The 144,179-nt window shown below is 42.1% G+C and overlaps 1 protein-coding gene across 3 annotated transcripts; it reads right to left on the bottom strand.

The window, feature by feature from the left end:
* Window positions 1-47,805: 47,805 nt before the first annotated feature.
* Window positions 47,806-139,872, bottom strand: DPY19L1 (dpy-19 like C-mannosyltransferase 1). Of its 3 annotated transcripts, XM_061586395.1 has the most exons (24): window positions 139,244-139,872; window positions 137,225-137,293; window positions 135,242-135,266; window positions 131,444-131,531; window positions 129,474-129,611; window positions 124,410-124,530; window positions 123,101-123,194; window positions 120,988-121,083; window positions 116,973-117,030; window positions 106,052-106,143; window positions 102,939-103,038; window positions 89,596-89,673; window positions 87,769-87,855; window positions 86,175-86,237; window positions 83,842-83,922; window positions 73,325-73,426; window positions 72,566-72,637; window positions 71,944-71,984; window positions 68,231-68,258; window positions 62,958-63,077; window positions 60,650-60,824; window positions 59,698-59,797; window positions 51,205-51,330; window positions 47,806-49,976 (listed from the first exon to the last, which is right to left on the bottom strand). In XM_061586395.1, the coding sequence occupies exons 1-24, from the start codon at window positions 139,599-139,601 to the stop codon at window positions 49,820-49,822; spliced, it is 2,469 nt and encodes an 822-aa protein (XP_061442379.1). In that variant the 5' UTR covers window positions 139,602-139,872; the 3' UTR covers window positions 47,806-49,819. The 3 variants fall into 3 exon arrangements, with proteins under 3 accessions (XP_061442379.1, XP_061442378.1, XP_061442377.1); XM_061586394.1 differs by lacking the exon at window positions 73,325-73,426 and having other exon boundaries at window positions 139,244-139,852; XM_061586393.1 differs by lacking the exon at window positions 120,988-121,083 and having other exon boundaries at window positions 139,244-139,851.
* Window positions 139,873-144,179: the final 4,307 nt, after the last annotated feature.

The following is a 144,179-nucleotide window of genomic DNA, read 5'->3' as shown; positions in this document are numbered from 1 at the left end:
GCCCAGCAGCCTGCCCTGTGTCTAGTAAGCTACCCTGCTGCCCTTGGGTGCTGTGGAAGATGTTGACCTGTTGCCAGTTGAAGATTCAACAAGGGAGGCATCTTCATCTTTGGCTCATATAGAAAAATATTTGGGGTTAGTCCTGTGTGCACCTACCTGACTCAGTAACTAGCTGTGATTGAGATGTCCCTTGGCTTAAATATTAACATGGAAACAATATAGCCCTGGTCGGCAGCTAACTCCTTTTTTAACAGAAGTTAACTCCTTTTTTAACAGAAGCCATATTTTGAACTGAGGTGGGCCTAGTGACATAGGTTCCCTGTTGAGATACAGGCAAAGGATTCTTTAACCACTTCCTCTCCTGCATGAAGATCTGGAGGTGGTGGTGGAGCCCTTTCCTTATAATGCAGCTCCTCCACTCACTGGGACACACAGGGTAGAAACACTTCACTATTCTGCTGGTGCCAGCGTCTCTCCACCTCTCTTCTGAAAATTGGGTAAACGATGCTAATCAAACCCTGCCCCTTTTTACTGTAAAACCTGGTCAGATCAGCTTGAGTGCATTTTAAAAAATTCAGCTTCACAGAGGCTGCTTTCACATTGCACTTTATTCCGTTATTCTGACAATTTCTTACCTGGTAATTTGCACATTATATTTGATCTTTCACACGATGGACAAGCTAGCTCCAGAATTCTAGTGGAATGTAGTGGAAGTTTAGCACTAATTTCGGCGATAAATGATACCAGAAATAATCCATTAGGAAGGCTGGGAATCCGGAAGATTGCAGGAGTTTTTCGCTAGCTGCAGCCACTCATGTGACAGGCATCCCAGCATGCAGTGCATTCCCGCCCTTTAGTCATGTGGTTGTTGTTGTTGTTTTGCCTGATGAACATTGTACCAGTATTCCGGCATCGGTGCAGATAGCAGCAGCATTTCCCACACACACCCCTGTCTTGATACAACTAAAACAATTTAAAAAGTTAGATCCTAAAGGGAGAGGGCTTTCATGGTGACGAGGCAAGATCTTAGACCTCCTACATAGTGAGGAACAGTGTGCATGGGTGAGGGACGAAAACAAGCTGTGTGAAAGACAGTTGTGTAAAATGCCAGTATATCGGCTGAAAAAGCTGCTGTTCCTTAATGCAACAGGAACTGCAGTGTGAAAGGGATTTTAGAAATCGGGACAGAAGCACCACCTTTTTAATCTGTTAAACTAACACAATCAGCCCCATGTGTGAAAGCAGCCAAAGATTTTGCCACTAATCGGCTGATCAAGCCATTCCCCCTCCAGGTGTGGCTAATGGAAATGTTTTGATCTGATGACTAGTGCATTTACAGCCACAGACAAATGAGAATGTGCAGCTGGAGTACCTAAGAGGAAAGTTCTGACAGAGCCTTCTGTTGCTGATCATCATGGAAGGAGAGGGGATAAAGGGTCCTTTTCCTGCATATTAGCATGCTTGAGGAGAAAGTAGCTAAAATGTAATAATAATTTAAGAAATATGTTTATGCTGGGGCAGAGGGCTGCCATTTTCCTCTCCTTACTAGGCAAACCTATTGGTTAAACCCTTTGCACATGTGGGCATGTACAATTTATAGTACAGGGTGTGTCCGTGTGTCCACCCTACCTAAACAGTATCTCTAAACAGGCTGAAGCTCAATCCTGATAAGACCGAGGTGCTACTTGTGGGTGACAGGGGAAGGTTAGGTGTTGTTGACCTGAGGCTTAATGGGGTGAGTCTACCCCTGAAGGATCAGGTCCGCAGCCTCGAGGTTGTTCTTGATTCCAAGCTGTCCATGGAGGCTCAGATTTCGGCAGTGAGCCGGGCAGCTTGGTATCAGCTACACCTTATACGGAGGCTGCAACCCTACCTCCCTATTCATCAGCTCCCACTGGTAGTACATGCTCTGGTCACCTCTCGATTAGACTACTGCAATGCGCTCTACGTGGGGTTACCCTTGAAAACGGTCCAGAAATTACAACTGGTGCAGAATGCGGCGGCTCGTCTGCTCACAAACAGCCACCGCCGTGATCATATTACGCCAGTATTATTTCATCTACATTGGCTCCCAGTTATTTTCCGGGCCCAATTCAAGGTGTTGGTGTTAACCTTGAAATCCCTATACGGTCTCAGCCCAGTTTACCTGAAGGAGCACCTCCAGTACCACCAACTATGCCGCCTGACTAGATCAGCCACGCAGGGCCTTCTCTCATTCCCACTGACAAAAACAGCTAGGTTGGTGGGGACTAGAGAGAGGGCATTTTCAGTGGCGGCCCCCACTCTGTGGAATTCCCTCCCATTCGATCTTCGCCATGCGCCTTCCCTGGATATATTTTGCTGAGCCTTAAAAACTTGGCTCTTTGGACAGGCCTTTGGGATCTCCGGGATGGGCTAAACTTGTTTAAAATTGTCTATTGATTGCCCTACATTGTTTATACTGCTGCTATTTAAAATGGCTATTGTTGACTGCATTGTATTTTATGCTGTATTTATATTGTATTTTATTGTATTTTAACGTGTACGTCGCCTAGAGTGGCTTCGGCCACATAGGCGACACAAAAATTAAATTTATTATTATTATTATTATCTTGGAGTCCTTTGTATATATGGGTATGTACTTGGATATGCAATCTGTAGGAGTGTGCGTGTGGCCATCCCAACTAAGACACCCCTTCAGGAATTCCATTTGGAATACACAACCATTCATTAATTTAAACAACTGATTCATGGTCTCCATTTTGAAACCTGCATAAATTTAAACATAGTGAGAAATACATGAGACTAATGAATATTCTCTGCGTTTAGCTATTACGTATTTATTTGTTTTGCTATTCAGAAGCAGATGGGCTACCAAGCGCTCTTCCAAGAGAGAGGTTAAGCATCTGTCAACAGTATTTGCCCTAGGGCATAATGGATGCGGAACAAAACAATTCTGACAAGAGCATCAGAATAATCAGTTGGAACTATTTTTAGGCATTAAGAACATACTTTAGATCTTATATTAAATCAGAGAAAATTTAAAGTTAAGCAATAACTCACATAGGAGTATAAAGATAGAGGTGTTATATGCCATCTTAAAAAAAAACTCCCACAAGGTGATGCACAAGGTGCTTAGCCCAAACAAATATACAACAATAATATATAAAACACAGAATTTAAAATCAAAACAATCACTAACATTTGACATTTCCTGAAAAAGTATAATTTTAGCTTGGTTACATCATTTGACAATGATCGGCAATTAATACAATGCAATGCAAAGCTGCAAATAGTCTGTAGCTAGGAAACTTTGGGCCAAAAATCAGCATTTCATAATTTTTCTGTTTTGTTTCGTTTCTCATCTGACCACATATTTCCTTTTAGTATGCGTGTCTTACTTCATCTACAACTCCAGAAAAGTAATCCATATGATCAGCACATAAAAAACAATAGTTGGCATTTATCTATGGGGTACCTTTGTCTTGAATTGATGGAGCCATTTTAAACATATAGAAAAGATCTCATTGTTGTATCATATCTGGCTGTCATGTCAGATGAACATCAAGTTTTGCCAGTTAATTGCTTGCAAAAGTCTTCATCATCAAGGTGCTGCAGTGACTTTCTCTGAAGCTTTAATTGGAAGGACATCCTTATATCTCTGCTTTATTTTAGCAATTATTTTAACAGTATGTTTGATCCAAATTTCCTATGGAATTTTTTTCTTCCATTACTGTTTTCTCTGGTTTGAAACACACACACACACACACACACACACACACACACACACACACACACACACACACACACACACACATGCATAAAAAGCACAACAGCAGTATACTGGGTTCTCAAAATTAAGCATATAGGACCCCAACAGCAAAAATTACAAAAATATCCGATGTATTTTGAGCATAACTCAGGAGTATTTGAAAAACCAAGTAGGCTGTGAGAAAAGCAATGGGGTTGTTCACCCATCACTAAAGCAAATCAGGATCAACCCATGGTCTCAAATCCTGCCTTGTTAATTACCTGTGCTTAGAACAAAGCCAGAGGTTGCCAATGTTTTTAGGCCAGTGAGCACATTGGGATTTTTGAGTGAATGCCACGGGTGTCATCCCTCTGGTCACTTCTTTCCATTGGAACACACAAACACACTGAGACACAAAAAGAGAGTGAGGGAGAGCATACACTTTTTCAAGGGATCTGGGCGAAAATCAGATCCTGCAGAATTAGTCTTAGCCTTGAAAATCACATACAGCTGAAAGAGGAAGTGGGAAAGAGTGTCACTCTTCCAGCTTTCTTCTTCAACTCCATGTAAATAAAAAGATAGCAACCCTCACCACCTCAAGGCCTGAGGACAGCGAGTGGGGTGGAGGCTCAGCAGAGCTTGGAAGATTACTTTTAAAAAGTAATAAATTACAGTTACATGGCCCAAAAAGGTAGTAATTACCATCACAATTACAATTGCTCTGAAAGTAACTGATTACTTTACTTTTCCTCCAAAGTAATCACTACAATTACATTTCAATTACTTTTTTAAAAAATGCCTACAAGGTGCTGGCCTTGGCTGCTGCACATCTAAGTAACCTAAAACAACATTAAAAATAAACACACACATACAGAGGTAGTAGAATAATTATTTTTATTCAAAAGATAGCAATGGTGGTCTCTCCGCTGGTAAGGGTGGTGGGGAGGGAGGCAGAGGCCACAGCTCAGATCTTTGCATGTCAAACCAAGTGTGACCCCCCCCCTCAGCCAGCCAGCATAATCTCTCTCACTTAACCACCTCCCAGACCCTGCCCTGCCACCAACTAAGGGACACTCACTCAAGCAAACATTTTCCCCTGAGATGCAAAAAAGTTAAAATACTGCAAATGCAGCACAGTAACCAGAGAGGGTGGTGGAGGCCACTTTGTGTGCCAAGTGCAAACACAGAATTCTCTCTTTCTCTTTCACTCACACACACACACATACACACACACATATACACACGTCATCTTTCACCTCCACAGTTCTTTATCTCCATTCTGCTACTGCCTCCTTCTCCTCCTTTATCCATGTTCTTGACCTCTGGATCCTTTTTCCCTCCACTCCATTTTTCACCACCACTATCCATTTTTTAAAACAATTGTTTTCTCCACTCCACCCTGTCTCACTCTCCGCCTCCTCCCTTGTCACCTCCTACCCATCCACAGAGCATGAGGAAAGAGCGACATTGCACAGAAGCCCAGTTTGAGGCACATGATTTTCATCCACAAATCAGAGGAGCGGAAGACGTCCCCTGCTCCCCCCCCCAAGTAATGCCCAAAAGTAATTCCGGAAACGTTACAATTACTCCACAAAAGTAGTAAAATGACTCCTAGTTCTATTACAATCAAAATGTAAAGGAATTACCCACTCGTTACTCAAAAAAGTAATGAATTACACGTAATTCATTACTTGTAACTAGTTACTTCCAAGCTCTGAGGCTCAGAGGCTTTATGACCACCAGGGCGAGACTTCAAGAGTGCCATTATGCCTGTGTGCACTACATTGGTCACCCTGGGGAAAAAACATTTTTAGTATATAGGATATGTTTGGATAAACATCCATGCACGATCTACAATTTGGCCTCAGTCTTTTTTCTTAAAGTTACATGCTTGTAGTCCAGACTGGACCCCGCTGGATCACCCATATCATGGCTATGTGACCAGCTTCACAACAGGCAGCTGTTCCTTCTTTCCAGACAAGTGGGATAGGCTCCACCAGTGTGGTGCTTTACTCCTTCTGCCAGGAGGAGAAAATGTAGAGTTCAGAATTCATCATGCCCTATACAGAGCAGGATTGCACCTATCTTTCTATAATAATAATAATAATAATAATAATAATAATAAACCTCTCTGACAAACGCTTCAGTTTATCCTCCATCATAACACTTGCTTAAATTAAGAAACTTCTGAAGACGCTTGGCCTTTATGATCTTCAGGAAGGAAAGAATTCCCAGTCAAGGAAGAAGCCACAAAGATGATCTGCTTGTATCAGGGATGGGGATAAGGTTGCCAGGTCAGAAGCATCCCAAATTGTTAGATTTCAGGGGTGGGCCCTAGTGATGTCAGGGGGTGGAGCTAGTGTTCTCATGGGCAGGCCTGAGTGATGTCATAGGGGTGGGCCTGAGTGAGTTATTAAGCATCAACCACAGTTGCTTGGAGCATACCACTCAAATAAAAACATGTCTCTGATTGGAAATTAAGATAGAAATCTTAGTTAAAAGATGGAGCCTGAGTAGGGAACATTTAATCTAGCCTACTTGCTTCTGGCAAGAAGGGTTTAAATGCCCTCAGGCCAGGCCAGTCACCAGAAGGTCATTGTAAGAATAAAAGAGCCTAGTGTTGTGGAGTAAAGATGGATGCCCCTGAAGGCTACAATTCTAAACACATTTACGAAGGGACTAAGCCCCACAGAAGTCGATAGGACTTATTCCTGAGTAGATTTAGTTTGGATTGTGCTGTTGGTAAAGCTTGACTAGGGATCCTTTGCAAAGATATCCATATCCAAGCAGGGTTGGCAACCCTCTGTCTGGAATGCCCTGCCCCTTTAATATGGCTACTCCAAGCTTCTTTACAAATTTGACACTTCACTTCAGAAACAAATGAGTAAGAAGATTCTCTACCCTTTCCTGCCTACCCTGTGGGCTGCTATAAACTTTGACAGTCAACCCAATTCCAGTGAGTAATAACTGACAGAGAGAAAACAGACATGGGAAACAGAGGGGAACCATGACTACCCCAAGGAAGAAAAGCACACTTAAAATGTAGAGGAAATAATCATAGCGTGAAATCAGATACTTATTGGGACATAGTATGAAGAAATATTTATATAAGCACGACTGTCAAAGATGTTTATTATTTATTCAACCTGTAAAGATATTTATAGTGCAATCCTATGTTTATTTACTCAGAAGCAAGTCCAAATGTATTTAATGGCACTGACTGAAACAAGGAAGTATGCACAGAACTGCAACCTCAAGTGATAAGGAACTTCACTTACCCAACCCAAAATTCAGAATCATGCCACTTTAAGCTGTTTTGTAACTGTTTATACTTGTTTGCATGGTTATTGGATTTTAAAGGGATTTATTTCTTATTGTGAGCTGCCTTGGTTTCCAGTCGGCAACCCTACTTCACAGGGTTGTTGGAAAGACTCCATACACATACACACTGGAGATGTAAAAATACATCACCCCATATAATATTTTATTGTCAAAACCAGTTGGTCACTGCAGATTTTTTTTAAAAAAAACAGTATTAGTTTCCTATATAATAAAAGCAGTGATAACTAAATAAGCCCTGCCTAATTGCTTAAAAAAGTAGGATTGGAGGTGGGGAGAAAAATTTACAACACAAACACAATTCTTTGCTATGCTCACTCAAAAGTCCCATTAATTTACAGCACAATCCTAACAGTGACTACTCAAAAGTAAGTCCTATTGAATTCAGTGGGGTTTACTCTGGGTACATGGGTTTAGCATTGCAGCTTTACTCCCAGAAAATCAAGTATTGGATTAAAGCTTCATATTGGGAAGGTTTTCAAAACACAGCCCAGGAAAATATAAACTTGGTTAACTCCTCACACAAGAGAGGAAAAGACTGAAAGCTATATGCTTACACAATTTATGATATTTTCAGATAACAGGAAAAAACAACTATTTTTGGCCTTGCAGGCGGTCTAACTACTGCCTGGAGATCAACAAATCATAGCCCTGACTTCACTTATTGGCTACAAACCTGAAAGGGCAGGGTTAGAACAGTAGCTACGAGCTCATTAAACAGAAGTTGGGAGGGGAGCTGACATTTGGATGTATATCTCATGAACCAGACCACCTAGAAACTTAATCTTTTAATTAAAAAAATTAAAGCTGAGAGTCCAGAGATTAAGGTGACTCACCCTTAGACCCAGAGAAGACCCCAAAAATCCAGAGTCTCCGGGCAAATACCAGGGACCTGGCAACCTTAGAAGGCAACCTGGGCCCTCTAGTTATTGCTGGACTACAGTGATGAGTGGAGACTTCCGTTCTGCTGCATGCTGCTTTGCCAGTGCATAAAGTCACCAGTGCAAAGTAGACCCCTGAAGAGAGCTAGACTGAAGCCTCCCCTCGTCAGGTGATGAGCAGAGATTTCAATTCTCATTCCTGCTTTCTCAGTGTATTCTGTGTATTGAACACACTATAAAGCAGCATCCAGCAGGATTGAACTCGTGCTTACCAGCTGATGGTGGAGGCTTCAACCCTACTCTCTGCAGGGATCTGCTTTGCCAGCACATTCTCCACAGGGAAGGTGCTGTCAAAGCAGCAGCATTAGCTGACGAGCGGAGAGTTCAGTTCTGCTCTCTGTGGGGATCTGAGGAGAATTTAACACCTTGCTGATCAGCTGATGAACAGGGGAGTTAAATCTTGCTGCTTTGGCTAGGGAACCAGTGCACACAGCCAGTGCAGAATTGAACCCCATCCACCCCACATCATCTGATGTGATCCCCATCAGCTGATTGACAGGTGAGCATAGTTTGAGGAAAATGGCCTTGTAGGCCAAATTGGACCCCCTGGTAACCCAAGATTGGCCTGCGGGCTGGAAGTTCCCTAACCTTGGACTACACCTCCCAGGACCCCATCCTGGCTGGGGCTGATGGGAGCTGGAGTCCAACAACATCAGGATGGCCACAGATTCTCTATCCCAGGCCTACATATTCTTGCTATTTAGATTTGGCACAGTCTGCAGCTGCTAAAGATGTCCAGTGTCTGTTGGGAAAACAATCCAGAAGCATAGCTGGGCCAAATTAAAAAAGAACAAGAAAACCTGCTCGGCACCTGTTTTTCTGGGATCAATGGCAATAATTGTTTATTGCAAATTAAAGTTGAACGAGAAACCCAGTAATGTCCCTAATTTGGGCCATAATGTAATTAATTTACTAAAACATATGAGTAAATTTCAGATTTACTAAATACGCATTGAACCAGATGGTGTTCTCCAGAAGTTGCTGGGTTCCAACTCCTATCAGCTGTGAGGAGTCAAACTTTCAGTGTGATAGCACCTGGAGCTCGTTTTGTTTCACCAAACCTATCAGAACATATAATCTAGTTATGTGTACTTCTTTTTAAATCTTGGTTTTATTTGTATATTACTGATCATTGTTGTATATTGTTTTTATGTATACCACTTACAGATTTTTTGAATAAGCAGTTACTGGCCAGTTTAGTGTAGTGGTTAGTGTGTTGGACTAGGCCCTGGGAGACCAGGGTTCAAATTCCCAGAGTTAGCCATGAGCTCACTGGGTAGGGAAGGAAGGATTTGTCAATTTTGGTTCTCTCAGTTTCTCATTTTTCCAGTTGTAAATTCAATTCTCTACATTTCCGCAGCAATTTGTGAAGTATTTTTTTTAAAATCCTCATGAAAATTCATCATTTTGAGTGCAAATTTCTCCTCACACACACATTTTGTAGCAGTTTGATTAACATACACATTTTTGCAAGCTATTTCTCCTAATATAATGCATTTGTGTATGTTATTTTCACTAATATATTTATTTTTATGCATCCTTTCCCCTAATGTATGCATTTTAGTCAACACTGTTTGGGTGGAGAACTCCATCGCAAAATTTGGATAAGTGCAAAATTTGAAGGATCACTATGTTTTGGTTCTCTTATTATTTCAGAAAGTGCAAATGGGATACATTTAGTTTCATATGTGAACGGAATTAAAAATTTTCCCCATCCCTATTACTGGGTGACCTTAGGCCTCTCACTATCTCAGCCTAACCTACCTCTCAGGGTTGTTGTGAGGATAAAACTGAGAGAGAGACAGAACTATGTACACTACCCTGAGCTACTTAGAGGAAATGTAGTATATAAATGTAATAAATGAATAAATAATATACATGTTCTAAATAAATAAAGTAGAAGGGGCAAGATTGGAGCTTGAGATTGAAAGACAAACGGTCAAGGAATACCTGCTCACTTTGAATGAGTTCAAATCGGCAGGGCCCGATAAACTGCATCCTAGATTATTGAAGGAACTGGCTGAAGAACTCTCAGAACCACTGTCAATAGAAAATCATGCGAAATCATGGAGGACTCGTGAAGTACCCCATGACTGGAGGAGAGCTAATGTTGTCCCAATCTTCAAAAAGGGCAAAAAGGAGGAACCGGGGAAGTACAGACCAGTCAGCCTAACATCAATCCCTGGAAAAACTCTGGAGCAGATTATAAAACAGTCAATCTGTAAACTCCTTGAAAACAATGCAGTGATTACTAGGAGCCAACATGGATTTATGAAGAACAAATCCTGCCAAACTAACCTTATCTCATTTTTTGACCAGATAACCTCCCTTGTAGACTGTGGGAATGCTGTGGACATAATATACCTCGACTTCAGCAAAGCTTTTGACAAAGTGCCCCATGATATTTTGATTAGCAAGCTAGCTAAATGTGGTCTGGATGGAACAACTATCGGTAGATCCACAGTTGGCTACAGAATCGTACTCAAAGAGTGCTTATCAATGGTTCCTTCTCAAACTGGGCAGAAGTAACAAGTGAGGTACCACAGGGCTCGGTCCTGGGCCCCGTGCTCTTCAACATTTTTATTAATGACTTGGATGAGGACTTACAGAACATGCTTATCAAATTTGCAGATGATACAAAATTGGGGGGCATAGCTAATACCATGGAAGATAGAAACAAAATTCAAAGGGACCTTGATAGGTTGGAGCATTGGGCTGAAAACAACAGAATGAAATTCAAGAGGGATAAATGCAAAGTTCTACACTAAGGAAAAAGAAACCAAATGCACAGTTATAAGATGGGGGATACTTGGCTCAGCAATACAACATGTAAGAAGGATCTTGGAATTGTCGTTGATCATAAGCTGAATATGAGCCAACAGTGTGATGTGGCTGCAAAAAAGGCAAATGCTGTATTAGGCTGCATTAACAGAAGTATAGTTTCCAAATCACATGAAGTATTAGTTCCCCTCTATTCAGCACTGGTTAGGCCTCATCTTGAGTACTGCGTCCAGTTCTGGTCTCCACACTTCCGGAAGGATGCAGACAAACTGGAACAGGTTCAGAGGAGGGCAACAAGGATGATCAGGGGACTGGAAACCAAGCCCTATGACGAGAGACTGAAAGAACTGGGCATGTTTAGCCTGGAGAAGAGAAGACTGAGGGGAGATATGATAACACTCTAAGTACATGAAAGGTTGTCACATAGAGGAGGACCGAGATCTCTTTTGATCATCGCAGAGTGCAGGACACGGAATAATGGACTCAAGTTGCAGGAAGCCAGATTTCTAGTGAACATCAGGAAAAACTTCCTAACTGTTAGAGTCATACAACAATGGAACCAATTACCTAGAGTGGTAGTGGACTCTCTGACACTGGAGGCACCCTGCATTCCACCCCACCAGTCTTGATAGGCACCAGCCACCACTGGGTGAAGCATTTCATCCTGTTTCAAGACAATCACTAAAAAATTGCTAGTACATTTCAGTCCTAGCAAAATGTTCACTAATATCACTCTCCTGCCTTTGCTTATTCCCAGGTAAATACAGACACCCACTATTTGTCTGTGAGATCTGTTGCATTACATGGGTACATTACTCAGGGTTAACAAGTGATTAATTAGTCACAATCACCTACAACAGTGGTGCCAGGGCATGACTTTTGGGGCAGACATTGTTGGAATGTATGAGGTTCAACTCCAACTTGGTGGGTTGAGGCTGCATGGGGTTAATAAGGGTAGCTAGAGAGAGCTAGACCTCTTGCTGGTTGAGGCTATACCTATCCCTTTGATCCTGCTGTCTCTTCCCTTCCTGCTAGGCTGATAAGCAAAGGAATGTTGATCTCAATTACTTCCCGCCTTTCTCTGTGTTCTCTTTCTCTCAAGAGGGGAGCAGACATCTTCTCTTTGTCTCTCCTCTCAACCAGGATGAGGACGAGTACTGGGACCAGCGCTCGCTGCTCCAGCATAGCCAGTTAAGCTAGATATAGAACTCTTTCCTATCAAGCATGTACTTCCAGAATAAAGTAGTTGTTTCTTATTTTAAAGCTTAAAGTCTCTGTCTGACTAATTTGTAGGGAAGGTAGAATCTTAGCAAAGATTCAAACACACACACACAGCTCGCTCAATACTCTCCGTTCCGCAGCGCTACGCAACTTTGCTACGCATCTCAATAGAGAGAAATTCCGACAGACATCCGGGGTCCCACTCAGGAGAATGATCAGGAGAGACTAAATGCAACAAGACTGGTGTACCACATTTTGGAGCTAGTGAAACAATATACATTACCATGAAGACTGAAGTGGGTGGATGGATGCTGTAACAGCAGTTGAGATAAGTGAAACGCCATCTAAAAGAGGAGGGCGAAATCCCTTTAAAACCGTTAAGTTTAGAATCTAAGCTTGCCTAAGCACATTAGTAATCAGCTACATTAGCACAGGAACTGAGAGCTGGTGAAGGAACGCTACGGCCCACCTCCATAATGAAACCTCACCTAGAGAGTGAGAAGGGCTGTAGCTTGGGGGTAGAACATCTGTTTTGTATGCAGAAGGTCCCAGGCTCAGTCCCCAGCATCTCCAGATCAGGCTGGAAGAGAACCTTGTCTGAAGTCTTGGAGAGCCACTGCTAGTCATTGTAGACCATTGAGCTAGATGGGGCAGTGGCTTGACTCAGTATAACGCAGCTTCCTAACCCTAACCCTTCCCACAGCCTTCGTGGTGGAGAATAATAAACAAATACCATTGCGCCATTACATTAAACATACATGTAAATGGCCAATTGCCAAGAAAATCCAACACGGTCACATTTGACTTCAAAAAATAAGCAGTCAGGCTAAAGAAGTTTGTTGAAATATGTTTGAAGACAGTTCTTGTTCCTAGTGTCAGTGAATTAGCAAACTGTTCTTTTGTAGCCCAGTCCAACACAAGGTTAGACATCCCTTAGTCTCATCAACTCATTGGTCTTAAGTGCACCTTAGGCTGTATAAGAGCTCTTGACCTACAGTCAATACAAACCTGGAGGTTTTTCAAAGCTGTTTACGGCTCTTAGGAAATAAGCCCTCAAGCTCAGAAGCCCTTTGATCCCCCACATTCATAACTGTAGAAAACCAGGAAAAGCAAGGAGACTGGGCCCCAGTGTGCTCCCCTCAGTTAAACTTTTTCTAAACAGCACATCGTGTTTTAGTATGCCCATAATTTAAATGGCCATTTTTCAGAAGTGCTAGGATATATAAACAAGAATAGGGGACACTGGGTATTTTGCATGACTTAAACAACTCATCTCAATTAAATAAACCTGTTTCTCTGTCGACATCCACCCCCTCTCCCACTCTTCCTTTTTGGTTAAATTACAAAAGAACAGAGCTGGCCTGCTTAGGAGAATGCTCCCATTCACAGTTTGATTAAAGTGGCATCAAGGACAATTCCAGGCTAGCTTTGCTTTCTTAATTTAATTGCTTAATTGGAACTAAAAGGATGTTACCTCTACATTTCTCCCCTGTATAGATTCAAGGATAACTCTGCAGTCTGCTAGTGGGGAGGTGGGTTGGTGGAGAGAGACAGAGGAGCAGGAGTGACTACACTGCAAGACCTAGAGCCTGTTTACATGCCCAAAAAATGTGCATCCATTGCTTTTTGCAGATCCTTTTAATTTGGACCATTTACTTGACGTTTTACCCAACGTGCGTGCATACTACTGCTTTTGCCTTTAACTCCGGATTAAATGGATGTGATAAAAAACAGCATCTGCTTTTAAAATCCGCACCTGCTTCTACCATGTATTACCTTTTAAGTGCCTTTTCTGGCTGCACAGTTTCTTTGCCATTAGATCCTCCCTTTTCTCCGCCCCTTTCACTGACTCAGGGCGTCATTTTGTTTCCTGTGGTTGACGAAGCAACTTCTGGTTGCTCTTGCCTTCCTTTCTCCCTTTTACTCCCGCTTTTCCCCCAATACATTTCCTCCCCCGCTCCTTTAAACAAAATCACATTCCCCACCCCTTCATTGAAGGTAGCAGGGCTGGAGCTCATAAAATTCCTTCCTCAGAGCTGTGGCACTGTTGTTTATGTCTAGTGTGTGTGTGAGAGAGAGTGTGAGAAAGTGTGTGTGTGTGGAGGACCTCTTCTGCCTCGTAGCATCCCTCCGCTCCCCCCGAAAGCTGGATCTCTCCCCCCCTCGGGGTGATGCATGTGCCCTATTTGCAGCCATGGCGAGAGGAGGCTGGCAAAGGCGCCACTGGGGTAAGGGGAATGGGGAACTGCCTTGGCAACTCATCCCAGCATCTGATCCACTCACGGAGAGCGATAATATTAAACAGTCAATGTTTAAGAACATAAGAACATAAGAACTGCCTTGGCAACTCATCCCAGCATCTGCTCCACTCACGGAGAGCGATAATATTAAACAGTCAATGTTTCCTTTAGTAGCTGCTTTTAATGTCTCTCTAAAGATAATTGTTTGGGGTTTTTTTTATGTTTCCCAGAATGCATGCTGAGGCTTGTCCCGGGGTGCCAAAGGCACAGCAATCTTGTGCAGGGACAGCCTAACTGCCACGGGTGGGAGCGATTCCCTTTCTTTCAAGCGCCTATTCCTTCATTTAGGGAAACACCTCCCCTTCCCCGCCTCTGCAGTTAACATGTTAATGTGCGGGCGTGGGAGCAAGAAAACGCTGACAGCAATAAACGCACATGCGTGTGAATGCTACAAAGAAAAACAGCCAATTTATTTGTAGCGAGGGCGGAAGTATGTGAACTGTCAAAATCAATCACGATGGAAAAAGCAGCATTTATAATGTGGATCTGGGGTCCCATGTAAACAGGCCCCTAGATGAGTGAATGAAAAGAAATGAAAGAACTCTATGCTATGCGGAAGGCAAAACCCCACAGGAGCAGCCAATAATCCTGTGGGCAAGATTCTTTCCCCAGCCCTGGCAAACAGCGACTGACCAAGTCCACAGCGTGGGGGGAGGGATTAGATTCTAGACAATCCAGGATGTCTTTAAGCAAGGGAGTAAAATAGTCTGGACGACTTCATTCTAGTGATTGAGGGTTCACATGGGTTCCTGTTTAACCTTGTGGCCTTCTGGAGCTCCACATGCCTAGCCCTGTGCTAACCTAAGCACACACTGTTTCTGAACATAGGAGATATCCACAGGGGCAGAGTAAAAGAGGAAAATCCCATCAAAGGTTCTCTGAGGACTAGGGATATCAGTAAAATAATAGAGTCTTTACAGCAGAATAACTAATCATGTTTATTGCGTTCACACTTAATTCTTAGTTACATAAGTAGTATGTAAACAAAGTTACATTCTCAAGGTAAAGCAATATAATTGAATATGTCAGGCTGTTACACAAAGCCTGCTCAGTTAAACAATTGTTAGCTTAAGTCAAGCTATAAAGCAGTGGTTCCCAACCTGAGGGCCATGACTAGTAAAGAAATGAATTATTTATTAGGGTTTTTTTTTTTAAGTCTTCACTCCCTGGATGTTGTCTGCTCCCCATTGCTGTTGCAGATGACACCTCCCCCTTGCTCCAAATGAGAGGGGAGGACTTTGCTGAAGCGCCAGCGTGTCTTTCAGGCATGCCGAGGGCAGGCATCTGATACCACAGATGGCAGATGCCAAAGGAGGCTGAGGGAAGTGCTACCAGGAAGAAGAGGGGACTACTATCCCAGCTCCTGGCTCCTCGCACTGCCACTGCTGACGACGCCCTTACTCAGAATGAGAGGAGAGGGCTTTTCATGAAGCAAAAAGAAGCAATGCTGCAAATCCCCCTTCCTTCCTGGCAGCCAGCCTGCCTGCTTTTCTTGACTCCTGCTTTGCTGCCACCTCCTTTAAAAAAATATTCTTATTTGTGAGGCTGCCCAGATGTTGCCTTCAGCCCAGATGGGACTAAGGAGCAGTGAGGAAGCTCAGGACTTGCTTACCCCCATCTCTGAGGCTAAGTGTGTGTGCCAGTGTCCCCCCTTTCTTCCACCTACATTCCACCCCCAACCTCTCTCTCCAAGATACTGCAGCAGTTGAGGGTTTCCCCCCTCCCACATGCCCAAATGCATGCATGCCTGCAGATGATTGCAGGAGGGGCAGGTGTTTGTGTGTGTGTGTGTGCTGATGTCTTTTGCTCCACTCTCATTCCTCAAGTGCATACTAATCAAGTCATCAGTTCTGATGATCATCCCAAGGCCTAAAAGCACTAACCCCCCTCCTCAACCTATTCACCCTTTTGTCTTCACAATCTAGCATCCCCATCACTACCACATTGATGCTTCTTGATGATTTTAAAAAAGCTCAGCAGAATGGCTGAGGCTAGGCTCCACATATTGCAGCTGAAATGCATTTATTTATTATCGCATTTATATCCCACCTTTCCTCCAAGTTGCTCAAGGGGTGTAAATGGTTCCCCCCCCTTCCATTTTATCCTTACACCAACCCTGTGAGATAGGTTAGGCTGAGAGATTGTCTGGCCCAAGGTCACACAGTGAGCTTCATGGCTGGGTGGGGATTTGAACCTGGATCTTAGTCCAACACTGTAACCCACTGGTGTTGGGAGACAGGACTGTAATTCTTCAGACAGTGTGTGTGGGTAGGGGGATACCAATTTGATTGGATATTTGCATTAAGGGCAAAAAGCAACACCTCCCTGTCTGCAGGGAGCTTTTTATGGAATGGGATATTTGGAGATATGAATTTGCCACACACCATTTTTTCAATTAACAGAGACTAAAATTACAATTAGTGGGGGGAGGGTCATGAAGGTTTTTGAGCTTACAAAGGCGCCCTGTACTCATAAAGGTTGGGAACCACTGCTATAAAGCGTTAAGTCCAGACATCCTGTAAAATCTAAGTATCCAAAACAGGTAAAGAATGGCTAATTTCTCACCTACCAAGTTCCAAAGCAAGCCTTGAACTTTCCAGCAGCAATTTGTCAAATGAGGGACCACGTCCAGAGGACTGGCCAATTGGAAGGTGAAGGACCATGTCCAAAAAGACTGATCCGTTAGGAGTCTGGACACCCATATTTTATAGGATAAATGAAGGACAATTGACAGGGAACTACATGTTACGAAGAACAAATGACATGGTACCCTGGGAATTTCACACACTTATCAGTCTGGCCATCTCTAAATTCCCACAGGGATACCTCATTCTAGTACTAGAGATTAGTCAGGTTTCAGCTGGGAACAGGAAAAGCCACAAAAGGAACTGAAACAGGAAATGCCATATATGGGCTTTCAGCCTTATCTATGTTTATTTGCATGCCTGGGAGCTTGGCTGACTTCCCAGAACTGAACGGGAAAAAACTGTACAATCAAACTGAAGGGAAAAAATGATGAAAGTGGCCTTTTAAACTTCTCTTAACACTTATGTAGAGCCCTGATGGGAAAATCTCTTTGACCAATATTCTATAAGAGCAGCTGGCCCACAACAGGAGGGTGGGTGAAGAAGTCTTTGCTAGAATGGCTGCAGAGGAGGAGGCAGGCTTCCTTTAAGAAGTCTGCAAGTTGACACAAGGGGGGCTAGTGCTCCCTCCCTCCACTCATGGTACAAAGCTCTTGCAAGAGCAAAGCAGCCAGCCAGTGGTCCACACAAGAGTGTCCCACCAACTCCTTCCCGGTACAGTGATGAGCTTGGAGTGCAGTGCCTTCCTCCCCTCTCTGGACACCCGCCAAGCTGCAACTCTGGCTCCCAGGAAGTCAGGAGCCGTGATTTAATTTGGACTGGGGAAAATAAATGACCTAAAATGTCAGAGGATATTTCACTTTGTTCTTCACTACTTGTTTTAGGTATTTCAATACTGATGTTATTTTGTTATGTATTTCTTGCTATGCAACCATCCTTTATGTGGATATGGTCTTTTATATAGATATGATATGGTTCATATTTTTTGTCATGTTATGCATTTATTTATTTATTTATTTATTTAGCACCAACCATGTACTTTAGAAAGATTGGGTATGGCAGGTCCCCACCCCAAGGGGGTTACAATTTAAAATAGACACAGGAGGAAAAAACAGAGGAAGGAGGAGAAATTGAGATACAGGTAGGCAGGGGGAGAAGATGTGGTTTTTATTTCAATTGCAGGTACTTTGCCGAAGTTGCTTTTACCTCCGTTTTCTGTTTGCAAGTCCACATAGGGGGCTCAAAGCCAGCTGCAAACCCGGTACTTTTCATTCACACTGAAGGGAAAGGATTAATTATCCAGCTTCCTAATGACCTCTTAAGGTCAAAATTTCACTTCCTCTGGTTACCTTGGCAACTGAGCATGCTCAGTTTGCTCCAGAGTTTCATAAAGTGCAATTATTTGTATTTTCACTGCTGTAATCCAGCTGGAATGCAAATATTTGCTTGAACAGTGTTATGCTTTTGTGCACAAATTAGGGGTGAAAGAAAAATAAAGCACAGTAGGCTTGCAGAACGGGAGCCAGCAGCCAAACAGGAAATGAAATGAAAGAAGGGAGGAGGAGGTAGTGGACATAGAGGGAAACCATTGACATAGCCACCTAAAGCATCGGAGTAAAGTGCCTACAAGCACTCAGAGATATGAAGTCATTTTTACCTTCCCTTTTAGGATTAAAAGAACATTGATATACTACAGATTTAAAGGGGGAAACTGTGATCTAGCTGCTGATTGCGTGCAACATTGTGTGATCCATGCAAATTAAAAGGGGCTGTGAGTAGCACCTGACCCGTATGAAAGCTGTGTATGAACCAGCCCTATGTCTCTCTTTTCACATTATTATCCTTCCCCCAGTTTCTGTTGTAGGGGCATGAATGCTGATACTTATGAAGCTAAACTAGCACCAACCATGAACAAGAGAGAAGCATTAGCAGGCTAGGAGAAAGACCAAGTTTTGCAGAAGTATAACAGATACTTTAAAAACCCCTAAAAGATGGGAAGGAGTCACACACCAAAAAATAGCCCACTGAAGACTAAGCATGCTCAATGACTATACAATACTGACTGACTATTGGAGCTGGAAAGTAAAAATTAAGAAGGAGAGGGAATGGTATAGAGTGTCATAGCTGACAGACTAGAACAGGAGCACTCCACTCTGCAACATTTTGTTGCAGGACCCATGTGTCTTTCCTTATTTATTCTCTCCATCCTATCAGCCACCAAACTTTTCCTATTGCTAGAGTAACCTGTCATTTTTACTCAGCAAGCAAATTACCTCCTGCATCTTTAAACTTTAAATTCCTCCTCAAAAACAACAAAACCTTTTCTGCACCACCTAGACTCCACTGCAGAATTGCTTTTAAAATTCAGGACTTTTATCTTAATATTTCACCAGCACCTAACTTCTTCTAATGCAAAAGTTTGAAAAGTAGGACAGCACTCATTTCCCCTCCTGACAATTATCTATCATGTCTCCAGCTTTCATCAGATTTCAAGAACCTGTGGAAACCTTTCAAAGAATGGTTCCTGCATTCCAATCAGTTTTCAGAGTCCAGAAAAATTAACGTTCTATTTTGAATTTTGCAAAACCTTAGCAGTGTCTCTGTCGATCACATTAGTAACAGTAAGAATGCTGTGCTGTCTTATCTTTCTGGATACTGGAAAGGAAGTTTCATTTACAAAATCTTAATCACACATCAGTTCACATGCTTCAAGTGTTACATAAACATTTACTTTATTTCCATAATCTAAACCTCTAGCTCAGAGTATGCTGAACAAAGACATATGTGATCCCATCTGGGAAAGTTACATATAATTTCTCCAAGGAACATCTTTGTAACCTGATTTACTATTTCTGCAAGAATATAACAATCTGGGTTTGGAAAAACCAGTTCCCACCTTCTACCAAGAGAACCTGGGCAAACTGTTTATCGCCACTTACTAAAGCAGGGGTAGGAAATCTCTGGATGCTGGCCAACCATGACCCTTCAGGAGGTTCCATTTGGCCTCTAAGGCCATATACCACAATCCACGCCCATGTGCCTACCAGCTGATGATGGGTGGGAGGACTAGGTTTAATCCTGGCTTGGCTGCAAAATACCCAGCGGGGATCAAGACTGTGCAGCAAAAGCAGCAGGATTTAATACCCACTCACCAGCTGAGTAGAAATTAATGATGGGAATAAGCAAGTTTGCATGTTTTAGCACAAATATAGAGAGATGTCCCCTCTAGCTAGATTTGAAGACAGCTCTGTATTTACTATGCTGTAACTTCCTCTTCTTATCCCATCTCTTCTTCTCCTTTGTTTGTGAGTTAGTTGAGTCTGTGTATCCCCCATTAGCCACAGGGAGAGAGAACAGCTGCCAAGCCACTCCAACAACAGAACTCCAAATCATGGACTAAATCTATTATCTACTTTCTACCCTTTTCTTTTCAAGTTAAATCCTATGTTTCCTGAACATATGAGGTTGTGACTAAATACTACTTTTATCCCTTTACTAGAGAAGACTGAGTCTACTGAGCTAGCCTGTCTGAGGGGGATGTGGGCTGGTTAATTCTCAATTCCATTTTGCCAATTTTACTTTGCTAGAGATAGAACTACAGTTGGTTTTATCTCATAAAACTCAAAAATTAAAACACTCTGCAAAAGTGCCCTTTGAAGCAGCTTGTGTGCATGAGCTACTTCAGACACTTTGGCAAAGGCTTTAAGATAGCTCCTGTGCTCTCGAGGGTTGTCTTAAATCCTTTGTGAAAGTCTCCCCCCTTCCCCCGTTAACTCCACAACATTGGGATGAAGGGGGAGGGGGAGACTTGAGAAAGTCTTTGCGAGTCTCCTCCTCTGCTCTTTCTCATCTGCAATGTCAAGAACTTAAAGCAGGAAGGGGTGAAGACTCACAACGCCTTGTCAATGTTTTCCCTCTCCCTTCAAATTCCTGATGTTGGGAACTTAATGGAGGAAGGGGTAGACTTAGAAAAGCCTGTCCTTCTCTCCCTTTGAGTTATACGGGATGGGAGAGAAGGAAGGCAGCCCAGCACTTGCAGCTGGTGCTTGGGAACCCTGCTGGCTTCCTTCTTTCCCTTCCAGCAGCATGATGGCAGGGGATGAGAGGACAAGGGAGAAAAAGCAGCTTTCTTTCTGTCCTTCATCCCCACCCTTGCTGTTGACACTAACAGCAGAAGGGAGAGTAGGAAACCAGTGCTTGCTGGTGGCACTTGGGGACCCCCCACAACAGGTGGCAACCATATCCCCTTGTCAAATTTGGCCTGAAAAGGATCTGGCCTGTGGAATCAAAAATGTTCCTCACCCTGTACTAAAGGAATAAGTTCCAGTGAACACATTGGGGGCCCATCTGCACTATACATTTAAAGCAGTGCCATGCCACTTTAAGAGTAGTTCTGGAAGCTTCTGCACCTGGCCTTTCTATGCATAATTCCCAAAACTGGACTGCCCAGAGGCCACAAACAAGATCTACAGGGCGGATGAGGAACTTGTGGTTTTCTAGATGTTGTTGGACTACAACTCTCATTATCCCTGACCCGTGGCCAAGCTTAATCCCAGTTAAGTGGGTACAGCATCACAGTCTGACAGTGCAATCCTATACATGTCTGCTCAGAAGTAAGTCTTACTGAGTTCAGTGAGGCTTACTCCCAAGTAAGTCCATATACAATTGCAGGCTTGGTTAATTAAAAGGTATGAGAGTTTTTAATATGTTGCTGTAGTAGGGAATGGAAAACAAAAATATTCCAATGTAATATGTTTGCTTCGGTAACCCTGCATTTTCTTTAAAAAAAGTTTTTTAAAAATGAGAAATAACTAGTTACACTTGAGCTACATGAATGAACCTTTGTTTGCAACAATGACAACAACAGAGAGGCCCTGTAAGATCTGATCAATGATGTCTGAAATGGCTAAGTATAAAAAGCAAAAACACTATCACCTAATTCAGTGGAAGAGATCTGCTTGGAGGTAGCCGTCTATGTGCATTGCTAATCCAGATACATCCCCATCTGCATTGCAATTTCATGGGCCTGATGAAATTTATCAGATGTATCTACTGATGTCCACAGAGGTACAGATCTACATCTGAGCTCCCCTATTTTAAAAACTGAAATAGATGCCTGCTGTGACTGTTGCTGGATTGAGGCTATTGTCTGTTTAAGCTTTGTTGCTCTTTGCCATACCAAAGGTATCCTCCATTATTCTCCCAATTTCATAGATTCACATGCCCTTAGATATCCAGTCTTTAACATTTATCCTGAAACATACCTTAAAACACATAATGGAAAAGAAGAAGCCTTTTTAAAAAAATTAGGGCTTAGTACAAGATCTTTCTTTAGCTGCCACTCTTTTTCCCTCTAACTCTCGAGGGAAGCAGCTGTAAACTGATGAACCTTAATTCTGTTTATTAGCCAGCTTAAGATTTGTCATACATGTATGTTCAAACAGAAGGTAAAAAAGCTGCTTGGCTGGCTGAGGAACACACTCAAACAGCTGGTCTTCCTGCTTGGTAGAATTGCAGCCATAATTGAAACATACACAAAAGATCTAGAAACAAATGCCAGTTGAATGATGACGTCTTTGGAACTGATGGATGCATTATCTAATTTTTGTGATGGGAGTTCACTCCTTCCCCAAGGACTTTGTTGAACTACTCATCATCTATTTTTCAAAAGTCAAGAAGGCACAGAAGTTAGAACACTTGCTACAGTTCAAGAAAGCCAATGTTTTATAGTGGATAAAGTTTGAGAATAGGATTAGGAAGACCTGGGTTCAAATCACTAGTCAGCCACAAAGTTTATTTTTTCATGTATATCCCACCATTCCTGCAAGGAGTTCAAGGTACCTTACATAGTTCTCCTCCCCATTGTATCCACACAACCCTGTGAGATAGCTCAGGCTGAGAGACTGTGACTGGCCTAAGATCACCCAGTGAGCTTTGTGACCGAGTGCAGATTTGAACCCTGGTCAACCAGGTCCTACCCCAGCGCTCTAAGCACTACACTATGTGCTAGTCATGGTCTCTCAAGGGTGAACCAGACATGATGTTCATTCAATGGCTGAGATTAATGTACAGGGATACAAAACAAGTTTTATTTATTTTATGTTTATTTCATTTTAATTGGCTTCCAGAGCTTATAGCAGCTTTTCAGTGGTTGTGGTGGTGATGGTTAACAAGCCATGCATTCACATTATAGCCCCAATCCTGCTTGCTTCCCCCCTGCAGAGCAGCAGCAGCAGGAGGATAGTCACAGTAGTCACAGTTATGCAAATAATGTCATGTCCACTTTGGACCCCAGTCTTGATTGCCTCACAAGGTTGTTGGGAGGACAACATAGAAGGGGACAATCCTGAGCTTTTTTAGAGGGTGAGATAAAACTAAGAAAGAAGCTGGGATCTAAGAGGGTCTAGCCTAAACAGGGCCTGGATGGAACACCTCCTGGGAACCATCTGCAAGACCCTCTAAACTCATTTGAGCAATTAAAAAGAATATGTTAATGTAAGAAGTGAAGGGTCCAAATTACATTTGCAATTGCAATTATATTTGTTTTAGGAAGCAAGAGAGTCACCTTCCAGTCTTGAACCTGAAGGGGTTCACCACAGTCCTTGAACTTATATCCTTGCAGCTGAAATGGAAAACATTAGGACAGGTGTGGAGAACCTTTGGTCCTCCAGATGTTTTACAACTCCCACCATCCCTGGTCATTGGCTATGCTTGCTAGGACTGATAGGAGTTAAAGTTCAGCAACATCAGGAGGGCCAAAGGCTTCCTACTGCTGCATTCGGATATAAAGATGTAGAGTCAGACTATTGATCTGTCTAGCCCTGGAGTCCCTGAGCCGAGTGTTAGTAGCTCTTCCAGGATTTTAGGCAGACTTGTCTCCCAGTCCCAGTCTTAGCATCAGAGACTGGACGTGGGATGTTCTAAATCTACTTTGTAAAGCATGCGTTCTACCACTGAACTATGGTCCCTTCCCCCTTAGGACTTTAAGCAACTCTTAGCTCAAGTTTGCTTGCAAAAGCTCTAATTGATTTTCTCCTAATTCAACTCCCCACTCTAGCACCCTCTGTTACAGATATATTTAGGGGTTTTAGAAAACACGAGTGTAAAAGTAATGGGCTTTCAATTACTGGCTTAATATTAAATCAATTTTAAATTTTGTTTTAAAAATATTCCACCCCAGCATTCAAAAATGAATTTCAAAACCAACATTTGGAAATGTTTCTATTACAAAACCCCTGATTTAAAAACTGTGCAACCCTTTATTTCACCTCTAATGGACACCAGGCACACTGTCATTCCTTCTCATTAGCCATAGAATACTGAATTTATGGCTTCCTCTCTCAAGGGTCGTTCTCCCTTATATACCAGAAGAGAAGACCTCTGCATGTGCATGCATGTGAATACTTGTTATGACTCACTCCATAATGATAATCCAGGGATGGGGAACCTTTTTCAGCCCAAGGACCACATTCTCTTCTAGGCAACCTTCCAGGGACGCATGCCAGTGGTAGGCAGGACCAGAAGCAAAAGCAGATGGATCAACAGATGTGAATTTTACCTTTGTATAGTGGGCTAGTTTCTTCACACTCACACATCCCTCTTCATCCTCTAAGCATGCAAGCAGAGCACATTGTCAAGAGTTCAAGGACACATTCGAGGCAGTCAAAAACACGCAAGGTGCAAGGCATGGCTAGTAAGGGATGTGGCTTGGGAGGAGGTGTGGCCTAGGGAGAATCCTAAGGGCCAGACAGAGGCCTGAAGGGCTGCCTTTGGCCCCCAAGCCTGAGGCTCCCCATCCCTGCTTTAATCGCTTCCTAAGTTCTGATGTGTTCCTAGCTCCGTCTCAAATTTTAGCCAAGAGTCAGAGTAGTCACATGAATTTAGAATTGAATAACGTCACTAAAATTCCAAATGTGTCAAAGACAAATGACAAGGTTCAAACAAAAATTAGAATAAGGCTTCCAGTTCAAAATAAAACCCACAGAAAGATTCTTAGGTTGTTCTGAATTAAGACAGACTATAGTTCCTCGCTATAGTGGATACCTGCTGTAACCATTTTCTGGGAGGTGGGGGTTCACATCCTACTACGGTGCAGTCTGACTAGAAAATAGCGCACTCCTGGATTCTTTTCTAAAACAGGAGTAGGATTTTTTTTTAGGATAAAAGGAATTCAAATTTATGAGGGAACAAGAGATAAGAAAATTAACATGGTAACAGCAGCATAAATAGATTGCATGCTGTACCTAAAGCTCTACAGTTTCTCATAACTTCCTTTATATGCACACACTCAGATACACTCATCCACCGTGGGGTTTACAGCCTTGCTTGTAGGGCTCCTCAAGTGGCTGCATTTCAAATGCCATTATCTCTTAGGCACAGAAAACTAGTTTCTTCCTTCACTCAGGCCAAGCCTCCTATGCTCCTTTGTCAGACCTCTGTCAGCATCCTGAAGATCTCTCTCCCCTCGACTTCCAGGGTCTTCCCAGCTTTCTCAACAGATCTCCTTTGTATCTCAAGTAGATATCTCTTCCAGCTGTCCATTTTCTTCCCCCCTATCTGCACATTCATCAAGTGCTCTACTTTAAACAGTTTCTTCCCCTCACACACTCTTTCCTCCATCTCCTTAGTAAGCAGCCACACTCAATTGCTCACTCCAAATCTTTTCCCTTTCCAGGTAGCCATTCCCATATAAGGTTCACTTCACCACATGGAGAGGCTCTACCCATAAGTGACTGCATATGAACACTCTTCCATAAGCCAAAACCACAAATTTAGAACATTAAAAATTAAACAATTTTGACTCCGGTCTTGGAACCACTTTACAGCTGTCTTGGGACTCTCAGATAACTCATATCTAAAAGGTAGAATGGCCCTAACATTACTTGTTTGCAAGAATTCCTAACTGCATCTTAGGTTTGACCTTTGTTTTCAACCTGTTCCCGTCTGCGGTGTACATCAAGTACCATTACTAACCATGATGCACCACGGAAGCACCTCTGAGGGCTTATCTACAGTTATACTTTGTCATGTGGGTGAAACCAGCTCTAACAATAGATTTTTCCTGAGCTGAAACTCTCTAGATAATCCTGTGACTTTCTTAATTAAAACTTTTTTCCCTTGGTAAAGTATAGATTTGACAAGAAGCCCAAGTGGCTGAAATACCAGCCATAGGCGACAGAACTATGTTATACCCTGAAGACATCCTGCTAGCCACATGATTTACTCAGAAAATAAAAATCTTCACCAGAGGCTGGAGTTAATACTTTTGCTATATTGTATAGAGAACATGGGACATCTGTACAATCAAAGCACACTTGAGATAGCCTATTAGTTTTCTGTGCAATGGCAAAGCACATTGTGTTGTTCCAAGGAGTTGTTACTTGAAAGTATAACCTGCACTATGACCTTCTCACCCAGAAGCCTGAAAAGGAGTCCATTTCTGGCATGACTGCTCACTCAAAGGAATTTCACAGCCCATCAACTTTTGCTTAAAGTACAATGTTGGTGGCCATTTTTGTCAAGAGAAGCAGTACATATAGCAGAAATTGATCAATTAGTTTAGGTTGCTTCACTTACTCATGCCGTTTCAACCTATTAGTCAACACTAAGCTACCCCATTGTAAGCTTAACTGCTGTCACAAACTAGGATGAACTAGTGTCATCATGGGCAAGCGAGAACGACACGTAGATTGTGTTTTCATGTTAGTATGGCTACAGCAGAGAGTACAAGGAGTATGCTTCATGCCTTGAAGTGCAGTAAGATAAAAAGTGAGTATAGACCACCCCAAAGTTCAAGAATGTGGTGAACTTTTTAAATTTACATTTAAAGCTACTGCTGTAGAGAATTAATCGTTTATTTAAGAATGTATTTACAAAAATAATGAACAACAGAGCAACTGTGCTAGTTTTGCTCAAAGAACACCATGTCAAGAATATCACCAGAGGGGTCATCATGCTTGGCCAATATGCTTGCCTTCATAAAGACTTGATCACCTCTACTTTGATATTATATTGCAAATATTGCCAGTTGCTTTGGTAACCAAGCTTCACAACTCAGCAATGTAGGCTGGGTTTGCCTGGACTTATTGGCATCTTCTCCTTCATCCTAGAATTTGAACAGAGTTTGTCTCTAGAGTTTTTCTACTGGTCACTGCTTGTTTCTTAATTGTCACCCCAGCGAACCCTTTCCCTGCCTGCCAATTCTTTGCTCCAACTTGTCTCCAGCTGCCTTCTACCTCCGCTTGGGTAAATTGCTGTTGGGATCCTGGAAAAGGAAAAGCTGCTAAGGGGAAAAATTTGGAATAGACAACTGTTAGCCAAGAAAAGGGTGAAGCCTACTTTTCCTTTCCCCAAGCTGTTTTTCATTTTAAAAAGAGCATAAACTTAGTATCATGCATTAATACCTAATATGTAATTAGCTGTTTAGTGTTTAAAGCTGCAATCCAATATACACTTACCTGGGAGTAAATCCCACTGAACCCAATGGAGCTTACTTCTGAGTAGACATGTAATGGATTGCAGCCTATGTCTGCTGCCTTGAAAGCTTAGTGGAAGCTGTTTTAATCAGTAGGAACATTCCAGTGTACAGTTGGTAAAAGCTGCAAACCAAGCCTTATTTAAACTTGAACTTTTTTTTTTTAAAGGAAAGTTATGTGTCTGCGAGAGAACATAGTTATGGGGGGAGGAGTGGTTGCCAAAAAAAAAGCAGCTGCCATATTTTGTACCAGCAGTTGCCATTCTCCCCCATCCCCTAAAAAATGAAGCTGGATTGATGACAGTTTGAGGTCAAGAAAAATGGCAAAGCAGAGATGGCTTTAAAAGGAGGGTGCTTGTGTAGATACTGCTGATAAATAAATGGTTATCAGTGCCTCCCTCCCCATGAATTTCACACACCCTGCTGAAACCATCAGGGCAGCCTCTATCTTGTGAATGCCCAGGATCGAGGGTTCTCACATTCTCCTCTTTGACTTGTGGCTTTTCAGATTCCTTACATGTCAGACGCCGTGCAAACCCTAAGTGTGCACGTTTACCAACAGTAGTCACCTGAATAGGCAAGCTAATGGTTGGAGATCCCTCCGAAGAAGTCTTGGGACTTGGGAAGCATCAGGAAAATAAATGGGAGTTCAACAGTGGAGGAACTTTACAATATTTATTTCTTAAACAACATTTTATAGGAGTGCATATGGTTGCCTTAGCCAGCAAGTCAGAATCAATCAGTTACATTGCAATATATATGGATATCCTCTAATATCGTAGTACCTATACCAGTACCTCTAATTCTTATCAATAAAGAGAATTATCTCACACAGCATGTGAGTCAAACCTTGGACAATCGGCAGCAGTTGCAGCAGCTTTGACCAGGCATAAAAGTGCTGGTAACAAGCCTTCCATTTCTCTCATGCACTCTGGGTTATCTACGCATCATCTTTGCAAGCTACAGGAGATCTTCCATTGTATGCTTCGGAGAAAAATTAATTTGCATTCCCAATAAGGTCACTAAAAGAAACTTGACTATTATATTAGAACTAGTTCACTTCTGAATTGGTTTAATTTTTATCTTTTATTTTACTACTAAGCTTGGCAAAATGCCTGGAAATCAAAAGTCAGGCCAAAGGCTAAGGAGGAAAAGGCCTACAGCTTTTCTCAACTGGTTTTAATGGATAATTTTTTATATATACACACATATAAGCATAGATATAAGAAGATATATGATTATGAAACGTAAGGAAAATCACAAGGAACTAAGCAATAGACCCACAGGCCATTTTGGAGACCCCAAAATCCAGTAACCCTAAATCTTAGCATTAAATTCAGGCCTGTGAGCAGGGCCTGTTGCTGGCGGGCAATAGTCAAGTTCACCTCACTGTGAACTCCTGCTCTTGCCAGGAATAGGCCTGTGCACGACTGACTTTGATTAATGATTATATTGTTTAGAAGCAATGAGCATATAACCTATATATTATACTGTTTGAGCTTAAAATAGTTGGCAAGTATATTCTTGTTTTAGTATTCTGTAGAACAAGAGCTCTGGCTACTGGAGAAAGTTTATAACATTAGAAAAGCAGGAATGAGATAAACTTTAAGTTTAATAACGATTTCTAAAATAACCCAGTGTGTTCAATTGCAATTTTAATAAGTAGAATATAACTTTGTGAATTTTCATGGTAAAAAGGTATTTTGAAGTGGTTTGCATTTTCCATTCCTCTGAGGCTGAGATACAGTGGCTGGTTCAGGATTACCCAGTGCCTTGTCTTAAATGTATGGTCTCCAGTCATAGTACAGCAGCTTACTCATAACCCTTCCTCCATAGCTATGCACTTTTACAGTTAGGAATGGGATTTCTAAGAAAATATAAGAAATAAGAACCCCTATAATAAACTATTAAAACTGTGGTGCTCATGAAATTTCAGCCACCCTAAGTTGAGGCAAACCCAAGCAGGTGTACCTGGGTCAGCCTAACCAATCAGAAACAATGGAAGTACTGGGTATGCATGGAAGCCTATTCACAATAGTAGGATGTAATATATGGTATAACTGGTTTCAACTGGCCTGAAAAAAACATTAGTCTTGAAGGACAGCAGAACAATAGTGATATTAGTAACACAGACAGAATATTGGAATAAGAAGTAGAATTACCTAATGCTTTCTAATTGGTTTGGAAAGATTGCAGAGAGGAGGAACTGTTGTGTTATGTGGGAAGGAACTTTTATGATTGGTGTAAGGATGTCACATGCATATTTGGTACTGTATAAAAGAGCCTGCACACAGTGTCTCATTGCAGTCTCTCCTGGATGTCTCAGGTGAACTGTCCCTGTGTACACTTGTAAAGAATAAAGGCCAGCTTTTTGCTTCAAGCCTGTGTCTGCAAATTTCTTCAAGGACCCCCAGTCAAAGATCCCAAAGGAGAAAATTCTCCATCAGTTTAACCCTATGCAGCATTATAACAGTTCTTGTATGATACATAATATGTATTTATCTTACTAATGAGGGCTCTTGTGGGTAAAAATACATAAGAAATGGAGGCAGCCCATAAGTCTTTGTCCTTATACATAAATCCATTCCATACATGCACTAAATCAATCATCTTTTATTTCATTTTTAAACCAGCCAGCATTTTCCCAGATTGACTGTATTTTTTTTATCTTTTTTTTTTTTTTGCAGGGGTGTCCCTGGTAAGAGATCAACTTTAGACCCCTTGTTTCCCATTTTTATCTCATTTTTCTTTTTTATTCTGTTCGAGTTTAGTCTATCTGAGGCTAAACTGGGGGCTTTTACCAGCCTCGGCAATTAACTCACGGGTTCAGTCTGTCCAAGGCTGAACCTGGGGCTGCCAAGAACAATTACTCGCAGGTTCAGTATGTTCAAGGCTGAACCTGAGGCCACCAAGAACAATTATTTGGGGGTCCAGTCTGTCCCAGGCTGAACCTGGGGCTGCCAACAACAATTACTCGCGGGTTCAGCTTGTCCAAGGCTGAACCTGGGGCCACAAACAACAATTACCAAACTAAATTCAGTCTATCCAAGACTTGAAGTTCAGTCTGTCCAAGACGTGAACTGGGGCTTGTTCCAGCCGCCACCCTATCACTTGTCTTTCCAAGGCACAGGGCAGGACCTTCATTCACTTCGCCAGTTCGGGTGTATGTTCGCATGAGGGAACTACATCCCAGATCGGCCTCTTACAAGGAGGGCATACCATATCCTTGCTGGGTCAATAGGTTGCCCCTAGCTGACAAGCCCGGCCATCTTTCCCCTTTCAAACATACATCAACATGCACACAAACACTGAGGTCCACGTAATAGCTTGAGCAATAACCAGCAATACCAGCAACAGCAAAACTGCAGTAGTGAAACCAACAATAAGAAACCCAACAATGCTCCCCCCCTTTTCAGTTTGCTACAAGACTGTATTAATGTAACATAGGAATGGACTCTTACTGCCAGTGAAACAGGAGCCTGGAAGAGTGGGGAAACCTGGACAGCACGGGATGAGATTTTGGAATTAATCTCTTACCAAGTTCTAGTGAGGTCTCCGCTGTCCTTTCGCTCTCGCTGCTATCCAGTCTCCAGTCCACCTGGTGTCCCAGTCGCATCCCACTTCTTACACCAAAATGACGGGGAATTTTGTAGTTTGTTGGACTGGGGGTCCTTGAGGGAATTGAGGACACTGGCTAAAAAGGTAGGCCTTTATTGGATGACAAGTGTATACTTGGACATAGCACTGGTTGCCTGGGGCTTTTATACATTTCAGGACAAAGACTTTAGCATCTGCCTATCAGGAGGTTACACATCAGTATGACAAAGGCATTACAGTATTACATAGGCATTGCATAGTCGTTGCATAGGCTACATTATTATCACCATGAGCTGAGCACTCCAGCTAATGAACTAAGTATTATAGTTAATGCAATCCTTCCTACATTTTGGAGAGTACAGAGGTGTTCAGTATCTGTTCAGTGTTACCTTATCTTGTAGAGTTCTAGCTGTTCCATACAAACCAAAACAGTCCAGGAAGACAGCTCCAAGAAGGGTTCTGGCTGGCTACTAAACATATTAAAATATTATAAACTTTTATAGCTTTATAAAAGAATACATTTTGCTTATTGTTTGAAAATAAAAATTCCCCATTCCTGCCCTGATTATGGATTTAGAATTAATTCCTACCATCAGCAAATTTATGTAGGTAATCCTCATCTTAGCCCTAATATGTTGGTAAAAACAGCAAAACAAACCTTATTTAAAATAGAACTTCTTTTCAAAACATTATGTTTGTTGTGTTGGAATTGCAGCTTGCCTGTCAGAGCAATGCCACTGCGTATGACAGGAATGAATAGAGACAGTACACTAGAAGTGGTGAAGATGAATCTTTTACTGATTCAATAGTCGTTTGCAGATACACAGATACACGAGCTTCTCTCTCCTTCACATACATCAAATGCACCCCCCACACCCTGAGCTGTTTCCATGGTAGTTTTATAGCCTTGGCAGCTTTCCTGCCCAGCCACCTGCAGCCTTCGGTCTGCTCTCTGTCCTTGAGCCCCAGAGTGTGCTTTTTAACCCTGTCCATGTCTTTTTGGAATACGTGCACTTCACAGCACCCAACAAGCCCCCACCTTCCAAACAGACATGGCTCTTTATACATTTTACAGATTTTGTTTCTCTCATTTACATTTCAGTTAAGTACAGTTTTACAGTTTACCTTTTTCTGTTTCTTGTTACATTTTATTATTACATTTCACACCTTTTATTAGACAACACATTAGTCAGCATCTATCTCTGGTTTGAAACATGTTAGATACAAAGTTTCTTCATTTGTTTTTCGTTCTGGCACTTTTGTATACCCTGTATATCCATGCATTTCATCATGTTTTTGTATGATGCTAATCTGGAACCTATCAGGCGGTTTCCCCAGATTAGATCTCTCAGATCTCCTTAAAACAACTTCTGGTTTGGGACTGCTATGTGTTTCTGTTTCAACAAGAGCATGTTCCTCTTGTTCCTCTTGTTTTACTGTTTGCTCCCTTTGTTCAGAGCCATTGTGTGTGTGCGTTAATTCCACTGACACTGATTTATCGCAGTCCTCCTCCTGAGCTTTCACACTCCGGCTGAATATCACTCTTTTCTCCTGTGGTAGCCATACGCGGTAAAAAACATTTTGAAAACCTAAAATGATTCCTTTCCGAGCCCTGGGTGCTAGTTTCCCCCTACGTTTTTCCTTGGGGACATGAACCCAGCATTTTGCGCCAAACTTTAGGATGTGCTGGAGTGTAGGTTTCTGTCCATATAGTTTTTCGTAGGGTGTCATGTTTATAGCACTGTGGAACAACCTGTTCTGAATATGTGTCACATATAAAATACATTCACCCTAGTATGCATTACTCAGATTAGCATCTCTAATCATGGCTCTCGTGGCATCTTGCAAGGATCTGTTTTTTCTCTCCGCCAGCCCGTTCTGATGGGGGCTAAATGGAGCAGTGAGCACATGTTTAATGCCTTTCTTTTCCAGATACTGTGCCAAGGACTGACTGGTAAACTCCCCCCCCCGGTCTGATCTCATTTGCTGTATGCACATGCCATGCTGTACTTTCACCTTTTGTATGAACATCTTTAGTTTCCCTTCAGGTTCATGCTTGGAACGTAACAGATATACTGTACTATATCTTGAGAAATCATCTACTATCACCAAGAAATAGCGGGCTCCACCTTGTGACCCCTGAAAAGGTCCTGCCACGTCTACATATATTGTTTGGTATGGCTTATTCGTGTGACTTTCAGCTTCCTTGTGTTTGGGAGCTGTGGTTGCTTTTGTCTGCTTACATATTTCACAATCGATATAAGCATCACATGGTTTTAATGTAACATCACTGCTCAAAGCGGGCATTTTCTTAATCATTTCATGATTTGCGTGCCCTAATCTTTTATGCCAGGAGTGTATGCAGTTATCATGTGGCCTTTGGTTAGAAAACATCATTACGTTTTCTTTGTCATCAGGGTTCAGTTTCACATAATACATGGAATCCCTGAGAAACCCTCTCACGCATACTTTTTCTCCTGCTTTCACCTCACAAGTTCTGTTTCTAAATGTAACTGTAAATCCCATCGCACATAATTTAGGTACAGACAATATGTGACATTGAATGTCTGGCACGTACAAAACGTCAGTAATTATCGTATTTAAAGCACTTAAAGTCACAGTACCCGTAGCTTGTACCTGTTTTTGTGTCCCATCAGCCAGCACCACGTGTGAAGTCGCTGGAACCATAGTCCTGAACATAGATTTGTCATTGATTAGGGTGTGTGTAGCCCCTGAATCAATAATCCAGGTTCCTTTAATTTTATATTCTGTCTCTGTTTTCAGCTTCAGCTTGCACTAGCTGCACTTGCAACAGCCTTTCTCTCTGCCTTCTCTGCCGCAACTCACAGTCTCTTTGAAGATGAGTTAATGACCCACAACGATAGCATGCCTTTGTTCCAAACGACCTGCCAAACGACCTGCCATTAATCTCAGTCTTTTCACTTTTTCCTTCCGACTTTCTTTCCTTCTCCTGTTCAGTAGCCTCCTGACGTCTCTCCCACTGCTGTATCAACTTGCCTGTCACGTAAGGGAGCAATAAATCTTCTTCAGGGAGTGCTTCGAGTGAACTAATAAGATTGTCCCATGATGAATTTAATGTTGCCAGGATTATATACATTTTCTGTGTGTCCAGATACGTTACATTCCTTTCCTGCAACTCAGCAAACAGCTTTGAAATTTTAAACAAATGTTCAGACATTGTGACGTCGTCCGTGTACTTGAGCTGGTACAATCTTCTTGTTAAACTTATTTTATTGCTCGCTGTTTTACAAACGTGGGCCTCATACAGAGCTTGCCAGGTTAATTTAGCTGTTTCTTTATCCTGCACGTATAGCAATTGAGAGTCACTTACTGCCAGGATAATATATGATCTCGCACGCTCATCCAGCCTTATCCACGGTGCCGGTGGGGGATCAGATGGGGAATCCTTTGTTACAACAGTCCATAAGTCTTCCTTTGTTAGAAACGCCTGCATCCTCATTCTCCAATTCAAGTAATTAGTTTCGTTCAGACGCTCCAATGGCATCCCTTGCAAAAGTGAAACTGCCATTTTTCACAGGCACAGTTTCCTTGCGTCACTTTGGAAAAACGAATCCTCTTTTTACAGCTTTACCGTATCTGCTCCAGGCCTCTTTTACGTCCTGCACAGGCTTCCACTGGCTCCTGTCACCGTCCGTGCTGCCGTCGTTAGTCGGCTCAGCTCTGCTGCCTTTCTTTCTTCACTGCACTCTGCTTATGCTCTATTCCTTTCCTGTTCTGGGCCCATAACCCTTTGTTGGAATTGCAGCTTGCCTGTCAGAGCAATGCCACTGCGTATGACAGGAATGAATAGAGACAGTACACTAGAAGTGGTGAAGATGAATCTTTTACTGATTCAATAGTCATTTGCAGATACACAGATACACGAGCTTCTCTCTCCTTCACATACATCAAATGCACCCCCCACACCCTGAGCTGTTTCCATGGTAGTTTTATAGCCTTGGCAGCTTTCCTGCCCAGCCACCTGCAGCCTTCGGTCTGCTCTCTGTCCTTGAGCCCCAGAGTGTGCTTTTTAACCCTGTCCATGTCTTTTTGGAATACGTGCACTTCACAGCACCCAACATGTTGTTATGTGCCTTCAAGTCGATTACAACTTATAGTGACCCTATGAATCAGCGACATCCAATAGCATCTGTTATAAACCACCCTGTTCAGTTCTTATAAGTTCAGGTCTGTGCTTCCTTTACAGAATCAATTCATCTCTTGTTTGGTCTTCCTCTTTTTTCTACTCCCTTCTGTTTTTCCCAGCATTATTGTCTTTTCTAGTGAATCATATCTTCTCACGACATGTCCTAAGTATGATAACCTCAGTTTCATCATTTTAGCTTCTAGTGATAGGTCTGGTTTAATTTGTTCTAACACCCAATTATTCATCTTTTTCGTGGTCCATGCTATCCGCAAAGCTCTCCTCCAACACCACATTTCAAATGAGTTGATTTTTCTCTTATCCACTTTTTTCACTGTCCAACTTTCACATCCATACATAGAAATGGGGAATACCATGGTCTGAATTATCCCGACTTTAGTGTTCAGTGATACATCTTTGCATTTGAGGACCTTTTCTAGGTCTCTCATAGCTGCCCTCCCCAGTCCTAGCCTTCTAATTTCTTGACTATGGTCTCCATTTTGGTTGATGACTGTGCCAAGGTATTGATAATCCTTGACAATTGTCAACTTTAAAGTTACATAAATCTTCTGTTGTCATTGCTTTAGTCTTCTTGACATTCAGCTGTAGTCCTGCTTTTGTGCTTTCCTCTTTAATATTCATCAGCATTTGTTTCAAATCATTACTGGTTTCTGCTAGTAGTTTGGTATTGTCTGCATATCTTAAATTATTGCTATATATCCCTCCAGTTTTCACACGTCCTTCATCTTGGTCCAATCCTGCTTTCCGTATGATATGCTCTGCATATAAACAAATAGGGTGATAAACTACACCCGTCTTACACCCTTTCCTATGGGAAACCAATCGGTTTCTCCATATTCTGTCCTTACAGTAGCCTCTTGTCCAGAGTATAGGCTGCTCATCAGGACAATCAGGTGCTCTGGCACCCCCATTTCTTTTAAAGCATTCTATAGTTTCTCATGATCTACACAATCAAAGGCTTTGCTGTAATCTATAAAGCCCAGGGTGATTTTTTTCTGAAATTCCTTGGTCCATTCCATTATCCAACGTATGTTCATTGTAGAATCTTGAGCATTACTTTACTTTGTATATTGTAAGATATAAGATATTGTATTGTATAATTCTATATTGTAAATCACTTCAGGATGCTTCATGAAAAGCCATTCATAAATTAAATTAATAACAATGTCATATGATAGCTGGGGGCAGTAACCCCAGAACTTACAAAAACGCTATGTAAGATAGTTCCATCCTACGTGATTTTGATAGCTGAGGTCATGTTCATATATTTACTGCAGAGGTCATCTCCTATACATGATGGGGTGGAAGTCAGGCCTCAAGAAGATGTTTGCCCATCAATGCATAGTTATCACATATGAGTCAAGTGTTTGCCTATTCAAGTGTATGAACGTTTTGACTAATTTTCCCAATCTTTCCCCTCTCTAAAGGGGCAATAGATCCTAGAAAGTCATACAAATGGTGCAGACACATGAATGTGAAATGCCTGATCCATATGCAAGCTCATCAGTGTGGTTGCAACTGTGTGCTACCAAGGGCCATTCTTCACCAGGGACAGAAGCTTACATTAGGACAAATCTGAGACAGCCCCAAGACTTAAAAACATAGAATAGTAGAGTTGGAAGGGGCCTATAAGGCCATCAGGTTCAACCCCCTGCTCAATGCAGGAATCCTAATCAAAGCATTCCTGACATATGGCTGTCCAGTTGCCTCTTGAATGCCTCCAGTGTCGGAGAGCCCACTACCACTCTAGGTAATTGATTCCATTGTCGTATGGCTCTAACAGTTAGGAAGTTTTTCCTGCTGTCCAGTCAAAATCTGGCTAAACATGCCCAGTTCTTTCAGTCTCTCCTCACAGGGCTTGGTTTCCAGTCCCCAATCATCCTTGTTGCCCTCCTCTGAACCTGTTCCAGTTTGTCTGCATCCTTCTTGTGCGGAGACCAGAACTGGACACAGTATTCAAGATGAGGCCTAACCAGTGCTGAATAGAGGGGAACTAATACGTCATGTGATTTGGAGACTATACTTCTGTTAATGCAGCCTAATACAGCATTTGCCTTTTTTGCAGCCACATCACACTGTTGGCTCATATTCAGCTTGTGATCAACGGCAATTCCAAGATCCTTCTCACATGTCGTATTGCTGAGCCAAGTATCCACCATCTTATAACTGTGCATAAGATTAATGCATTCACATGCTTTTCTTAGCAAACCATGAGGGCTACAGACAATTTTTAGAAGTAAAACCGTTTGTTAGATACCCCATGATGATATTATGCTTAAGTGCCCTGTGTGAAAGATATTAGGTGGTGTAGTCCTAGTAATACTGTTCCAAATTCTCTTAGAGGCGTACTGGGATAACTGATCTGAAAAAGCCCACTCTAGACCCATTGGTTTGTGACAACTAGTGCCCGGTCGCAAATACCCCCTTTTTAGGCAAGGTGATTGTTGTGGCATAGCAATTGCAAGTACTCTTAGATGAAACAGATTGTTTTGACTGATTCCAATCTGAGTTCAGGCCTCGTAATAGAACTGAATTGGCCTTGGTTGCCCTGATGGATGAACTTTATCAGAAGGACAGGGGGAGTGTGACCCTGTTATTCTTACTTGATCTCTCAGCAACTTTTGATACCATTGACCATGGTATCCTTCTGAGCCAACTTGGTGAGACGGGTATCACCAGCACTGTTTTAAAGTGGTTCTGATCACTATCTCCAGGGTAATTTTCAGAGAACAGCATTGGGTTTTTGCCTTTCAGCCCCCTGCCAGTTGTGCTCTGGGATGCTGTAGGGTACCATCTTGTCCCCAATGCTGTTTTAACATCTATGTGAAGCCCTTGGGAGTGGTCATCAGGAGATTTGGGGTGAGGTGTCTGAATCAAGAGAGGCCATGCAGGCCCTGGACCAGTGCCTGGACTTAGTGGTGGGCTGGATGAGGGCCAATAAACTGAATCTTAGCAAGATATGGGTTGATGGTTCCCGAGTTTGGATAATTGGTCAAATTGCTGCTTTTCCTCTGAAAGAGCAGGTTTGTAGTTTGGATCCATCGTTGCTGCTAGAGGTCCAGGTGACCTCGGTGGCTAGCAGTGCCTTTTACCAACTTTGGCTACTAAGATAGCTGCAGCCACTTCTGGACCAGGATAGTCTGACCACTGTTGTCCATGCACTGGTAACCTCCAGGCTGTATTACTGTAATGCGTTGTATTTGGGGCTGTCTGGAAGCTGCAGCTGGTGCAAAATGTGGCAGTGTGACTGCTCCATGGGGCAGAGTATTGCCAACATGTCACCCTGCTTCTGAAAGAAATGCACTGGCTGTCCATTAGCTACTGAGCCAAGTTCACAGTTCTAGTTTTCTAGCCCTACGCAGCTTAGGACCAGGATATTTGAAAGATCATCTTACCCCTTATATACCCAGTCGATCACTGTGCTCTGCAGGTAAGAGCCTCCTGCAGATACCATCTTATCAAGAGGTCCGTTCTGCACAACATAGGAAGCGAACCTTTAGTGCAGGGGCACCAGCACTTTGTACTTCCCTCCCCTTAAATATTAAACAGCAGCTATCTCCGTTATCTTCTCGCCGCCTATTGAAGACTTTCCTCTTTCAATAAGCCTTTTAAGTAGAGAGCTTATCCCAGTCTGCGTCTGTGCTGGAATTGCTTTTGAAGATGTTTTAAAAGATTTTTTGAAGATGTTTTTAAGAGTTTTGTTTTAATATGTTTTTTAAGATGTTTTAATGCGTTTTAAAGAGCTTTTAGTGTTTTTGTTTGCCACCTTGGGCTCCTTCTTGGAGGAAGGATGGGATATACATTTAATAAATAAATAAGTAAATAATGCTTATACAAAGTTTACTCATCTATGACAGAGGGTTTCTAGAGCAGTGGAGCCCCGGCAACCAAGTTGGAATTCTTAGATACTCAACTCACAGTGCAATCCTATGTCTTCTCAGATGTAAGTCCCATTGAGTTCAATATGGCTTCTATTGATGTTCCATGCAGATATGTAAATGTTTCATGCTTATCTATTATAATATATATGGTAACAGGCAAGAGGAAATATTTTCAGGTAAGTGATGAGTGTTGGGAGGGGGGAATGAGAGAGTAGAATGCTGGGAGTGTGCTGGATGGTGATTGGCTGAGTAACTAAGAGTGGAAAGTTTATATTTGAGTGTGCAACCATTTGGCAGCTTAATTGTATGGGGACTGATGAGAGTAGAGAGTGTAGGATCAACGTTATTTTATTATTTTGGAATTAGATGGTGAAAGAGTGGAGATAGTGTAGGAATATTTAGTGTGGATAGGACACGTAGGATTTTAAGAGCTTAAATAACATCTAGTACTTTAAGTGAAAGACCAAGAGAAACATATTGAAACCATATACTTATGAACACCAAGTGAACTTGCTCTCTTTGAATACAACACACACAAGCCTCATCATTGGCTGCACTAAGGGTGAATCAGATACAATTATCTGTGGAAGCAGTAAGGACCTAAAGGACAGCTGAAGTATCAAATTGCAGGGGCTCAACACAGAGCTGTAAGCTTTAAAGAGGCAAAGTATCACAGGGGAGTTGAGGCTTGGCTGGATACCTGACCCATTATAGCAACAGGGTTGGGGAAACATAGAAAGGTATCCCTAACTCAGCATTTCCGTATTTCTATATTTGGTGTGTATAAGTGGAATATGTGTCCCCCCTCTGCTAAAAGAAGTGTGTTAGCAAAGCGAGGGGGCATGACAAATTCCTCCCAGATAAGCGAATATAGAACTGCATCCTCAGTGATGCAATTTTCTACAAACCCCATGTTAAGCAGGCCTGTATTCTAGAATAAGTCTCTTTAAAAATACATCCTTCCTAAGCAAAATTCCTCCAAGGAGACAAAGGCACATCCTTCCCGCTACTTTCAGATACACAGATACCTCTTTGATACGTCAAGTCTGCCAGAGATAGCCAGAGTAGTCTCCTTTTAATTAATACCATTCCAGTATAATCTCCTAGCTCCAAAAGACACCAAGAACTGGCTGATTAGTAGAGCCTGCTGGCTTGTCACTAAAAACTACACAGGCTAATCATCATAAATATGGAATCTGGTTCCCCTTTTCCAGCCTTCACCAAACTGGCGTCCTCCAGGTGTTTTGGATTGCAAGTCCTATCAGCTCCTATTCCTTCGTCTCCTCCTTTGACCATTTGAGTATGCTGCACATTGAATCTATGTACAGTAGGACCCCACTCATATGGCAGGTTAGGTTCCAGACCCCCGCCAAAAAGCAAAAACTGCCAAAAAGTGGATCAGCTGTAGTGCGGGGTGTGATGTTCCTATATTAATGTATATATGGTAAGTGTTGGTTGTTTAGAAGATACATGGTAAGTGGAGTGAAAGGGGGGAGTGAATGGGCAGTAGAATGCGAGATGATTGGCTGAGTGTTTAAAATGGCTGAATGTATAAAAGGAAGAGTGAGAGTGGAATGGGGGGGAGAAGAGAACTGAGTGGGTTGCTTGGTGGGGTTTAGAGAGTTGTTTGCCAGGAGGGAGGTGGAGTTCGGATTAGTATTGAGTAAAACCATATGCTTATGTGCCTTAAGAAGAAATCTTGTTAATCTTGTTAGCTTTGTTATCTGTAATAAATACTTAATTTGGTTTACCAAAGGCCTGATCCTTGGCTGGGGTTTCACAGACCAGAAGGGAGGGTAAGGTGACCAAGGCTGAAGGGGAACTGTAACAAATGGTGGCAGCGGTGAAGAGAATAACAATACCAGTATTCAGAGTCTCTGGGAATACTAGTATTGGGACGTTACTGGTGGTTGCCTAGCAGGGGGATCTGTTGAGATCTGTGCTAGAGCGGGGAGAGAAAAAATAAAAAAGGACAGTCTGGACTGGTGGAGTCCCTGGTGGTGCCTAGTGACAGGCAGTAGCCACGCGCAGGTAGGAACCTGACAGGGAGAGCCAGGGAAGGACGCCTCACAGGTGGTGGCAGTAGCGGTGGGATACGAACAACAGAGAATCCAGATACAAACCAAAGAGAGTCCCAAAGACACGTGGTGACAAAGGAGACTACGTCACAGGTGTTGGCTGTAGTAGTGAGATACGTATACTAGAGAATCCCTACCAGTGGTGTGGCAAACAGAAATAACAAAACAAGATTACTTGTGAGAGTGACTGGCAAAGAGTGTGTGGCAAAGAGTGTGTGGCAAAGAGTGAGTGAACTCAAACACCATGGCTGAATACATAAAAATGAAAAGAGAGGAGCTGGTGGAGAAGTGCATAACATTCAATTTACCTCACGAGGGTAAAGGGGTAGATGAATTGAGGGTAGCACTAATAGGATTTGCAACTGCCCAGCAAAAACAACCTGTCAGGGAAGAGACCCCAGAAGGATACACAAGCAATCCCGCTTATATAGAGTATTTGAGAGAGAAGTTAAGATGGGAACATGAGTTGGAAACTGAGAGATTGAGGAGGGAGGCTGAGGAAAAAGACAAGCAGAGGGAGTTGGAAACTGAGCAGTTGAAGATGGAAACTGAGAGACTGAGGATGGAAGGTGCAGAGAAGAAAAAACAGAGGGAGCTGGAATTTGAGAGAATGAGAGTGGATGCGGAATTACAAGTAGAAAAGTTAAAATTTGAAAGAGAGAAGTTTCATTCTGATGAAACAAGAAAGGACAGAGATGGAGCAAAAATAAAAATTACTCCAAAGGACTTTGCTGTCTATGAGCCTGGTCAAGATCCTCAAATTTACCTCAGCACCTTTGAAAAGGCAGCTCAGTTGTGGGGGCTACCTGAAGATAAATACATGCAGTATTTATCAAACCTGATTAAAGGGGAATTGGCTGAGGTATACCAATATTTCCCCTCAGACAGGCCCGTCACCTATGCTGAATTCAAAGAAGCAGTGTTTAAAAGATTCAGACTGGGGCCTGATTATTTTAGAAAGCTTTTCAGAAACTGTCAGATACAGACAGGGAGGTCTTTCGTGGAGCTGGGGGCAAAACTGATGGACATATTTGGGAAATGGCTGACAAGTGCAAAAGCTCAGTCTGTGGAGGAGGTGAAAAACCTCATGATATTGGATCAATTATACCATCAGTTACCACCAGAAATAAGGCTCCTGGTCAAAGACCGTTCCCCTACATCGGTGCAGGAGGCCGCAGAGATGGCGGATCACTTCACCTCCAACAGAACTGGCTGGGTGGGGAAAACATCAAGAGAGTTTAAACCCAGACCATATAATGGTGGCAGAAGGGATGTGGTACCACAGCGAGTGAGTCCTCCAGTAAAATCTGAAGGGCACAGGACACCCCAGAGTGGATCTGTGTACCCTAAAAGTGAGGAGAAATTATGCTACAAATGTGGTAGACCGGGGCACCTACGTTTTCAATGTGAGGTTGCCAACCCCATTAGTAATCCTACTCAGACAAGGGCAGTGAAAACAGAGCCCAAGGCTTTAGAAACAGCGAAAAAGGTTCAGTTCTGCCAGATAAACTGGACAGAAGTAACAGACCTTGATTCAAGTCTGAGAGAGGAAGTGAGTGTACAAGGGGCAAATTATTGGGCATTGCTTGATACTGGTGCCGCTCAGACATTACTGAGGCCAGATTTAATAAAATCTGAGGTAATATTACCTCAGGAAACTGTGACTATCCAAGGAGTGAGGGGTCAACCAGAAAGTTTGCCTGTGGCCCTGGTGGAAATGACTTGGAGAGGCCGAGAGGGCCGATATAAAGTAGGCATTAATGCCCAGCAACAAGAACCAGTAATACTGGGAAGAGATGTAATGGGAGCCCAAGGAAAGATCTATGTAGTGACCAGACAGCAAATTGGCAGAGAAAAAGAAGCCATATTAAGGGGGGCTGAAACAAACAGGGTGGAATCTGTTAACCAGCCTCAGGTCACCATAGCAACCACTAGCAGGCCTGCTGCAGGAGACAAACTGTATCAAGTGGTCTCTGATAATGATGAGGCAGATCAATTCAAGGAAGAGCTGCAAAAAGATATGTTTGAAGCAGATAAAGGAACAAGCTCTGACCCAACAGATTCCTTTCACTGACAAACTGAGGAATCAAGTTGTGTGTGAAAATGGGATTTTATATAGACTGTGGATGCCTGCTGAGAGAAAGGATGAATGTGAACCAGTGAAGCAATTAATAGTACCTAGCAAATACAGAACCAGATTGCTAGAGGTAGCCCACAATGTCCCATGTGCAGGACATCTGGGAATAAAAAAGACCAAGAGGAGATTGGTTGCACATTATTATTGGCCAAACATCTCCAAAGATTAAAACCACATTGTCTATCTTGTGGAATATGCCAAAAGGTGGGAAAAAGTGGAGTAAAGACTAAGGCACCCTTAAAGCCCCTTCCTATAATTGGACAACCCTTTTATAGAGTGGGAATAGATTTGGTGGGCCCTTTTCCAAACCCACAAGGCATGGCAAGAAATATCTAGTGGTGGCGGTGGATTTTGCCACCAGGTACCCAGACGCAGAAGCACTAAGATCCGTGGAAGCCCCTGTAGTGGCAGAGGCTTTATTAAAAATCTTTATGAGGCTGGGTTTCCCTCATGAAGTGCTGACGGATCAAGGCAGTGTATTCATGGGAGAAGTGATGCAATGTATGTGGAAATGTTGTGGTCTAAAACATCTAAAGACCACTACTTACCATCCCGCCACTAATGGGTTAACAGAGAGATTCAATGGCGTTTTGAAGGGCATGATCAGAAGCTATGTTCAAGATCACCCACAAGACTGGGATGAACGGTTGGGATGCTTCTTATTTGCATACAGAGAAGTCCCTCAGGAGTCAACAGGGTTCTCACCCTTTGAACTCATGTTCACTAGAAAAGTGAGGGGACCTTTGGAACTATTAAAAAATTCATGGGAAGGAACCCTGGGAGAGTACAAAACATCTGTAGTAGATTTTGTATTGGAATTCCGCAATAAATTAACATCAATGATGGAGGTGGTGGAAAAGAATTTGAGTCAAGCACAGGAGAAGCAACGTTACTGGTATGACAGAACAGCCAGGGAACGTGCGTATGATGTGGGAGATATGGTTATGGCGTTCATACCCAGGAAACATGACAAATTACAGGCTAACTGGGAAGGACCATATACCATCAGAGAAAGGCTTGACACAGTGACGTATGTAATCACCACAGACCAATTAAACAAAAGCAAAGTGGTTCATGTAAATATGTTGAAGCCTTACCATACCAGGGATGCACAGGTGTTGCAAGTTACCTTATTCCCTGAGGGAAGTGGGCCTGAACTTCCAGATTTGGTACAGGAAAGCAAAGACAAAGGAGGGGTAGATCAAGTGGAATGGTCAGAGGAGGTGAAGGAGGAAGTAAAAGAAGAGATTCTGAGAGTTTTGAAAACCTATAGGAATCTCTTTAGCAACAAACCTGGCCGAACCAGTATAGTTATACATTCCATTGATACTGGAGATCATGCCCCAATCAGATCTGTTCCATACCGTGTGAATGGGAAAGTTTTGAATGAGATCAAAAAGGAGGTGGAAGAGATGCTGGAATTAGGAGTGATCAGGGAATCCATCAGTCCCTGGGCCTCAAGTATTGTCCTGGTTCCGAAAAAAGATGGAACGACAAGGTTTTGCATTGATTATCGGCTAATCAATAAAATTACTGTCCCAGATGCGTATCCTATGCCTAGGGTAGACGCTATGTTAGAGTTATTGGGGGCAGCAACCATTATCTCTACACTAGATCTCTGTAAAGGATTTTGGCAAATGGAACTAGATGAGCAATCCAGAGCCAAAACTGCCTTCAGTACACCAGATGGGTTATATGAGTTTGTGACCTTACCCATGGGACTAAGGAACTCACCAAGTTCATTTCAGACTAATCAATACTGTGTTGCGAGGCATGTCAGATTTTGCAGTGGCCTATATCGATGACGTGGCCATTTTTAGCAAGTCGGTGCCTGAGCACGTCCAACACCTGACAACAGTATTGGAGGCCTTAAGAAAAGCAGGCCTCACAATAAAAGCTAAGAAATGCCAGTTTGGACTAAAGGAAGTAATCTATTTAGGACATAAGGTGGGGAGTGGGAAAATCACCCCCTTATGGAGCAAGGTGGAGGCAATACAAGCGTGGCCGATTCCCTTAACCAAAAAACAAGTAAGGGCATTTCTGGGTGTGGCTGGATTTTATAGGAAGTTTGTGAGAAATTTGGGGGAAATAGCAACCCCCTTGCATGCATTAACAAAGAAAAAGTGTTCTGAGCGGGTGGTATGGACGGATGAATGTCAGAAGGCTTTTGATCTACTGAAGCAAGCCTTGTGCCAAGGACCCATATTAATAGCACCAGACTATGAGAAACCATTCATCGTGGCTACAGATGCGTCGGACCTGGTGCTGGGAGTCGTCTTGCTACAGGAGAGAGAAGGCACCAGGCATCCATTGGCGTACCTGAGTCGCAAGCTGACGCTGAGGGAGAAAAACTATTCGTCGGTCCAGAAGGAGTGCCTAGCGGTCGTGTGGGAACTGAACAAGTTGCGCCCATACGTGTGGGGACGAAGATTCACCGTGACTACGGATCATCGGGCCTTGTTATGGTTGCAGACTATGAAAAACCATAACACTATGCTGCAGAGGTGGTCCTGGGCCCTACAGGACTATCAAGTGGACTTCCAGTTCATCAAAGGCAAGGACAATGTACTGGCCGATGGACTTTCCAGGCAAGTGGCTGGGACTGCAGTGACATGACCAGACAGAGGAACAAAGAAAGACATTTTCCCCATAGAGACTTTTATTTGTTAACGCGACGTATAAATCCTGGAACAGGAATAATACTCTGCTGTTGTTTAAGGGGGGGGAAATGTGATGTTCCTATATTAATGTATATATGGTAAGTGTTGGTTGTTTAGAAGATACATGGTAAGTGGAGTGAAAGAGGGGGAGTGAATGGGCAGTAGAATGCGAGATGATTGGCTGAGTGTTTAAAATGGCTGAATGTATAAAAGGAAGAGTGAGAGTGGAATCTGGGGGGGAGAAGAGAACTAAGTGGGTTGCTTGGTGGGGTTTAGAGAGTTGTTTGCCAGGAGGGAGGTGGAGTTCGGATTAGTATTGAGTAAAACCATATGCTTATGTGCCTTAAGAAGAAATCTTGTTAATCTTGTTAGCTTTGTTATCTGTAATAAATACTTAATTTGGTTTACCAAAGGCCTGATCCTTGGCTGGGGTTTCACAGACCAGAAGGGAGGGTAAGGTAATGACCAAGGCTGAAGGGGAACTGTAACAAATGGTGGCAGCGGTGAAGAGAATAACAATACCAGTATTCAGAGTCTCTGGGAATACTAGTATTGGGACGTTACTGGTGGTTGCCTAGCAGGGGGATCTGTTGAGATCTGTGCTAGAGCGGGGAGAGAAAAAATAAAAAAGGACAGTCCGGACTGGTGGAGTCCCTGGTGGTGCCTAGTGACAGGCAGTAGCCACGCGCAGGTAGGAACCTGACAGGGAGAGCCAGGGAAGGACGCCTCACACGGGGGTCTGGAACCTAACCCATTGGCACAATTAGCTGGAGTGCGGGGGTCTGATCGCCCCAAGAAGATCCAGCTGTAGTGTGGGTGTCTGCAACCTAACCCACTGATCGCGCTGGAGGAGAATATCAGCTCGAGCGGGGGAGTCTGATCACGACAGAAGAGATCAGCTGTAGCATGCTACAGCTGATCTTCCCCTCCTCCGGCGCGATCAGCTCAAGCACGGGAGTCTGATCGTGCCAGAACAGATCATCTGGAGCGCGCTGCAGCTGATCTTCCCCTCCTCCAGTGAGATCAGCTGGAGCGCGGGGAGCTCCAGCACCCCTTCAGCTGATTGCCCTGCTGGCACCGTATTAGCGGAATGCCGAGAAGCAGGGCACCGAGAAGTGGGGCCCTACTGTAATTGACACCTAGTATGACAACTCTCTTCCTAGAGTCTTAGTGGTGGATGGCAAGCCTCCTAACCTTTATTTTCCTGAAAGTGCCTTTGTTTTCCATTTGCCCCTTTTTTGCTTATTCCTGATGAAGCTTTTTTAACTTTCCCCTGATGTTTGGAATTTGTGACAAGCCAAAGGGAATATCCCCTGCTACCTACTTTTGCCTAAGGCGAGATAACAGAAAAAAAAGCAGCCCTTGCCTATGGAGACAGGAAAGTTCTAGGTAGTCACTACTTCTCCCAGGCAGATCATTGGCTCAGAGCTCTGCACTTCCTCCCTGGCCAGAGTTCAAGAAAAGGGGAGGTGGTGTCAGAACCCTACTAATAGGGTTAGGAGCTGATAGGACTTGTAATCCAAAACACGTGGAGGACACCAGTTTGGTGAATGCTGGAAAAGGGGAACCAGATTCCATATTTATGATGATTAGCCTGGGTAACTTTTAGTGACAGGCCAGCATTCCTACAATAATAATATAGGAATGTATACCACTGACCTGCCTTTCAGAACAGTTGTGGGCATGGTTTTGTTATATCCCACAATAATGTTCTTTTAATACTGAATTTATGCATATTTTATTTATAAATTGAAGCCTAAAAACAATGGTTGAACTGCAACTTTTAAAAAAGAAACTCAAAACTAACGGATGTCACTTTTCTAAATATTTGCTGACAAACAGTTGCAATAAGAATGCACTTTTGTTTTCCAGAAATGACTACACAAAAACACAAATATGAACAAAGCTTTTATTTTAACCACAAACATCAACAATTGGCAAACCCCCCATAAAAATACAGTATTTTTGTGCTGCAATACAATTTAATTACAAAATAAAGATACCACTTTCTTGTTTCTTGAATGTTAATTTTCCACTGCCCAATCCTTGTTAGTAGTTCAGTCTAACAAATAGGAAACTTTTTGCTTAAGTTTTCAGTTAAAACTGTTTCTTTACCTATCACTCACCTTGAACAAATCTGAGACACAACCAAACTAAGGTTAATTTTTCTTATACCACTATCTTAAAATCCAGTTTACTACTCTAGGTCATAAATTATGCTTCTTGGTACAGAATGTAGTACTGTTAAGTCACAGCAAAAGCTGTGACCGAAGTACAGAAGTTACAGTACAGATAGCTGAACAAATTTCCAGATGGTTCCCATCTAGATGATGTTTTGTAGCTGTTGCATAAACAGAATTCATATAGTCTTTTTGGCAGGATGTTACCCCACCCTACCCCCATATGATTGCTCTAACAATCAAGAAAATAAGTTCTTGTCTGAAATTCAGCTATGCATCATCAACAGAGTCTCACTAAGAGCAGCAACCAAAATAGTTGACTATTTTAACAGACAAAAGAATACTGTTGCAGTTTATTTAATATTTGCCACTACTGCCTCCCTGTTACAGGGTTAAAATAACTATTCTAAGATGTATGTTGGGGTCACAAAAATGAAATGAGCTTAGTTCAGATATATTTTACACTGCTCTGGTGGTTACATTTTTTTCTTTAGGGAACAAATGTGATTTCCTATTTATTTAGACTCTCTACAAGGTAGGCAAAATATGTTCTATTACTAAATTAAGGCCAAAGAATAAAAAGGTTTTCCTGAAAACATTTTCCTTGCTAAAGTTTCATATGTGCAAAATTTGTTAGCTTTGTCTACTTTGGTGATATCAAACCATGTCAACAGTTCTTAGCAAAAATACAGCTTACTAAACATGAGTTTCAGTGGTCTGATTTTGGCAACTGCTTATATAAAGGAAGATTGAAGAATCTGTATTGTATACATTCTCCATCTACAATATGAAATCCAAAGTCATTCAGAAAAAATTACATGTAGAATAAAAGCTTAAACACATTACCTAGCTCTAAAATGACCTAAAATATTTGTGGTTTTTCTTTAGTTTTCATAAAACAGCCAGCCACCTGAACATAAATGGGATAGTGGAAACTATCAAATTCCTTCAAAAATATACATATTCTTAAAAGGTGCAATATGAGAAGCATGCTGTGCGAGTGGGGTTAACAATATAATGTGGTGGCTGTGTATCAAATCTTAAATACTGTACCACCATTTGTTAATTTCTAGCTATTCAGAGTTTAAAGATGCACTGACTGTACTAGGAAAGGCTGGTCTTCACAATTTCACTGATTTTGAAACCTTGCATTCTTTTCTGTAGCCATTTCTGCTCACTTGTTTTGGATCAGTATGTATTAAAAATTGTTTAAACACATAAATATTTGCATAGCAAATTTTAAAGAACTGACCCAAGTTTGAGACTCAGGATATTTTTAAAATGTCCTCATGTTAAGTTTAAGCATTCCCCATTCCCTTCAATATATTGTTTTCTTGGCATACCAGTACTTCAGTTCTAAACATATTTATTTCAGAAGACATTATCATTTATTTCAGTGGAATGTACTTCCAAATAAGTAAGGTTGGACTCACCATTTAAGGCTGATCCAGTGAAGTAGTCCTATGGCACATGTTGGGCTACTCTACTTTAAATACAGAAAAGGGATAGAGCCTATGCAGACATGGAGCATCAGTTGCTACAACTGACAAAGGAACCTCCTGAGCATGGAATTCTCTAGAATGCAGCTTAAGCCTAATGGTGCAATCTATTAAAGTGAATGTCAAAACTCCTGTTAGTTTTAATCAGCTTGGAATTGAGCTCTCTTGTAAATAGTAGCCAGTTCATTTTTAAAAAATTACACTGTCAGAAAATGTGTTGCACTGAAGAGTCATTCTCTGGTAACTTCTAATACTTTGAATATATTATTGTTGAACACTGTTCTGAAGTATGGCCTGGAATCCATGCTCATGAGGTTGCATAAGGGAACTTTTCCGACATTAGCAAGATCTTCTATATCCCAAATTTCTGGCATGCTGCAGCCAGACCTAAAGAAATATTTAAATACTGTCAGCAAACAAGGGCACACAACATTTGGGTGAATGAAGGAGGAACAAAACTGATCATGCGTAATTCTTTTACTGGTAACAAAGCTGGTAATTTCCCCCATAAAACAGTTTTTTCTTACCAATCACTTTGATCCTAAGATAATTTAATTTAAGGAAGTTAATAGAAGGAAGTCCTCACTCCCCCATCCAGGCCCCCCTTAAAAAAGCCTCTCCCGAGGATTGGGCCAACTCCTGAACACTTTGGGATTGGGGGATGGTTGCTGGGGAGAAAAAGGGGACAGGAAACCTTCCTTCTGTGAACTAGCCAATTTCAGACTCAACCCCAATTTGGGGCAATTGTGCACCATTCCACATTGTCCAGGAGATGACTGGTGGGGAGAAGAGGAGGTGGGAAACTTTCCTTCCTTAGCTAGGGATTCAAGCCATTAAAATTCATATCAAATTTAAACAAGGCAGTCTAGAGTAAAATACTATGAAATGTTGTATCCTGGTCCTGAAACCTTACAATGACAGTCCTACTCAAACATGTTCATTCAGAATCTGTCTGCTATCATAATATAACAAGACTGGATAAGACTGGAGAGATAAGGAGATGGGTTTAAATCACACATAGCATTATCTAAGACAGGGGTAGCCAATGTGGTGCCCTCAGGATGTTTTGGATTCCAATCCGCATCAGCCCCAGCCAACACAGTCAGAGGTAACAGAACATGCGGGGTCACCATGTTGGCCGTCCCTGATTTAAGGACTCATTTAATTTCAATTAATCTTTACTGGTCATGAAAAATCAAGTTAAAAGGTTCCACAAGGACACACATAAGGGCTTCAGAAAATCCTAGCAGGCCAAATTGGATCTGATTAATATTCAGAATATAAAAGGGAGTATAAAAGCATAAGATCATTTAGTACCTCACACCGCGGCTACAAACACAAAAATCTAATTTTAATAACTATTTTCAAGATCATTTTCAGCCATTAGCACCATCTGAGATGAACACAACCAATAAGAGTACACACAAGATGTCCTATTGTCTCAGGGTTTACAAAGGGTGAGTGGCCAAATTCCCAAACTACTGCAGCATGGCAAGACTTCACAGAAAAGTGCCAAAGTTCAAGACCTACACTTTCTCTTGTATAGAGAAAGCACTCCACCTTCTTGACCATTTTGGGGAAATGACCAAGGTAAACTTACTTACTAATTACTTACTTAGTTCTTCTTAGGCACCAAGAATCTTCTAAAATGTAGTAATTTACTCCCAACTTCAGCAATTCCCTTTTAACATCTTTTGCTGGTTTTCTGCTATACATGGAATAAACTATTTTTGTTCTTGCCCTAGGAGGAAGAGAAAGACATAAATATACCAGCCAATAAAGAAAAATAACTTGAAGGATATATAGTTCACACCAAAGCAAAGCAACAAGAAGAGTCGTGGTATCCTAGAGACAGCAGATTTATTCTGGTATACATTTTTATAGTCAATAGTGTAAAGTGGATGGCAGTAAGTACATATACATTTGTGTTAAAATACACTGGAGGATTAACAAAATTGGTACGATGAGAACTGAAAGGAATGGAGAAAAAAACATTCTGATAGCTGAAATACTAAACACAAATAACATATTTAACAAACATTTACCAGAAAATCAGACGTAAACACTAAATTGGTGGGCCCCCAAACTTAACACTATAACCCCGCATAAGAGATGGTTACTTTCTGTGAGAATGGGAAGTTGGACTTATCATGAGATTCCCTTCTGGTCAACAAGCAAGGAACAGGAAACAGCGAAGGGTTAACTCCTCCTTTGGCAGCAGGCAGAGCCAGAAAAAACTAACCAAAACAAAAACTTGATGTTGGTTCCCAGGGAGAAGAGCTATCTCAAGTTCAGATTCTGACTTCAGTAGAAAAAAGAATACCATAAGATCCAACAACACCGGGTGGAAAAAGGACAAGCTTTTGGCCTAACAATAATGACTGAGAAGGAGAAATGAAGAACAAGTAACACCAGTACTAAAGGGAAATAGTACATAAACATGGAAACTATCTAAATAACTGAGTGGATTTGCATGATCTCTTGCCTGCTGCCCAGAATAGAAGTTCATGGAATGTCCAACTTCCCATTCTGTCAGCAAGCAGGACAGCAGCACCAAATGAGTATCTAACAACAGTGCCTATATCCCAGGGTGAGACAGACATGTTTCCAGTACCTGCATCCACAGAAGCGAACACATCAATCTTAACTTCCTTCGTATAGTTTTTCCCTCTAGATTCACACAATGAGGGCTGTCTGGCTAGCATGAAAATACAATTGAGAAAAAATAATCTGTGGACATTCTGTCTATAATACTTATCATTTGTGTGTGGCGCCAGATTTAATTTTGGGCCTTCCACCCCCCCCCCAAAAAGATACAAATTGACACAAAGTATATGCAGATTTTATGCATACTTGCATTTGCAAGTAACATAGATGACACAATCTACAAGAAGCGTATGGCCAGAAAATTCCGTTGGTAGTCCCAGGTAATGTCCCTCCCTAGAGCAGTTTGCATTTCCTCCTGGAACACTGTCCAAAGCATACACCTGCTTTTGAGAGTACTAGGAACAAAAATTCTGATCTGATCCAGATTGGAAGAAGGCCAGAAATCTAGGATAGCAGCCAAGATGGTAAGGATATACAGAGATGCCTGTTCATGTCTGAAAAACCTTTCATGTCATGTCTTTTTTATGAAATGCCGCCAGGATGAGGTGGACCTCCGCAAAAAAGTAGAAAAGAGTTCACTTATAATTGGTTATCGTTAAATTTCCAGGTGCACAGCTGGAGCCACACTAGATATGGCAAATAATTTGTTCCTGGGATGGCATGGTCTATGGGTCAAGAATCGTGAGGTTCATTAACAATGGCCTCTAGGGCCAGAACAGAGCTACTACCATCCTCTTCATCTGTAATGTTTGCACATAATTCTGGCTAGGAGGTGGAAAAGGGAGTCACCATGAGAATTGGGGGGGGGGGAAGAGAAGCATGAAAAAGATCCTGTGACTTTTGAGACTGTATCTGTTGGAAATATGAAAAACAGTGGGACACTTTGACACTGCTCCTGTTTGCAAAGAAACTGACAACTAGTGCTTCCCACCATCAACTGATAGCTGGAAAACGATGGTATGTAGGACTTACTCCTGTTAAGGGTTCTGCTGCTCTGTAAAGGTACCAATCCACCTTTCTATTTTGCATTTCTGTGAGCCCTGATCATACTCTGCTGAGACGGATGGGATGGTGGTTTCTGCTCATAACATCAGAAATATATGTCTGTATGTAAACTGCTGGAAAAGGTGTCCTATTACATGGTGTGGGCTTCCTTGGTCAAATTTCCTGTCCCAAGCATAATATGTCAGCAACAGAATCTATCCAAGAGTGCTTGCAACTGATGGGGTGAGCAGCTTCCATAGGTAACCATAGTCTCTGTGCCACATTCCCCTGAACACTGATTCCTTCTCCTGGACAGGATGGCATCTGTGTTCATCTGGGTACCCAATGGTTTTCTCAGTTTTCCTTGGCCAAGTGGCCCAGATTTAGCTATCAATGGGAAGAACAGGTATACCATCTGTAGAAGCTTGTAAAGTCAGCTTCTCAGGGTCATCTGATACTGGTATGCTAGAAGCAACCACCAGAGAGGTTGAAAGTGAAATCTTGCAACTGGAACCAAGCCAATCAACATGACATGGAGTCGTACAAGGTGCATGAGACATAACCAGCAGGCCAGGACAAGCCATGATCTCATACATGGAGATTAGAATCTTATCCCACCTTTCCTGGGACAGATGTGTCCTCTGTGACCATCTTCAGTATAACTCTCAGATGGTGGATCCTCTGGATTAGTGAAAGGGAGCTTTCAAATTGATGAGACATTTGGTCTTACCGTGAAATCGGTCTTCTCTGTGCATGTCGAAAGATGGTATCAGGTGGGTAGCTAGCTCCACCTAGCGGTTGAAGGCAAAAGAACACTGCTGAAGTTTTTTTTCCGAAGGTCCATTCCTGGTCTGTGTCTGTTCCTGCCTCAGTTTTCAATGACAAGCCCATAAACGAGTAAGACGGGATAGCAACACTGACAGAGACAATACAACAGTACTCATACACTCTCTGTCAAAGGCCTACTAGTGCTTATAATGGTAGCCCAGCCCCCCTAGGGAGCGGCCCTGATATCATCTTTTGACCACAGAGAAGACCGATTTCATGGTAAGACCAAACGTCTCTTCTCCTGTACATGTAAAAGATATCAGGTGGGACATACCAAAGCTGACCCGTGTAGGGTGGGAAAATCGCTGGGCTGCCACTACTATTGGTCTGAGAGGACATGCTGTAGCACTCTCCTCCCAAAGGCTGCCTCAGCCGACACATAGGCATCTATTTTGTAATGCTTAATGAAGGTATTGGGCGTGGCCCATGTGGCTGCCCTACAAATCTCTATTAGAGGGGCGTTGTGGGAAAAGGCTGCTGATGTGGCCGCCGCTTTAGTGGAGTGAGCCACTATCCCGGCTGGCCGGGCTAGTCTTAGAGAGGCATATGCCAAAGAAATGCACGCCTTAATTCACCTGGCTAGTGTAGATGTGGACACGCTATTCCCTAGAGATGCTGGGAGAAAGGAGACAAACAAATTATCTGTTTTCCAAATTGCCTTTGTCTTGGAAATATAAACTTTAAGGGCTCTCCTCACATCCAGAGAGTGCCAGGCCTTCTCTGAAGGATGGACAGGATTAGGACAGAAGGGCTCCTGTTGGCAATGGAAGGCAGACAGTACTTTGGGACGAAAGGAAGGGACTGTGCGTAGGACTACTCTATCTTTATGAAACACACAGAAGTTTTTATGGACAGATAGGGCACTCAGCTCAGACACTCTACCGGCCGAAGTAATGGCCACAAGAAACAAGACCTTAAAGGATAGCAGACAGAGAGAAACTTGACTCAAAGGTTCAAATGGAGGTCTTTGAAGGGCTATTAACACTTTGTGCAGATCCCATGTTGGGTAGCGATGAACAGTAGGTGGTGCTGTTATCGTTGTTCCCCTGAGGAAACATATGATGAAAGGATGAGATCCGAGTGGATTGTCTGGAGATCTGGAGAGTATCAACGATAAGGCTGAAACCTGGCGCCTCAGGTTGTTAGGTCTGAGACCCAATGATAAGCCATCTTGTAGGAAAGATAAAATCTCGTTGACCCCCGCTTTCTGAGGAAGAACTCCTTTCTTCCGTGACCAGGATAAGAAGGCCTTCCATGTGCCTTCATATATTCTGAGTGTGGATGGGCATCTAGAAGCCATCATGGTTTCCAGTACTTGTGGGGAGATGCCTTTCTTTAAGAGTCGCTTCCGTTCAAATTCCATACATGAAGTGCCAACCACTCCAGGTCTGGATGAAGAAGCTGCCCTTGAGAGAGCAGGTCCTCCCTTACTGGAATTTTCCATGGGGGTTCCACTGACAGTTCGAGGAGATCCTGAAACCAAGGTCTCCTTCGCCACCAGGGAGCAACTAGTAGAACTGCTGTCCTCTCGGCACAAAGTTTTTTTATCACCCTGGGAATAATTGGAAGTGGAGGGAAGGCATACAGCCTGCCTGGAGGCCACTGGGACGTTAAGGCATCTATCCCCTCTGCATCTGGCATTGCATATCTGGAGAAGAACCTCTTCACCTGTCGATTGCAGCTGGTGGCAAGCAGGTCCACTGGAATTCAGCCGAAATGTGCCACTATCTGATGAAATACCTCTGGGTGAAGCATCCACTCTCCCCGATTCAGGTTCTCTCGACTGAGCCAGTCTGCTTGGCTGTTGTCCTCCCCCTTGAGATATTCTGCCGCTATAGAGTTCACATTCCTCTCCACCCACTGGAAGAGGAGAAAGGCTTCCCTCTGGAGAAAGTAGGAGCATGTGCCCCCTTGACGGTTTAAATAAGATTTGGCCATCACGTTGTCTGTTCTGATGAGCACCGCTTGTAACCGTCTGTCCTCTGCGAAGTGTCTGAGGGCCAGACGGATTGCTCGAAGTTCGAGAAGATTGATCGGCAGTATGGATTCCTGTGACGACCATATGCCCTGAATCATCTGACCGTCGCAGATGGCTCCCCACCCTGAAAGGCTGGCATCTGACGTGATCAGGGTCCGAGGGGGAGCCTGGAATGGAATGCCTCTTAACAGGTTGGGTTCGTGAGTCCACCAGAACAGCGACTGCTGAACCCGTGGTGATAGAGCTACTCTGCGGTGGTGTCTGGATGCTATGTTGCTTTGGAAGGGAAGCCACATTGGCAGCTGCCTTAACATCCGAGGCTGCCTTCCCTCAGGAGTTGAAGTGTGCGGGAATGATGACATGCCCATGGTGTAGTTTGGAATGTGGAAACCATCAAACCTAGAAGCGTTGCTAATTCCATTAGATCTGCTGAGTTGAAGGATAGGATACCCAACGCTGCTTTGCAAATCTTGTTGACTCTTTCTTGGGACAACATTAAGAGGCCCTTCTGTGAGTCCATACTCACTCCCAGATGTATTATGTGCCGAGACGGAAAGAGATGACTCTTGGATTCGTTGATCAGGAAGCCGTGGTCCTTTAGACAGGCCAAGGTGACATGGAGGTCCTCTCAGGCCTTGTGCAACGATGGGGAGCGGATCAGAAAGTTGTCCAAGTAAGGGAAGAGATGAATTCCCAGTGTCCTGAGATGTGCCACCAAGGCAACCACGATCTTCGTGAATGCCCTGGGGCAGATGACAGGCCAAAAGGCATAGCCCTGAATTGATAATGGTCTTGTCCCATTATGTGAGGTGGGAAGATTGGAACATGAAGGCAGGCCTCCTTCAGGTCGATAGATGAGAGAAAGTCCCCTTTCCTTAGGGTCTCCTTGATTGACAGTAAGGTGTCCATGTAAAACTTGCGGTATCTTAAGAAACTGTTTAGATCCTTGAGGTCTAGTACTGGTCTGAACGATCCATCTTTTCTCACGACAGTGAAGAACAGAGAATAATTTCCCTAAAATCTCTCCCCTGCCGGGACTTTCTCTATAGTTGCAATTTGTATGAGATGGGAGACCACCTGCAAAACTCTTTCCCTCTTGAGTGGAGAAACTGAGCAAGGGGATGGAATGAATCTCGCTGGAGGGGTGGTAGTGAACTCTAACCGTAGGCCATACCGAAGGGTGCAAAGGACCCATTGATCTGAAGAGGCGGCTTCAACCTCTTTGAGGGGTTTTCTGTTTTGCAGGTTGCTTTCCCCAAGGGAGCAACGCGCTGCGGGGCTTACGGGGGTAAAAAACTGCAGCTGGAAAGACATGTGGGGGGAGTCCCCGTGGGTGGCGAAGATCAGCGCTGCCCTGGCAAAAGGCTGTTAAAGTGGCGGCTTGGGGGGGCAAAATGCAGAACCCAAAAGCAGCTGTAGCCATCCTCCTCACTGGCTTTCTGAGGGGGGGGACGGCGGTTGCCAGCTGAGGAAGACAATGGCACCTGTCCGTTGTTTCCCTCTGCCGCTGAAGCGTGGGAAAACGGCTGGCTGTTAGTAAAGGGCACAAAAAGCCTCAGGCGTGGGCTGGGATGCTGCCTCCTGAGGGAAGGCAGCCTTGGATGTTAAGGCAGCTGCCAATGTGGCTTGCTCTCAACAGAGAACGGCATCAAAGTTGGCGGGAGGGGGTACTGGAGAGGCAGAAGGCTCCAGGAACCATGGGGAGGGGCTGGCTGCTCCTTGCCACGAAGGAAACTTCCAAGGGAAGGAACACAAGGTATTTTTTTTAAAAAAAAAAATTAACTGGAAGGGAAGGGTTAGAAGATACAGTAAAGGGGAAAAAAACAACACTAATCACTGAAGTAACACGAAAAACAATACACAAGAAACAATACAGGCCTGAACTAACAGAGGCAGAGAGTCCAACCGTGTTCGGTGAAGGCAAAAGAAAACTGAGGCAGGAACAGACACAGACCAGGAATGGACCTTCGGGAAAAAAACTTCAACAGTGCTCTTCTGCCTTCAACCGCTAGGTGGAGCTAGCTACCCACCTGATATCATCTTTTACGTGCACAGAATGACCATGCAACCATGTCAGTCTAAACAGATAAAGTGTGGTCATTGTGACCTCATACCTGTGATTACGTATTGCAATCTGATCAACAGGTTGTCTCAACATATATAACAGTGGCTTTATTTTGGGTTGTGGTGCCAGGGCAGTAATCACACCACTACTCCTCACCACTTCTAAAAGCTACAACACTGAGAGCTTAGGAAAGCAAATGTGGTCAGAATGGAGTATTTCCTTGGAGTAATCAAAGATCCTGTATCCTGAAGGATTGATCCAAGAGTCAGGTGCTGGGCTGTGCCCTAGTTAGAGGAACCTGACAGCTTTGTTTATTTTATTATTTATTTATTAAATTTCTATCCTACCCTTCCTCCCAGAAGAAGCCCAGGATGGCAACCCAAAACACTAAAACTTTTTTTTAAAAAAAGACTTTAAAAACATTAAAACAAAACATATTTAAAAACTTCTTTAAAAATAAACAGCTTTAAAAACATCTTAAATAGCAGTTCCAACACAGATGCAGACTGGGATAAGGTCTCTACTTAAAAGGCTTGTGAAAGAGGAAGGTCTTCAGTAGGCACTGAACAGATAATAGAGATGGTGACAGCCTAATATTAAAAGGGGAGGGTATTCCAAAGGATAGGTGCCAAGCTTCCTATGTTGTGCAGAACAGACCTCCTGAGAAGATGGTATATGCAGGAGGCCCTCACCAGCAGACCACATGATTGACTAGGTATATAAGGCGCAAGACAATCTTTCAGGTATCCTGGTTGCAAGTTGCATAGGGCTTTGTACACCAAACCAGAACCTTGAACTTGGCTCTGCAGTCTAATATAACACGTGCTGGGGCAGGAAGCAGTGGCCTCTTCAGAAAACACTTAATACTCCTTTCCAGACTCTAATTGAAACATCTGTCATAAATGAGTGCCCATCAGACTTCTCCCCCTTCATCTCATCCTTCTGTTCTGGGGAGGAGATACTGCATCTAGGTGTGGCATGGTGCCACCCTGGGCTCCTTCTAGGAGGAAGGATGGGATATAACTTTAATTAATAAATAAATAAGTGCCTTTCTGTTTTTTTCTAGGCAGTGATCTCAGTTAGATGGGGTCCCAAATGGGGAGGGGTGCTGGGCATGGGTTTGTGCTCTGGCAAGGGGACCAAGGCCAAGTAAAGCAAATCTGGTGAAGCAAGTCCAAACAAAGCAGTAAGCACTCTGGACAGCTCTACATGAAACGGGCTGAAAAGTTCTATGAGGAAGCTTGAATTATGTTGCTTTAATGACAGGTAAACACAGACTAAGGCTTAAATAAAGCTCAGTTCCATCTGAGTGGCTAGTTCTGCCTCTGGTGAAAGAAAGCTCTTACGTTAAAGGGCCTTTGCCTGCTTCCACAACTGTTGATTCTGATGGTGCAGGGAAACCATGGTCCCTTGTAGCTTCTGAGCTGGAGTCCTCAAAGCCCAAAATGGCAATGTAACCTCCTCAGATCAGAGAGATGCTGACAAAATGGGATCCTCTTGAGCCACAACTTCTGGGGCAGAGGGGACATCTGGGGCTAGTTCCAAGGGCAATATCCTTTTAGAAGTCTGGTTGCACCCATCTCCTTGCTGAGTGTATAAATAAATAACAGTATAGCTAACCTTAAAATATGAAACTGAAACCTTACCGTAACCCTGCATCTTCATAATGAGGATGGTTCACAATAGGTCGAAGAGCAGACAACTTCACACTTGCCATTGTAGGCATTGCACCCGCAAAAACAGCGTCTGAAATATATAAAAGAAAATATAAGAATCTGGAAAAGTAAAAATGGACAATAAAGTTAAGATAACATTCCCTTCCTAAAAGTCAGAACTCAAAGGGTACATAATTATTATCAATAATTATTAACAATAATTATTTGAGATATCATCACTCTTAGAGGCAGATATAAAATTGCATCAGTTTTCATCCAACACTCTTAATTGTTCCTATATATTTTTGCTATTTTAAAGTTGCAATTGCTCCCCACCCACAAATTCTCTGTTGAATACAATAATATTCTATAAAGCAATTAACAATTACAGATAGCCATATTTACAAAGACTGATATTTTAATCTGTTCAATCTTTGAAAGATTAAAAAATGGAAACAGACTGCCTTCAAGTCAATTCTGACTTATGGCGACCCTATGAATAGGGTTTTCATGGTAAGTGGTATTCAGAGGGGGTTGATCATTGCCTTCCTCTGAGGCCGAGAGGCAGTGACTGGCCCAGCGTCACCGCAGAGCTTGGAAAAGTTACTTTTTTGAACTACAACTCCCATCAGCCCAATCCAGTGGCCATGCTGGCTGGGGCTGATGGGAGTTGTAGTTCAAAAAAAGTAACTTTTCCAAGCTCTGCGTCACCCAGTGAGCTTCATGGCTGTGTGGGGATTTGAACTCTGGTCTCCCAGGTCGTAGTCCAACATTCTAACTGCTATACAAGTTAATATAAAATATGACACCATATTTTACTGTTTAAGAAATTATTAGTAAATTATTAGGAGCACGACCTGCAAGCTGCACAGAACATAAGATTGTTGCTTACCTTGCAATAGATGTTGTAGTAAATACTGCAAAAAAAGTTGTTGTTTTTTACCTTGTTTGGTGTTTTCTTTTATCCACAACAACAGTTCTTCCTGGGGAAGGTTGCTAAATTCTCCCACAATGCTCCATTCCTTTTGAAGGTTTGCTATTCCTTCAAATGCCATCATTGCTAAAATTGCAAGTACAAGTGTTCCAGGCTGGATTTTAATAAAGAGCCATCCGAACAGCTGATATGACAAAATAAAAAGTCATATTCTTTATATACCACTCAAGTTTCCATTTTTTCATAATATCAAACACATTACATGAAAAGACATTAGAACCCAGTTCACTATACACTATATTGAAAGCTTCCAGTCTGTGGGCCATTGTTTAGTTTTCCATATTTGTTGACCAATTTTTGTTAAAATTTGGACACATTCAGTCTCAGTAACTTGTAGCAACTCTGTTGGCATGCCATCTGTTCCTGGTGATTTGTTTCTTCCAAGTATTTTAAGAACAGCTTTCACCACACATTCTAAAATTTCTGGTTCTTCATCATATGGTTCCTCTATGTTTGAATCTGTCATCCTAGCATCTCTTTTATAGAGTTCTTCAGTGTATGGCTTCCATCTTCCTTTTATTTCATCTCGGTCAGTCAGTGTGTTCCCCTGTTGATTATTCAACATCCCTACTCTTGGTTTAAATTTCCCTTTCATTTCTCTAATCTTTTGGAATAGGGCTCTTGTTCTTCCCTTATTGTTGTACTGTAATAGTACTCTTGTTTAAATTTCCCTTTAGGGCTCTTGTTCTACTTTTATTGTCCTCTTCTGTTTCTATACAGTAACTATTATAATAGTTCTCTTTGTCCCTTCGTACTAGTCACTGTATTATTGCATTTAGGGTTCTGACTGTTTCTATCTCCTTTTGCTTTTGCTTTCCTTCTGTCTTTAACCATTTAAAAGTTTCATCAGTCATCCATTGAGGTATTTCTCTCTTTTTAACTAGAGATATTGTCTTTTTGCATTCTTCCCTGATAATGTATCTGACTTTATTTTCTCCTGGGATGTTATTTAAATTGTATTTCAGCATCATGATTGCTTTATTGTTCTTCTTTAGCTTTACTCTGATTTTCAATATTACCAGTTCATTATCTGTACTGCAGTCTGCTCCTGGTCTTGTTTTTGCAGAAGTATGGAACTTCTCCATCTTCTGCTACCAGTTATATAGTCAATGTGATTCTTAAATTAACCATTTGTCCACGTGTACAGTCATCTTTTCGGTTGCTCAAAAAAAGAATTTGCAAGAAACAAATCATTGGCTTCACAGAATTAAGTCTTTCTCCTGCTTCATTTCTATCACCTAAGCCCCATTTCCTCATACTTTCTAGTTCTTCTCTGTTCCCTACATTTCCCTGCTTGATAATTTCTAACTTTCCTTGGTTCATGCTCCTCACATTCCAAGTTCCTACTGTGTACGTTATACATCTCCAGACTCTCCTTTCGCATCTGTGCACAACAGCCTCTGGCCTTCCATTCAGCTTTTACCCAGTGGTGTCATTAGTCACAGCGTTACTCATACATGTCCGTTGTTCTTCACCAGTAGCTCGCTGAGTGCCATCTGACCTGGGGGCCTCATTTTCCAGCACTATCTCGTGTTGCCTTTTGCATACCCTGTTCATAGGGTTTTCGTGGTAAGAGGTATTCAGAGGTGGTTTACCATTGCCTTCCTCTGAGTTTGGATGCATCTTAGTCTGATGTCTCAGCCTTGAACATTCCACCTTGGGTGACCCTGCTAGGAGTCTAGCCTCTTGGTCTAGACTCCTGACGGTATTGCTCTCAGCTTCTTCAACACTCTCAAACCCCCTCACCATGTTAAGGTGTGCATTCTAGAGGAGGCGTGTATATAATATAACGTAGTAAAACCTGCAACAGTTTCTGTCCAACGTAACTATGATACTCCCTCTTTTCATGATTTATCATGAAGGCCATCTGTGTACTACCCCACTTTGCCGCCACCTCCTCACCACCTATCCTTCCAGATAGCAAGCTTTAGTACCCCAAGCACAGTGGACAAAGGCGAAGATGTTCTGTATATATGTCAATACTGAACAATGGCATAAATCTATGCCCACTACTGCCTAAATAATATTGTTTCTAATATGAGTTTACATTGATTTCTTACCCTTTATGTTGTATATATGCAATATATGTATCATTAGCTTTACTGTATATTTGCATTATACATTAGTGTAGTTTTCTCTACACCCATAATAAAATAATTTAAAATATTAGCCATTTGACACAGAGTTGCTTTAATAGCCCCTCTGAAAAAAAATATTATGTTAATCACTACATCAGTAAGACAAATCAGTAGCTTACTTGCTTTGAACATATTAAGGATGCCATGATGCACATATGAGGTGTCAGAAACAGCTTTAGTCTCATAATTAAAATAGCAAGAACAGTAAAAAATATGAGCTGCAGTGCATGGTATACTATCTGCAAACAAGACAAAGAAATAAAAAACAATTAATTGTTAAAAGAGCTATCAAAACAACAAGCATAAATCTATAAATTATAAGAAAGAATGATTATCTTTTTATTAAGGTGCTCCATGGAGCACTGTATTATTTTTACATTTAAACCCATGTGAGGGGCTAGGGGGAGCAGAAAGACTACAAATAAGAGATAGAACATTTTAGAAGCATGAATATCCCTATGGGAATAGAAGAGACTATACCGAAGCTCAATTGTAATTGCTGAATTTTTCTTTACATTTATTAAAATTACTGAACTGAATTCCATTTTATACTTGCTTTATCCCACACCAGCACTCCAGTGCAACAACGATTTGAGTGTAAAATACCTCTGATATGTAAATGGAGCTTCCAAAAGTATAAGGGTTTACTCATTCACTTTAATGAAGATATGCCCCCCTTTGCTGCATGAGCCTGTTCTCCTATGCTGAAGTTAATGGCAAAATGTTTGTTATGCAGAACTTCCATATATGTCCAGCACATGCAGATTACAGATTAACTGTGACTGCTTCAAGCGATCATTGCAATAGAGATGCTGTGAGCATTCAAGCAATACTGGGGCAAACACAGCTCTGCTTGCAGGCCCATGCTCATTCTGATACTGCAAGTCATCAATGCCACATTGCCCTGCTCCATAAATTCACCACTGAGTACAGGAAGGGGGCAGTAAAGGCCAGTCTGAGCCCTCTGTAAAGCATATTTTCCCTCTGGGGACTGGGACTTCCAGTCCGAGTCCCTAGCAGAAACAATGGAAGTTTTTCTTACCATAAACTTCTGTTTGATGTTGGCAGTGGAGGACATTCTCTTGTTGGGATGACGCCTCCTACTGGACTGACAGGCAGGGTCCAGAACCCTTTGTCTCCTCTTCCAGGGGGAGGAGTTGTCCTGCCCTCTAGTATGACTGACAGAGCAATAACCACACTTCTGCCCATTATCAACGAAGAACTGACCGTCACGCTCTACCAACTGGGTGAGCCTAAAGCTGGGAACTTAATGTTCAAGAGGAAATAATCAGTGTAAAAAAATCCTATGACTAAGTCTATGGTCGACCATTAACTATTGCTACTGACCACAAGCCATTATTGGGATTGTTTGCCCCTAACCAGCAGAAGCCACAAATATTATTTCCACACGTTATGGTGGGCAATTTTCCTGAGCGCGTACAATTACACACTGCAACATAAGCCTGGCAGGAGCAATGCTCATGCTGATGCTTTGAGCTGCCTTCCTCTCCCTTCTACTGGGTTTGATGAAACCCCTCCACTGGATGTGCTGTTGTTAGAGTCATTAACAGAACCACCCCTCCATGCTGGGAATATTGCCACTGCGTCATCCAACGACCCAGTTCTTGACCGTGTTCTCAACTGGGTGTGGAGGGAATGGCCATTAGGGAAGCTTGAGGAGAAACTCAGACCATTTGTATCCAAACAACATGAACTATCAATACACAAGGGATGCCTCCTGTGGGGAAATAGAGTTGTCATTCCCACTGTGTTGAGACAGCGGGTGTTGGAGTCCCTATATGTCAGACACCCTGGTATAGTGCAAATGAAGGCTCTGGGGCGCAGCTATGTATGGTGGCCCAAGATGGACAGAGAAATTGAAGAATGCATGAAGAGATGTCAGAAGTGTCAGGTTTCAAGACCAGCTCCACCATATGCCCCAGTGCACCCTGGGAATCGACAAAAACGCCAAGGTCACGACTTCATATCGACTTTGTAGGCCCCTTCCAGGGACAAACTTTCTTAATTGTTAATTGTTGTTGATTCATACTCCAAATGGTTAGAAGTGGTTCCGGTATCGTCAATGACATCTCGTATTGTTATCAAGACTTTACACAGGCTTTTCACAACACATGGGTTGCCAAACAACATTGTCTCAGACAATGAGGCCCAGTTCACATCTGTGGAATTCCGCACATTCCTGGATAATGGACTGATTCGGCATGTCACTTCAGCCCGTTTTCATCCAGCAACCAATGGCCAGGCTGAGAGGATGGTCAGGACAACAAAGGATGCATTGAAATGGATTGTAGAAGGTGACTGGGACCGACACAAGTTTTCTCCTGACACAACACAACACACCCTGTGCCACAACTGGAAGGAGCCCAGCCGAGCTATTAATGAACAGACAACTAATGACTCTGCTTGATTGGTTGCATCCTGACTTGACCAAGGACTGAACAAGGAAGTCCGCTGCAGTTCAAGAACCTGCACGGGTGTTCACCCCTGTGTATGTCAGGAACTATGGTGCTGGTGAAACATGGATTCCTGCCCCTGTGACCCAAGCCACGGGCTCATTGTCCTACAGGGCTCAAACACCAGATGACCATGTGTTATGTCGACATATGGACCAGATGAGAGGACGAAGCCCACCTCCATCAATTCTCTCTGAGGATGCTGGAAATACTCAAGTGGAAAGAGAAAATGAGCCAGTAGCTGCTCCTGATGCCGGACAAGAGCAGTTGCACCTAGACCCTGAAGAGGACCAGCATCAACCATAGCCAAATGGGGAACTAGGGGATGCATTATCAACTTCAATGCAAAATTGTCATCGATTGACCTGAACCAGGGCTCGTCCCAAGTATCTTCAGGACTATGAGATCTAGGGGGGAGGGGTGTAGTATATTAGCCCTCCAGGCTTGCCATACCAGGAACTGCTGAGTCAGTCCCAGGCTGTGGCAGTTTCAGTTCCAGGCCTGCCTTACAAGCAGCACCATGCTGTGGGCCTTGTTCTCTGTATATAATTAGTTATAGTGAAGTTCTTGTTATTGTTGGGCTCCTGCTGGGAGGAAGGTCGGGATACAAATTAAATAAATAAATAAATAATTGTTTAGATCCTCTGTGTGGCCTCTTCGTTCATGATACTTTTCACTATTGCTCCTTTTGTGCACAGATCTCTGGGGTTTAGAAATGCCAACTGCTAACAAGGAGCCCTGAATCTCTGATGAGATGCAGGAATGTATCCATGACAGGAACCTAGGAAACTCCCCCTCAGAAAGAAAGGAAAGCAGTGGTAAATATTCACAAGTAGCGCTGGGCCCCTCACTGTGCTCACCTAGTCAGCATTATGCTGACCAACAACACTGAGGAGGGAGACACTAGAATCCGAAACTTCCCCTTCCCTTTGACTCCCATGCTCGTGTGTAGAGGGACTGTCTGGACAAGTTATAATCAAAGCCAGTGCTTGCCACAATCAAGAGGAAAAGGTGCACTCCACAAGAACAAGAGGGAGTATGTCCTTTTTTTAAAAATTACCCCTGAAAAGAGGGGGGAATAATGAGTGTGCTCCATTCGAGAGCAATGAGGGAGTCTGCTTTTTACTTTATTTGCTTACTTACCCCATGGGCACCAAGCCAAGGAAACGGGGGAAACGGGGGAAACTGGGCAAACAGATTAATCTGTTGGGTTCCCAGAGGGTGTGGAAAAATCTGTCCCCACAGGTGTTCAGACTGCTAAATGCAAAATGGTATTCCCACCTTTTTCTGTGGGGAATAATAGCGTTTCGCTCTGCAGTAAACAGACCAACTGAAATAAAAAAATGTTCTGAACACTACACTGCCAAAGCAAGTGCTCACTGTAAAAAAGAATCTGATCTTTTTACTCGTCTTGCCAGTGTTGAAATAGGATACTTAATTACTTATTCATCCACCCCGTTTGTGCCAAGAAAAATGGAGAAACTGTAGGGGGGAAATGGGCAGCCAGATGAATCCGCTGGATTCCCATAGGGTGTGGAAAGATCTGTCCCCACTATAACTGGCCAGGCTGAGATGGGAAAGCAGCCTCTAAAGGGCTGCCAGTGCGCTTCACCACAGACAAAAATGGCACTCCCGCTTTCCCTGCAGGGGCTATTCCCTCAGCTTCTCAAAAAACGTTCAAATGGAGTGAACATGAAGAAACACAATTCGGAAGGCTACGTATAAGCATCCAAAACCCCCAGAGCAGGCATTCTATTTGAAGCCTTTCTCAGTACTCCAATATTGAAGTCTGGAAGACCACTCTTCCCTAGAATGCAGGGCGGACCGTGTCAGACAGCAGATTAGGCAAATAAATGGTCGGAACTGCCAGAGCATATGCTATATGTGAAGCCTTTCTCAGCACTCCAATATCAAAGCCTGGTAGACTGCTCGTCCCTGGAACGCAGGATGGACTCTGACAAGCGGTAGGTTAGGCAAATGGATCTGCCCTGGGAGAGGGAAACTGGAGGTTCAGCAGAGGCAAAGACCCCACCGATGACGAAATGATTGGATAAGCACGGGAAGGACCCCAGCACAGCCTATGTCTCACCTCACAAACTCCCGCTCAGGCACTTACTGTACAATAACAATAAACCCAACACAGAAATCACACACACAAGGGAGAAAGGAGGAAGAAAACAATCTCACGAAAGGCAAAGATAGTCTAGGGAATTTAGACCACTAAAGGACCCTACTGCTCAAGACCACAGGCAGGGTCAAATTGGAAGGCAGGTCGACTGCTCTCCCTGGAAGAGGAGGCAAAGGATTCCAGATCTTGCCTGTTAGTCCAGTATGAGGCGTCATCCCAACAAGAGAATGTCCTCCACTGCTAACAGGTAAATGACAAGACTGCACATCATTTTCCCCAGAAAGCAGGCCCCTGGGGGGGTCTTCTCCCCCTCAGAAATGACACAAGTAGTGTCATTTTCTCAGTTGTGATTATGGGATTGGTAATCCCAGTTCCAGGCTGGGGCCTGCCCGTCACCTTACTTTGCCCTGCTGTCAGGTAAATTTCTGAGTGTTGAGGCAGGGAAAGGAGATGGTGATGGCAGAGTTGAAAATGTGACAGGAATTCTTAAAACTACAGAGCTATTTAAGAACACAGTACTATGTAAATTCACACCAAATCAACAGTTTCTGTCCTTGTATCTATGGAAGGAAATTGGACTTTTACTATCATTTGTTTTTATTTTTTAATTTTAAGAACCTTAATGTGCACCACCAACTTAAACTTGTGTAACCACTTTCTATTATTTCCACTGTTTCTTTCAAAGCAGCACATCTTCTATTTCCCACAGGAGACACATGTTCTAAATTTGAGGGATTTTTAAATGTCAGTAAGGAGTCCTGATAGGATTCATGCAGGATTAGATCCTTACCTCTCCATGATTAAAATAATCCTCCTGTCTGGACAAAAAAACAGTAATACTGTGTTTGTTTACTGCATAACATGAATATTCCTAACACTACAAACAGTCATTTATGGAATACATGTCTGTCTACAATCAAACTAAACTCAAAATATTGCAGCGTTTTGAGTTTATAATCTCTTAAGCGATTAAAGTTACAAAGAGACCACTGCTACCATATTTATTTTGCAAACATATTTGCATCAGTCCAGAGGCTACTTATATGTACGGATGCTCCAATGCACTTGTGGAACTCTAGCACAAGCATTTCATTAACTACCATTTTGAGGGTGTCACTGCTTAAAAAGTAACACAATGAAATCACAATGAAATTACAGTGAATGGAAGTCTGCACTTGCTTAGAGCTCTGTGTGCACATCAGCCTAGCTAGATTACTTGCATGTTCGCAAGTCACAGTAAGAATTTTACTTGCTGTACTTTTTCATTCCAGAAAGTGCTTGGAAAACTGACCAGAGACCAGAAATGAGAATCACCTTCAAGCACTACATGAGGAAGAAGAGCTCCTAGATGGATATGCCAATACAAAAAAACAGATCAAATCAACCTGACACAACAGCAGCAATTGATATGGGCTTGGACAGAAATATGAAAGTGGAAAGGCATGGGGAGGTGAATTTCCCACCCTAGAGGAAGAGGGTAGGTGGAGGCATCTTGTGTGGACAGGAGCTCCACTGAACAAGATGTCTCCCACGAGCACATCTCTAGTTCCAAGCCACGATTTTTTTTAATTTTGCACAAAAAAAAATTTAAACAATGAATATAAGATTGAAAGTCATATATCAGGGGTTCTCAAACTCACTATAATCAGGGCACACTTGAGACAGTTGCAAGTTTCTGAGGCCCACCAGTCACAAAACAGTGGCAGATGGAGGCAAAGTTTGGCATAATCAGCTGGCAACTATTGATCTCACTTTCTACTTTCTTTGGAAATTGCTAAATTCTTTGCCACAGCAGTTTCCTTTGTGGCAAGAAGTTCCATAGCTCAGCTTTCCCCTAGCTAAGTACAGACATTTGTTCTAGAGGTATTGTGACTCAGCCTCCCCAATTTTAGGAAGAATTTGCTCATCCAGAGACTCTAACAGAGAGGTAAAATTTCCAGAATGTTTGAAGACATGGAAGAAAGCCTTGGGGGTTTCCAGAAAAAGTGCAAATTTGGGGGAAATTGAAAAATATGCAGTACTTGTTTTTTAGTACCCTTTACAGATTGAAAGTCATTTGGTTACTTCAGGAACATAAAATGTATTATGTACAACTTGGTTTGCCCATAAAACTATCATGCTTGGTATATTAAAAGTACACTTTATTCAGACCATAAAAAATGGAAATTACTGTTTTAAATGTATTATACTAATTGAACTACAAGCTGCTGAACTCTTACGGATCCTAGCATCTCTTTAGTTTTGCCAGTTTATATGGAGCAGGCAAAACAATAAAAACAGACAAAACCATCAACTTATTTTTTTACTTATTTAATCATTTATATCCCACCTTTCCTCCCAAAGGATCCCAAGGTGGCAAACATATGCTCCATAAAACATCTAAAAATATAGTTTAAAAGGTAAAACAAAAGAAATTTTTTGTTATGAAAATTATTACAGTAGGGCCCCACTCATTTGGCAGGTTATGTTCCAGACCCCTGCCAAAAAGCGAAAGCCGCCAAAAAGCAGAACTCCGTCAATAAAATGGCGCCCAATGCCCAAAAAACACCATAAAAGTGGAACAAGCGCCGTATGAAATTGAAAGCTGCCGTATTAGCGGAACGCCAAAAAGCGGGGCCCTACTATATGTCTCCTCTAGTCCTTTAAAGTGTCAAGTACACACAAAACATCCATTTTCATAGAATGAGCTGAGAAAAAGAGAAGGTGGGGGAACCAAGACTCAATGAATGCTACATAAAATTTAACCAGTGTCATTTTCCCTATCACTATTAGTTTCTGTGTTGCTCTGTACTTTCTCCTACTCCCAGTCCTTTGAGGCCTAGTCAAGAGGACAGAAACAGATTCACCAACTATGCGAACAAGAGGAAGCTCACAAGCACAGAAGGCACTGCATCCTGCTCTTGTGTCAATGGTAGTACCTCCCAGATGCAGAAATGCATCTTCCTTTTGCATTTGAGAATTATACTCTCAGTGTACAACTCAGGACTTGCTTGTCCTCAATGTACAGGAATTTTAGTAATCTATACTGCACACAGTCTTACTTAAAAGTCTTCCTGTTACTTGGTTTTTGAAATAATTGGAGTAATGTAAATATATGAACACATTGTCTTAAACATTTTATTCATCACTGTAAAAGAAATTATTTCATAATGCAAAATTTTTCAGAATAAAAAAAGGCTTCAGGAAAAAAATGATGGGGGCGGGGTCCAGGCTTTCACATCTCTAGTGGAGAAAGCTCTTTCTTCTATATTTTCCCCTTCCCACCCCCACATACCTCTCAGGCTATTCTCACCTATCTCCAGGAATGTCTTCTTCCATTCTCCTTTCACATTCAACTCACAGCTTATATCCCCCAACTGCCAGTTTCTTTCATCCCTCCTCCCCATTTGCATTAACTTCTTCCTCCTATAACAGCTTTCTTCTTGTATCCCTTCCTTTTTATTCCTAGTTTGTATATAACAAACGTTAACTTCTTATCATAAATAACAACAATATTAAATATTAATCTTTTATCTCATTTTCTACTTTCCTTCAACACCTCCTCTGGCACTTTTCTCTCAAGAGGAGGGACACCCACCTTCTTTCCTTCCTTCCACACCTGCTGACTCTTCTCCTGATCAACTTTACTCAACATGCAAGTAAGGAGTTGCTGGTGTTGACACTGGTCCACCCAAAAGGGTGTGGCATGGCTACAGAGCCTGGAAGCAAGCGAGAAAACACTGGGCAGGCTCTGGCACCAAGGCCCACCTGAAAGTGGCCCAAAGCAGTGGTGTATCCTGGTTCACTGTTTATGAAACACGGATCTAGCTGTTAAGAAAACCTTCTATAATGCTGATTATTAACACTTTATTTAAAGTAGGACCTCATGACGAGAAGCAATTCTTGCCACTTATACATGGAGACAGATAACCTTGGAAAATGTTTAAAATTTCTGATTCAGTTCAGGGCTAAAACAACAGTTGAATGACATGGCACTGGTAAGCATGTTTCCCAGCTTTAAAAACTGTACTATCTCTGGAGAAAGACAATTCAGCCAAGCTGTACCTCCAATATGTTATTTGAAAGCATGACAGACATAAACACAGTGTTTATGTTTAATTTAGCAACAGCACCTCACAAGCATCAAAACTGATTCTAAGATTTGCCCCATTGCTCCCAAGTACCTCTAAGCTTACAAGCCCTTCTATGATCTAAAACAGCCAAGATAAAGGTTTTTAGAAGGGACACAGCACCTCAACCCTGCATGTTTTCCTCTGGAGTTGAGGGTCTTTTTAAGTCTAACATTAGACGGCGGGCTCACCTTACTGTGAGCAAGGTCAGCAATAGCATAAAGAGAAGCAGCATTGCGATAAGAGACACTGGATGAAATTATAAGAGCAATGCCTGAAGATGAGGAGAGAAGAGCATGAACGACAGGGGCAAGGTTCAGTTACGTAGTTGCACATGGTCCCTAAGGTAGTAATTCATTCCTTGGATTTACACTCTATTTCAAAATGGATTTACCTTTCAGGGAATTCCTTGTGACACACAACGTATTGAAATGCCTGTGAACATATGATAACATTTTTTTAAAAAGCCTTTTCTCTAAAGCACTTTTAATCATCTTAACACTGGTCCTGCACACCTGAACAGATGTTTTCTCAATAATGATTTCAATAATTATAACTAAATCAGCCTAATGACTTCCAGACTGTGCTCTTCATTTTTAATAACACATAGCTATACATAATGTCAAGTTCTACACCTAACAGGCATATTTCTACACTGCATACCAAAATTATAATGGCCCAAAGTGTCAACAGACACGTAACATTTTCTATGCATCTCCAGTTACATTTTTTGGAATGCTTTTTTTAATAGTGGTTCCTTATTTATAAGGACCTGATTTTTCTTTTTGGTAAATACCATTAATGTCTTTTCACATGCATGCAAGAAACACGTCTGGTATTTAACAGAACATGTTCACAGAACAACTTGTATCTGACTTTTTGTCCACATGTTCTGTTAGATACAAGACTTTTTTGCCTGCATGTGCAAAGACATACATGTTAGACGTACTCTAAGAATATTAACTGCTGCCTTTTAACATACTATACATATCAAATACAAACCAGCAATGGCTTACCTTCAGAACAATTACTGAAAAAACGGCAAGAACAACTGGAAGCAGCAGTGTCTTCATGTACTGTACTGGAGTCTGAAATGCAAATTCAAGTGATAGCTAATTTTATGCACAATAACTTTCCCATACGATTGTCAAGTGTTTCTTCTGAGAAGATGCAAAATCCAGAATAAGAATGTGTAACAAGGCTCTCCCATCATTATATTATGGTCAAGACTATTGTTTAATCTGACATGGAAAAGTCACCATGCAGCACTTCATGACCTCAATAATAAAAATGTGATCTACTTTTTTAGTCTTGTACTATATATCACAGCAGTATGGTAAGGTAAAAAGCTTAAACCCAAACTGTAGCCCATATTAATAACTTTGTCACCATGTTTCATTCTTATTGAAAATTGCTTCCATTTAATATTCTATTACTAATCTAAATAATGTTTTCAGTGTTTGAGTTTTTTCCATAAACTTTCAATCTTCACTGTTCATGAACATAATTTATGGCCTATGATAAACAGCACAAGAAATATAGTTGCACTGAGGAGTACATAATTGTCTTTCAGTCATCTCGTGGCACTTTTCAAATCCTACTATTTTATTCTACCAACTGTTAAACAATGGTAAGGATCCTGCATCTTTGTCTTGGTGAAAAAGCAGAAACCCAGCCACAAATTATTTTCTGATTATTTGGCAAAATTAAAAAAAGAAAGCAAAACTATAAAACATAAAACTGTTCTATGTATCACCAACTGATTTTTCAATTACCTCTTTTTCCATGAAGTCAAACTCCACAGCACAGGTGTACATTGAAGTATCAAAATCCCTATAACCGGTAAGTTTTGCCTTTAAAAGGTTGCTTATATGAGCCTGATAAGAAATTACATTCATAATGTTCGTTAAACAAATCACAGGGTGAAATCCAGTTACATTTTATAAGACAGAGGATTTGGATTATGCTCAAAGTGGTTCAGTACTAAGAAAAAATCAAGGAAATACATGGAGAAATGCTGTATGTATTAGGGTTGTGCACAGACCCTTGCTCCTCCCCATGGCTCCGATCTGGGGGGATCAGGCCAACCCACACTAGGTTGACCAGAGGACCACCCACCCTGCCTGAAGCCACTCCCGGAAAAGTTCAGGGGCAGGGCTTATGTTTAATTAGGGTAAAAACAGGGTGGGAGGGGGAAGGAAACGATGCATTTTCTTTCCCCACTCCCAACTGAGAGTGGAGGTCAATTCTGTGGGGTGCTGTTTAGCAAGCTGCTTTTCTTCAGAAAGGCTGCTTCCAAAGCAGCACTTGCACCCTGCAGAATCATCCTTGTGCTCAACCACTGATGAGCGGAGGGAGCAATCCTGCATGAAACAGCTTTCTTTTAAGAAAGGCCCTTACAAAGCAGTACCTACACCCCACAGAACCAGTGCTTCTGCTTAACAGGTCTCCGCTCAACGGCTGTTGAAGGGAAGCATTGATCCTGTGGGGCGGTGCTCAGGCAGGAAGGAGACCCAGAGTGTTAGGCCTACCTTCTCAGTCTTACTGCAGGTTTTCTACCCAATGGCTACCTCTTCTTCCTGCCTGATGACCTTCCTTCCGACAGCTGCAGATCAGTCTGGATCATCCAACCCGACCTGTAGCAATCTGTGGCTGTCGCAACCCAACTTAGTCTCTGGATAGGCCCAATGTGGCTCAGGACCTGGCTGAATCCAGTGCACAGCCCTAGTATATATGTCTATATGTGTTTATATGGAACAAAAACAATATTCTGTGACCCTGTGACTGTCACAAGGCCTTGTGATGTTAGTATGCTGCAAGCCTGTTCAGCAGTGGCTGCTTAGTGACTGGTACTGAGAATTTCTTAGGCCAGACCTGGATCAGGTAAATTCATTCTGATTGGTCTGGGTCACAACAGATTCTGATCGGGGGGACGTTCCAGTCATTTGAGATTTAAGTGTCAGGGAGAGAAAAAGACAGCTGAGGTCAATAATTTGCGAGTAGGCCCCATCTGTAGAGTTTTTGGCTCAGCTAGACAGACATCTCTTTACCCTGGCCTTAGGCATTTGAGATGTATGTTTTCAGGACCCAGTCTATTCCTGTGATTGTAATTTGTTTTAATTGGTTTTAATAATGAATTTTAAACTGCTGTAGCCTGCCATGGGACATGCTCATAAAGGGCGGGTAATAAATGCATTAGTTATACATATATTATTATATATAATTCCCAGAATAATTTAACAATTCCACTTCCCAATGGCGCATTCTCCCTGGATGATAGTCCATCAAGTGGGCTGTAGCTCCACCTGGCGACCATAGGCAGGAAATTACATCAGATTGCTGGGAGTATGTCAAGTCACACACGTGACCTCTCCAGTCTTTTCCTGTCTCATCGACCTAGGCGGTAGAATTTTCTTTGTCTCTCCATTTTTTCCCTCACTGTTGAGCTTACCTTGTCTGTTTGCCTTCTTCTCCTCAGCTATCTTCCCTTCTTTGAGTAAGTGTTGTTCCTTTGTCTCATTAAAAAATGACAACCCTCCGTCAGTGTCATTTTCCCTCAGCCCCTTTCCCCCCCTTCACTCTCCGCTGGGGCCGATTGGAACAGGAAGGGGAGGCCTGATTAGATCTAGTCAGAGGCCCTTTTCTGAGCCGAATTAGAGCCACTACTTGCACTCTCCGCACCCCAGAAAGGTGTGATTGCGTGAGAGCTGCTTCGCAACCAAACACCTCTCCTGCACCCCAGAAAGGTGCGAGTGTGTGTAAGAATGGTGGCAACGGGCAATTCCTCGGGGCTTCAGGCAGACGCTCCCTGCCCTTCACCACCTGCTCTGCCATCACAGTCTCAGCTACTGCCGATGGCCTTTGTCAATGCTGCCTGGCAAGGGTCTCCCGCCACAGCGGAGCCTGATCCAGCTCCCCGTAAGGCACCCAAGAAAATAAAACACAGGGAGACTAAGGTAAACGCTGTAACAAGCAGTGCAGTGGCTCCAGCCCCCCCGCTTTGCAAATTCCCACCAAAAAGAGGTCAGCCGCCATTTTAGGAGCCTTCCCTTCTGTGGCTCCCACTAGGAAACAACTCGTGGCTGCTGCTGCCTCAGAGCCAGTGATGATCACAGCAGAGTTTGGCATCACCCCCACATCATGACAACCCTCAGAGATGCCCATGATAGCTACAACCATCCTGACGCCTAGTCCTAACAAACCTGCAGGCTACTCACAGTCCTAGGCGCCATCAGCCTTCTGTCACATCTTCCAGGCGTCGCTATGAGCCTCATGCTAAGCATACTCAGGACTCCCTCTCAAGGGATGAGCCTGCTATAGCTGCACCTAGGGGTTCCTCAGCCAGCGAAGGGGAAATCTCCACAGATGAGGAAAGTGCTCAGCCTCCTCCTCTGCCTCACCCCATGCTAGAGCAAGCCGTTCCATTCCAGCTCACGCCTGAGGCATTGTCCCACAGGGAAGCTGTCACTGGGGCTCTGTCCACTGAACTCCTGACCCCCATCCCATCACAACATACAATGGCCACAGCTGCTTCCTCACAGCATGTCACCAGTAAGTGCAGATCTAGGCGCCCTCAGCGCAGGCTTCTTATAGAGTTTATTGTGCATTTGTCAGAGAACGAGGACGCCTCTCCTTAGCAGGGACACTAGCAGATGGGCCAGATGCCACCACCGGCCCTGTCAATTCTCACCAAAAAGAGAGCTGCCACCATTTTGAAAGCAGTTCCCTCAGCGGCCCCTCTAAATAGAAAACGATAGTCTGCCGCCGCTACTTCCTCAGAGAAGGCTGTTTCTTCAAACAAGCCAGGGCCTACTCTGCCCTCAGGGGAGCTAAGAACTATTACAAATCCCAGTTCTAAGCTAGCGCTCAGCACTAGCAGCTGCAATCAGCGCACAGTAAGCTCTCAACTCCATCACAGAGCCTCTGTTTTTTCCACCAAGATCCTCCACAGCCCTGTAGCTAGGCACGCTCAGGAGTCACTTTCGGTGGATGAATTTGCCACCAATACCAGCCTCATAGCATCTTATCTTACAGACCTGACAGATCAAATTCTGCTAGGCAACAGTTTTATGCACGATGATTCAGTTGTTGCTCTGGAGGAGGAAACAGATGAATGGAGTGATAGTTCACAACCTAATGAGCAGCTCAAACTAACATTGCACAAATACAGTTAATGAGCAGCAGGCGCAACAGAGAACAGGTGACAGTGCTTCACCAGACCCATATGAGGTGTCCAGAGGTAGAGCACTGAGGATGACACAGAGATTTGACACACAACCCTCTGAGTCGCAACAATACGTGTGTTATAATTCAGTTGTCTCCCTGTAGAAGGATATAGATGGTTCACAGGTGGAAGAGCAGTCCACCTTGATGCTTTTCCATAAGAATGGCACAGTAGGGACAGGTTCTATTGCCGCTATGTCCAAGAGGTGATGTATAGTTTTTTGCATGATGCAGTGCCTGGATGGAGCCTTGGGACAAGCAGAAGGATGAAATCTGTCCGGAGGGGTTGTCCAAAACTCCAGTGCATAGCCGTGATGAAAAAGATCTCTGATCCAAGCAACCTGTGTCAGGCGCAGCCAGTGGTTTGCAAACAGAAGTAATCTGCCCCCGACCGGTATCGCGTCAGTATTGTCTGCGCTGGCGAGGCCCTCCACGATATGAAGATGTTGAGGCACCTCTACGTCCCTGGTATTGACCTCTGCCTGGGTAACGTTGTCTGTTCCAAACTCCTCTGGAGGAACGGAAGTCAGTGGCTCAAAAATTGTGACCTCGTGCCCTGAGCCGTGCTCCTTGAAAGGGCTGGAACACGCAATATGGGGTGAAGCGTCTGAATGGCCTGCGATCATCATTCCTGGCAGTGACCGAGACAGGCTTCCGAGCATTCTTGGGGTCCACTAGTACTGCTTTTAGGGCTTCGTCACCAAAAAGTAGTGACCCAGCAAAGGGTGCCCTAGACAAGTTGACCCTGGCTGTAGAATCCGCTTCCCAGTGACGTAACCGGAGAGTTCGCCGAGCAACTACCTGAGCAGCCACGGCTTTTGCTCCCAGCTGAGTAGAGTCCAGAGTGGCATCGGCCACAAATGCTGCTGTCTTGCGTAATTTCACCAGGGACTTTCTCAGAGAGACAGGATCAGGATTGGGGTCATCTAAAAGGTCATCCAACCACATCGGTGCTGCTCTTGAGAAGATGGAAGCTGACGCAGAAGCCCACATGGCAAAAGGAGTAGCCTCGTGGTTTCTTCGTAAGGCAAAGTCTAGTCTCCTCTCAGAGGAGTCCTTCAAATGTGAGTCCCCCTCCCTCGGCAGGAGGGATCAAGAAACTAGACCAGAAATCGGCTCGTCAATACCAGGGACAGCTAGCCGACTTGTAAATTCTGGAACCAAGGTGTAAAGCTTGTCAGCAAGGGCCGCGAAACGGTGTGTTTGTAACGGGCAAGACCATTCATCCTTGGCCAGTTTAGCGATTGGATCTGGCACAGGGAGGGAGTGCTCCGTTGATTTAGGGGATCTCAAGACCCTGGACCCCTTAATAGGGGGAGTGGCAGCCGCAGGTTGCAGAGGTTGGAGGCCTAGGGTGTTCAAGACTTTGCGAGCAAGGGGATGAAAATCAGCTGCATCGAACAGGCGATAGGATGGTCCTCCTCCTGTTCCGACTGATCACTCCACTCGTCACCTTCGGCTTGCAGAGAATATGATGGATCCTCCACACCGGCAATCTCGACAAACCTGCCCCTGGCAATGTCGAAAGGGTTTGGTAAGCATGATGGATCTGCCTCATTACCTCCATAATGGCCCATAGCACCAGATTGTCTGTGCACACCCCGCTGAGGAAGGTCAGTGACCTGTGACTGTGACTGAGAAAAAAATGATAGCATGTCTTGTAATTGTGATATGAACTCATGAGATAACTGCAGCCCCTGTGGGAAAGGTAGTTGTACTTGTTGAGGCAAGATTACAGGGGGCTCATCAGGCTGGGATGATGAATGAGCCCTAGGGGGCAATATGGGAGGAGGCGGACAGGTGGCAGCTGGCTGGGCAGGGAACCCTTCAAATTCCTCCTCGGATGACCCTGCAGGAGAATGAAAAAGGGCTGTCAATTGTTCTTGGCCCCCGTCCTCAGGAACTGGAACCGATACATAGCGTGCTCGCTTGGAAGTGCTGTGACTGGACAGATGTTTAGTTTTGGCAACAGACTTGGTGTGTGGTCTAAGTGGCTTGTGTTCAGCCGACTTGTGGTGCAAAGTAGCTTTACATGAAGGAGTTGCCTTTGACGTCTGAGCTGCTACTGGCTGTTGCTGTTGATCCGCCATCAGGTATCTACGAGGGGTTTCAGTACACGCCCACGGATGGGGGAGAATGTACAGACCCAAGGCTATAGTGCATGCCCATGGCTGGGGTAGAATGCACAATTCCAAACAGCTTTAGTACACGCCCATGGATGGGGGAGAATGCACAATTCCAAACAGCCTCAGTGCACGCCCACGGATGGGGGAGAATGCACAGTTGCAAACCGCCTTAGTGGATGCCCACGGATGGAGGAGAATGCACAGTACCAAGCAGCGTCAGTAATGTCCAAGCCACTATAGTGTAAAGCCTTGTGCAGGATTCTCTTTACCCTGCAGCACACGCACAGCAACTATACTGAAGGGCCTTGTAAGGAGTTCTAGTTTAAAACAAAAACATGAAGACTAGGTCTAATATCACTAAGGGTATGAACTGACAGAGAAAGAGCTGGAAGGAGTGCAAACAAAAAAGGCACCCATTAAAAAGAGCAGGAAAATTTAGCAAAAACAAAATGGCGGTCGGGACAAGAAAAACAGTAATGGAAGTCGCAGAAAGGCACCAGGACCCAAAAAAGAGACCACCAGGAAAACTGCTGCCAGCTGGAAGCAAAACGGCCTCCACGTGCTCCTTATAGCTGCAGAAGAACTGAGGAACGCAGTCGCAGTCGCTGAGGCTAGATAAGGAGCACAGTCGCGGCTTCTTAAAACGGCCGCAGAGCGAGCCGGAGTGAGGGGGGGCGGCAGCCAAGGAAAAAGCGAACGCCGCCGCTGAGGCTAGAAAGGAGCCGCAGCTCCAGGCACCTGGCTGGGGAACTAAAGCGGGCCGCCGCCGAAACAGGCGGCAAGAAAATGGAACGGAGCAGCATTGGCGCTGAACAGAAGGCTGCAGCCGCAAGCCCGACAGGAAAAAAGCCAGCAGCCACCGCCTGAAGGAGAGCCACAGCCGCGGTCTCCCGGCTAAGGAATGCAGTCCCCAACAAAGGGAACCGGGGAGAGAGACTAAACAGGAAACACCTCCCTCAAAAATACCAGTCAAAAGTAAAACACAGTAAAGAAATAGGCAAACAATCAGTCCCACACACTTCCAAGCAATGACAGAGGGAAGGGATTGGGAGTAAACAACCACACTCAGCTCCACACACTCCTTTACACAAAATACAAACACAGAAAACTTAGCTAAAAGCTATTGCTATTCTATCCAACTGCCTCAGACGAAGGCAAGAATGAACTGGAGAGTGGGAGGGGTCTGAGGACCCTAGTCTTCACTTCAGAACATTCTTGCCTTCAGACGATAGGTGGCGCTATGATATCCCGCTTGATGGCAGGCTACTTGTGGAAAATGAAGGGGTAACACTTCTTCAGGCTAAAAGACCAATGGTTTTGGCAATAGATACTATTCTACAGACCCAGGCTTTATATATAAACTCTGACTATTAGCAATTAATCTGCCAGTGCTTATTTTAGTGGCCAAAGCTACTCTACCAAACAAGACAGCACCTCCATTAGACACGGCTGTTAGAAGAATAGTTTGGATGCAGGAAGTGCATCCTACTGCTCGGTAACAGTATTCAGTTCTCTTTTGAGCCTCACGCTATTCCACAGCAACATCTTATTACTCACTATTCCACTACATGGCCACAGTGGCCAAGTACTGTAATATTGGGCCAATTTGGGAGCTTCCACATCAGGAGGGGAAGAGTTATTGGGTTCCAGCCTCCATACTCAGTAAACAGAAGCTTCAGTCAGCCTCTCAATGGCAGACAGCTGTCACTGCACACTCTTGTAACGTGAGTAGTAGTTTTCCATAATGTTCCATACTGGACAGTCCATTTCTTTATTATCAGAGCAGTTTTTTCTGGCTCAGCAAAACAATAGATCAGTTGCAGTTAGATATGGTATGTTCTGAATGTAGAAAAAATGCAAAAGTAATGACAAAATGGTATCTAATAAATCAGGGCCTACACCTGTGTTTACGGCCACCACGGCCTCAGACACGACGCACCAGGAGTCCATCCTTTCTACTTCTCAGGGATGTTTGCTGCTCCTGATACAAGCTATTTCTGTTCCACCTCCATCTCAGAAACTGGTCAGATCACACTGACAAGATGCTAATGCATTTTTTCTTGTATGGCAGACTGCCTTGATGGCCATTATTAGCTCCATGAAGATTGAGTCCCTCAACGAGAGGAAAATAAAATGAAAATGATAGCAATTATGTTGAGGATTATAACAACATGTAATAAGGGGATTCTGCTCAGTAACTATGGGGTTGTTCACGTTGGTCATTCAAGAGTGTGGCATAAGATCCAGTCACAAGGCTCAACATCTTTTTTAGTCCTAAAAGCCAATTTGTGGTTATTTGGACCTGAGAATGTTCATACGGTGTTGAAGAGTTATACGACATATCTGTGGAGACTGTTCGGTTTTTCCCCTCACCACACCAGTACATTTGCTCCTTGTGAAGAGGCTGTTGGTTCCTCTAGAGCGCCAGAAGCATATACATAAGTAAATATCAGTTACCTCATGAACATCATGAGTGGGTGAAGGTTATTTCTAGCAGATAGCTCTAGAAAATTTTTGTTTGGAAGTGGCTTCCAAGAGTAGCAGCACATAGCACAAGTTTGCCCTCCTGGAGAGCTTGCAGTCCTTAACACTTGAAGGAATGGATAATTATATATATCTTATCAATTGTTGAGGAGTTCAAGGGTCCCCTACAGGATAACCTTAACAATAACGATTAAATAGCAACAAATAAATAGAATATACATTTGTTTCACAAATTTTCCAGGAGGTTTCAGCTATATCCTCTGCAACAACGATATTCAGTATTATCTTCTGAAAGGACATACTCACTATTATTTTACTAGGGGGTTCAGTTCATTAGCTAAGGATCTGTTGGAATGGTACTGATGTTCACATCATTGCCTGCCCTTCACAACCAGGTCCCAAGGCAGCATAAACAGTTTATAGATTAATCTCAATCTTACAAATATTAGTTTATAGATTAAATTATTTGTTGGATCAAAGTAACCTTTGGTAGGGATTTCTACTCTGCACAACTTGGTAACTTGGCTAAGATCAACACATACACAGTTCTGTCTCGTTTCCTCCGAGAAAGTTCAGTAGCAAATGTTATGCATATTTACTAAGTTAACTTGTCTTTATTCCTAATCTTCAAGCACCTGCTTGGGGAAAACAGTCTGTACTTCAACCCTGTCATATTGGCTACGAACCTGTATTAAGTTAGCGTATGAAGTACAAAAGGTGCCAGTCCCTAATAATATAAGAGCACATTCTACCCGTTCAGCTTCTACATCAGCAGCCTTCTCAGTTAATGTTCCCCTAGCAGAGATCTGCCACGTGGCCACTTGGTTGCCTGCTAATACGTTTGCAGGTCATTATAAAATGGATTTTCACTCTTCGACCATGGCTACTTTTGGCCGCCAGGTCCTGCAGCATGCTCTTAAACCATGAGCCACTTTACCCTCCCTATCTTAGGTAGGAACTGCTCTGGTATATCCCACTTGATGGACTATCATCCAGGGAGAAGAGGACTTTGGTTCTTATCAGAAATAAATTTCTCCCGGATGATAGTCCATCAAGGCCCACCTCTACGTGGCTCAGCATGCTGTAGTCCTCCAGCATACGGTTTCTATGCATGTAATTAATAATAATAATAATAACAATAACACTGTAAGAATCTGGCAAACAGTTATGCATGTTACAGTTCTCCTCATTATATTGTTTTTTCCTTGCTTTACAGCTATCATAGATTAAGTACTGGGCTGGTCAGGGCACCACAAGGTTCTTCGTCCCAATATGCGTGTAGCAATCCTATGTTCGAGGGTTGCTTGTTCTGTTGTTTTGCTAATATTTCCATCAATACATTTAACATCTAAACATTCTACAGTTGTTTGTGTTTTCCGTTTTCTCCATTTCAAGGGAGTAGGTCATTGCCAGTTATAGTTCATATGTAGCCGGCACCACGGTGTTCGTCTCGTCATGAAAAAACTGGAGAGGTCACATGCGTGACTCGACCTATTCCCAGCAATTCTGATGTAATTTCCTGCCTATGGTCGCTAGGTGGAGCTACAGCCCACTTCATGGACTATCATCCAGGAGAAATTTATTTCAGGTAAGGACCAAAGTCCTCTTCTCTTCTGGAGTGGTCAAGCCAGACAATGGCGCATTTCATATAGATGTCAATTTGAGTGGATACCTTTGCAGGAACAATTCCAAGTGATCGTTTTTACATTAAAAATCTAAATCTGAGGCCAGGGTATCTAAAGGACGAGTTTCTTCCATACAAACATGCCCATTAATTAACTTCTTCTGCAGATTACAGAAGGTGACCAAAGTTATATTGTCTCAACTGAGAACTGTAGGCCATATATGCCCATGACTATTGATATAGTGAACTTGGGAATGTAAAAAGCCACAATGTGAATTTTAATTCACAGAATAGTCTCATTGTTTTCAATTGCTCCTCAAAAACATAACCACTCATTTAGTTTTTTCAGCATGTGTAGACAAATTAGTGATAAGGGAAAACTATTATATTTGTTGTCAGTTGTATTCTAAGAGTGAGAACTAATGTAGCGCAAGCAGACATCCACTCTCACAATAAGGCTTCTTGTTCCTCTCCTACCCCCTGCAGCCTCCTGCATGCCCCCAAAAACTGTTCTAGAGGACACTAAGGGCTAAATGGCGGGGGGGGAGAGAGAACCAGAAGTCCCAGATAGTTTCAATCCATACCTACTACTAAAGCAGACACACCTTAAAAACAAACAGCTAAATCGTATACATGTTTACTCAAAATTAAGTCTGACTTTATTCAACGGGCCTCTCTGACTGACATCCGGTACACTTTTAGCTATGAGATAATGCTGGTGCATTCAATTTGAAATTTTAATGATATATGCTGTTGCATGAAGAGATTATATTATGTATAAAGCTAACAAGAATTCTGGCAGTAAACATATGAAAGTATGAAGTTTTAAACTTACATCATCAGATACTCCAAATATTAGACACATCAAGAACTTCAAGGTAATTGTCCCCAAAAGGCAAGAAAATCCTTGAATAGCCTGTAAAATGGAGGGTATTATTGAACTGAAGAGTAGAAGTAGCACTCAGCATTTAATACAAGAGCAGGGCCGGTCCCAAAGGGCGGCGTGGCCAGGTCAGGCCCTGGCCAAGGGCCCCTGTTGTAAAGTAAGATAACAATGAAGCTAGAAATTCAAATGAAATCTCTAATATTTTCAGAGTTTTATATGAAGTTATATAAGTCTGAAAATCCTAGAATTCAAGGTATCAAAAACATTTTAATATAAGAATTCCAGAAACATCTATGGAAGATAAAGAGAAATTACAAGCATCTTTTACATTAACTGAAATAAAAACAATAATTAAAAAGCTAAAAATTGGTGAACCTCCTGGCCCAGATGGGCTACCAGCAGAATATTATAAAGTGTTTGTAGAAGAATTAGGTGTACCTCTGTTAAATACTATCAATGAAACATTTCAATTAAATACTCTTCCAGGTTCCTGGAATACAGCCAAGATAGTGGTAATACCAAAACCAAATAAAGATCATACAAACCCAGAATCTTATAGACCAGTATCATCATTAAAGTAAGATGCAAAAATCTGGTCTTTAATATCAGCAGAGAGATTGAACTGTGTTCTGGTGAAATATATAGGAATTGACCAGACAGGTTTTTTAAAAATTAGGAAGGTGACAAGCGATATAAAAAGACTGGTAAATATGATGAAAGAGTACAAGACAATAAAGTAAGATCAATTTTGTTATTTCTAGATGCAGAAAAAGCATTTGACAGAGTGGAACGGGCTTTTGGTGCTATTTAGTGGAAGTGATGAAATGTTGTCATTTTGGTTTACAATTTAAAAAGTGGGTTCATTTGCTATATCAGCAACCTATTGCACAGATATCAGTCAAAGGTTGTTTCTCAGAACAAGTCTCTCTTTTTAGAGGCACCAGACAGGGATGCCCATTATCACCTCTCTTATTTACCTTAGCTATCGAACCACTAACAATAGCAGGGGAAGTTTTGGTATTTTTGGAATACAGTAGGGCCCCGCTTCTCGTCGCCCCAATTTTTGGTGTTCTGCTAAGACGGCACCAGCGGGAAGATCAGCTGTAGCACGCTACAGCTTATCTTCTCTTCTGACGCGATCAGACCCCTGCACTACAGCTGATCCCGCCCAAGGAGGGGAAGATCAGCTGTAGCATGCTACAGCTGATCTTCTCCTCCTCCTGCGCGATCAGCTGGTTAGGTTCCAGACCCCTGCGCTACAGCTGATCTTCTCCTCCGGCGTGGTCAGTGGGTTAGGATCCAGACCCCCGAGCTACAGCTGATCTGCTTTTTGGCTGTTTTTGCTTTTCAGTGGGGGTCTGGAACCTAACCTGCCATGTGAGCGAGGCCCTACTGTACAATATGGAATAGGACAAAACAAAATACTATTCTATGCAGATGATACTGTATTAAGTGTAACCCAACCTGTTGTCTCTTGTAAAAATCTGAAAAATATATTAGATGAATTTGGTAAATTATCAAGATATAAAGTCAAATTTAAAAATCTGAGTGGAAACATTTAGATAAAGATGAGGAAACTAAGAGAGAGTTGATAAAGATAATGAATATCTCTTGACTGGACAAGCCTGTAATATATTTGGGAATTTGGATTACCCAGGACCTGGCCAAATGATTAAGGTCAATTATGATAAAGTATAGCAAGAACTGAAGTCAGAATCCCAATATTGGAGAACAATGCCAATGTCTTGGATGGCATGAATATCTGCAGTAAAGATTAACATATTACTAAAATTAACATTTCTATTTATGAATATCCCATTACAGGTCCCATTGCATACTTTTGAAATATGGCATAAGTTTATTTTGAAAATAAACCCCCTTGAGCAGCAGCAAAAGTATTATATAACAAGGAGGAATGGGAGTTCCACATTTATAAAACAATTATGAGGCTACAAAGTTAGCAGATATCAAATATTAGTATGAAATTGACTGTTATCCAAGCAGAAAACTGTATGTTAAAAAGACAGTCAAAGGAAATGTTATGGTTTAAAGAAAGTAATTGAGCTCAAATCGCTATGAAGATTCCATCTGTTTTTGTTGTATTGTCATCTTGGTATAAATTGAGAGATAAAAATATGTCCAGGATTATCACTGCATACATCTTTATTTCAACATGAATTTATGACTTACGTCAATGGAATATTAGATTTTAAAAAGTGGTATCAAGTAAACTTGATTGTACATATATGGTAATATTTCTAACATGAAATATCAATCCTTACCCACACACTGATACCTCTTCTACGCATTTTCAGGATGTATTTTGGACCCAGTTCAAGAATACTCTAAAGTAATGAAATTATACCATTAATCAGCAATATTTATACAATATTTCCCTCAATGGTACTCCAGAAGGGTGGATAAATATGACAGTGAAAATGAAGTTGGAAAATGCTTGAAGCCAGCATTGTAGAAATTAATATAAATATTAGTAAATGAAATTGACTGTTTTCTTGCATATTTGACACCCATTATTACTTCTTTTTCAACATCGAGAGATTGAAACACTACCCTGTCAGTCATATAACATTCTAGTGTATAATGGTGCAAACTATAATCACCCTTAGGTAGACCCAACATACATCCAGTTTTGTAATGTGAATGAATGAATGTTTATTTCGGTCCATGACCAGCAAGTTTTGTAATGTGTAAAAGGAATAACCACAGGATAACATGGAAACAAGGAGCGGGCTAAGTATATTTACACTTTTCCAAGAATGTACATAGCCAGTTTTCTACAAAGACAAACTGGAAATTTCAAAGTACCACTCTATAGTGCCGTTCTATCTGCTTGAAGCTGTGCTACATGCATACTTTTAATTTACTGGCCATATTTGCCTTTTATAAGTAATGAAACATTCTACACTCACACTAATTATTTTATCACTAAATAAAGTGAACATTGTCTTTTTCTGCAAACACATGGCACTCAGAAGATGCCTTTATTCAGAATACCTGAATGTAGTTGCTTACAGAACTTGAGATTTGCCTCTAGTTTATTAAGCTGAATCAAAAGATGGAATTCTAATACACATTGTAATGCTCCTGAGAGCACAAGTTCCTCCCCATCCACTTCAATGTCAGGGCGCATAGACTCATTGTGACTGAAGCATTTGTTCAAAAACTACAGTAAATGGGAATGCTCATAAGGAGCTCTACATACTCTCTGGAAAATGTTCTATACTTTTAGATAAAGCTAATTTCTGAAATGGCAAAGTTTCCTATCTCCAAATTTTGAACCAGTATATTTTTCTCCCTCATAGTTTATATGAAGTGTTTTGTTTACATAATCGTGTCAATTATTGCAAATTATTATATACCCAGTTGATAACTGTGCTCTGCAGGTGAGGGCCTCCTGCAGATACCATCTTATCAGGTCTGTTCCACACAATATAGGAAACGGACATTTAGTGGCACCTAACCTCTGGAATTCCCTCTGCTTAAATATTAGATAGGTGCCATCTCTGTTATCTTTTCAGCACCTACTGAAGACCTTCCTCTTTCAACAAGCCTTCTAAGTAGAGGCCTTATCCCAGTCTGTTTCTGTGTTGGAATTGGTTTTAAATCTGTTTTTAAAGCTTTTTTAAAAAATATGTTTTTAAATGTTTTGCTTTAATATATTTTAAAGTCTGTTTTTATGATGTTTTAGAGCGTTTTTTTGTTGTTTGCCACCCTGGGATTCTACTGGGAGGAAAGGAGGGATATCAATTTAATAATAATAATAATAATAATAATAATAATAATAATAATAATAATAATAACAATAATAAGGTATAGTAAGACAAAGAATTCTGGAGTACTGCTATACTAACTTACCCAACTAACTACCAAAAAGGCAGCATAATAGGATGTCAGCAACATAGAGTTTCCAAACATAAGGACAAAACATACTCCAAGTGATGCCTAAAGGGATATAAACATTTGAACATATTTTAATGCAATATTTAACTTATAATGGACATGTAGAGTCTCTGAAATCATTTACTAAATCTTACAACATAAAAGGTGCTATCACTTAATAGCAATACTCTTGAGACAGCTTTATTTCATTTGTAAATAATCATCACCAATAATCTAGCTTCCGAAAACAATGTCTAACAATCTCTCAGAATATTAAAAATGTGACAATATATTGCTCTAATGTACAACCCATAGCACCATACTTATTTTTAATATTAAAATGTTTGAAAACAAATGAAAAGAAAGTTGTTTTAAGTTGTTCCATGTGGCATGCAGTATAATCCTATATAATGTCTATTCAGACATTAGTCACACTGAGCTCAAAGGGACTGAAGTCCAAATAAGCAAATATAGGATTGCAGTCTCAGTGTTTCATCTAGAACACACATCTGTGTAAAAAAAAACTTCACATGTTTTATCAAAGACCCATCCCCCTTTTACAGGAAACCCACAAATATAAATTTGCCCAAGAGTTTGCAGATAGCCTTGTTTGTCTATTAGGAAAAAATGGATGTAACAGTACAACAGTATCTACATTAGGGTCAACTAAATTGCCACAATAAAGTGTGAGTAAGCATTCATGTTCTCTAGAATTCTTCAGGCTGGATGGTAAGCAAAAACAACAAACAAACAAAAAACAGCAAGGGAAGAAAAGGTGGCAAAATGGAACAGCTCAAAAATCCACTCACACATGGAGGTGCTCTTCAGTGCAATGAGGCTGGGGGCAGGACTAGCCGAGCTATGTGGTGCAGGGGCGGGCCCCCAGTCCATGTTGCATATGTAAATGCCCTCCATACTAATAAAGTATGAAGATGCCTAAACTCTAGAATTTGAAAAAGTCTTTAGACAGAGTGCAGGAGATGTTAACACAGACCTCTTGCATTCTACGCCAAGACCATTACAGTCAGCTTTTTCTCTCCTTCCCAGCCCCTTTTTGGTTTTGGCTTAACATGCTTAACATAGTCCCAGGCTATGGTCTGAAGGCACATGAGGCCAGCACCCTGCTGAAGCTAAGCAGGGTCAGGTCTGGTCGGTGCCTGGATGGGAGACCGCCTGGGAACCGTATGTAAGCCGCCTTGGGTTTTATCATGAAAAGAAAGGCAGGGTATAAATGTAATAAATAAATAAACATCCAGCATGAAGAAGAGTCCTGGGGAACTCAAAACGTTTGCTCATTACTCTGTGACATTTCCATTGGTCCTTATAAAAGTATTACCCTGTGGCTGTTACTCTTGAATACGTCAGAAAGTTAAAATATAGTTATTTGGAAAATTCACATAATTTTTCATTTTCCTTCTTCCTTACATCCCTGGTGAACTCATATTTTACATTAAGTTCACATTGAGCCTTAGCCTGTAGGTTGTACACTTTAAGGGATGCAGGAGGATTATCAAGCTTACACACTCCCCCCCCACTGCTAATAGAACATCTAGAACAAACCAGGGCCTACATATGTAAAGTCTAAGTCATTGCAGTATACTTTATCTGAGCGGACCTCCTACATGCAATCACGTATAATACCATTTACTGATACAAATATACTTCCAATCAACTATTTAGTTTCTTCTCCCAGTTTTATTCTTATTCTAAAAAGCAAACCCATGTCCACTATATTCATGATCGAGAAGTACATAACTTTCAGGAACTGATTTTACCGCTAAATAATTTAAGACTAAGTATTACCATATGTGCATATAGTATCTTCTGCAGTTTGGATGAATCAATGAATCCTAAAATATATATACCAAAAACCGATGCCACCTGCAATTGAAAAGAATAAAGTAATTGAAGGTATGTTCTGCCTAGACCAATATCCATATATATTTATTGCGGCCGATGGCCAATACAAAATCATCATACAGTTAAAACCATTTTTTAAAACAAATTAAAACCAGTGTCGATACTCTTTATATGGACTTTTGATTTAGCAGTGTTCTACGAATTATAATTGCTGTGGCGCAGAACTTAGCAACGATGTATGTAATCTGAGGGTGGCGATCTTGCAGTAAATGTCTTGTATAGTATAATGAGTCGTGGCCAGGTATCGATTGAATGATAGGAGTAATGCTGCAAGTGAGGATCTCTTGGTAGAAAGTACAGTATAAAAGGACACGGGATATCAAGAAAATATCAAGAAAATTAGCCAGGTTCCAAACTACCATGTGATTCATTCATTGAGACCAGGACAACTTTAAAACTTGCTTCTGTAATGCAACACCCTGCAAGCAGCATTGGAAACTTGGGAGTTTCAGGTATAGTTTATTATACAGCATAGGGATCAACAATTAGCACAAAGAAAGGACAAAAGTTATATTTCTTATGTGAGCCTAACCAGCAAATTGGATCTGGGCACTTGTATCTCAAGTAACTGGAAGAGATGAGACCTTTGGTCTTACTGTAAAATGGTCTTCTACGTGCATGTAACAATGCTCTCAGGTGGGACTTGAGCTCCACCTTGTGATCAAAGGCAAAATAGCACTGTCTGATTCTCTTGAATCTTCTAGCTTTCCCTTAGCTTTAGGAAGCCAGTTCTTACATGACAAGCCAAACATAGAACATGGAACTAACAAATAGTGCATGCAAACAAAACAGATAACCTATGGCACCCTGCTAAGAAGAATGTAGGAAGAACCTAAACATGTATATAGAGATGCAGCCCAGTTCAGAGACAAGACACAGAGAGCACTCTCCAGTACAGATAGCTGTTAGAACTATTCCCAAGCTGTTATCACCCAGTGCCATGGCAACGTGTCTGTTTCCCAGGCCAGTCTTAGCTGATAACGCTGCTCCTTCAGACACATGCTTGTAACTCTTTCAGACCTGATGAAAACATCCTTAGGCAGTACGGCCTAATGCTAACAGTCCCCCCTTTTTCATCATGTCTGTATATCCATTACAGTAATACAATTCTACAATACAAAGTAATGCATTTCAATACATTGCATCATACAGTTCCAGTTAACAGTTCAGTACATTATCAAAACTTTATTAATCAAATTTCGGTTGCACACAAGTCAGATATAGAGTCTCTGCATCCATCTCCACTGCTTTGTGCGTCCCTGGACTGGTTATTAATCCCACAGTAAATCTTTCAGGAGGTTTCCCAATGTTGGATCTCTCAGAACGTCTCAAAGGCACTAGAGCTTCTGCTCTCCCAGCCCCCCCGTTTGAGCTGGTGCTTGGCACAGCTTGCTCAGGATATTCCATTTCCTCAGCCTTGCATTTCTTTGTTCTTCATTTCCCACAAATGAGTTCATTTAATGCATCCCTGAGTGGAATTTGTGTGCCTTCCACTTTTATATCTAGGCTTGGTTTAAATGTCTGTGCCGGTGCTTGTGCTTCATCTGACCCTGTGAGAATGACTGTTTGCCTTTGATCCCAAGGCTTTTCTGAGACTTTAATGCTTCTGCTCAGAACTAATTGCTGTGTTTCCGGTATCCAAACTCTGAAATATGCATTCTGAAACCCCAGAACACAACCCTGTTGTGCTCTGGGTGCAAGTTTGCCACTCCTCTTGTTTTGCGGTATGTGTACCCAACAACGTGCCCCGAATTTCTGAATGTGTTGCACTTTCGGCTTTCTCCCAGTGAGCTTCTCGTAGGGTGACATTTTAATTGCACTATGTAACACCCTATTGTGAATGTAATTCGCATACATTATTGCCTCTGCCCAGAAGGAGTTCCCTAAACTGGAATCCATTAGCATGGCTCTCATTGCTTCCTGAAGCACTCTGTTTTTTCTCTCCGCGGTCCCGTTAGAAAATGGAGAATATGGAGCTGTGAAAGTTTGGCGTATTCCCTTACTCTCGAGGAAGTCACTCAATGCTTTGCTCGTGAATTCCCCTCCCTGATCTGAGCGTATAGCCCCCACCGTGGTGCCATGTTGAGTTTCGATTCTCTTAATGAACAGTTTCAGCTTCTGCTCAGCTTCACTTTTCTGCTTGAGCAAATAAACATGACAAAATCTCGTAAAATCATGAACCACCACCATAAAGAATCTCGCATCTCCACGTGAACTGTTTATTGGCCCTGATAAATCAACATGAACTAGCTGGTAGGGAGCTGTTGTGGTGCTTTCGGCCTCCCGGTTTATTGGTGCAATTGTCATTTTCGCTTTATGGCAAGCATCACAATCCATTAGCTGCCCACAGTCTTTTAACTGCATGTTTTCACTATGCATTGGGGTTTTCTTAATCGTGTCAAAGTTTGCATGCCCCAGCCTCTGATGCCAATCATGGACGCAGCCGTGATGTGCCTGTGCCTCAGCATTTAACACAGCACACCCTGCTTGACTGCTCTTTATTACAAACTGCGCATCATTCAGACTTCCCTGCAGACACACTTAATCTCCCCTTATTACATAACATTTGTCTCTGTCAAACAACACTGAAAACCCACAACTGGTCAGTTTACTCACAGACAACATGTTATGAGACAGTTCTGGTACCAATAAACACTCTGACAGTATTCCAAGCTTATCAAATCTCACCAGTCCTCGGGCTTCCACATTCTTCCGCGATCCATCCGCCAAAAGAACAGAGTCCTGCTCATCTGTAGACGTGTAAAACAAACTCCTGTCTTTGATTAATACATGGGACGCACCACTGTCAAGAATCCAGTCAATTTGTCCCAAATTGTGAGGCTTCTGTTTACAAAGTTCACACTTCCTTGTTTCCAGTCTCTGTCCCTGGAGTTTCGCTTGACTGCACAGTCTTTCTGGAGATGCCCACGAGCTCCGCAGACATAACAAGCCTTTAGCCGCTGCTGCTCCTGCTTGTAATCCTGCTTGCTTCCGACTGCCTCCTTCGGCTCGGCACTTTTCTTCGCCTCTTATCTCCGCTGCCATTCCTGGCTCAGCTTTTCCTCAATAAACGCGACGTTGAGCCCCCCATCGGGCATGGCTTCCATGGCCATGACAAAAGTATTCCAACTCCCATCGAGCGAAGCCAGGATCAAATAAGTCTTTTGAAGTTCACTGTGTTCGACGCCTCGGTCCGTCAGCTCAGCAAACAATCGTCTGAATTCCGTGAGATGCTCACTCATGTCGCACTCACCCATAAAGCGCATCTGGTACAGTTTCCATGCCAAACACAATCTAGATCCCGCGGTCTGTTGCACATGAAGGGCCTCCAACACGTCCCACATCTGTTTGGCGTTTGTAACATCTCTCACGTGTACCAGTTGAGAGTCAGATAGAGCCAGAGTAATAAAAGCCTGCGCCCTCTCATCATTCCGTATCCAGGCCGCTGTAAGGGGTGCAGGGGGTGTTCCATCAATAGCTTCCCATAAATCCTCTTTTATCAGGAAAGCACGCATTCTCGGCCTCCAACTGCCATAATTCTTTTCTGTAACCTCAAAGCCTATTTTTGTTGGGACGACCAGATCTCATTAATTTATGGGACGAGGTCCAGCCGACGAAGGTGGGACGGATTTTTAACAACAAGCTCTATCTGGAAAAGCGAACGTTCATCTTATCTTCTAAGAGAGAACGCACTAACAGGCAAGCACCCTTCTTTCTATATTTTTCTTTTACTTGACTTAAATTGTTGCTGTTTAAAAGAGATTTGCCAGATTGATCGGTTTTTGACATCTCACTGGGGAGCCATAACTTCTCTCTGCTACTCACTAATTAATAGCTTATCTCTGTTTTTGTTGCAAAAAGCTGTCCTGGATTTGCATTCTAAAGATATACACAGAAGAGGGATTTCTATTCCAGATTTTTATTTTGAAGAATATTATATTGTCTGAGACTACTCTCTTTTTGGTCTATTTTATTTTGACGAATCTGTTTTCTGACGACCGCCATTAATTGTTTCGATCCTGGGAACTGCATTTTGTTTACTTAAGCATGGAGAGATAAGGCTGTCTGCTCTGTTTATACTGTGATGTCACCAAGTTTGGAGTATTAACCCAATTGTTGCTGAAATAAGAAGTGGTTTTCCTATATTTTTCTTTTAAAATGGCAATTAAGAAAGTGGCTGAGAAGCTGGAAATAACTATGTTTCAGAAAATAATGGATGAGATTGAGATAACGAAACAAAACCTGCGACAGGGTTGTAAGGAGCTGAAAATTGAATTGAGTAAAATGAAGCAGGAGATTAAAGATATAGGGGTCCCTGTGAGAGAGGTGACCCTGGAAGGGGTCCCTGTGAGAGAGGAGACCCCGGAGATTGGAACAAACGTGGAACAGGAAAAAGATTTGGAGTCTATGGACTTTAGAAACAAAATTTATTGTTTGGAGACACAGGAGATTAAAGACATAGGGGTCCTTGTGAGAGAGGAGACCCTGGAGACTGGAACAGGGGTCCCTGTGAGAGAGGAGACCCTGGAGACTGGAACAGGGGTCCCTGTGAGAGAGGAGATCCCGGAGATTGGAACAAACGTGGAACAGGAACAAGATTTGGAGTCTATGGACTTTAGAAATAAAATCTATTGTTTGGAACTCAATGTTATCTCTGAAGAAATTAATGAAGATTCTAGAGATAAAGTTATCAATGGCATGGATAATCTTCTGGACTGGAATGATGTGATGGAGCCCAATATAGAGAAAATCTATGGAATTAACTGCAGCCATGTGACAATGGAAAAACTTTCAAGAGATGACCCAGTGTATTTTGAAAAAAAGAACAGAGATATGATTTTACAGCAGTATTTCAGCAACCTATTCAGAATGGATGGCAAGAAAATATTTGGGATAGAGGTAATTCCCATCAGACTCTTACTATATGACTATGGCTTTGACAGCAAGATTATTATGGAATACTGATAATGGAAGATTGGATACTGAAATTACTGGACTTAACAAGACTACTGAAGATGGAAGATGGAAAATGGAACTAATAGGGATAATAGAACAATGGCTACTGAAATTACTGAACCTAACAGATTCTGATGTGATGGATTAATTGAAATGTTTATTTTGACTATGGTTATGACAACAAGATTATCATAATTAGTAATGAGATGGATTAATCGATATGCTTATCTGGAAAAAAAAAATTGATAGATATATTTCTTAAAGAATTGAAACCTCTCTTTGACTTTTTGTGGAAAGAATAAAGTAATGTTTATGAGATTTGATGATTAAGTAAGATAACTACTGGAGGAAAGTGATTTTATAATATGACTTAAGAGACAGGATTGTTATATATTATAGACTTATAACTGATTTGATCTTTGACAAATGGGAAGTCAATATTTTACTCTTTATTTTTTATTTTTGTTTTTTTTTTCTCTTTTTTTCTTTTTGTTTAACTATTTTTGATTTTGTTTTTTGTCTTTGAATGTTTTATGATTTTGTCTTGTATGTTTTATGAAAATCTGAATAAAAATTATTGGAAAAAAAAAAAAAAAAGAATCTCGCATCTCCACGTGAACTGTTTATTGGCCCTGATAAATCAACATGAACTAGCTGGTAGGGAGCTGTTGTGGTGCTTTCGGCCTCCCGGTTTATTGGTGCAATTGTCATTTTCGCTTTATGGCAAGCATCACAATCCATTAGCTGCCCACAGTCTTTTAACTGCATGTTTTCACTATGCATTGGGGTTTTCTTAATCGTGTCAAAGTTTGCATGCCCCAGCCTCTGATGCCAATCATGGACGCAGCCGTGATGTGCCTGTGCCTCAGCATTTAACACAGCACACCCTGCTTGACTGCTCTTTATTACAAACTGCGCATCATTCAGACTTCCCTGCAGACACACTTAATCTCCCCTTATTACATAACATTTGTCTCTGTCAAACAACACTGAAAACCCACAACTGGTCAGTTTACTCACAGACAACATGTTATGAGACAGTTCTGGTACCAATAAACACTCTGACAGTATTCCAAGCTTATCAAATCTCACCAGTCCTCGGGCTTCCACATTCTTCCGCGATCCATCCGCCAAAAGAACAGAGTCCTGCTCATCTGTAGACGTGTAAAACAAACTCCTGTCTTTGATTAATACATGGGACGCACCACTGTCAAGAATCCAGTCAATTTGTCCCAAATTGTGAGGCTTCTGTTTACAAAGTTCACACTTCCTTGTTTCCAGTCTCTGTCCCTGGAGTTTCGCTTGACTGCACAGTCTTTCTGGAGATGCCCACGAGCTCCGCAGACATAACAAGCCTTTAGCCGCTGCTGCTCCTGCTTGTAATCCTGCTTGCTTCCGACTGCCTCCTTCGGCTCGGCACTTTTCTTCGCCTCTTATCTCCGCTGCCATTCCTGGCTCAGCTTTTCCTCAATAAACGCGACGTTGAGCCCCCCATCGGGCATGGCTTCCATGGCCATGACAAAAGTATTCCAACTCCCATCGAGCGAAGCCAGGATCAAATAAGTCTTTTGAAGTTCACTGTGTTCGACGCCTCGGTCCGTCAGCTCAGCAAACAATCGTCTGAATTCCGTGAGATGCTCACTCATGTCGCACTCACCCATAAAGCGCATCTGGTACAGTTTCCATGCCAAACACAATCTAGATCCCGCGGTCTGTTGCACATGAAGGGCCTCCAACACGTCCCACATCTGTTTGGCGTTTGTAACATCTCTCACGTGTACCAGTTGAGAGTCAGATAGAGCCAGAGTAATAAAAGCCTGCTCCCTCTCATCATTCCGTATCCAGGCCGCTGTAAGGGGTGCAGGGGGTGTTCCATCAATAGCTTCCCATAAATCCTCTTTTATCAGGAAAGCACGCATTCTCGGCCTCCAACTGCCATAATTCTTTTCTGTAAGCCTCTCCATTGGCAAGCCTCCAGACATGTTTACAGCAGCCATCTCTGCTCACCTCTGTCTGGTACAATCGATCAAGCTGCCCTCTGGATCTCCGTCTGCCACTTACTCCTGTGTAACACGCTGTGGATCTGGGCCCATAACCCTGTTGAAGCTTGGCGGTTCTTGCGTGAAACAACATGTTACGTTTGGATGTAAGATGGTAAAGAAACATCACAGAGGCTTGAGAAAGTTTAAGAGTCTTTACTTAGACATTAAGGCCAAAGGCTTAGAAAAAGATACATGTAGAGTTACTCCCCCCCTCTAGGAGAAGTTCTCAGTTCAGAGACAAGACACAGACAGCACTCTCCAGTACAGATAGCTGTTAGAACTATTCCCAAGCTGTTATCACCCAGTGCCATGGCAACGTGTCTGTTTCCCAGGCCAGTCTTAGCTGATAACGCTGCTCCTTCAGACACATGCTTGTAACTCTTTCAGACCTGATGAAAACATCCTTAGGCAGTATGGCCTAATGCTAACAGATAGCATTGTTACATGCACAAAGATGACCATATTATGGTAAGACCAAAGGTCTCTTCTCCCATGCATGTACAATGCTCTCAGGTGGGACATGCCCATGCTGACCCATGAAGGGTGGGAAAGAAATGATGGGCTGCCTATAATTTTGAGAAAATGTGCTGCAGTACCCTTCTTCCAAAGGCCACAGAGGCATACATATCAACCTTGTAATGTTTAATAAATGTATTGGGAGAAGCCCATGTGGATGCTCTACACACCTCATGAAGCAGTGCGTTGAGGGAGAAAGCTACCAAAGTGGTGGCAGCTGTAGTGGAATGCGCCATAATCTTGGTTGGCAGTCGCATATTCTGACCAGTGTAACCTAAAGAAATACAAGCCTTGATCCATTGAGACAAGGTGGATGATGGTACTTTATTACCTAAGGTAGATGGGTGAAATGATACAAACAAGGAATCTGTATTACGAAACAGCTTAGTTCTGGCAATGTACACCTTTAAAGCCCATCTCACATCTAATGAGTGCCAGGCCTTCTTGGCCAGATGGACAGGGAAAGGACAGAAAAATGATAAGATGAGCTCCTGCTGACAATGAAAAGAGGACAGGACGTTAGATTGGAAAAGAGGGTTAAGTACATAGAATTACCCTATCTTTGTGGAAAATACAAAGTGGTTTATCCACTGATAGAGCATTTATTGCCAAAACCCTTCTGGCCGACGTAATTGCCACCAGGAACAGAACTTTGAAGGATAAGATGTGTAGAGTCATGGAATTCAATGGCTCAAATGGAGGTTTCTGAAGGGCGGTGTTGGACTGGTGGAGATGAAATAGTTGGTCCCCTAAGAAAGCATCTCACAAAAGGATGAGATCCCAATGGTTTATCATGGGACTTAGACAGAATTGCTGAAAGAGCTGATGCTTTACATCGCAAAGTATTTGGGCGAAGTCACATGGACATACCATCCTGAAGAAAGGTCAATAATTCAGCAAGGCCAGCTCTGCTGGGTATAGTGTCTTTCTTGACACCATGATGAAAAGACCATCCATGTACTCTGATATATTCTTATTGTGGACGGACGTCTGGATGCCAGCATGGTATCTACCACTGCTGATGGTAGGCCCATTCTCAAGAGTCTTTCCCAGTCAATGTCCACACATGAAGATTTAGCCAGGCTGGGTCTGGATGAATCAGGCAACCCTGAGTTAGTAGGTCCTTCTGGTGTGGCAACAGCCATGGGGAGGATGTCACCAGACTGACTATCTCCAAGAACCACAGACAGCGAGGCCAATGTGGAGCTACCATAATCATCTTGGCTGTTTCTTCTTGAATCTGATGTAAGATCCGAGGTAGCAGAGGAATTGGTGGAAAGGCATATAGAGTTCTGAGGAGCCATTGGGCCATGAGAGCATCTGTAGCCTCTGCTGCTCAATCTGCATAACAGGAAAAGTACTGGGGAACCTAATGTTTCTGAGGTGATGCAAAGAGATCCACATGGATCTTGCCAAACCTTCTGCATATCTGACAGAACACTTTGGGATGTAGTTTCCATTCTCCCTGATGTATCCGTTGTCTGCTTAGCCAGTCTGCCTGCACATTGTCCTCTCCCTTGATGTGCTCTGCAATCAGGGAGTGCAGATGTATTTCTGCCCAGCTCATCAAGGCCCCCGCCTCCTACTGAAGAATTGTGCTGGAGATGGTGAATAGCTTCTTGTATCCCAGCCCTTTTGTCTGGATGGGAGGGGAAAGGGGATGGAAGAAACCTATGAGGAGGTGTGGCTGTGAACTCTAAACAGAGGCTGTGCCTGATAGTCTGTATCACTCAGTGATCTGGAGTGATATTGTTCCACTTGTCTGAAAAAAGTGGTAGATGGCCTCCCACGGGGGGAGGGCATAGTTGGAACTGATGTTTGTGTGCACGAGTCAATGCTCCTGAAGCCGGCTTTCCGGGGAATTGCTCTTTGCCCTCTGAAGGAGAAACGCTGCCTGGCCCAGGGTTGAAAGGGCCGAACATCCTGACCCCTTTCAGACTGACCTGAGGTACAAAAGGACTGAAAGGATTGTCCTGGAGCATACGGATGGTTAATTTTTCAAAACCCATGTTTGTCCTCCCTTTTCTTTGTCAATGGCATAGTCGTCTTCTTGTCTTTAGACTCGACTAACACCTTCTCCAAGGCTCCATTGCCAAAGAGCTTTCCCCACACACAGGGCTCAATGGTCAAATTCGAGCGGGCTATGTCATCAGCTTCCCAATGACATAGCCATAAGGTCCTTCTGGTGAACACACCCACTGCCAGTGCCCTAGCAGAAATTTGGACTGCATCCATTGAAGCATCCCTCATAAAAGCTACTCCTCAAGAAAACTTCAAAGGGGTTTTTTAAACCCAGGCAGGATCCAGCTGAGAGCTGTCAAACAGCTCTTCCAACCACAGTAGGGTAGCTTGTGAAAACACCAAAGTAGAAGCTGCCACCCTTATCAAAAGGGCACTTGCATCATGCACCTGCCGCAGTCCCAGATCCAATCTCTTTTCAACTACATCCCTTAGTTGCACATCAGAATCCTCCGGATTCAGGGAAGGATTTACTAAACCTTGCACGGGAGCATCTATGAACGGGAGTTTCAGTTGACCCATAATGGACTGGTCCAGGAGATAATACTTACTTGCAATTGGGACCGACTTCTTAAACTGCAAGGAAGTCTCAAATTCCACTTTGATGACCTTAGGAAGCATGGAGGGAAGTTTAACCATCCTGGACTTAGATTTAGGATCTGGGCATACCGCTGTCACTCTCAAGGAAGCCGAGTCCAGGTCAGAAGAGACCTCTGAAGTGTTTAATGCCTCCATTGCCTTGCATAAAAGTGGTAGATGTGGTTCCTGAAAAACCCGATTTGAAGACATGTCTTCTGTCTCCGATGCCCCACTCCATTCCTCCTCATCTAAAACAATTAACTGTGTCCACATCATCTAAAACCTCCGAAATGCAAGAAGCCCTGCCTCTGTATACAGCATGAGGATCAGGTGAAGAATTCCTACTGTCTCTTCGATGCTTTGATAAAGATTGCAAAGCCTGAGGGAGCGCAGATTGCGCAGTCTGAGACAAACTAGGTTGAGGCGGGTGGGTAACTGATGAGGGTAAGCGAGCATTAGGAGGAGGAGTTCCCAAGGGCTAGATGGGCCACTGGCCTGATCCAGCAGGCTTTTCTTATGTTCTTAAGGGCTGAGGTCTCAAGGGTTGTAGAGCAGCAGCCCGGTCTCTAAACAAGTCTGCTAGCAAAATGTCCTTTAGTTGGAACAACATCTCAGGGGCAAGGTGAACGGGGAGAGGAATCTGGTTCTGTAAATTCCTTGAAGTCAAGAGATGGCTGTGAGATGACATCACAGCCTGTACTGGCTCTGCTTCATTTGGCAGAGCAGCATCCCCAAAGCCCACAAACGTTTCAGCTGAAAAAACTGCTGCCAGCTCCCTTCTCTGTTGCTCCGCTTCCTCAGCTGACAACTGCTCCTGGTCTCTCAACACGCAGTGCCTTCCCTGATGCTCTATATCACTTTCCGCCAAAATGCCTTCTCCCCCTCCTCCTTCCTTCGAGCTGAGTATTGCTCCAGAGAAAATAACATGGGCCTATCACCCAGGAATCCATGATCCCACAGGGATGCTGTGGGGACAGGCTGGAGCATTGGGATGAGGGACCCTGCAGAAGTAGTTGGAGGTACCCCCCCATCATTAAAGAAGATGCCAAAACATCCTCCAGACTGTCGGAAGAGGGGCTGGCACTAGCTCCCTGTCTTCCTGCCAAAATTCCCTCCAGTCTGTTGGGAGCAGGGTTGGCATTAGCAGCTTTCCACTGCAGCTGCCACAATGTTCTGAGGTGCTGGACGATGAGGAAACGGCAGCATCAGATGGGACTTTTTAGGCGCCATGGTCAATTTTTCTTTAGCTTACCCCATCGCAGGAAGCAAATGGGCTACCACTGTTGCCTAGCTAAGGCTTCCCACTGGGGAAAATAGGTGGGCTATGAGATAGCGCCGCTTGGGGCGAGACTGCTGTAGCACGGCTTGGGTCTAAAAGGGGGCTGACAATTAATGGGGGCAGGACAGAGGACTTGAGGTAGGGTGGGAAGGCCAAATGGCAATGAAGAGCGGGGGGGGGGGTTCGTAACAGACAAACGAGATCAACAACATACACGAAGACACAGAATACAAGCCTGAATAAGGAAGAATCACAGTAGGGAGCAGAAAGTGTGACACACAAATTTGTGAAGGCAAAATAGACCTGGCTTCCTGAGGCTAAGGGAAAGCTACAGTATTCAAGAGCAATGGAACAGTGCTATTTTGCCTTCAACCACAAGGTGGAGTTCAAGTCTTACCTGAGAGCATCACACATGCACAGGAAAACAATCACTTCTATGAAAGGTAGGCATTTCACAGAGTCTTATTTTTCACAGACAATGCATTTCCACCATTGTAAACAGTCAAACAAAATAATAACAAAGTCAAACAAAAATAAAATAGGAAGTTACCACTGGGAAGAAGTCACCTACAGCAACTAACTTTGGGGCGGACATCTACACACACTTCCAATAATGGTGACTGAAGTCACTGCATTAAACTAAGGCAACAAGTAAAGGCTACATTCACACATAACACTTAGCCAAAGTTTGATTTAACCGTGGTTTGCTCATCAAACCATGAGTTATCTCGCAGACAACAAAACAAAAAGGATAGTTTGTTTTTCTCTCATCTCTTTGTTGCCCAACTGATATCATGAACACCTCCACAGTGCCCAAGTACTAATTTTGCCTCACCTGATCATCGGCTCCCTTAACATGGGGCATGCTGAGAGCAGCTGGCCAAAGTCAAGCCAGCTTCCCTCTCCTTTCCCATCTCTCAATAAGGTAACTCCTTAACCCTCTCCTACCCCAACCTAGTGGAGCAACAAACTTTTTTCTTGGCAGGTTTCCTGTCAGCATAGCTTTCCCTTTAAAAAAAATAAGTGCGCACTGTGAAAGGTCAGTGTTTTGTTCCTGTAAAGAGTTAATTATTTTATTGTAAGTATGTTTAACAGTCAAGAAAACCTGAATAATTGAATTAGTACTTTTAATACAAAAACCCCTGCATAGATGTTAGTAAAAGAGCAGAATGGTCTCTTTAAGTATCCCCTTCTTCTCATCAAGCAGCTGTGGCCTGGCTTGTGAGGAAGAGCTTGCCATATAGCTGTTGGATGGGTATAAGTGTCTTCTGCCAGGCAATTAGGAGCAAGGGCTTTTTCAGGTAAAGCATTATCAAAAGCTGCTCATGCCTCTAGGTTGATGAGCATAGGCAAAAACAATCTGTTATTTTAAGCTAACAAACTATGGCTTTACATTGTGGTTTATCACCAGAAAGCAATCAGGATAATCTGCTGGGCTGTGTTTTGGTGTTCAAACAAACCACCCTTTGGCTAAAAAAACCTATGGCTTAGTGTTATGAGCAAAGCAGGCCATAGACTTGTAATGTAATGTATTATTTTAATGCATAACATGTAATACAGATTACACAGTGAGCTTATTTGTGTAAGCATACACATCTTGTAATACATACACCTTCCACCATCCTATGTATAAGAAAGGAACCAGCTGCTCTATGGAGAACTAGTGAAGAAGCGCGCCACCATCAGCAATCCTATTGCTTAACTGGGTCTGCACCTCCCATGAATGTGTATGTGTCTTGTAATGCTACACACTGTTTTGAACTATTTTTTGAACTGCAACATTAAATATAAATGGATAATTATAATTAATATCAGTTTTATTGAAATTGTCTTACCTGTGTTAGAAGAACAAACTGAGCAAACTGCCATGGAAGCATGAAAAAAACATTAGAAACAGACAGTGCAATCAGGGCTCTTCTATTAACATTCTGAGTCCTTGGGGGGAAAAAATAAAAGAGCAGTAAGTTTAACAACATTAGGATTGTTCCTTAATCTGAAGTCCAACAGAGGATGAAGTATTTCAAACTACTTCATATTTTCACTTACAAAAGTCAAAGCAAAAATATATATATAATTTAAAAAGCTTTGGCTAAACCTCAATAATGTTACGAATCATCACACTCATAGCATCAAAAAGGAAATTATAATGTAGAAATTTGTGTGTACAAAAGATATGCAAACCAGAATGTTTGTTATATAAAAAAGATATGAAAGTGTCTTTCGGGCAATATTTTTAATCATCATTACAAAAACATTGTATCAACACAAGAATTTTATTTTAAAAACCCACCACTCATGTTATCAATATCATTTCCATATAATATTGGGCAAATCTTATTTCTCAACCCACTGCAATAGGTCTCAGGCTCATACACAGTCTCAACTATCTACCCCTTTTACCAGAGGTAGCTAGCAACTTCTGACTCAGCCACTTACTGGATTTAAATGTATCCAGGATCACCCTGAACCCACTATTCATCCCTAGACTGAAAATACAGCAGTTTCAGGAAGATCTCGTGTACAGATCAACCTGGTATTCAGCCATGTCAGATGTTAAACTTCTTCCCCCAGTAAGGAATGATGTCTATAGATATGTAGCAAAAGGAAACTGCATGTGCTTCATTTACTTTCTCATACAGAAAGAACTCATAATTGCAAATACCTCACTATGAGTGGTGCACTTGCCATCCCACCTACCATGTCATGTGTTCACCACCTCTACAGAATGGTAGCATATTAGGAGACAAGTATGTCCCCAGAAACACTAAGTAACCGTGATTGCAAACCCTTCTCCTTTTTCTAATCAAGCCAATGGAACACTATTATTTATTTATTTATTTATTTATTTATTAAATTTCTTAGTCACCCATCTGGCTGGTTCTCCAGCCACTCTGGGCGATGTACAAATTAGCATATCAGTGCAATAAACATTAGAATCTGAGCCAATAATAATAATAAAATCTATCTACACATCTAATAACATAGCAATCCAGTAAACATTAAAATAATAATAATAAAATCTAATCCTCCCCAAAGGCCTGCCTGAAGAGCCAGGTCTTCATGGCCCAGCGGAAACTCATTATAGAGGGGGCAAGGCGGAGATCATTTGGGACTGAGTTCCACAGGGTGGGGGCCACAATTGAAAAAGCCCTCTCTCTATTCCTCACCAGTCTGGCTGTTTTGACTGATGGGATAGAGAGAAGGTCTTTTGAGGCTGATCTTGTTGGGCGGCATCGCTGATGATGCTGGAGGCGCTCCTTCAGATAGACTGGGCCGAGGCCGTATAGGGATTTAAAGGTCAAAACCAACATCTTGAATTGGGCCCAGCAAGCCACTGGTAGCCGATGTAGTTCTTTTAACACTGGAGTTGTGTGATCTCGCCGGCGGCTGCCTTTGATCAGGCGTGCCGCCGCATTCTGTACCAGTTGCAATTTCCGGACCGTTTTCAAGGGTAGCCCCATGTAGAGCGCATTACAGTAGTCTAAGCGAGAGGAGACCAAGGCATGTACCACCGACGGGAGCAGATGATTGGGGGGTAGGGGCACAGCCTCCATATCAGATGAAGTTGATACAATGCTGCCCGGCTCACAGCCGACACCTGAGCTTCCATGGACAGTTGGGAGTCAAGAATGGCCCCGAGGCTGCGGACCTGGTTTTTCAGGGGCAATCGTACCCCATTAAGCACCAGGTCGAGATCCCCTAACCTTCCCTTGTCTCCCACGAACAGTATCTCGGTTTTCTCAGGGTTCAGTTTCAGCTTATTCCTTCCCATCCAGCCACCGACTCCAGGCACTTGGACAGGGTTTCTACAGTCGACCTTGGTGAAGATTTAAATGAGAGATAGTGCTGCGTGTCATCCGCATATTGGTGACACTGCAGCCCAAATCTCCTGATGATAGCCCCCAGGGGCTTTATATAGATGTTGAATAGCATCGGGGAGAGGATGGAACCCTGCAGCACCCCACAAGTGAGAGGCCAAGGGTCCGAAACCTCATCCCCCAATGCTACTCTTTGGTGCCTATCAGAGAGGAAGGAACGGAACCACTGCAGTACTGTGCCCCCTATGCCTACCCCCTCCAGGCGATCCAAAAGTATACTGTGGTCAACTGTATCAAAAGCTGCTGAGAGATCCAGGAGGACGAGGAAGGTGCATTCACCCCTATCCAACGCTCTACTTATATCATCCACCAAGGCGACCAAGGCTGTTTCAGTCCCATGTCCAGGCCTGAAGTCAGACTGAAATGGATCCAAATCATGTACAGGAATACCCCGCTATACGGACCTTCACTTTACGGACACTCGCGAGTATGGACATATTTACAGTAGCACCATTCCCGTTTACGTACGCTCGCTTCGTAAGAACGGACACTTAACGGCATGACGCCACTGCCCGATCAGTCTCCAACTACAAACTTTTTCTTAAAATAAGGCCTACTGTGTTTATTTTAGTTATTTACATCAGTTATGCCCGTATATGACAATTGCAGTGCAGTATATGCATCGATAAGTGAAAAAAAGTAGTGCTTCACTTTTACATTTTCGGTTTAAGTACTCGCTCTGGACCCATTGCGTATGTTAATGTGGGGTATTCTTGTACATGATTTGTATAAAGAAAGAAAAGAAACTGCAAAAAAGAACCACCATAGATAGGGAACGTACTTAGAGCAGCCACATATTTTTGGCTCAAGCTCAAGTATTTCTGACATAGCTAAAAAGAGTTTCAGAGAAGACGAAGGTTTCCTCAAGGTATTTCAGCTTTCTGTTTTTATACCAGTGCCATTCACTGGTCCAATATTGAGGAATAGGTACTCAAACTTTCAGTATTCAACATTCTAAGCATAGTAGCAATATCATGATCTCCCCAGTATGAGTATATAAATCAATACCTTTTTTGGAATTTTGTTTTAATTCTTCACACTTAAGTAAAATGGAGAAGAATACAAACTACCTGAGAATGTAGGTTAGTAACAGCATCTGAACCACAAGGAATGGATATGAAAAGCTTTCACGAAGAGGGGGAGTCCACATCACACGAGTACTCTGGAAGTAAGAACTGGGTTAATTCACTGTGTGTTCCAATACTTTTTTTTTCTTCAAAACAACATGTTTGCAATTGAAATGTACAAATAACAAAACTGAATATGTGGAAACATCCATTAGCAATTCATACATGAAACAGCATTACATGAAACATACATGAAACAGCATTACAAGACAAAGAGCAGACAAAACGATGCTTAAAGAATAAAAACAGCATATTTTGGACATCTTAAACTTTGGCAAATTCACCTGAAATGAGAATTACAGTGACGCAGAGTGGTAAACGCAAACAAAATAGCAAAAATATCTGAAATTTCCATTATTTTACAGATTAAATGATGCAGCTCAATTTTCTTTCCGGCATTTTTAGTTCCTGGTGATATAGGAATATCAGTCATATAGCATCACATAACAGACCCACTGATTTCGATTAGTCTACTTTTGAGTAGAACTTAGGTGGATACCACCCTCCATATTTTTACATTAATTCAACCTTCAGCTAGTCTTGGGCCTGCAGTGCTTACAAAGGCCAATGAAACAGAGATTAACCTAAAGCAGGTAATGGCCATGCCTCCCTAGGCTACTGGCATGCAAGACTACATTGTGTTGTTAGTTAACCAGATGCTCAATTTCAACCATGGGTGATTACAGGGGTCTTTCAAAAGGTGGTGGTGGTATAAAACACTGAAAGGATGAAGCAGGCTCATTTCTCACAAAAAATTAGAAAAAATAGTGCCTGCACATTTTGTCTTATATCTCAGGTTCTACAAATGCTAGGAACTTACTCTTTTTTTAACAAAAGCTGGAAATCTAAGGATTATTGGAGGTTTTATTGGTGGAGAGGCAACTGCCCCCCTGATGGGTGCCCATGATTTCAACCCCATAAACACGGGCATGTTAAACTCCTATTCAGTTTCACATATGATTCAATTAAAGCTCAGCAGATTTCTTTACTAGTAGATGTTGAACTTGTTTCTAAAGATATGGTGGTCTTGCACTAAAATAATTTGTGAGTACACTCAGTTGAACACTGATTTACAGAACAAAGCTAGAAGAAAATTTAAATAATGAGACAGCTATTAAGCAAATAATTTATATGAAAGTGTCAACATTTTTTACAACAGGCTGGTTCAGATACAATCTGAAATCATGGTTTAGTCTTTTATGCGTGAACTATGGAGAGCCTTGGGTTTGCACACTCTCCCCTTAGCTCTCCTCCTCTGGTGCACACCAGAAGCAGGAGATTAGAAGCATCTGATTCTAAACAGGAGTCCCCCATTACATCAAAACATCAGAAACTCTGGTTAGTTTAAAGCAGGAATAGGAAATATGTGACCCTCCAGATGATCTTGAACTAAAATTCCCATTATCCCTGACCATGATCATGCTGAATAGAACTGATGCAAGCTGGAGTCCATCAATATCTGGAAGGGCAAAAGTTCACAATGTGCAAGTTAAATTCTAGTTAACCTGAGACTGGGCAAAACGAGATCTGGCCTTCTCAGTGGAGGCTCTCCAACTGTGGAATGCTCTCTCCAAAGAGATATGCTTAGTGTCATCACTATAAATCTTTAGGCTATTCACCCAGGCAGTTTGTTCTTAATTAGGGTTCATCTTTTAGTTGGATAGCATAGGCTGTGTCTTTTATATTGTTTTAGGATGAGCACTTTTAGTTAATAATATTCTTTTGTTGAAAGTAGGCATTTTCCTTTTCTGTTGCATATGTGAAGTGAAGAGGGGGGAGAGCACAAATACAAGGTTCAGTGCAACTCATTCACATAATGCTAAAGTATGGTTTAGCACTATTTTGAAACTAGCTCAAACTCTCCTTATGAGGATTTTCTAATTTAAAAATAACTAGCATATACTGGCAGTTTACATTTCCAAGTAATAAACGCTAAGTAATCTTTAAAGGTAATCTACTGAAATTGTAAAAATAATATAGGAACAAATAGAAACCCACAATAAAATGTTGTAGTGCATCTTGACCTCCAAATAGGAATATTTATGTTCAGGGCTTCCAACAGTCAAAAACAGGAGCCATGTAGCAACTGTGGGGTCTAACAGAAGGCTGGCAAGGAAAAACGATGTGTGTTTTTTCTTTCCCATCATACTGAAAGCTTCCCCTGCTATGCAATATGGTACTTTAAATTAGCTCTGGTTCAGGGATCATTCCCAAAATTGCTTTATTGCTAGAAAGCAAGGATGGAAGAAGGTTTCTAAAGTTCAGGGTTCTGGTTTTGGTGTTCAAAGCCCTATATAGCTTGGGAGCAGGATACCTGAAAGATCATCTTACCCCTTCTATACCCAGATCACTGCGACCTCCAGGTGAGAGCCTCCTGCAGATACCATCTTATCAGGAGGTCCATTCTGCACAACATAGGAAGTAGATCTTTAGTGTTGTAGCACCTACCCTTTGAAATTCCTTCCCCTTAAATATTAGACAGGCACCCTGTTATCTTTTTGGCGCCTACTGTAGACCTTCCTCTTTCAACAAGCCTTTTAAGTAGAGACCTTATCCCAGCATTTGTGTTGGAATTGCTTTTTAAGATGTTTCTAAAGCTTTTTTTAAAAAAGATCTTTTTGAAGATGTTTTGTTTTTAATATATTTTAAAGTCTGTTCAACAACAACAACTTTATTACGGTCATCAAACATCAATTATCGTTAGAATACGACTTAAAATCCAAAGATCCTAAAAAGTTCAAATTAAAAAAAAAGAAAAAAGGATAAAACCAACAAATATTAAAATTTGTTATCAATCTAAAAAACAGACACTCTAGCTGTTAGGCTATCAATAGAGAGCAGAGCACTGTATCCCTAAAATTGGTATAAGAGTAAGTTTCTCCTGCAGCTTAGAGTATCTACACTCTATAAATACATAGATCTTATAAAAGTTGAGAAACATGTAGGGACTTCCTGAAACAAATAGCAGCAGCACAAAAACAGGCTACCTTAGCTGTTACATGGGGGTTACAATCTGATAAAAGATCGTCTACATAGAATATTTCATCTCTGTTAGGGAATCTTTGGAGAATTGGAGTAATTAGGGCAGTTCTGAAATCACAGTAAAATGGACAGTGAAGTAAAACATGATCAACCAACTCCACTGTACTATTATCGCAAGGGCATACCCGTTTAGCATATTCAGGTTTCTTATACCTGCCCTCCAAAAGTGCAGAGGGTAGTATATTCAATTTCGCAAGGGTGAACGCTGATCTAAGTTTAGGGGCCGTCAAATCAGATAATAAGCATGGGCAAATGGCCTTATATTATATCTAAGTCCAGGGTTAGCTGCAGCACGAGTTAGATGAGTTTGTAATTCGATATCATAAATTCTCTGAAGAATATAAGATTTTGCTTTAAAATAACCGAACGACAAAACCATAGGGAGAGAAAACCCTATGGATTGTAATATAAATGTTAAAGACTTTTTCCATTTGGAACAGAAAACATCAGAGAGCGTTAAAGGGGCCAACCCCATTGGCATAAACAGCAGTTTTAACCACAGTTTAATTTTAAGCATCCATATGCGAGCTTTTATTTTAATAACCCCTGCTTCTAAACGAAGGATCGCATTGGGGACACAAGATGGAATGCCAAAGATCGATCTTAGAAATTTCATCTGGACCGTTTCAAAAGGTGCATAGTTATCATAGGCACCAATTTGCGCACCATAGAGTAGTTGTGTGTCTACTTTGGCCACAAAAATCTGAATAGCAGAGGGGATGTGCTGTCCTCCTTTATTATAATAAAAGGAGAGGAGCGCCCTTGCAGTTTTGTGTGCATTGGCAGTAGCATTTTTTTATTTGAGTTCGCCATGATCCTGAGGAATGGAATACCATCTCAAGGTATCTGTAGGTCGTGACCTGTTCTATTGGGTAATTATTAATCTGCCAGTGATGTTTTAGTCTCCTCCTGGTAAAGACCAAGACTTTCGACTTGTCATGATTAATTTCCAGGAGTTCCTTTTTGCAGTAATTAGCAAGGGCGCTCAGCAATCGTTTCAGCCCAATAGGGCTATTCAGCCCAATAGAATCGATATAGGCCTGTTACACAAACTAGGATAATGGGTTCCTATTGGTGAAAGAGTTTCAACCAAGGTGTTAATATATAGATTAAACAACAAGGGAGCTAAAACGCATCCTTGTTTCACACCTTTAAAGGTTGGAATTGACCTTGATAGGTGTCCAGCTCTGTTATACCTAATATGTAAGTGGGTAGATTCATATAAACAACGTATTAGTGTGAGCAGGCGTCTATCTATATTAGTAGTCTCCAACTTCTCCCAAAGTTTGTGTCTAGGCACTGAATCGAAAGCTGATTTGAAGTCTATGAATGCAGCATAAAGAGCCCCTCCAGAGGGTGATGCATATTTTTCTATTAGGTGCTGTAGGACCAAACCATGGTCCATCGTGGAACGGCCAGCTCTAAATCCCGCCTGTTCTTCAGCCAGGATATTTTCCTGTTCCATCCAGGTTAGGAGCTTCTCACTTAAATGGGTGGCATAAATCTTGCTGATAATGTTTAGCAAACTGATCGGTCTATAGTTAGCCGGATCCGCTCTGTTGCCCTTTTTAAAGATGGGGATAATTATTGCCAGGTCCCAGTCTTTTGGAATAGAGACGTCAGAGTCTATACATGTAAATAGGGTAGTTAAAACTGGTGCCCACCAATCCACGTTGTTTTTAAATACTTCTGGTGGAATATTATCCGACCCTGGTGCTTTGCCTGGTTTCAGTTTGGCAATTAGGCCAATAATTTCTTTAGGTGTAACAGGAGGCCATTCAGGGAAATTGTGGTCGTTTGGCTTGGGTGGAAGATGGAATATCTGATCATTCACAGAGATTTTAGTGAAATAATCTTCCCAAGTAGTCACAGGTATATGATATTCCAAGTTAACTGAGAGATTGGGCCATCCTTTGGCTACCATTTTCCAAAAGGTAAGTGTATCCTTAGATGTAGATGCTTTCAGTAAACGTTGCCAATCTTCTTTTTGAGCTAGAGACTTTTTAGCTTTAATTAGATGTTTATAGCATTTCTTCTCCTCCAACCAGTTTATCAGTAATTGTGGGGAGTTATTATTTCTATACTCTCTGTATTTTGTAATAAGGAGGTTCTTCTGGGCCACGCATTCATGATCAAACCAGGGTTTCGATCGAAAAATAGGTCTAAAAGTCTTAGGTTTAGAAAATAAGCTCTTTTGAAGAACCTGAATCAATTGTTGGAGAGTATTAAGAACAGAATATGCAGAATTTGCAGCAATAAGCGCCTCACACATTAGAAGACAGCTTTCAGAATTTAACAGATCTTTAAGGTCGGATTCTAAATAAGTCGACCATCTAATACGTGTGGCTCGCCTTTCAATTTCCGCACCCAGAGTTAGTTCTTGCTCAATATATCTGATTTGATTATCATAAGATAGGGTAAGAGCTAACGGTAGGTGGTCGCTTTCAGGGCGAATGTCCACTTGACACAAGGACATGGCGTGTAGGAGCTCCCAAGAGACTATAAAAAAATCGATAGTGGAAGCTCTAGTACCGGATAGGTAGGTGAATTCTCCCTTAAAATCTCCCTCTACTTGCCCATTTACCAATATCAAATTCAGATTGTTCAGCATTTGCATCAGGTAAGAGCCCAAGATAATTGGTGCCTTGATCTTTTGAATGTCTAATCGGAATATCGAAAGCACCTTCTGTTGCTGGCAGAAGTTCCTTAAAACGTGAATAAAGGACTTCATCACTCGGGCCTATTCTGGCATTGAAATCTCCCGCCAGCATAACCATAGCAGCCGGAAATAAATTTGTCACCTTGGTGATGTACTCCTCAAGTCTCAGCATCATAGCCTTCGCTGGTTTATTTTGTTGGCAAGGGGGTAGATAGACATTAATAAGCAGAATCCAAGCCCACTTGAAATTGATTACTATCAAAGTAGCTAACCCTACCAGGGGATCAAGACTGGTAATTAATGCATGCAATCTGGTAGTAACAAGCAGGGTCAGTCCACCCTTGGGGCGTCCACCTTTAGTGCTAGGGGTTGCAGCCAGCACGTAAGACGCATACCCATTCATATGGATTTCCTCACAGGCTCAAGTCTCCTGGAGAAGAATGACGTCATATTTTTTAAGGTAACCCAAAAAAGATGGATCGGAAGATTTATTCTTCCAACCAGAGATGTTCCAAGACAGAATTACCAATTGTGTCATAGGATGCTTAGATGTTTGTCAAGTTGTTACAAAATGAAGAGGAAGAGAGTTCTGCATTATCTTTGAGACAGATGGTAACTCCATGAAGGGCTCAATAGGGGTAATTTTCTCTAAAGTTGGGTCAATTCTGCTATTAGAGATTATTGGCTTCGAGGATTTTAGCCAACAGTTCTTGACACTGCCAATCTTCTGTGGGGATCCCTCCTCATTCTCATTAAGCCATCTCATATCTGTCCATGAGGGAGTTTCATAGAGAACTACTCCTGGTTTGGAAGGAGACAGTCGTTCCTGGTTGGTAAAGGACTGAGACGTATTCGGAGCCATCCAATTCATTTCTGCAGAAATCTGAACAGGGCAGCTAGTTTTAGTAAATTCGACTAATCCAATAGTAGTGTTCTGTGGCTCTGTATGGTGGTTAGCATTTAGAGTCTCAGGTTCTGGTCTTTTAGTGCTTGCTATCTCATTGCAACCCTCTTTTACAGGAAAAATCCGTCTGCTTTCTAGAAGGATTTTTAACGTGTTGAGCCTTGCAATAATTTCAGCTTGAGCTACTGATGGTAGGAGGGAGAAAGAATTTAGTAGCATTTGCTCCTCTTCAGTTTAAATGTATGGCATACATCCACTCTCCAGCTTTGATCCCCAACTCTTAGACATTTGTTAAGCCACGTAAGGGCTTGAGCAGATCAATTCCCTTTCTTTTCTCTCTCCCTCACTCAGTTCTTTCCCCTCCCCAAGTTACAACCCCAGCATTCTACAGATTCTAGTGGCTCAAGTTTCTTTAAAATAATTTTCAGCTTATAAACACATATACACATCTGCAAACCTAGGAAATTCCGCAAGAATGTATAAATCACTTTTTTATTTTTGGTGATCCCATTTCACTTCCGAAGTGAGACAGAATGATACATGTGAATGTTTAACAGACTTAACGCTAAATGTTTGATTCTGTTTCCAGAAGCCAAGTAAGATGAATTATTAAAATCTTTATAGTTAAATGAATTTGATACTATATGCACTCAGCTCATATTCACAAGCTCTCGTCCTAATTTACCCACCTTCTGAAGTGAAGTGGGTAGTGCCCAGACAGAGCCTTGTTGCTTATGGTGCCCTGACTTTGGCTCACTTCGCATCTACACCATTATCCTTTTAGCATCAGGAGATTATTTTTAATTTCTCAAACCTTTTCAATTCAATAACTGTTAAATACTGCTTGAATTTGCTGTTTTATTATTTTAAGATAGATGTTACTGTTATGTTTGTTTGTAATCTGCCCTGAGAACTGTGCTTTGATTTTTATTTTACTAATTTGTATACTGCAACTTCATTGACAAAACTTCCAACACAATGTTAAGCATGTTTACATAGATGAAAACTCCACTCACTTCAAAAGGACTTAATATTTTCCTCCTCTTGGCTGTCAACAGGAACTAATGGATTTTTTACATCTGTGCAACTAGGACACATTCTCTGCATTCAGTATTTTCCTTGGATACCAGTACCAACAGCAGCGCACAGATGAAAATGACTAGAACACAGTAACCTGTCAGTTTGATAATGAACAAGACAATCACCTTCATTCACTCACTGCCATATTGGCTTGATAACACTCTTAGGGAAAAATATTTTCTAGCTCTGAATAGATAGTCAAGCCAGTTAAGTAATATAATATTCTTTTAAATATTAAAAGAACCAGGTGTGAAAGATAGAAGACTGCAATATCTGGGAACAAAACAGAAAAGAAAATGTAGGAGCAGTGACAGGAAATGTTATTTTCCTGTTAGGTTTAAAAGCAGATATGTGCATATAGTTAAAATATACTATTGCTACAAGAGGTTGTGGGGATTTTTTCTTCGTCAAAGAACACAGATGGGGGAAAATTCTAGACTTCTTGTAAAGATGAATATTTGAAGGGAGACAGGAATTAACGTGCAAATGTTAGTTCATTCGCAACAAAAAATTACTTCCTTAATAATGTATTATGAAAAACTTTTTAACTGACATGCTGTTTTAACAGGCTTGTTTATTATATATGTAAATTATGGATGTTTTAATGTTTTGATGAAATTGTTTTACTATGTTCTTCAGTTATGGGTAGATAATTTTTTTAATCTGGTTTGTTGTTATTTTGCTGTTAGCTTTTACTTGTTTTTGAGTTGCCTCAAAATTAAAGGTAGTTTATTAAGTCTTTTATCAAGAACTTGGTTTGCACTTGAAAGAATCAGTACTAGGATTTAAATAGATATGGAAGTTAGAAGCAAAACCATCTTAGGAACAGATGACTGAAAGAAAGTCTTCTCCATAACTTCCTGCACCCACAACACACACTTTAAAATTTCAGCAAAGGCTCTTCTCAGGCATCACCTCCTTTCATGGGTAAGGTAGGTAGTTAAATTATTTTATGGGATACTAGCATCTAGGTCATATTGTGTCAAACATCAGAGCGTGACCACATTCACACATAGTGCTGAACCACAGTTTAGTGCAAAAGTAAAAGCTAGAATGAGCATGAGCAAAGCCCTTGCACCCCCTTCCCTCCTCCTGTACAGCTGGGAAAAAGATTTCTATAGCATTTTGTTTCATACTTATTGTTATGTACAAATTAGAGTTTGTGTTTAAAAAAGACATAATATATCTCGACTTCAGCAAAGCTTTTGACAAAGTGCCCCATGATATTCTGATTAGCAAGCTAGCTAAATGTGGGCTGGATGGAACAACTATCAGGTGGATCCACAGGTGGCTACAAAATCGTACTCAAAGAGTACTTATCAATGGTTCCTTCTCAAACTGGGTGGAAGAAACGAGTGGGGTACCACAGGGCTCAGTCCTGGGCCCAGTGCTTTTCAACGATTTTATTAACAACTTCCTCATCCCATGCTTATCAAATTTGCAGATGATACAAAATTGGGAGGCATAGCTAATAGTGTGGAAGACAGAAACAAAATACAAAGGGACCCTGATAGGCTAGAACATTGGGCTGAAAACAACAGAATGAAATTCAACAGGGATAAATGCAAAGGTCTACACTTAGGAAAAAGAAACCAAATGCACAGTTATAAGATGGGGGATACTTGGCTCAGCAATACAACATGTGAGAAGGATCTTGGAATTGTTGTTGATCACAAGCTGAATATGAGCCGACAGTGTGATGTGGCTGCAAAAAAGGCAAATGCCATATTAGGCTGCATTAACAGAAGTATAGTTTCCAAATCGTATGAGCTATTAGTTCCCCTCTATTCAGCACTGGTTAGGCCTCATCTTGAATACTACATCCAGTTCTGGTCTCCACACTTCAAGAAGGATGCAGACAAACTGAAACAGGTTCAAAGGAAGGCAACAAGGATGGTTGGGGACTGGAAACAAAGCCCTATGAAAGAACTGGGCATGTTTAGCCTTGAGAAGAGAAGACTGAGGGGAGATATGATAGCACTCTTCAAGTACATGAAAGGTTGTCACATAGACGAGGGCCAGGATCTCTTCTCAATTGTCCCAGAGTGCAGGACACGGAATAATGGGCTCAAGTTGCTGGAAGCCAGATTTCATCTGAACATCACGAAAAATTTCCTAACTGTTAGAGCCATACGACAATGGAACGAATGACCTAGAGAGGTAGTCGGCTCTCCAACACTGGAGGCACTCAAGAGGCAGCCTGACAGCCATCTGTCGGGAATGCTTTGATTAGGATTCCTGCATTGAGCAGGGGGTTGGACTTGATGGCTTTATAGGCCCCTTCCAACTCTACTAATCTATGATTCTATGATTCTAAGCTGTAGTCAGTTTCAACGCAAGCCTACTTCAAACCATAGGTTATGAAACTAATTTGCATAACTAACCAGAGTTTGTTTTAACTTACCATCTCTGGTTCCTACATGACGACAAGCCAGAATTCTATGAAAGCAAAACTAAATGCTGTGTAAGTCCTTCTCCTGGCTGTGGAGGAGGGGTAATAAGGGAGTGTGGGAGCCTGCAGCTTCGCTTGAGCTCCTTCCTACAGTCACCTCCAAGTTTCCGTAAGTAAGAACAACGGCAGCAACAAGCAGGGCCCCTACTAAGAAGCTATCTTGACAATTCATTAAGCTTGTCCTGCCTTCCTGAACGAACTCCTCGGTTTGGGAAAGTGTTCAGTTGATTGGAGACGTATACTATGGGCTGGTTTTACATGCTTGCTGTTAGGGCTGCAACTCTAACGCCAGTCCTTATGTAGACAAAATGGCACCATCCATACAAAGTGGAAAATATATTCCATTTTGACCCTTTGAGGAAAGGTTGGATATACATTTAATAAATAAATAAATAATATCAACAGGTTTGATGAAGCTCCAAAGTTCGCAGAAATACAAAAAACCTTTTCCACTTTTTATTCTTGATTAGTTTACAGTTACTTGGGAGTGAGCTCTGCTAGTTCTGCTAAAATTGGTGGGACTTACTTCCAAGTAAACATGGACACGATGCACATTGCAGGAGTTGTCCATATGCAAGCAGCATCGTAAATAAGGGAATAGTGACCAGCAACCTAGGAGACATTCAACCTTCCAGCTTTTTAAGACACTTTGTGTTTTAAACCTAGGCATTTTACTGTCAGGATTATCAACATTATCAAATTATCTGACTTTATACTACGTACCTACCTCTCCATGGTTGAAAAAGTAGCATGCCACTGTAAGTAGTCCTCCAAACCTGTTCCCACTGGGGGTGGGGGGAAGGAAAGTAACAGGTCTTACAATCTTTAGAGGTAGAAACATGTTTCTCTAGGTTTAGCTACCAAATAAAAACATAGTTTACTTTGTGAGTCATAACAGAAGTTTCCATCAAAATGCCAGATAAGAGAATAATTCTTAGGAAGAACACTCTGCATGTACAAGATCAGAAGTGGTCCCCAGATTCATGTAGTAACTCCCCCATGTGCGTGGCTGAATGTATTTCACTTACATTTCACTTACACCAACTTATAAAGCACAGAAGACAGCCAAGTGCTTTCCATATGGGGAAAAGTTAAAAGTCATGTATGCTCTGCCTTTGGAAGTTGCATTTCTTATATTTGTATAAAGCAAAAAGAAATATCTAAGAAGAGACTATAAAAATAGAAAAGGCAAGGTTTTGCCATGCTAAGATTGGGCAAGTTCCAACATCACAATATACTATGGTTTATTGCGACAAGAACAAGCTGCAGCAAGAACTGGACTTGCACACTACACTCCCTCTCCCGTCTAGCATGGCCTCAAGGAGATCAGAAACTTTTTTATTGTTATTAATCAGTTTATCCTTGACAAAATGATTAATCTCAACTGAGGTTTGTTTGAAACAAATCAATTTCAAAACAAAGTTTGTTGGGCATTGGAAAAACATCAAGCTGCAGCTGATAAAAAAAACAGAAACTAAAACTTCCAATACCTCTCCAGATGAAGAGGACAGCGTATGACCCTATGGTTCACTGCAACTTGTTCCTGTAACAGTAAATCATGCTTTATGGTGACATCCAAACCAGCTCATTGTCTCAGGCAAAATAATGAAATTAAGCCTAGCACATTCACAGGCTGGTATCCAAAATTATGTGAGCAGACACCCACTCATGCAATGGAGATTTTCTGCTCCCTCCTCCCCAATGCAGCCTCTTGCTGCAGCTGAAAAGCTCCTGAAGGTCAGGAGAACCTCAGGAAAAACCCTGTCCACTTGGAAGAGCTAGGAGCAGTAGAAGAAAAAGACTGGCATTTGTATTGATGTCCCACATATTTATATCCAATTCTTATAGCTATTTTAGCAACTAAGACTTAGATTTAAAGGGAAGACCGTTCCAATGCATTCTGGCACAATTTGGATGGCTTGAACCAAGTTGCACAGGCTACAATAGCTGTTACACAAACTTTGATGTTGATATCTACATCTGAACCATGAACAGCTGTCTCATACTGAACCAGAGTCTAGGGACCATGGTAAAGGATGGAAATAAATCCAGAGAATTATCAAGGTAATTATTCATAATTATATAAATTGTATATATAAAAACCGGAGATCTATGACAGACTATATATATTTAACATCGAGGGTCACAGCCTGTTGGACTTTTCCATTACAGCGATAGAGATGCCAGCAGATCCAGCAGCATTGACCAAAAGGGAGAACTTTTGGATTTACTCTCTGGACACATTGGCACCACATGGCCTGAACCTGGAGGACAGTACCACCACTACTTAGCTTCTGCCAATGAAGCCCCTCTGAGCATTCCATCCTCAAAGCTCTATAACTGCCACCTTGGTAACAGCATTTGTATGTTAGCAGCTGATGAAGGCGGAAGCTGAAACGTTTTGTTAATACAATAAAAACCTCTGTTTTGTTAATCACAATTACGTTTATATATATATATTAGGTGATTAACGGAATCCTTATAGGGATCCAGAGCAAGCTTGAGTGAAGTTCTGTTTGTTGCTTTCAAAACTGTCTTATAGTCCACTGCTATATATATATATATATATATATATGCTGCCATCTAGGGGATTAACAGAACCATGATTTTTAAATTATTTTAAAATACTTGTTTCAGTATTTGTTAATAATTTGGAATTACACTGTTCGTGTGTGCTTAAATCAAACCCATTGAGCCTATAAATGCCAAATGATTTACTTTTTTAATGCTCCTTAGCTAAAATTTGTCCTCTTTAACCTTCCATTTCAGACATCCCACTACTAGTACAAAAAAACCGCAACCATTTAATTAGCATAGGTGAACCTCTTAGGTTAGCAGGATTCCCTTCATTATTATAATCTCTCATAATCTCAGCAGAAAAATCCAGAACAAAAGAAGCAAACTTTCACACATATGCTTATACCACAGCACTCATTTAGATGTGGATCTTACACAGCAACTAGGCCTAAAGATATGTGCAAATACTGCAGCCTAAGGGGCACAGGCAGGTTTAAATATTCATGATGCATCAATAGAAAAGATCTCAATTACTGCTGTGCTAGATTATTTGTCCACATACACAGTGCTTTTGAGGGAGGTAAAGAGTTCCCTAAGTATCTCTTGACACCTCCCCCCAAAACTGTGGTGCTATTTGTGTCACGTTTGCTGTCCAGTCAGCAGTGGTATCTGAACGGGCAAACATTTCTGTCATTTGCATATACACACACCAAAAATTGCCAGAAGCCCACAGCCCACAAAACCTTCAGTGAAAAGTGCCCCCTCCCCCATTTTGGCTCTGCTTTATTTTCCATAGGCTAGAGAGGAAGTATGAAGCAGCTTATCTTTATATCTATAACATATTAAGTTACCAATGCCAAGAAAGCATTTGAGGATTCATAGAGGGCACAAGTTATTCCCGACTTCACAGACTTTCCATCCACTCAGAAAAAAATAACCGTAAAGATGGTCATATTCTTAGACAATGGATGCAAAAAAGTGTTAATTACTGAGGAAAGAAAGCACACAAATGAAACAAGCAACATAATAAATTGCTACAAATTATAAGAGAAATACAATGCTACCCTAGAGATTTTTCCTTCTGGCAGCAGCTTTTCATGTTTTATATACAGGGGCTTGCTGTCAGAATTGGTGAGGGGGGGGAAAGGCACATTATGCACAGAAAACTCAAAAAAGTTTGGTTCCTGGCCCACAACTGCTTCAGCTGTCCTCCATGGCCATTGGTTTCCACTACAATTGACTTTTAAGAGTAAAGCTGACATTTTAAAATGTCTGTTGAAAAGTGGGTTGTATCTGAAGGATGCAGGGATAGAACAGAAAGATATTTACAATCAAGCAGTATATACATTTAAAAATAAATAAAAAATTGCTATCCTTCAGCATTCCCCTCTGTTATTCTGTTGTGGTGTCCCCAGACCACATTTTACTAACCACTGAATTAGGGGATTCACAACTAAAAGACCCAAACAAACTATGAGCAAGAAGCCAAGAACAAACCTTGGCTTTCACTTATGATTTGTTTCAAGGTAAAAAGCACAAGTGCTAGTTCACACGTAGTGCTAAGCCAACTGCTCTATGGTTTCTTTCCCTGCTCAAAAGAGGGAGGGACAAAGAGAAGATTGCTCAAGCTGTTTTGTAATTCTAGATTACGAAAAAATTCAAAGGAATATTAATTACTGGTTTACTCAGTGAAGAATGTATCATAAAAGACGTAGAGAACAGTAGCTTGTAAAGGGGGAAAAGGGAAATGCTGAGGAAAGACTGTTTTTAATGGGCACTTGACTAAAGACAAGGGTAGAAACGGTTTAGAACATAAATTCAACTATTGTGGCTTTTCCATGGGAAAGAAGCATGCAATTTGTGATGCAGTCCAAGGATGTGATTGTTGGGAATAAATTAATTATTGTACATTCTGGAAGGGCTGAGGAAAAGGGCTTGAATATGGAGAAATACAGCTCAGATTTTTCAACTTATTAACAGCAAGCATAGAAACTTTCATATCCCTACACTTACAAAACTGATACGTGATTATTCAAGCTTTGAAATGGTCTAAGCACTTTTGCTGCTCCAGCTTTCAAATACGCCTGAAGCATTCAGTCAATTACAATAAATTACCCAAATACAAGCAAGGGAATTGTTAAGGATTTTTAAACTGCAAATTGTAACAAGCTAGATGTAACTTTAGACATATAACCAGGAAATTACAGATGCTACTTTTACCTCACCCCAAAAAGATGCTTGCTTCCCGTACATGCCTTCTCCAATGAAAAACAGCAGCAGCCACCTCCAAAGCACATACGCAAAGGCATCCAACATGGGTCCTCAAAATTAGACATCAGTTAAAACTTTTTCTAAAAAACTCTATCATATAGTCAGGGTGATATCCAATTTAGAGCCACTGAAGACAATGGACAAATGCATTGATTTCAGTGGATTTGCTCTGAGTTTACCTTAGTTGCTTGTCACCATATACCTTTATTCCACTGAAGAAAAAAAATGACACTGACTTCTAGACTCTAGTAAAAATGTTTTGCTGCAAAATTAAGCGCTAATTCCTTAAATGCAACTCCTGGAGTAAGAATCTATATTCTGGTAGTAAAACTTTGCAAGTAAAAAAGGAAGGAAATAACTCAGCTTTCAGTGACATGATACAATCTTGACCCATGATTCAGAAGCAACAAGATAAACTGAAGTTAGTGAGACTGTCTCTCAAGGCTGCCTTCCAAGATTGTATCTTCACTGTGATCCCATACATACCCTTAGCATGTATAAGAACTGCTTTTGACATAGCTTTTCAACACAACACATATAAGCAGATTTTTGTGACCAGCTTTGGGTGTTTTGCCAAATGTAAAATTGGCACACTTACTACATAACTGTGGGAATGTGAAAGCACAGGCCTTCTTAATATGTTCCAAAGGTGCTGTTATGTAGGAATGCACAATGTTAATTTACAATGTACAATAATTCTACATATTGATTCCCAATGCTTATACATATTATTTACATGCTGGATTATCTCACATTACAATCTAAATGCACGTTAAAACATTATTTCTTACGTGAAAGGCGCTTCCATACTTAATTTCCATGCCTGCGCTGAAGGGTCACTTCACAAGTTACACAATTTCTGCATGGAAATGCCTTTTAAATAGCCCTGTGCTTTCACATTCATATAAGTTTGAACTACTTCCAGCATTATTTGCTTGTTTACTTGAGTTCAGATATAATTGAGTTTGCAGGAGAGGGACAATGTGGCCTGAAATACAGACTAAATTGCATTTAGACACACAAGACATATTCTCCAATACTACAAGAAAAACTAAAGATTTTCTACTTTGTCAGTTTCTTCTTCTATTATCTTGAAGCATTCATTCCTTCAGTATGTTTTACAAACAGCAAGCTATGAAACAGTCACTTCACACTTTAAAGAAAATAAAACATTTGTTTTAGTCTGATAAAAAGGGAGTTTTAAAAGAAAGGGGGGATTCCCTGCCAGCAGATGAGATTAAAACTAACACCTTAAAAGATCAACTAATTTGAAGCTCAAGGTAGTACATTATGCTCAGAAACAATATTAATGTGAAAACTATGAGCTGAACCAGATGATAAAAATTAAACTACCCAAAGCTGTCAAGATGCTATCAAAATGTATTAAAAATTTGTTCTTTTGCTATTTTATTCTTATCTGATCTTGAAATAACTAGGAGGAAAAACTGTCCTGCAAAAATGAATTTTAAGAAATGTGCACAATCATCAATTCCAGTTGTAATCTGTCACATTAACATTTAAATTATCTAGGGATACTAGTGTATGAAACTCCACATAAAATGCAATGTGCTACACATTTAACAATTTAAAAACCAATAGCAACTATCAAGTTGTTGTTATTATTGTTATTATGATTTATTACCTGGCCTTCACCAGAAAGGTCACAACAATATAAAATACAATATTAATAACAAATTAAAACAATTACATTCACAATGAGAGGATCCAAATAACTGTATCTATATATCTATATCTACATCTAACTCAAGTGTCAAAGGCCAGGATGAAGAGGCTGAATGCTATATAATGAAGGTGCCCGAGGTACCTCTGTGGGAATCAAATTCTACAACTTAGGGGTTGCCACAGAGAATGCCCACTCCTGGGCCACCATCACCCTGAACTTCTGAGGGCAGGGGAACTACCAAGAGAGCCTCCTCTGCCAATTTCAACATCTGAGAGGGTCCAAAAAGGAGGCCGCAGTCTTTCAGATATTTGGAGCCCAAATTGTTCAGGGCTTTAAATACTAGCATTAGCACCTTAAATTCTACACTTTTTTGGATATCTTACCTTAGATATGTGCCGTATAGGAAGAATACTGACACCATTAATCCATTCAGAAGAAATATCATAGCCACGTAAAAAGAAGCAGGATCTCCCAGCCCTATCAAACAGCAATTAACATTCAAATAAAATTACTACTTCATAATTCAATTTTCCAGTGAATATGTATGATGATAAAAATCCTACATGTAAGAGTATATGTATACTACAGCTACATTTTGTTTAAGTTTGCATTCTTTATATTTAGTATGTTTTTACTGAAGATATTTACATACTGTTTCTCAGGCAAATCTCATAAAACAGTTTAATAAATTAATTAAACTATATGGATTACCCTTGCTTTTTTCCTCTACAGGAGAAGACTATTTTCAGTGTTACAACATTAATAACTCAGCCACAGCAATAAAGAATAAGCAGAGGAACTGAGATTTTTCTCCACTGGCATTCCTTACAATGGACATTTGTCAATATCCCTGTATCAGGCAATTTTTATGATTACAGTTGTAAAACAGTAAAAAGACAACAAAGAGGAAGCAACTGTGTAAAAGGTACACATGGTGCATACCTAATCTGTGAAAACAAATCTGTAAAACTGTTTTGTTACTTCCATACCTAAGAGATTGTAATTGAGCAGTCTAATATGAAAGGAACAAGGAAAACAGATTTGGATGCAAATTAATTTATTATTCCAAGGAATCAAATTATGAGCGTTATGACTGCTAACAGGAAGTATCCAATCACTGCAAATGCAGGATTTCCTGCCAACCCAACTGCACTTTAGGTTGAACATAAGGAGTAGACCCATAAATGAAAGTATAGCAGCCAAGTATAGGTCTCTTTCTCCTTACCTCCCTATCCACCCCAACTTTCAGTCAGTTGCTGAGATATTGGTGCCACCCATATTGTTTTGGGTTGAATGTCCAAGGTGAAGAGAAAGGTTTGTGCTTCATCAGTCACCCTGATGACTCAGGTGGCGCCCATCTGCATACTCCCCATCTCTTGGCAATACAGTGAATGAACAAGACAGAATGTGCTTTTTAGGTTTCCAAACTGATGGAAAACATATTAAAGAATGGCCTTTTCTTCTAAGAAGTTCTACCACTTGTTTACAATACTTGAAAAAGCACATGTCCAGTATCTTCAAAAAGGCATCTATAAGATTTTTTGTAATCTATGAAATGTAATAAATCACTGATAAGCTAAAGTCTTTAAACAGTTAATCTATACAAAAAGAACCTTTGTAAACCCCTCTCCGTTGTTTCATATTCCATCTTGTGCAACATCCAAAAATGAACAAAGAACTAGCAACACTTGCCTTCACAGCTTTCAACAGGGCTGAGACCTTCTCCTCTATTCACTGTCCAACATGTCTTTGTTGGAATACCAATCACATTCATTGTCCCTGTGTATAAGCGGTACCAACTGGCTAGCACAACCTGTGCAGAAAATAGGATTTAGAATTTCAAAAGAACTTTGACTCAGATTATCTTGATGATTAAAAGAGGCTTATCTGTGGCTATTCATCAACATCTGACTAATTTAAGATCTCCCCACACACAAGATACTACATTTTAACTTTTACAACACTATTTATGGTATGTTAACTCAAGTTATGGAGCCAATAATTATATAAGACAAAACATATATGTATGTCCTTCTCCAGGTTTTATGTTGATTAACGGATGAACAAAATGTTACATTAGGTATGCATGTAGCGCTTAAAACACCCACTGTGCATTTATCTCCCTCCTACAACTTTGCCCTGACATCAAAACATTATGCATTTACCCATGCCACATTGTTGGCTGCCAATGGCAAGGTCACAGAAAAGTGGAATGTTGAGATACAGATAAATTCTACTTAACATTATCTGATGGTGGAGTTAAGTGGTCTGGATATAACACATACATTATATTTTTCAAAAATTAGTTTTGATGGGTTTGAAATAGAAAAGGGGTAAGAATGACATGCTAGAGAATATAATTTAGGTTCAAACAAAGCTTCCCCACAAAAAATGCAGAAAGATAAATGTTAGCAGATATACTGGTGGTAAGCAAAACACTCCACCAACTTTAGAAGAAAACTGCATGCAACTTTTCATTCAACAGAGGAAGAACAACAAAATGTCTATAGTTTAAATGTTATTTGTTATCTCCAGTCAACAGGAACATTCTAATTGTGTATGTGTTTCACAAAAGAAGAACAGCAGCATGTACTAAACAAAACTTTTATTATTTATGTTTATATCCCAAGCACCTTCCCTCTTCGGCAGGTAATGATTGTAATACTCAAATTAATAGCATAGATTATTGTTTATCCCAAGAGATCACTTGCACTGGGCAGGGTTTGTTCCAACTTATTTTCAATATTGATTATTTATTTCTTATTTATACCACTCTACTTAAAAAAAAAATCAAAGAAAAGCTCACAAGTTGCATATAAATACAACTAGGACCAAACAGATAAACTATACTTTAAAATCCCAAAACTTTACAATTCCCATCAGCAGCAAGGTAAAAATCCTATAGCAGGAACAGGAAAACTGTGGACCACCAGGTGTTGTTGACTCCAACTCCCATCATCCCCAATAACTGGTCCTGCTACCTAGGACTGATCAGTCCAGCAAAATCTGGAGAGCTACAGAGTCCCTATCCCTACCCGTAGGGTCTACTACAGGTCAAAAGATCCAAACAGAACACTAATCAGGAGGGCCTGAGTAAAGAGGTTTACCTTTAATAAGATGACACATGACAGGGTGTTCCACAATGAGGATACTACCACTGAAAAGGCCCTAGCCTAGATCACCATCCCTTGGGCAGTGCCCACTGGTAGGACCTTGAGGAGGACCCTGTGGCGTCCTTCCCTGGCTCTCCCTGTCAGGTTCCTACCTGCTCGTGGCTACTGCCTGTCACTAGGCACCACCAGGGACTCCACCAGTCCGGACTGTCCTTTTTTATGGTTTCTCTCTCCGCTCTAGCATAGACCTCACCAGATCCCCCTGCTAGGCAGCACCACCAGTCACGTCCTATAACCAGTAACCCCAGAGACTCTGCCTGAGTCTCTCTCAATCAGGTTACCTCTGTGACTGCGTGCTTAAGCTGTCCCAATCCCTTTGATCTATACAGAATGCATATAATTCTGGTTTGCTCTGGATACTTGTGGTGTTATATTCCTCCCTTCACCGCTGCCACCATTTGTTACTGTTACCCTTCAGCCTTGGTATTTACCTTACCCTCCCTTTTGGTCTGTGAAACCCCAGCCAAGGATCAGGCCTTTGGTAAACCAAATAAGTATTTATTAAATAACAGAGATAACAAGATTACTTTATAAAGGCACATAAGCATATGGTTTCATCTATTACTATGATACTTGACTTATCATAAACTAGAACTCCCACTCTCTCTTTCTCCACACTCTCCGGACATCCACCTCCAAACACCTCTCAAACACCTCTCAAAAAACCCCACCCAGATTCAACTGTCATTCTTCCTTTTATACGCTCAGCCATTCTAACGCTCAGCCAATCATCCAGCATTCTACTGCTCATTTACTCCCCCCTCCTTTCACTCCACTTACCACATATCTTCTACACAAACAGCACTTACCATATATACATTAATACAGGAACATCACAGGCCCCTCCACAAATCTCAACGGCTGGGCTGACAAATATCAGGAGATACATTTCATCAAATGTTTGAGCTCCAAGCCATTCAGGGCCTTGTAAGTCAACATTAGTGCCTTGAACTTGCCAATAGACAAGCTCACGAAGAATTGATATATCATTACTCCAATTTGACATGACGTTCAATAACTGAAAGGTCCTCCGTGGCGCAGAGTGGTAAGTGGCGGTAACGCAGTCAAAGCTCTGCTCACAGCCGGAGTTCGATTCCAACGGAAGGAGGAAGTCGAATCTCCGGTAAAAGGGGTTGAGGTCCACTCAGCCTTCTATCCATCCATGGTCGGTAAAATGAGTACCCAGCATATGCTGGGGGGTAAAGAAAGGCCGGGGAAAGAACTGGCAATCCCACCCCATATATACGGTCTGCCTGTAAACATCGCAAGACGTCACCCTAAGAGTCGGAAACGACTCGCACTATAAGTGCGGGGACACCTTTACCTTTTTTTGAATAACTGAACAGAAGCATTCTGCACTAGCAGCCTCCAGTCTTCAAATGCAGACCCACCCAGAATGTGTTATAGTAGTCTGAGAAGTAATTACCATAACATGGATCACCAGAGCAATGCTGTCCTAGTCTAGGAATGACTGCAGCTAGTGAATTAACCATAGCTGGAAACAGATACTTCTGGGTACTGAGACTACTTGGATTGCCAATGACAAAGCTGGAACAAAGAATACCCCCAGACTACACACCTGCTCCTTCAAGAGCAGTATAATGCCACCCACCAACAGTGCTTCTGTTTTGTCCGGATTCAGTCTGTTTATTGGCCTGAACCCAGGCTTGATGTTGTGTTGAAATGGATACAGATAATTTGTTTCATCAAAGCTTATCTGAAGTTGCTCAGCCACTATGCTCACCTCCCTGCCACCTTACCCCAAAAGGGGGACACTTGCTATTGCGTGGTAGTTGTTAAATACCTCAAGATTCAGGGAGGGCTTCTTAAGAAGGGTGCGCTAGTGATTCTTTCAAGGGGACCAGTACTACAAGTACAATTGGATCAAATGATGCTCTGGACACCTCCTCTCATACTATAACCTCGGTGGGATCCAACTCAACAGTGAGTAAGAGCAACTTTGTCCTCAGTGTATCTTACAGATTTGCCATATCTGGCCTTAAGAGGGTTCAGATGACCCAGAAGGAGCCAACCAGCCCCTTCACCATGCTCAGCTGGATGGCTACAAAATTATGAGCTTGAACCTGTGCGCTGTTGTGTTCACAGTAAAATTTCTGCCATCTGCACTCCAGCTGTTGTGCAGCAGGCTTTATTGCCCACAGCTCTCCAGGGTACCAGATAGCTGCTCTGGCTCCACAGCAACAGAGAGGGCATTCAGGAGCAATTTATCAACAGCTCTGCCCATCTTGCCATTCCACAGGGAAACTAGGCATCTACAGGAGAAGGATCCAGAGCAGCTGGAAAAATTCCCCTAGGCATTTGTCTGCAGAGACAGACCACCATAAGAGATCTTCCAATCCTGCAAATGAAAGTAGGAAATTACGACCATCAGTCCAAACCCAGCCAGAATGATCTGCCCACGGCAGAAAGGTAAGAACAACCCCTTCCATCACCAGATCACTTCCAGTCCAGATCCAGGGAATGACCTGTCACATTTGTTAGACCAAATATAGTTATGGTGGCCATGAAATGCAGAGCTGACAAGGAAGCCTTGGCATGAATATTGAAATCCCCCAATACTACATTTGGGAGCATTCCAACACCAAATCAGAGACCACTTCTGCCAGCTTCTGCAGGAAGAACACTGGACAGTAGGGTGGGCAGCACACCAATGAAAAACTCATTCCGCCTTTCCGGCCAAACCAAGTACCCAAATGGGCAGAGCTGTTTCAGATCAGGCTCACTGAATTTGCCATGCAGACCTCTATAATACACACCAGGTCAGCCTATGATCAAATTGTGGATGAGAACTGTTTTATAGGTTAACCTGGCATTCAACTATAGCACCATCAGGGAGGACAGGCCTGCACAATCTAAATCATGTTGAATGGAGAAAGGTTCAGAAGGGGTGATAGCCTTTAAGTGTCCAACTCTTCTTTTCCTTTCCTGGTATGACCAACCCCCAACACCATATCTCCCTTTGCCAATAGCTTTGCCACCATGACCTCCCCTTGTGCAAATTCCAGAAGTTGTGTATTGATAGTAAAACATGACATAAAATCAACTCAGCAACAGGGAATGAAAGGACATAGATAACTATGTTGTATGAGTATATCTGAATGAATCTATTAATAGCAACTTAATTATTGATGCATACACTGCATATTGACATATACAGTTCACAAACTAGTTATGCTGCTCCACTAATATGTCAATACAAACACTGATCTTATGCTATCAGCTGTAGTTCTTCTCTATGGATGTACTGCATCTAACCATGTTCTTAGATTACTGACAAACACACACACTCTCTAAACACATTTACTTGGAAATCCCATTTATTTCAATTGAGCTTATTTATAAGAAAAGGTGTTTAGTATAATTTGTTTCAACAGGATTTATGCATACAGCTATATAATGAAATAAAGGCTAAGGCTGCAATCCAATACATTTATTTATTACATTTATATCCCACCTTTCCTCCAAGGAGTTTACTCAGAAGTAAGCTCCACTGAGTTCAATGGGACTTACTCCCAGGTAAGTGTGTACTGGATAGCAGCCTAAGACATAAGATTTGGCTTACCTCTGGATATAGATTAAACCTTTTCAGTGTGTTGATTACAAGAGGATATTCAGTTAGCTTGTCATTCATAATCATCCAGACTCCCTTCCAAAAGGATGGTGCCTCAGTGATGGTCTTGAAATAAGAATAATATAGACCCTAAGGAGAGTTGACATTAATTAGCAAGAATCTTTAACAAGGTATTATTTTCTTATAGCAGCATAGGTCAATACATTATAGATATTAATGGAAGCCCACTAAATCTGCTTAATCTTTTTAAGACTAACCTAAACTGCTATAACAGAGTGAAAGAACCACAGCCAAAGAGTTCCCATTCTATGGTATGGAAAACAATAGTTCCTAGTACTGTGCTGGATTGCAGTTAGACTATACAAAATAGTCTAAATCACTGGCAGACAACAAACTATTATTAAAATGACAAATTAAATGCAATGTTCTGATTTTAAACATAAATTGGGTATATAAGATGTGTTTCAATGACAGATAGCATAGCTTCTTACATGCAGTACTAACTAAGTTAGTCAACGATAGCAATGGGCTTGGTTTCAGCAATAATCGGATTTTCTATTGGATTAATTATTTCTGATATTCTCTCTCTTTGCAGAGAGAATTTTGAAGTAGCAAGTCTCCGCACCAGGTTTCCAACTCATTCTTCTCCTTTGTTTCCAATTCGTTTTTATTTTAAATTTGCTTTGAAATCATTGATAGAGTGAGTGATACTTTTATTGATCTACTTTCTATGTGAGCTCTTCAAATGTGCATTCCCTTTCACTGATGTCAGTTAGGTGTTAATTGTAACTGACAGACAGAAAGCAGCAGGGGAGAATAAGGTGTTGATTATAAGCAGCAGGGGGGATGACACTGACTTGATTATCTGCCTTAAACTGTTCTGCAGTGCACTTGAAAAGGAATGTAAACAGGCAATCATTACAGAGTTCTGAATAAAGACTGATACCAGTGGAGACTCGTAAATAAATAGTGATTATAATATCAATAACTCTCTGCAAAAAAAAAAATCGGAGATCAGAAAAATGAAAAGATATCAGAGGAAAAAGGAATTGATTGTTAACAACCACCAGGGGCCACACTTAAAAATGAAAGTAAAAAAGGAGAGGATTCCATCCCTAATTAACAACGTTTTAATTACAAGTAAGCACCATCCATTCCAACAGTCTCCAACACTAAAAAGGCTGCATTCAGATGTCACAATAAATTATGGTTTATCATGATGGGAATAAGTCTAGCCTTCCTCCGGGCTCGCATGCTCCTCCCTCCTTTTCTCTCTTCGAGCACAGCCACTAATTTTCTTTCAATTAACCAGTTTTAGCTCTACATCTAAATCCTAAACTGAAGTTAATCTTAATTCATTGAAACAAGGCAAGTTCATAAACTGCAATTTGCAGATGACTTGTTTCAAACAAACCATAGTTAAGGATTACTAAAGTTTGTTGGAACTGGACTGTGACAAGCTGCAGTTAATCAATAACAGAAGGGGAAGCTCCCAGACTTCTCCTTACAGCCCTGCTGGAGGGAGAGAAGGGAGTGCATGGGCCAAAGGAGAGCCTAAGCTCACTACTGTCACAGTTTACTGTAATATCCAAAATCAGCCAAACAGAATTCCTAAGCAGTGTTTGCTTTCAAAAAATGGAAGACCAGAAATGTTGAATGAAGATATTTAAATATAAATTGGAACATTCTAGGTAAGTTCTGTGTTGAGAGAATAAAAGAAGCAACAATTTAAAAATCTTATCTAATTATTATAGTATCATACCAATATTTGCTATACCCAATTGACTCAGAAAACCACTTTCATGGTTGTTTCAATTAAAAAATACATAGGCAAGGCTGTATACTAAATTGCAGAATTGGTGTGCATCCGTGATTAGCTCATCTCATTACATAGCTCCTAAAAACATATTATGTCTAACAGCTTTAAAAGTAATCATTTAACTTAAAGTATAAGCTCTAACCATTTCAGTTCGAAAAGCCATTTCTCTTTCAAGAGTTGAAAGATGAGAAAAGTGACGGTCATTTTCAAAGAGAGTTGTTATGTGGCACCTAAAGAAACCAAAAATAACAAAACTCATTAATAGATTAAAATAACCTTGTAAATACGTTCACAAAAATAACTAGGCTTTTTTTCTACTAGCCTGCTTTTACGCAGAGGGGCTAGCAGTCAAGGAACAGGGCACTGCAATTCACCAGCCTACTCTGTTTCTGTGCAGGATACAAAGAGCAGACTTCCCCAAACAGTTTGCTAGAGGCATCAAGTACTCCACCACCACCCCTTCTTTCAACCCAATTGGTTTCCTATGCAGGGCACAAAGAGAAGGCTCCACCTCCGCTCCCAGCACAGAAATGCAATGAACTGCCAGAGAAGGAATGGATGACTCCCTCTCATATCTGCCAGTCCTCTCACTCTCCTGCATGAAATTCCATGCTGCCCATGGTGACCAGCTGGGTGTTTAAATATGAGGCTGTATTACAATTACTTGCATAGACCTATATAGCTTCTCATCCTTTAATAGGATAGGATTTATTCTTTGAAATATATTTTCAGATGAGTGTTTCAGTTTTGTTTATTGCTATTTTTATAGTCTTTGTTATTTCTTTTTATTATTGCGCAAGTCACTTCGAGACACCTTAGTGCAAAATTACTCTAGACTTGATTTTTGCCACTGGGCTAGGGGATGGTGATCTGGGAGTGAGGAATCTTACATCTATTCCTTTGTCATGGACAGATCACCGCCTATTGAGATTTAGACTCACACTGTTTTCTCCCCTCTGCAAGGGTGGAGGACCAATTAAGATGGTCCGTCCCCGGAGACTAATGAATCCTGAGGTATTTCAAAGGGCTCTGGGGAATTTTCCGGCAGATAAAACTGACAACTCTGTCGAAACCCTGGTCACTCTGTGGAATACGGAAATGACCCGGGCAGTTGACACAATCGCCCCGGTGCGCCCTCTCCGCTGCAGAGCTCAATTGGCCCCTTGGTTTACCTCGGAGCTAAGAGTGATGAAGCAAGAAAGGAGACGGCTTGAGTGCAAATGGAGGCAAACTCCCGACGGCTGTAATTATGCTCTTGTGAAGGCCTCTTCTAAACGTTATGTGAAGGCGGTGAGGGCAGCAAAGAAGCAGTACTTTGCTGCCTCTATTCAGCCATCTTGTAACCGCCCAGCGGAACTTTTTAAAGTTGTCCGGGGACTTCTACACTCTAGTCCTCCGGATGCAATTCAATCATCAATAACCCGCTGTAATGAATTCATGAGGCACTTCCAAGATAAGATCACTAACATCCACCGGGACCTTGACTCCAATATTGTAGCAGTTGAACCTAATGAGGTGTCCAGAACACAGTCCTGTCCGGTTTTATTGGATGAGTTTCAGTTAGTAAAGCTCGAGGATGTGGACAAGGTGCTTGGACAGGTGCGGGCGACCACTTCTGCTCTGGATCCTTGCCCCTCATGGCTAATAAAAGCTAGCAGGAATGGAACGGCCGGTTGGGCCAAGGAGGTGATTAATGCCTCCTTACGAGAGGGAGTGGTCCCACCCTGCCTGAAACAGGCGGTGGTGAGACCGCTTCTAAAAAAGCCCTCCTTGGACCCCGATAATTTCAACAACTATAGACCAGTAGCAAATGTTCCATTCCTGGGCAAGGTTCTAGAGCGCGTGGTCGCTCACCAACTCCAGGCTCTCTTGGATGAAAATGATTATCTGGATCCATGTCAATCGGGCTTTTGGCCGGGGTTTGGTACAGAAACGGCCTTGGTCGCCCTGTATGATGACCTCTGTCGGGAGAAAGACAGAGGGAGTGTAACTCTGTTGGTTCTCCTTGATCTCTCGGCGGCTTTTGATACCATCGACCATGGTATCCTTCTGGGGCGACTCACGGATTTAGGAATTGGAGGCACTGCTTGGCGGTGGCTGCGTTCCTATCTTGGGAATCGTCTCCAGAAGGTTATGCTTGGGGAGCACTACTCGAGTCCCTGGGTACTCCAATATGGGGTCCCGCAGGGTTCAGTTCTGTCCCCCATGCTCTTTAATATCTATATGAAGCCGCTGGGTGAGGTCATCAGGAGTTTTGGAGTGCGTTTTCAGCAATATGCTGATGATATGCTACTTCTCCTTTTCATCTTCCTCAGGTGAGGCTGTCGATGTACTGAACCGTTGCCTGGCCGCGATAATGGACTGGATGAGAGCCAATAAACTGAAACTCAATCCTGACAAGACTGAGATGCTGTTGGTGGGGGGGCACTCTACCCAGATGGTTGATGTCAGACCTGCCCTGGATGGGGTTACACTCCCCCTAAAGGAGCAGGTCCGTAGTTTGGGGGTCTTATTAGATCCGCTTCTGTCACTTGAGGCTCAGGTAGCCTCGGTGGCACGGAATGCGTTCTACCAGCTTCGGCTGGTAGCCCAAATACGACCCTATCTGGACAGGGAGAACCTCGCCTCAGTTATTCACGCTCTGGTAACCTCTAGATTGGATTACTGTAATGCACTCTACGTAGGGTTACCTTTGAAGACGATTCGGAAACTTCAGCTAGTGCAGAATGCTGCGGCCAGAGTTCTTACTAGGACGAAGAAATTTGACCATATAACACCTATTCTGGCCCAACTGCACTGGCTACCAATATGTTTCCGGGCCAGATTCAAAGTGTTGGTTCTTACCTATAAAGCCCTTAACGGCATCGGACTGCAATATCTGATGGAACGCCTCTCCCGCTATGTACCTACCCGTTCACTGCACTCGACAGCTAAGGCCCTTCTCCGGGTCCCAACTCATAAGGAGGCCCGGAGATCAGCAACTAGATCTAGGGCCTTTTCAGTGGTGGCCCCCGAATTATGGAATGCCCTCCCAGATGAGATACGCCTGGCGCCTTCTTTGTTATCCTTTCGGCGCCAGGTAAAAACCTACCTCTTTGCCCAGGCGTTTTAACCTTAATTTAATGTTAATTTTAAATTTAATTTTATTGTATTTTTTATTTTTAGTTGTATTTTAATTTTGTTCTTAATATGTTTTATAATCTACACTTGCTTGTATTTTAATTGTGGTTTTATCTTGTTGTACACCGCCCTGAGAGCTTATTGCTATAGGGCGGTTTAGAAATGTAATTAAATAAATAAAATAAATAAATAAATAAAATTGTGACTAATTAATATAAATAAATTATAACAATTTTCTTACCTCATTGCTACTGAATGTGTTGGGCAAACCATCAAATGAGAAGAAAAGACATGAGATCCACAAGAGTTTCGTGGCCCATACAACTGCTTGTGGGCTTCCCATGGGCATCCAGTTGGTCACTACAAAAACAGAGTACTGGACCAGACAGGCCTTTGCCCTGATCCAGCAGGGCACTTCTTATGTTCTTAACTGATGCAGCAGCAGTTCTTGACTAACTAGAAACCTCTACATGATTTTCCCTTCTACTCTTAATGCAACAATGGAGCCCACATAATTAGTATATTGACCTGGCAGTGACAACACTTTTCAGGTAACAGTACAGCTCCTTGGGCTTGGGAAATGCAAAAATACAATAGAGAAAAATACAGGGTGTAAAAGTTGTGTGCAAGAAGAGGTGCACGTAAAAACATGTTGGGTAAGAGAGGTTGAGAGACTGAAACTCTGAACATTTGTCCACATGAAAGAAGAGAGAGAAACTGAAATAGAGGCATGATTGTCTAAGGCATAAATAATAAACAAGATCACAATTGTAGGTGCACCTTGATGCCTGCTGAGGCCTTATAATAGAGATACACTTACCAGTGAAGAATCCCTGCAACTGTAGCTGTTTAAGAACAAATCACAAAAAACAAGATATATCACTTCAATCTTCACTTTTTAAAATCAACCATGCCCAGTTCTCAAGGTTAGCCCCAAAACCCCAGACTGGTATTTTAAAATTCATTTTAGATATGTAACTGCACAAATGAGAGTATGACAAAAATCAACAGAGACGCCAACGTCAACATATTCATATAATGACTCCTCAAAAAGTAGTATGATGATACTATCCTTAGTGAGTGTCCAAAGGGCAATTTCTTACAGCTGAGTTTGGCATTTGGCCATTACCCTAGTGTGCCTCCAGATGTTGTTGGACCACAACTCCCATCAGCCTCAGCCAGCATTGCCAATGGTCAGGAAAGATGGGAATTGTGGTCCAACAACATCTGGAGGCACACTGGTTGGGAAAGGCTGCCCTAGAGGCACAGAAAGCTAACAATTATGATCCTTCACAAATGCAGGTATCTTTTTTTAAAAGACACGCAAACCTACATTATCAATATAACCTCTGCTACATAGTATGAACAAGTCAGGAAACAACTGGATGGATTGACCAGTGCATGAAGCTTATGGGGAATTGTGCACATGAATCTTACTTTACAATTATATCTGAATATATTTGTATTTTTGTTTTTAATATTTTTAATTGTTGTAAACCACCCAGAGAGCTTCGGCGATGGGGTGGTATACAAATGTAATAAATAATAATAATAATAATATGCTCTTGACATCAGAAGGATGAAAATATCAGATATTTTGTCACCAGATACCTAAAAATGCGAGGTTAACACTAGTAATGCAACCTCTTTAAATACATTAATTTTCTTCCTAAACATTGCAAATACAAATACATCTTAAAATTTAAAAAAAATTGATCAGCTAGATTGTAGAATTTTTTATATCACTTCCAAAATGAAAGCTGAATACCATTATTTGTAAGGGCCCAGATGTTTTAACAATTGTCATATACTAGATCCCCTCCAACTAAAATAATTAACAATATGTAGTTAATGATCTACAAAACTCAAACAGTGACAATATTATTTTACACCTTCTCCTAACAATTCATACTTCATAAACCAAAAGGAGTCTGTTCACATTGGCTTGCATCCAGTTGTGTCACTCCACTGACATAAGACTCTTCGGTCTTGCAGAGGCTTCTATTAGCAGAAAGGGGATGCCATTTTCAGTTACTCCCCCTTCCTTACGCAGCCTCTTGCATTCCCCCAAAATCTGCTCCAGAGGGTTGGGGGACCAGTTCGAACAGTATGTTAGGTGGCATGTGGGACAGCAGAAGAAAATCACCTCCCCCACTCTCAGCTCACAGATTTCTCAGGATCAAAGGGTCTTCCATCACCAGAAGGATACAATTGGATACAACCCATTATGTTTGTCAGAATCAAAAGCATATCAACATCTGAGACTTAGCTGCAAACCTACCCATAGTTACCTAGAAGTAAGTCCAATTACATTCAATAAGAGTTACTTCTGAGTAGGGATGGAGTTCAGTAGATAGTTTCTATCTGTTTGCATTCCGACAGTCTGGCTTTCAGTACTGATCTGCCTTGTTTTTGTTTTGATTATTTGCACAATGGCTGGTTTGTGGGGGGGGTTTCCAACCAAAAAAACAACGTGATAGCTAACAAAAATGCTAATGAAAATACCTATGCTGTAAGCACTTGTTCCACTGGGTTAATAGGAAAGCTAGAGGAAAGCTGATGATGAAGACAATAATGTAAACTTCGGAGCATACTTTTTTTAAAAAAAACCAACATGCCAATGACAGCTGCGACCAACCACAAAAAATAAATGCTTATCCAAAACAATGTGGATTGTTGGATTATGTCAAAATCCAGTAATAAATCCATTTTAGCAAATATTCTCCCCCATCCTTACTTCTGAGTAGAAGTGTAGGACTGCACTGGTAGCGGACTAAAATCTTAACCATATACTTCTTCCTACCCATTATAAGTGTAAGCCATATCTTGCTATCTGCTCTTGCGATGAAGACTCCTGTTTCTTTCATAGAAGCTGTGTTAAAAAGAAAATGGAATTTAATTATACTTTTGAATTGCTCAGAGTTCTTTCTTTAAAAGTCACATTTCAACTTACAGAAGTTTATAAAATGGGCTCAAAAATTTGCTCTGGGCAAAAAAGATGACCAGTTTTACAATGCTGCTTTATGTGTGTTTATGCATTTTTCTTCCACACACAGAGTCTGGGCTTTCAAAACAATAAGTAACAATACTAAGTAATGGCATGAATAGATAGTCCAAATTCTATTAACAAGAATTACATCACTTTCTTTAATTTCAGCATGTTTATTAACATTTGGACTAAATGCAGAACTAATTTTCTGATACAAATGAATGCATATAATTAGTTAAAATTAAGAACTTTGAAAGTTCTCTAGCTAATGGTATGTGAAGACCAACCCTATGCATATTTACTCCTAAGCAAGTCCCAGTGAGGGTAGTGGGGTATACTCCATAGAAAGCATGCACAGGGTGCTTGCAGTCTTATGCACACAGTTCTAAATCAATAGTAGTCCAACAAAAGATATTATGTTATCTCAGGAAATAAAAAGCCCATCGGCACTATTAAGGTAATCAGATAGACATTTTCAAATTTTGCTTACATCAAAATTGAGGAGTTAGAGAGAACAAAACATACAAAGAAAAAGGTGGTCGTATCACAGGGGCAACAACGCTAAACTCAAAGGAATATGGTTAAATAACAAGTCTGGGAGTCCAGAGTCTGTGAATTCAAATCCCCGCTTGTGTCTCCTGGGTGTCAAGGACCAGCTAAAGATCACCCCCCACAGTGAGTGGCTCAGGGGTTACGTGCCCTGCCGCCTGCGCAGCTGTGGGCAAGCTGCATAGTCCCAAGGAGCCCAGTTGCCCCACAGCTGGCAGTTGCAGGCAAGGAAGGGGCTGGCTTGTGCAGCTGTGGCAAGCTGAGCAGGCCCTAGCCAGCTGGGGAGGACTAGCCTCAGAGGGAGGCAACGGTAAAGCCCCTCTGAATACCACTTACCATGAAAACCCTATTCATGGGGTAGCCATAAGACAGGACTGACTTGAAGGCAGTCCACTTCCATTTTTTCTATGGCAAAAAAACTTGCTTAAGCTCTATAAATGTAAACCCAGCACCACTAAAATTGATGACAAGGATTTTCACTAGGCTGCCATAGACCTGAACTTACAAGATCTGAACAGGGTGGTGGAGGTTGCTGATTCCTAGGGTCGCCATAAGTCGTAACTGACTTGAAGGCACATAACAGCAAGCCATCCTTCCAACAATATTTGAGAAAAGCAAAACAAAGACATGAAAGTGTCTTAACAGTTCCTCGCTATAAGTTTATTGCATGTCTGATTTTGAGGAACAATTTATTGTCCCTGCGCGAGAGTGATTTTGAGGACAACACCCTCGCTGAATTCAGGGAGATATCCTCTGTCTTCTCACTCAAGAATTTTGGTCCCATCAAGATCTACTTCCTTTCCACTTTAGGCCTTAGGGAATCTTTACAACATTCCCACCATACCTTCTATGTTAGAAATCACGAATGCCGCTCAGAACCGACACTCTATGCGTAAGTGGAAAAGGGGGCTTTGCCGCGACGGGAGGGGGGCGAGAACCACGCTTATTTCGCCAAAAGGGTAACTGAAGCGTCTTAATTTCAGAAGGGGTAACCTAAATATTGAGAATGATCTTTTGTGTAGCACCCCAAGAAAGAAGCACTCAGTAACTCCCATTCAACCCAAAGGGCACGTTGCCTCGGAAGCAAGCCCCATTTGGCTGCAGTTCTATATGCACACTCACTTGGGAAGAAGTGCCGCTGAACTCGGCTGGACTTACTTCCGAGTAAGCATGCAAAGGATCGGACTGCGTGAAGTAAATGTCAGCCCGAGGTTCATGCCTCTTCCACCCATCCACTCTCGCCTCCTGCCCTGGATCCCCCTCGTTTCCCTTCCGGTCTCTCACCTCGCAGCCAGTCTCGCCACTCGCGGAGCTCGTGGGTGAAGCGGTCCCACTTCTCCTGCCTTTGGCTCTCATTCTTAGCTCCTTTCTTAGCAGCTCCTCCCGTCTTCATCGCGCACGAGGCCCCGCCGGGAAGCTGCCTCCCCAGCGATTGCTGCAGCCCGCGGACGTTGTCGAGGGCTGCCGCACGGCTGGGGCTTCTCTCGGGCTCCCCGCCTCCGGTCAGGCCCTGCCGCTTCTCTGCCTGGGGTGGCGGAGGAGGGGATGGAGGAGGAGCGGCACCTCCACGGCTGCTGCTGCCGCCGGCGACGGGATTGGGGGGCGGTGTCTCCTTGCCCACGCCTCTCCTCGGCCGGCCCATTCTGCTCAGCGCCCCGAAGCAGGGGCTGGCCAGGCCGGAGAGAGGAAGGCGAGGAGAAGCCGCGCCGGAGCAGCCCTGCGAGGCTGCGCTTGGGCTGGATACTTGCTTCGCCGCTCTTGGGCTCTCTCCCCCGCGCCAGCGCGCGACCGGCTGCTGCGGACACGAGGAGCTAACGGCCGAGAGAACGAACCTCGCGCGCCCGGCAACTGTCAGCCAGAGCGCGTGCCCAGACGCCGCCTTGGTGAAGCCCCTCCCCCGGCCTTTGACCTTTCTTCGCTGTCACCGCGTCCCAAGGGCCTTCTCATATTGACATCCCAGTTTAATGTCTAAACTGACAGGTGGCGGAGCTCAGAGCCTGCTCCCTTGGCTTGGAAACCTCGCTACCCGATCTTGGCTGGATACACGTGACACAGAAAGGGCCCTTAGTGCAATGCCCGTTCTTTTTAAATAAGTAATAGGGAGAGAGCTTGTGTTTGTTTTAGTTCACCTCCCATTGCAGCGTCATGGAAACAAAGCTGCCTTATACTGAATAAAAGCATTGGTCCATCTGGGTCAGTACTGGATACCCTGACTGGGAGTGGCTCTCCATACATTCCCCAGCCCTCGCCGGAGATGTCAGAGATTGCACCTGTCGCCTTTGGCCTGCAACACATGTACTCTTTCACTGAGCATCTGCTTTGCATGTAGAAGGCCCCAGATTCAATCCCAGGCATATCCAGGTTGGGCTGGGAAATAAACCCTGGAGCTTTTCTTCAGTATGAGGTAGCTTCCTATGTTTCCATGACACTGCAATGGGAGATGTACTAACTAAAACAAATGCTTAAAGCTCTCTCCTACTGCTAATTAAAAGAGAAAGCTCTTTTGTGGGATCTTATACACTCTTCTTGTGTTCTTGTGTTCTTACCCCACCTGTGCCCTACTGTGAATTTCACCTGCCATTGAGACTACTGGAAGATAACAGCAGGCTCTGCCTGGATACCCTGTGGTATGTGAGATGATTCTGGTCTGCCTTCTTCAAGTGTGCACCCCTCCTTTAGAGTCAATCAGGACCTCCCATCCAGCTCTATCCACATTGTTCTTTCCCTCTTGCCCTTTACTTGACATCCTGTTCTAACGTGCGCCTCATCAGTTACTCTCATCCAAATGCTGTGGGTGACAACCAGATCTCTTTGCCTTTGTGTTTTGCATTTATCCATTTATCTAGTTTGTATACTATTCCTAGCTGTTACTCCGATTGCATGCTGGAGTCTCCAACTTGCTGTCCCTATGCATCTGAGTCTTTGTGACTAACCTGTTCCTGTCTTTATCTTTCCCCATTTCAGATCCCTTCTACTGTAGCCGGTGCCCTCCTCCTTATCCATCCTGGCCTAAGTTAGGGGTGACTGACCCTTGCATGGTCTACTTTTGAAAATATTTTTTAAAAATTGCCTACCAATCTGTTTACAAAAACAGGAATGCACAGTCATAGCAGTTGCAACATCACTAATCTGTATTATGTGTTCTTGAGTATGTACTGTTGCTGAAGAATATTAGAAGCGCCTTTCTAGATCAAACCAAGGTCTTCCTTGTTGTTTTTTGTAAGAATTTAAACAGAAATCAGAAACTGGTGAACTATGCTGATCTGCTGATGAAGGTGAACCACAGTTTACCTTCTATCTATTCATGCCCTAGTCAATAAACTGTTCAGGATACAAAATAATAACTTATACTTTTAAAACAATGTAATTTTGAATGCACTAATTTACTAACTTCAGAGCCACAGGAATTGCATTCCATTTGCTTTTGCTTGTTGTGTGCTGTTACAGTCTCAGTCACGTCCGCCCACATTCTGGAAGCTTTATCCAGCTACCTCTGCCCTCCAGCTAAGAATGCTACAAATAAAGTACAGCGTCTTTGAAATGAGAACTGTCTTGCCATTTGTTATTTAGAGCATGAAGTGGCACTCGCTGCCTTTTGAGACTGCTTCTTGAAACAAGAGTCAATCCTTAGCTGGTCTAGTCTCCCCATAGCTCTGCAAAAATCAATAGATAAAACACTGATTTATGCTAGCTAAGCATCTAACTCTAGATTTAACAGTCTCTGGGTTTTGTGATAAAGGATTTCTTTGCACATGCATTTCACTGACATAAGCCTACTCTTTTTTTTAATCTCACTGCTGCAAATATTCACATATTGAGAGCTTTTTGTACTGTATGCTCTGCTGTAAATCAGGAAACTTTAAGGACATGATCTTGGGGGTAATTTACATCCCTGCCTCAGAACATATAGCCAAAGTTCATACACAAAATTGCAGCCTTGCATTCTCCATTAATTGATCTGGAATAATACCTGTGACTTAATTTTGTGTGCATAATTACTCATGCTAATTGAAACACTCACTTCATCTATAACGTGCTTTAAAAAAGTGGAAGAAATAGCACTGACATCCTGATTGCGAGTAAAACAGGGTGGTTAAAGGGGTGGACAAGCCACATTAAGTGATGACGAACATTCAGCCCTATAAGCAACTGAAAATTGGAAAAACTGAAACATTTTGGATTATGAAATGCTTTCTTTTAACATGAAGACTAAAATGTTGTAAGTCAAGGTGTTCATAATTTTATGGGCAAACCAAGATATTTGTCTATCTAGCTATATAATATTTTCCTATGTCGTGTCAAGTGGGGGCTGGGGATAGCGGCAGGGTGGTAAGCGAGGTGAAGGTGTGAGGGAAGCAAGGATGGCTGGTGGGAGGCGGGCGACTGAGCAAGTGGGGTTGTCAGGTGGGTGTAGAGGGAATGGAGTGAATGGGCAGTTGTGGGGTGGGTGAGCAGGCAGGCAGCCAGGGAGTAAGGTGAGCAGCCACAGGGGTAAGTAGTGGCAGTGGCAGCAGCAGCAGCTTAGGCAGGACACAGGTAAATACCCTAGGTGGGGAGGTGGCCTAGGTCCGCTGTGCACAGTGGCACCGTTTGCCAAGGGGGAAGCGGCGGCCTGGGGCAGCAGCTGGGCAAGTGACCAGGACAGCAACACTGCACAGGAACAGGCGAGGAGCATAAGCAGGCCCATGGTGACCAGCACTTGCCAGTGCCTGGAGGCACTGGGGGGAATTGTGATGGTGTGGCGAGGGGAGTGGGGTGTTTGGGGGTGTTTGCACATGCCTGCAAGGGTGCATTTGGGAGAGTGTATGTTTTGGAATTTCTGTGTATGTGTGTTTGAGGATGCCTGGGGGTGTGGGGGTGTTTGGGGCTGCCTGGAGGGGGTGTGTGGCGGTACCTGGGGTGTGTTTGGGGGTGCTTGGGGTGTTTGAGGGTAGGGAGTTGGCAAGCGAAGCAAGCATAGGGTCAGCTGCAGAGCCCCCAATACAAAATACTTGTATGTTCCTAAAGTAACAAAGTGACTTTCTATTTGTAAAGGTTGATAAAAAAAAAAAAGTATTGCGTATTTTTCCATTTTCCCAAAATTTCCAGAAATTTTACATCGCTATCTGGAAGTGACTTGAAAATGTGTTTCTATCTGGAAGAATAATTATTTTCTTCCTGGCTGGACTGAAATCCCTTTTTGCACCTCCATATGCATTTCTGAGCAAAACACAGTAAAGTTCTGCACTTGGCTGGAGGTTGTGCTTTTCCAGGTTTACAAAAAAAAACCAAAAATGTTCCTATAATTGTTGTTACAAACCTTAAATGGGTGCATATTATTTGCTATACAACTTTGTAATTTATCCCGATTGCCTTTTATTGTGCTACATTATAGATTTTAGTTCTACTATATTTATATTTCTAATTGTGTTAGAAAAATTAATTGATGCTTGTTTATCTGCTTAATTTTATGTGTGATGGCTAGATGCTAATACAAATATATTGTCATCATACATGGACATTTGCCAGGAGCTGAACATTATAAACATCGAAGTCAGAATGAACCAAAATGCCATGTAATCCAATCCCCTGCCTTGAGGGAAAACCATCCTCAGCCTTTCACCGAACTCTCACTGCCCATGGTGTGTCATTAGCAGACAGCTGATGCACTGCAGAAAGTGCCTAGAGAGCAAAAAGCTTGGAACGCCTTTTGCAAATAACCAGAGGGCATTTGGAGATGGTATTATTTATTGATTAAAAATATTCATAGCCCATCATTCATCTGTACAGATACCAGGGCAGGGTACAGAAAATAAAATTAAGAAACCATACATAAATAAATTATAAAAAGAAAACCTTTCTTCAGAACAGATAAAGGCAGCTAACAATAACACCTGGAACATAATGGGTTAAAAATTGCCAGCTTTAAAATTTTAACCTGTCTGGGCAAATAAATGAGGCTTGACCAGGCACCAAAATGCTAACAATGTTGGCACAAATCACAGTTATACCAGGAGGGCATTTCACAAATAGCACCAGTACAGAGAAGGCCCTCTCCCGCATCATCACCGCACAGCGGATTTCCCAACACGGGAACATGAAGAAAGCCTCCTCCAACAGGCAAGCTGGGATAGAGAGAGAAGAAAAGAAGATTTTCTCATTATTACCATGACATAACACTTAAAGGAAACTCCGTCAGTTGTCTTCAGCACAAAAACATGCCATATGAAGTCTGAATTAG

The sequence above is a fragment of the Rhineura floridana genome, chromosome 10, assembly GCF_030035675.1.
Source record: "Rhineura floridana isolate rRhiFlo1 chromosome 10, rRhiFlo1.hap2, whole genome shotgun sequence".
NCBI classification, from domain to species: domain Eukaryota; kingdom Metazoa; phylum Chordata; class Lepidosauria; order Squamata; family Rhineuridae; genus Rhineura; species Rhineura floridana.
Note: the sequence above shows the minus strand (reverse complement) of the source record. Positions and strands in the feature narration are given on the sequence as shown.

Bases quoted from the DNA above. Each gene is read 5' to 3' on its own strand.
- DPY19L1 (XM_061586395.1), bottom strand. From the start codon at position 139,601: ATGGGCCGGCCGAGGAGAGGCGTGGGCAAGGAGACACCGCCCCCCAAT. The intron at 137,294-139,243 runs GTGAGAGACCGG...TTTTTAACACAG, and splicing joins GTGGCGAGACTGGCTGCGAG to CTTCTATGAAAGAAACAGGA. The intron at 123,195-124,409 runs GCAAGTGTTGCT...GCTGTTTGATAG, and splicing joins CCCTGTTGAAAGCTGTGAAG to GGCTGGGAGATCCTGCTTCT.